Raw genomic sequence first — 144,179 nt, 5'->3', positions numbered from 1 at the left:
CACAGTCCCCCTGCCGTATTTCTATGTCTACATCGTCCTTCTCCATAGTGAAAACAGATGCAAAAAATTCATTTAGAACCCCTCCTACATCTGCCGGCTCCACACACAGATTGCCATTTTTGTCCCTAATGGGCCCTATTTTTTCCCTAGTCATCCTCTTACCCTTAATATACTTATAAAACATCTTAGGATTTTCCTTTATTTTGCTCGCCAGTGTTATTTCATGGCCCCTCCTTGATCTCCTAATTTCTTTTTTAAGTATCCCCCTGCACTTTTTGTACTCCTCTAGGGCTTCCTCCGTCTTTAGCCTTTTGTATCTGCCAAAAGCCCTCCTTTTTTTCCGAATCCATTCTCGTATATCCCCTGACATCCAAGGTTCCCTGGAGTTCTTGGAACCATCCTTGACCTTTACGGGAACATGTTGCCATTGTATGGTCTCAATCTCCCTTCTGAAAGACTCCCATTGCTCCGATGCGGATTTTCCTACAAGCAGCTGATCCCAGTCCATTTTGGCCAGATCCTGCCTTATCCTATTAAAATCGGCCTTCCCCCAATTTAGAACCTTTATTTCCGGCCCCTCCCTGTCCTTTTCCATGACCACCTTAAATCTCACCGAATTATGGTCACTGTCACCAAAGTGCTCACCTACTAGCACTTCTTCCACTTGGCCGGCCACATTCCCTAGAATTAGGTCCAGTACCGCCCCCTCTCTTGTAGGACTTTCTACATGCTGGCTCAAAAAGCTCTCCTGGATGCACGTTAAGAATTTTGTACCCTCTAAGCCTTTTACACTCTGAGTATCCCAGTTAATATTGGGGAAGTTGAAATCCCCCACTATTATTACCCTATTATTTGCACAATTTTCTGAGATTTGCCTACATATCTGTTCCTCTATCTCCCCCTGACTGTTTGGGGGTCTACAGTACACTCCCATCAAAGTGCTTGCCCCCTTTTTGTTTTTAAGCTCCACCCATATGGCCTCATTAGAGGAACCTGCTAATATATCATCCCTCCTTATGGCAGTAATTGATTCTTTAATTAATATTGCGACCCCCCCTCCTCTTATACCTCCCCCTCTGTCTCGCCTGAAGATTCTGTACCCCGGAATATTGAGCTGCCAGTCTTGCCCCTCCCTCAACCATGTCTCTGTGACAGCAACAATATCATACTCCCATGTGTTTATCAACACCTTCAGTTCATCCACCTTATTCGCAAGACTCCTTGCATTAAAATAGATGCCATCCAGCCTTGCCCTTACATATTTGCCCTGTCTTCCAAGCTGACTTGTTTTTTTCTCTACATTTGGCTGCACATCACCCCCTATTGTCGCTCCACTCTGTATCCCATCCCCCTGCCAATTTAGTTTAAACCCCCCCCAACAGTGCTAGCAAACCTCCCCGCAAGGATATTTGTCCCGCTCTGGTTCAGGTGCAACACGTCCGACTTGTACAAGTCCCACCTTCCCCAGAAGCAGGCCCAGTGATCCAGGAAACTGAAACCCTCCCTCCTGCACCAACTCTTTAGCCACGCATTCATCTGTTCTATCCTCCTATTTCTATACTCACTAGCCCGTGGCACTGGGAGTAATCCAGAGATTACAACCTTTGAGGTCCTGCTCTTTAATCTGCTCCCTAAATTCTTGATGCAGGACCTCATCTCCCTTCCTACCTATGTCGTTGGTCCCAATGTGGACCACGACCTCTGCCTGCTCACCCTCCCCCTTGAGAATGCCCTGAAGCCGCTCAGTGACATCCATGACCCTGGCACCAGGGAGGCAACAAACCATCCTGGAGTCACGTTTACGGCCACAGAAACGCCTGTCTGTTCCCCTTACGATAGAATCCCCTACCACTATAGCTCTTCCACTCTTTTTCCTCCCAGCCTGTGCAGCAGAGCTACCCCTGGTGCCAGGAAGTTGGCTGCTGCTGCCTTCCCCTGATAAGTCATCCCCCTCAACAATATCCAAAGCGGTATATTTGTTTGAGAGGGGGACGGCCACAGGGGACCCCTGCACTGCCTGCCTGCTCCTCTTACTCTGCCTGGTGGTCACCCAATTACTTCCTGCCTGTACAACCTTTACCTGCGGTGTGACCATCTCACTAAACGTGCTATCCACGACGTTCTCAGCATCGCGAATGCTCCATAATGAATCCATCCGCAGCTCCAGTGCCGCAATGCGGTTTGTCAGTAGCTGCAGCTGGATACATTTCCCGCACACATGGTCGTCAGGGACACCGGAAGGGTCCCTGATTTCCCACATAGAGCAGGAAGAGCATAACGCGGGGCTGGGCTGTCCTGACATGACTTACCCTTTAACTAATTAATTCAAATTAAATGAATCCCACCAATTTCACTTCAATTAAAAGGTCTACTCAAGGGCCCTTGCTGAACAGCAGTCCCCCACTATACAACAGAGACCAGAGAATCCACAAACTCTAACCTCAGACAAATTCAGCAGGAAAATACTCACCAGCCAATCACTTACCTCTTCCTTGGTGACGTCCCACTTGGATTACTTTTTGCTTCTTATTTATCTTAGGTCCAGGAGTTAAGTCCCTGAAAACAAAATATAAAATCGAACCTACCCTTTAAATTCCCTCTACCCCCCCCCCCCCCCCAAAAGGTTAGAGGAGGCGGGAGGGTGGGAGTCACTACCGGTGTAGTGTCTCGGGTTTAGCAACCGCTCCACCTATATACAGGTACCAATGAATTGGCCCCACCCCCTGCCTTTGAAAAAGCCGCGAAGCTCCCTCCCCGCTGGGGAAAAAGACTCCCGTAGGTGAGTTTAATTACTCACCTCAGGCCTCCGCTGCTCCCTTTATCGACTCGCCGCCGCTCCCGCCGCTCCAACCAGGTCCGCTCCCCCTTCCCCGCTGCCGACCGCTCTGTGGGAGAGAGCAAGAAAGCTCCTCCTCCCCCGCTGTCGACGCTGGTCCTGGGGTTGTGAAAGGCGCTGTAGAAATGAAGTCTTTCTTTCGTAGACCAGTGCAGTTAGCAGCTTGATGACGCTTCGCTAACTGTGACTGACTTGAACATAAGGACATGCATCTCCTGCAAACCTTTGTAGAACCCTGAGCTTTTAGAGCACTCCCTGACACAAGGTGTAGGATGCAGGGTGTGGTTGAGGGAACAGCTGTAGATCATTCTGACTGAAGTATCCTTTTGTAGTTTAGAGCTGCCTCCACATCCTTTTCTGAGGTAGTCCTTTAATGATCCCATAACTGAAGTCTTCTCCTCCTTCATTTCTTCTTACATGTCTAGGTTATATATCAAAGAAAGAAAGTGCATTTATATAGTACCTTTCATGGCCTGAGAGGGCAGATGGGGCCTCGGTTTAATGCCTTATTGGAAAGACTCCCTCAGTACTGCACTGGGAATGTTAATCTAGATTATGTACTCAAGTCTCCAGAGTGGGACCTGAACCCACAACTTTCTGACTCAGAAACGAGGGAGCTACCACTGAGCCACAACTGACAGATGTTGGATGTGTGGTGACTGAACAATCTAGCCCCTCCTCTTTGTTTGAATGTTGCTCTTTCTCTACCTTCTCCAGCAGAATGATGGGATGCTGCATTAGGAGATTGAACCACAGGTCGGGATGTCAATGAATCATTCCTATGCGTCTAATTAAAAAACTTGGGGTCGATTTTAGGATGGCCGAGCGGGTGCATTGGGGGAGGGGGGGCTCATAAAATAGGGGAATCCCCAAGCAGGTCCGGAGCCCGGCTCCAATCCGCCCACTTCCAGGTTCCCCAATGACGTGTTCGGGTGCGCGTGCAGCTCCCGCATGCGGGACTCCCACCGGCAATTAAAGCCGGCGGGATGACAATTTAAATACTTACATACCTAGTTGAGGTACTTGACAGATCTCATTGACTGGAGATTTTGGCAGGGGTGCAATTTTCATGGATCCTCAGCGTGTTTCCCGTGCTGTGGGAAACACTCCCAGTTTAAGCAGACGTGTTTCAGCCAGCAGCCAGTGGGAGATGCAAAGGATTTTTTGACAGTTGGGGGGAAAACCTCATTTATTGCAGCAGGCCACTCTGTCACTTCAGACAAAGTTTTGGCTGCAACACCTTTGTCTTTCCACTCAAAATTATTAATTTATACCCTAAACTCTGCTGTGCAAACACATTTACCTACTTTGCGGACCCCCTCAAACTCACACCATCAGGATGGAGGGGGCGCCTTGGCAGCATTCATCACTTCATCCGAGGACGAGCAACATCACCAGCCTCGCCAGGCACGCCGTCCACCTCCGTCACGTGCAGCTCCACAACACAGTGCTGCGCCACAGGCACCTGCACAAAATAGTCGTGCAACTACACATACACCCACTGTAGGGTGACCCAATGGGTGGCATCAAGTGTGGGTGTTCATGGAGATCCTAATGAAAGGGACTTATTGCACAAGCCAGTCAAGAATGGCCAAGACGTGGCAGCAGTGGTGACAATATAATATGTAATGTGAGTTGAACCAAAATCAAATAGAAATAAAAAACATGACAAACCGTCAAACACCCTTGTGCAATCCCTTTGTGCTCACAAAACCTTTGCCTTACGCTTCCTATTACTCATACATGATGCATCCCCTGTGGCAGCAGAGGTAGTGGCAGGTTGGGTGAGGGTGACCGTGAAAGAGATGCATCAGAGGGTGAGTATGAGATAGAGCCATGACATTGTATGAGGATTGGGTTGAGTGGTAGTGGTGGGATGAGTACTGGGGAGGTGAGTAAGTGCAGGTAAGTTGAGGATGAGGTTTGAGTGGGTGTGAGGGGTGATGTGATAGAGTAGTGTTGGCAGTGCAGAAGGAGTTGTGGGGTGGGGGCGGTGATGTGAAAGACGGAGTGTAGGAGAATGAGTAAGTGTGCTCACTTTGGCTGACCTAGTAAGGTCATTGAAGCACTTTCTGCACTGTATCCAGGTGCGGGAGATGTTGCTGGAGCTGCTGACCTCTTCTGCCACCTCGAGCCAGGCCTTCTTAGTGGCAGAGGCTGGCCACTTCCGCCAGGTAGAAGATCTCCCTCTCCTCACCCCATCCAGTAAGACCTGGAGTGAGGCATCATTAAACCTGGGTGCTGCCTTCCCCCTGGGCTGCTCCATGCTGTAATTTTGGTTGTTTACTGCAGGAGCAGGATTGGAGGACTGGCCCATTAAATAGGGCTCCTCCAGCTGACAGCCTGTGATGCGGGCGCGCAGTCCGCCCACTGCGCAGGTTGACGACGGGAAACCTGGAAGCCAAGGTAAGTGGCTTCAATTTACCCGCGATCGCGTGGGGAACGGATGGATTTTACTGGGCGGGTTACCCACGCGCCCAATCGACCCCCTGCTGCCAACCCGCCTCCCTGGTAATATCGGGGCCCATGTGCCTGTGTGCATTGACTTCCTGTTATTACATTTTTGTCACACTTCTTGGGTCAACTTTCTCGCATTATAAAGTCTATGTCCACATTTAATATGGGTTTTGCCTATGTGAACCCATCACTCTGATTGCATGATCTAGCCAGCAGGTTCCCATAAATCACTTAAAATGCTTTCTAAATTTTTTTCAATCACTATTGGCCAAAATAATGGTTTAAACAAAATTTTTCAAAATTAAAATCATTATATATTTCACAATAATGTGATAAAATGTATCCATTGAATTGTATTTTGTTCTTTTTAATGTCTTCATTAAAGTGTTTATTTCAAGGCCTCAGCCCCTCCTGAAAGCCTGGGCTTGGAGTTAATATTTTTGCCCAGGTTTGTGGCTTCTTCTCCCACCACACCATGCCATACCACCCAATACCTCCTAAACGAAAGGAAAGAAGAAAAGAAAGAGAGAGGTAAAAGAAGAAAAGGACAGAGAAAGAGGCAAAAAGAACAGTTAAGGGGGAAAAGAAGCAGAAGAGGAGGGACAGTGGGGGAAACAGCAAGTCAGGTAAGACAGAGGTCATACTCTCCAACTAACTCTGTGCAATGCCACAGGAAACTGACTTTGAAAGAATGTTTATGAATATAGCCAGACTGAACATCATCTGAGGGGAGATCTTTTCATTGAATTTTTGTTCTTACTTTGATCATTTTTGCCCACCCTTCCTCTCCTGAAGGTGTTGACTCATTGCTGGGATTATGACTCTCTGTGTGGTTGCTCTCCCTGTAGTACCTCACCCAAGTGGCCATTATTCATGTGTTTGCCTTGATGGTGAGTGGCTGTCGGTGCACGTGGGCCATCCCAGCGCAGCCTACCTTTAATTGACATGCATACAGGCCAATGGATAATGATCGGAAGTGGGGTCCTCAATTGATTGTCTCTTCTCAAATTGACCATTTGTGTTACCCTTGACAACAGGCCCATTGAGATGAGCTAACTCAGCACAGACAGGGGATCAAACATGGAATAAACTCACTGAGTCATTGGGAGAGCCGATTGCGGAGAGATTTTAGAGAATGCTGCAAAAGACAATGGGGGTCATTTTAACCTAACCCGCCCGGCAGGAAACTGACAGAATCGGTTTGAAGTCAACAGGGTGTAAAACGGGAGGCCAATCGGATCCCCGCCGGGCGGGTTAGGTTCAAATCACCCCCATAAATTGCTTTTCCTTTGTATTTCCCAACATTCCCAAATTCTGGTTAAAGTGGATAATGAATATAACCTGAAACAAAAGCAAAATACTGAGGATGCTGGAAATCTGAAACAAAAACAGAAAATGCTGGAAACACTCAGCAAGTCAGGCAGCATCTGTGGAGAGAGAAACAGAGTTAACCTTTCGTCAGACCTGAAAGATGTCAGAGATTTAACAGTTTTTAGGTAAGTGCAGAGCCTGGGAAAAGTGAGGGGGGGAAGAACAAAGGGGAAGGGATGGGGTGGAGGGCAGGAGTGATTCAAAGACAAAAGGGATGATGGTGCAAGGCAAAAGTTGATGGTTATCAGAAAGAAGCAAAAGATGGGTCCAGGGGAGGTGTAAATGGTGACAGCAGAATAGCAGAGGGGGAGGGAAACATGGGAATTCTGGCAAAGTGGAGAAGGCTCCTGTGGCCCAGGAACGTGGTGGAGAAAGGTAGGTAGACCCCAGGAGTGCGGACCACCCCACCGACCGTGGGGACCCCCACCCCAGGCTCCGGCCCACACCTCCCCCACTCCAAGCACCAGCCCTCACCTCCCCCACCCCAAGCACCAGCCCACACCTCCCCCACCCCAAGCACCAGCCCACACCTCCCCCACCCCAAGCTCCGGCCCACACCTCCCCCACCCCACCAGCCCACACCTGCCCCACCCCAAGCACCAGCCCACACCTCCCCCACCCCAGGCTCCGGCCCTCACCTCCCCCACCCCAAGCACCAGCCCACACCTCCCCCACCCCAGGCTCCGGCCCACACCTCCCCCACCCCACCAGCCCTCACCTCCCCCACCCCAGGCTCCAGCCCTCACCTCCCCCACCCCCTGTGGCTCTAGTGCAGCCATCCTCCGGTACAAGCACCTTTCATCTGAGAAAAAGGGAACGGTGTTTTAGATCTAATGAATATAATGGGGAGAAGGCACTTTTACTTTCAACTTTAAAGCTGCCCATTTCGATATATATATTCTGCCTTGTGTTCCTCTAACTGTTTTATTACATTTTTTCAGTGCGCAGACACATCTCTCTCTCCCGTAATTTGGAAAACGAGTCAGCAAAGCGTGGTTAAAACAGTTACTTTTATTCAGCCACAGAAGTGATTTCATTGAGGCCAGGGCTACATTGCCAGTTACAATATCAACCAATGAACTGTTTAGACACCAGACATTCTCTCAGGAAAACAGTGACAGACATTACACAATATATAAAGCTACATTTACCTGGCTTGTGTTATATAAAGCAAAGCAAATTAAATAGATTAAATCTGTGTTTTAACCAAATTTTTCTTTCAATTCTAGTCACAGATTTGAACATTTATATTCTGCTTTACAGTTCCTTCTATAGTTTCTTCATGATTGGAGGTATAAATTGGAGGAATAATAATTTAACAGAGAGGGGAATTGAATTCAGCAGCTTTCACCTAAAATATTGAACAAGCAGTCTGTTCCATTGTGTTAAGAGGTGGGTTTTTACAGCAAGAACCAAAACTTATAAAACTGAAGGAAGGATTAAACTAATTTGCAACTTTCCTTGGTTACCAAATATCTCTGGAACTGCACTTAGTGTTACTAAAAAGGATGTGTTTATAAAACATGTTTAAATTCAGACCTTTTATTCAGAACTCTTCTTCCAAACTTGAATAATGGTACAGTGCCTCTCGGACTTCCCCTCCTTTAAGTGAGTGAGCAAAACTATAACAGATGGAGTTCAATGTGGGGAAGTGTGAGGCCATCCACTTTGGATCCGAGAAAGACAAATCGGAATCTTTGCTTAATGTTGAGAGACTAGGAGCTGTGGAGGAGCAAAGGGATTTAGGGGTCCATGTACACAAATCACTAAAAGCCAGTGGACAGGTACACAAAGTAATCAAAAAGGCTAATGGAATGTTGGCCTTTATCTCAAGGGGGTTGGAATACAAAAGTGAAGAAATGATGCTTCAGTTGTACAGACCCTTGGTCAGACCCCACCTGGAGTATTGCGTTCATTTCTGGGAACTGCACCTCAGGAGGGATATATTGGCCTTGGAGGGGGTGCAGTGCCGATTCATCAGAATGATACCAGGGCTTAAAGGGTTAAATTATGACACCAGGTTGCATAAACTTGGCTTGTATTCTCTGTGTGGGGCAGATTTTGCACAAATGAAGATGTACCCTCTTGGGTTTAGAAGGCTATGGGTGTTTAAAATGATAAAGTGATTTAATAGGGTAGATACAGAGAAACCATGCTCCTATGTTTATATGAGAGGCAGCAACATCTGTTACCACTACTTGCAGCCCATTGGTGGAGGACACAGGCACAGATGTGATACAGGTCAGTGTCACTACAGACTGAATAGTCTTGGAAACCCTGTGAAAATGTTGTGTTCAGGGTGACCGACAAAACATCTATTGGAGCAATGGTAGTTTACATTACAGAAGTTGACGATATCCTTACTACCTCCCCTGGAACTTTGTTGCTGCAGAAATATTGTGGGCTGTTACTCTCTATGGGGTGTTCTGCATCCTGTGAGAAACTTCTTGCAGTGTGTTGTAGATGTGTGTAGTGTACTTCTTTCATTTCTCCAGCACATGCATAGAAACCATCTCCACAGCCTTCACATATTCTGAATCACTCTTCTTTTGTTCTGAGCTCTGGGTCCCAAGTCTCCTCAGCTAAGGGCAATACCACCCTCTGTGGAGGAATGGTACTCTCCCCTCATCTAATCCAAGGTCCTCATGCTCAATAGTGCTTGGTGATTCACCCAGTGAAAACCCTTCTGACTCACTATGAAATCTATGAAATGAGTAAAAGACATAGAATAATAATCATGGGGGATTTCAAGCATCCCCAAATCAACTGGCAAGAAGAGGTAGGGAAAGGGGGAAAGAGGAATGGAGATTTTACAATGTGTTCAAGACTCCTTTCTTACCCAGTATGTAAGAAGCCCAACAAGAGAGCAGTCACTGCTGGACCGAGTAATGAGAAATGAACCAGAACAGATAAGAGAAGTAAGCATAGGAGAACATCTAGGCAATAGCGATCATTACATAATACGGTTTAAAATAATGATTGAGAAAGACATAAGTAAGACAAAGACCAAAGTAATAGATTGGGGAAAAAAAGCTAAAAGTGGATGAGAGGGAATTAGGGAAGGTAAACTGGAAAAAAATTGACAGACGAAGAGATAGAACAGCAATGGGAAATATTCAAAACGGTGATCAATAAAGTTCAGGAGAAATATATTCCTCTAAAAACAAGAACAAATTAGTCAATGATGAAACACTAGGGATGAATAAAGAAATAAGGGTGAAATTGAAACTAAAGAAACAGACATACACTAAGTACATAGACAATAAGGGAGAGGATAACAAAAGGGAATACGAAGAGGTTAGGAAAGACGTCAAAAAAACAATTAGGAAAGCAAAGAGGAACTATGAACTTAAATTATCAAGGAATATAAAAAGAAATAGTAAAGTATTCTACAGACACAAATAACAAAAGAGAAATCAGGATAGGGATAGGGATAGGGATAGTGCCACTGAGGGATACACACAATAAACTCACAGGTAATGACAGTGAAATGGCAGAAATATTAAATAATTACTTTGTCTCAGTATTTACCAGGGAGACAAACAAGGTGGGCATGACAATAGAAGAAGAGATTAAAAAAGGATATAAAGACATTTAAGTTAGAAAAGGGGGAGATAATTGATAAATTAATCAAACTTAGAGAGGATAAAACCCCTGGTCCAGATGGATTGTATCTGCGCATATTAAAAGAAGTTAGGGAAGAGATAGCAGAGGCACTATTACATATATATAAAAATTCATTAGAAAAGGGAATAGTGCCAGAGGACTGGCAGACAGGTAATGTGATTCCTATATTTAAAAAGGGAGATAGAACCAGTCCAGGGAACTAAAGAGCCATTAGCTTAATGTCAGTGGTAGGAAAGATAATGGAATCTTCACTCAAAGATGTAATAGAAAAACATTTAGAAACCGAAAACATAGTAAGGAACAGTCAGCACGGATTTCAAAAGGGAAGGTCATGCTTGACCAACCTTATTGAATTCTTTGAAGAAGTAACAGAAAGAGTAGACAAGGGTAATGTACTGGGTACAAGGGTACTACAGTTATACAGGGCCTTGGTGAGACCAAGTGGAGTATTGTGTGCAGTTTTGGTCTCCTTACCTAAGAAAGGATATACTTGCAATAGAGGGAGTGCAGCAAAGGTTCACCAGACTGATTCCTGGGATGGCAGGACTGTCGTATGAGGAGAGATTAGGTCGACTCGGCCTGTATTCACTCGAGTTTAGAAGAATGAGAGGGGATCTCATTGAAACATATAAAATTCTGACAGGGCTAGACAGACTGGATGCAGGGAGGATGTTTCCCCTGGCTGGGGGGGGTCCAGAACGAGGGGTCACTGCCTCAGGATACGGGGTAGGACATTTAGGACTGAGATGAGGAGAAATTTCTTCACTCAGAGGGTGGTGAACCTGTGGAATTCTCTACCACAGAAGGCTGTGGAGGCCAAGTCACTGAATGTATTTAAGAAGGAGCTAGATAGATTTCTAGACACAAAAGACATCAAGGGGTATGGGGAGAGAGCGAGAATATGGTATTGAGATAGAGGATCAGCCATGATCATAATGAATGGTGGAGCAGGCTCAAAGGGCCAAATGGCCTACTCCTGCTCCTATTTTCTATGATTCTGTGTTTCCATGTAATATGTTTGGATTGTCAAAAGGCCTTTGATAAGGTACCGCATTGTAGACTCCGATTATGGTCAGACCATGTAGAGTCAGGGGACAAGTAGCAGAATGGATGCAAATTAGCTACAAAACAGAAAACAGAGAATAGAGGTTAAAGGTAGCTACTCAGACTGGTAAAAGGTGGGAAGTGGTGTTCCACAGGGAATGGTGCTGGGACTACTGTTGTTCACAATTTACATAAACGATTTGGACTCAGGAATCAAAAGTCCAATTTCAAAATTTGCGGATGACACCAAATTGGGGGGCAGAGTTAATACTGAGGAGGACTGCGACAAAATACAAGAAGACATTAATAAACTTGCAGAATGGCCATGTAATTGTCAAATGAATTTCAATATAGATAATTGTGAGGTGGTGCATTTTGGTGGGAAGAATAAGGAGGCCACATACTGCTTAGATAATAAGAGTCTAAATGGAGTAGAGGAGCAGATACACAAATCACTAAAAGTAGCAATGCAGGTTAATAAGGCCATTAGAATAGCAAACAAAGCACTGGGGTTCATTTCTAGAGGGACAGACTGAAAAGCAGAAAAGTTATGTTAAATTGGATAGAACCTTGGTTAGACCACACTTAGAGTACTGTGCACAGTTCTGGTCTCCATATTATAAAAAGGCATTGGAGACGGTGCAAAAAAGATTTACAAGGATGATGCCAAAACTGAAAGATTAAACCTGTCGGGAAAGATTGAACAGGCTGGGGCTCTTTTCTCTATAAAGAGAAGACTGAGGGGTGACCTGATAGAGGTCTTTAAGATTATGAAAGGGTTTGATAGGGTGAAAGTAGAGAAGATGTTTCCACTTGATGAGACCAAAACTAGGGGCCATAATTACAAGACAGTCATGAATAAATCCAATAGGGAATTCAGGAGAAACTTCTTTATCCAGAGAGTGGTGAGAATGTGGAACTCGCTCCCACAAGGAGTAGTTGAGGCGAATAACATAGATGCATTTACGGGGAAGCTAGATAAATACATAAGGGAGAAAGGATTATGCTGATAGGGTTAAATGAAGTAGGGTGGGAGGAGGCTCGTGTGGAGCATAAACACCGGTATAGACCAGTTAGGCCGAATGGCCTGTTTCTGTGCTGTACATTTTCTGTAAGTCTATGTAAACTAATTTACTGCCTCCTGAGTGGATGTATCTGGGTGGGTGCTGGGGCAGGTAAGATGTGATGATGGAGTTGGTGAGGATGGAGCAAGAGTTGTTAATCTTTATGAGCCCAGCTGTCCCTCTGAGTGACTGTCATCTTCCTCCAAGTCATCTCCTAGGACTTCAAAAACACAAAAGCTTGTACAGCTGTGGAAACACTTACACGACTCTTTGAAGAAATAGAGGTTGGGAGGGTGGCCACTGCTACATTTTGATAGTGCACATGAAGCTGGAACAACCTGTGCTCCTCATTACACCACCTTTATCAACCTGATCTTGGCAACTTACCTCCTACTTCCCCATCTCCTACAGGTGCTCTTGTTTGACTTCCTATGAGCTGCAAAGCTTCTTCTTCATGTGCACTTTAAATTTTGAACATCAGTGTTACTCCTCTGGTTGCAGTTCTTTGGTGCCAGTTATGTGCCACCTATCTCTTGCCAAAGAGCTAACGCAGTGTTAGAGGAATCTGATTGCCTCTCACACTTCCTTTCACCCAGGTGTTTACATCCATCCCGGGGATTGTAATGCTTGCAGGTGCTGACTCCCTTTAAACATCTTTCCTTCCAGAGTACCAATATCCCCTCGAGGCAGGCAATGTGAGTTCAGACAGTGTGGCGTGCAGTTAATCAGGTGCAGAGGCTCCCTGTGAATCTTACAGGTTTCCCTTCACACAGTTACTGACACAAGAAGGAATGACTGGTTGGGGGTGGTGGGGGGTTGTACATATGTACTTCCCCATCTGGAGTTCTGCTTTCAGTTCTGGGCACCGCACCTCATGAAGGATATGTTGGCCTTGGAGAGGGTACAGCACAGATTCACCAGAACGATACTGGAGGCTAAAAGGGTTAAATTATGAGGACAGTTTGCATAGACTAGGTTTGTATCCCCTTGAGTATAGAAGATTAAGGAGTGAACTAATTGAAGTGTTTAAAATTATAAAAGGATTTGATAGGGCAGATAGAGAGAAACTATTTCCTCTGGTGGGCAAATCAAGAATGAGAAGACATAATCTTAAAATTAGAGCTAGGCCGTTCAGGGGTGATGTCAGGAAGCACTTCTTCACACAAAGGGGAGTGGAAATCTGGAACTCTCTCCCCCAAAAAGCTGCTGAGGCTGGGGGTCAATTGGAGCTTTCAAGACTGAGATCGACTGATTTTTGTTGGGTAAGGGTATCAAGGGATATGAAGCAAAGTTGGGCAAATAGGGTTGAGGTACAGATCAGCCATGATCTAATTGAATGGAAGAACAGGCTCGAGGGGCTGAATGGCCTACTCCTGTTTCTAAGTTCCTAAGTGTTACACGCTGTGCAAGGGAAACACTGCCTTCACTAATAGGTCAATATTCTAAGGTCATTAAGCTTCTTCCTGCACTGTCAGTTCCTTGGTTGGTGCAGACTGGACTCACTGCCTAAGCAATCTCCCTCCTTCATGTTTGGACCACCCTCTTATGTGGTTTCCTGTTCTCAGTCCCCAGAAGTCTGTTCCTTCTGGCCCTCAGTCCTGTTAGAAAGACATTGACCAATGGATCAGAAACCCTGGAAACCTGACCCCATCCCTCATAGTCCATTCCTCAGTCATTCTCAGCTGCTCCATTCATCGAAGGACATCTGACCCTTTAATCAGCGGGAGCATTTTAAACACTACAGCACGATTCAAAGCCCCTCCTCTTAGCTGAGCTAAACCAATGGCCAGTGGTTTTACCGCTGACATCACGCCCCACATAAGTAATTAGGCCCTTCTAATTTGAGTGGGTTAGCAGCGAAGTCACATGGGCAGATGGAATTCCTGCCCCCACTAACCCACCAATGTGAGGACAGTCCCATCCCCTGTACTCTAATAAACTCGACTCCGTTTTCACTGTGGTGAATTCCTCCTGTTTTATGTTGAAGTGTTCGGTTTCTTTCTCTTATAACTCACAAGAGCTGTGCCAGTTTCAGTGAATATTCCCCCTGAACTTTAAGTCAAATGCTGAGAGATTTGTAACAGTGCAGAAATTCCTAATGAGATGAGCAGGGTGCATCTTGAGAGCGACATTACAAGCAGCTCTGTCACTAATCAAATTCATTCACTCACACTTCCATTCACTCAGCAACTTTTATTTATACAGCATCTTTAACGTAGTAAAATGTCCCAAGCGTTATCAGACAATATTCAACATCGAGCCACATCGAGCTATTAGGACAGGTGACCAAAAGCTTGGTCAAAGAGGTAGGTTTTAAGGAGCGTCTTAAAGGAGGAGAGAGAGGTGGAGGGGCTTAGGGAGGAAATTCCAGAGCTTAGGGCCCAGACCGCTGAAGGCACAGCCTCCAATGGGGGAGCGATTAAAATCAGGGATGCGCAAGAGGCTAGAATTGGAGGAGTCCAGAGATCTCTGCATTTTCGGTCCTGCCACTGTTGTCACCTCTCCAAACACTGGACTGGAGGATAATATGGGGCATGGGGAAAATGCGTTGGTCCCTTAATATCTGGTGTTACTGAGTCATCGGTTGCAGATTTGCTCCTGTAATTCCTTGCTCATTAAGTTCCCAACATCAGCTGTGCCTTCATGGGAAAGCACTTGGGTTCATCCTTATAGGGAAATATGTTGGAGCAAAACACAATGGTGGGTGCAGCGGAAGGGGGTCAGGCTGGGTAAGGGTCCCATGAGCAAAGTGGCAGGGAGTCCCCAGCGCCCTTAGCCCGGCTGTGAGTGCACTGACCGTCTCAAATATCCACTTCCCACAATGTGTTTTTACCAAATTCAGAAAAAAAACAACATGTGAAAACCATTTGCCCTGATGATAATCCCTGAACTATGGGCTTCAAACCCTTCGTCACACACACAGCCTCATTAGGAAAAAAAATGTGAAATAATATAAGTTTTTGGTGCAGTTTTGAATGGATAATAATGCTTCAGCTTAACAAGCTGAGCTTTCATCCTTTACTTAGAAAATCATGCCTTATGTAAAATATTATTACGTAGCTGGCCGTTTATTGTATGTTCCAAGATACGATACACTATCTTATGCTGGAGTGAAGTATTACTACAGATAGATAATGGTACAAAACCCACAGGGGGTTAAGATGCTGGCATCAATGTAATAACCATTTGTGAATTTTTAAAAATTCATTCTCAGGATGTGGTTGTTGCTGGCAAGGCATGCATTTATTGCCCATCCCGAGATACAACTGAGTGACTTGCTAAGCCACGTCAGAGGACATAGGAAGATAGGAGCAGGAGTAGACCATTTAGCCCCTCGTGCCTGTTCCACCATTCAATGAGATCATAGCTGATCTGTGACCGAACTCCATATACCCACCTTAGTCCAATATCCCTTAATCCCCATATCCCTTAATACCTTTGGTTAAGAAAAATCTATCAATCTCAGATTTAAAATTAACAATTGAGCTAGCATCAACTGCTGTTTGCGGAAGAGAGTTCCAAACTTCTACCACCCTTTGTGTGTAGAAGTGTTTCCTAACTTCACTCCTGAAAGTCCTGGCTCTAATTTTTAGGCTATGTCCCCTAGTCCTAGACTCCCCAACCAGTGGAAATAATTGCTTTCTATCTACCCTATCAGTTCCCCTTAATATCTTGAAAATTTCAATCAAATCACCCCTTAATCTTCTAAATTCCATGACATTTTAATGATCTATATACATGGACTCCTCAGTCTCTTTGGACCTCCACTGTTTTGAGCTTTTCACCATTTAGAAAGTACTCTGATCTATCCTTTTTAGGTCCAAAGTGGATGACCTCACATTTGCCTGCATTGAAATCCATTTGCCACAGTTTTGCCCATTCACTTAATCTATTAATATCTCTCTGTAATTTTATGCTTCCATCTACACTGCTTACAATGCTGCCTATCTTTGTGTCATCGGCAAACTTGGATAAGTGGCTCTCTATCCCATCATCTAAGTCATTAATAAATACAGTCAATAGTTGAGATCCCAACACAGATCCCTGTGAGACACCACTAGTCACATCCTGCCAATTTAAATACCTGCCCATTACTCTACACTCTGTCTCCTGCTGCTCAGCCAATTTCCTAACCAGGTCAATAATTTGCCCTCAATTCCATGAGCTTCAACTTTAGCTAACAGTCTCTTATGAGGGACTTTATTGAATGCCTTCTGGAAGTCCATATAAACAACATCCATAGACATTCCCCCGTCCACTACTTTAGTCATCTCTTCAAAAAATTCAATCAGGTTCGTTAGGCATGACCTACCCTTTACAAATGTATGCTGGCTCTCTCTGATAAGCTGACAATTTTCACGGTGTTCAGTCACTCTATCCTTAATTATTGACTCTAGTAATTTCCCGACAACAGATGTTAGGCTAACTGATCTATAATTCCCTCATTTCCCTCTCTCACCTTTCTTAAATAGCGGAGTGATGTGCAATTTTCCAATCTAAAGGAATGGTTCCTGAATCGAGAGAACTTTGGAAGATTATAGTTAGGGCTTTTTCAATGTTCTCACCTACTCCCTTTGAAACCCTGGGATGGAAACCATCTGGTAATGGGGATTTGTCACTCTTTAGTGCCATTATTTTCTTCATTACTGTTAATTTGCTTACATTAATTATGGTTAGTCCCCGGCTCTGATTCAGAATTAGTTTCCTTGGGGTGTTCGGCATGCTATCCACTTCCTCTACTGTAAATACTGACGCAAAGTAATTATTTAACATGTCCGCCATTTCCTTATTTTCATTTACAATATCACCATTATCAGTTTTTAAGGGGCCCACATTGCTCTTGACCACCCTCTTTTTCCTAATATAATTATAAAAAATGTTGTGTTTACTTTGCTATCCCTTGCAAGTTTCTCTTCATACTCCCTTTTTGTAGCTCTTACTATTTTGTCACCCTTTGCTGTTCTTTGTATCTCTCCCAGTCGCCAGGATCTGTGCTATTTTTGTATTTTTGTATGCTTTTTCTTTTAGTTTTATGTTGTCCCTTGCCTCTTTTGTTGTCCATGGCTGTTTTGTTTGGCAAGTAGAGCTCTTGCCCCTTAGGGGAATAAACTGGTTCTGTATCATGTTAAATTCTTTTTTGAACACCTCCCACTGATCTTCTGTCGTTTTACCCATTAACAGATTTCCCCAGTTTACTGTCGACAGTCTCTGTCTCATCCCCTTGAAGTCGGCCTCACCTAAATTTAGAATCTTAGTAGCTGACACAAGTAGTTCAAACACAACGTTGAACCCATTCATATTATGATCACTATTAGATAAACATTCACACACCGTTAGGCTGTTAACTAAATCTGGCTCATTACACATTATTAAATCTAATATGGCCTGCCCCCTTGTTTGTTCTAGGACATATTGTTACAGAAAGCTGTCCTGAACACACTCAAGAAATTCGCTACCTTTCTGACATGAGCTCGTCTACTTATCCCAATCAATATGCAAGTTAAAATCCCCCATTAAAACCACTCTGCCTTTGCTAGATGCTTGTCTAATCTCCGCATTTATACATTTATAAAATTCAAACTCATTGGTGTGGGACTGGAGTCACATATAGGCCAGACCGGGCAAGGACGGCAGGTTTCCTTCCCTAAAGGGCATTAGTGAACCAGTTGAGTTTCTATGACAATCTGTTCTATTTTTCACTTAAGTGCCTTGAAAATTAAAAATATCCATATACCTTTTGTTCACCAATGAAATATAGGGCTGGCAAAATGGAAGTGGCACATTTTGTCTCCACTTTTCTTTTAAAAAAATGTTTATTTAAATGATTTTCAAAGTTACAAAATCAACACAAAATACTGTGACAATCTGACAAATGAAAACAAAAGCTGCAGCGTGAACAATATAGATCAATCAGCCAACGGTCAATATCTGATTAGTCGATTGAGAACATCAAGGAGATTGTAAACTGGGGAAATCTGTTAATGGGTAAAACGACAGAAGATCAGTGGGAGGTGTTCAAAAAAGAAAGTGCCAAGGCACTTTGGATACAAAACTGGCTTAGTGGCAGAAGGCAGAGGGTGATGGTCGAAGGTTGTTTTTGTGACTGGAAGCCTGTGGCCAGTGGGGTACCACAGGGATCGGTGCTGGGTCCCTTGCTGTTTGTGGTCTACATTAATGACTTGGATATGAATGTAAAAGGCATGATCAGTAAGTTCGCTGATGATACAAAGATTGGTAGGGTGGTAAATAGCGAGGAGGATAGCCTCAGTCTGCAGGACGATATAGATGGGTTGGTCAGATGGGCGGAACAGTGGCAAATGGAATTTAACCCGGAAAAGTGCGAGGTGATGCACTTTGGAGGGACTAACAAGGCAAGGGAATACACAATGAATGGGAGGACCCTAGGCAAGACAGAGGGTCAGAGGGATCTTGGTGTGCAAGTTCACAGATCCCTGAAGGCGGCGGAACAGGTAGATAAGGTGGTAAAGAAGGCATATGGGATACTTGCCTTTATTAGCCGAGGCATAGAATATAAGAGCAAGGAGGTTATGATGGAGCTGTATAAAACACTGGTTAGGCCACAGCTGGAGTACTGTGTGCAGTTCTGGTCGCCACACTACAGGAAGGATGTGATCGCTTTGGAGAGGGTGCAGAGGAGATTCACCAGGATGTTACCAGGGCTGGAGCGCTTCAGCTATGAAGAGAGACTGGGAAGATTGGGTTTGTTTTCCTTGGAGCAGAGGAGGCTGAGGGGGGACATGATTGAGGTGTACAAAATTATGAGGGGCACAGATAGGATGGATACTAAGGAGCTTTTTCCCTTCGTTGAGGGTTCTATAACAAGGGGACATAGATTCAAGGTAAAAGGCGGGAGGTTTAGAGGGGATTTGAGAAAGAACTTTTTCACCCAGAGGGTGGTTGGAGTCTGGAACTCACTGTCTGAAAGGGTTGTGGAGGCAGGAACCCTCACAACATTCAAGAAGCATTTGGATGAGCACTTGAAATGCCATAGCATACAAGGCTACGGACCAAATGCTGGAATATGGGATTAGAGTAGACAGGGCTGATGGCCGGTGCGGACACAATGGGCCGAAGGGCCTCTATCCGTGCTGTATAACTCTATGACTCTATGAGAGAGGCAGTCCCACAGCATCCAGCTCAGGAGAACCCACTAAACAAAAGAAACACTGTTAGACCAGAGTCTTTTAAACACAATAAAATTGACTGGAATAACTGTTAATGGAATGACCATAAAGGACCTAATCAATCTTCCCCAACAATCTCTAATGAGCAGAGTGGAGAAACAAATCGCTCTGCATAACACCAGAGGGGGTGGAATGGAGAAAGGCCTGAAGACCCTGAATGAGCATCCTGAGGGATCAGAGAAGTGAAGACTTCGAGAGGGACTGGAGGGGAAAAAATGGGGAAAAATAGACTGAAATGGGGATAGGGAACGGAAGAAAAAGCCAAAGCAGAGCTGATGGTGGGGACTAGAGCTGAGGGTCATCCTGAGGGAAAGACATTGAACCTTTTGACCTCCACATGTGACCATCAGTAGAAACCATGAGGACAATAAACCTGGGAATCCCAGGGACATGAGCATGCAGGAAACCACAAACTAGGGAAGCAAAACTAAATTAGTAGGAACTTTACCTGAGCCAGCCCAAGAAAGTGCCTGATATCCTCTCACTGACCGGGCCTGTGTTCCAACACCAGCTGATTGAGGCAAATCATGAAAATACCACTGGCTGCAGCATAAAATGGAGATACATCATCAAGCTGCAAATGAATGATTAACTAACTCGGCCAATTGAGAATCCATTGGGACCTGCTGAGTAGGCCCAAAACACAGTAAAATGGCTGCTCTCCAGCTACTGACCTTTAATGGCCCTGATTTGTTCATTTATCATGGACTAGTAATCCTGTGTCAGGCAGGGCCATCGAATGTGAGAGAGGACATCAACCTTGACACATCCTCTTCAACACTTATCAAGTGTCTCCAAGCACCGGTGTGACATTCTCACGGTCAGTGGCTAGTGGAGACCCTTTGATATTGACTGGCAAATAGCATTCCAGTCACAGGTGGACAGGTTGTTCAATGCAGCTCCCAAACAACAACAACAACAACAACACTCACAACAGCAGTGACAATAACAGCAACAACAACGACGACAGTGACAATAATAATGACAACAACTATAACAGCGACAATAGCAACAACAACTATAAAAACAGCAGCAACAATGACAGCAACAACAACAGCAACAATAACAACGGCAGCAGGAACAACTGCAACAATAACAGCAACAACAACAACAACAACACAGACAACAGCAGTTACAATAACAGCAACAACAACGCCGACAGTGAGAATAATAATGACAACAACTATAACCGCAACAATAACTATAAAAACAGCATCAACAATGACAGCAACAACAACAGCAACAATAACAGCAACAACAACAATAACAACAACACGCACAACAGCAGTGACAATAACAGCAACAACAACGACAATAATAATTACAACAACTATAACAGCGACAATAGCAACAACAACTATAAAAACAGCAGCAACAATGACAGCAACAACAACAGCAACAATAACAACGACAGCAGGAACAACTGCAACAATAACAACAACAACAATAACAACAACACAGACAACAGCAGTGACAATAACAGCAACAACAACGCCGACAGTGACAATAATAATGACAACAACTATAACCGCAACAATAACTATAAAAACAGCATCAACAATGACAGCAACAACAACAGCAACAATAACAGCAACAACAACAATAACAACAACTTATACAGCGCCTTTAATGTAGTTAAATGTCCTAAGTCACTTTACAGGAGTGTTATCAGACGAAAATTGACGCCAAGCCAAAAAAGGTATTAGGAGGGGTGACCAAACCCATTGGTCAAAGAGGTAGGTTTTAAGGAGTGTCTTAAAGGAGGAGAGAGAAGCGGAGAGGTTTAGGGAGGGAGCTCCAGAGCTTAGGACTTAGACGACTGAAGGCATGGCCGCCAATGTTGTGGAGAAGGAAGTGGGGGATGCATAAGAGGCTAGAGTTGGAGGAACACAGAATTCACGGAGGGTTGTAGGGCTGCAGGAGGTTAAAGCGATAGGGAGGAGAAAGGCCATTTTTTTTTTATTCGTTCATGGGATGTGGGCATCGCTGGCGAGGCCAGCATTTATTGCCCATCCCTAATTGCCCTTGAGAAGGTGGTGGTGAGCCGCTTTCTCGAACTGCTGCAGTCCGTGTGGTGACGGTTCTCCCACAGTTCTGTTAGGAACGGAGTTCCAGGATTTTGACCCAGCGACAATGAAGGAACGGTGATATATTTCCAAGTCGGGATGGTGTGTGACTTGGGGGAGAACGTGCAGGTGGTGTTGTTCCCATGTGCCTGCTGCTCTTGTCCTTCTAGGTGGTAGAGGTCGCGGGTTTGGGAGGTGCTGTCGAAGAAACCTTGGTGAGTTGCTGCAGTGCATCCTGTGGATGGTACACACTGCAGCCACAATGTGCCGGTGGTGAAGGGAGTGAATGTTTAGGGTGGTGGATGGGGTGCCAATCAAGCAGGCTGCTTTGTCCTGGATGGTGTCGAGCTTCTTGAGTGTTGTTGGAGCTGCACTCATCCAGGCAAGTGGAGAGTATTCCATCACACTCCTGACTTGTGCCTTGTAGATGGTGGAAAGGCTTTGGGGAGTCAGGAGGTGAGTCACTCGCCGCAGAATACCCAGCATCTGACCTGCTCTTGTAGCCACAGTATTTATATGGCTGGTTCCGTTAAGTTTCTGGTCAATGGTGACCCCCAGGATGTTGATGGTGGGGGATTTGGCGATGGTAATGCCGTTGAATGTCAAGGGGAGGTGGTTAGACTCTCTCTTGTTGGAGATGGTCATTGCCTGGCACTTGTCTCGTGCGAATGTTACTTGCCACTTATCAGCCCAAGCCTGGATGTTGTCCAGGTCTTGCTGCATGCAGGCTCGGACTGCTTCATTATCTGAGGGGTTGCGAATGGAACTGAACACTGTGCAATCATCAGTGAATATCCCCATTTCTGACCTTATGATGGAGGGAAGGTCATTGATGAAGCAGCTGAAGATGGTTGGGCCTAGGACACTGCCCTGAGGAACTCCTGCAGCTGAGATGGTTGGCCTCCAACAACCACTACCATCTTCCTTTGTGCTAGGTATGACTCCAGCCACTTGAGAGTTTTCCCCCTGATTCCCATTGACTTCAATTTTACTAGGGCTCCTTGGTACCACACTCGGTCAAATGCTGCCTTGATGTCAAGGGCAGTCACTCTCACCTCGCTTCTGGAATTCAGCTCTTTTGTCCATGTTTGGACCAAGGCTGTAATGAGGTTTGGAGCCGGGTGGTCCTGGCGGAACCCAAACTGAGCATCGGTGAGCAGGTTATTGGTGAGTAAGTGCCGCTTGATAGCACTGTCGACGACACCTTCCATCACTTTGCTGATGATTGAGAGTAGACTGATGGGGCGGTAATTGGCCGGATTGGATATGTCCTGCTTTTTGTGGACAGGACATACCTGGGCAATTTTCCACATTGTCGGGTAGATGCCAGTGTTGTAGCTGTACTGGAACAGGTTGGCTAGAGGCGCAGCTAGTTCTGGAGCACAAGTCTTCAGCACTACAGCCGGGATGTTGTCGGGGCCCATAGCCTTTGCTGTATCCAATGCACTCAGCCGTTTCTTGATATCACGTGGAGTGAATCGAATTGGCTGAAGACTGGCTTCTGTGATGGTGGGGATATCGGGAGGAGGCCGAGATGGATCATCCACTCGGCACTTCTGGCTGAAGATGGTTGCAAACGCTTCAGCCTTGTCTTTTGCACTCACGTGCTGGACTCTGCCATCATTGAGGATGGGGATGTTTGCAGAGCCTCCTCCTCCCGTTAGTTGTTTAATTGTCCACCACCATTCACAACTGGATGTGGCAGGACTGCAGAGCTTTGATCTGATCCGTTGGTTGTGGAATCGCTTAGCTCTGTCTATAGCATGTTGCTTCCGCTGTTTAGCATGCATGTAGTCCTGAGTTGTAGCTTCACCAGGTTGGCACCTCATTTTTCGGTACGCCTGGTGCTGCTCCTGGCATGCTCTTCTACACTCCTCATTGAATCAGGGTTGATCCCCTGGCTTGTTGGTAATGGTAGAGTGAGGAATCTGCCGGGCCATGAGGTTACAGATTGTGCTGGAATACAATTCTGCTGCATGGAGGGTTTTGAACACGAACATAGGAATTAAGAGCAGGAGTAGGCCATTCGGCCCCTTGAGCCTGCACAGCCATTTGATAAGATCATGGCTGCTCTGATTGTGACCTCAACCCTACTTACCCGTCTACCTACTGTATCCTTCGACTCCCATGTTCATCAGGAATCTATCTAACTCAGCCTTAAAAATATTCAATGACCCTGCCTCCACCCCTCTCTGGGGAAGGGAGTTCCACAGACTCACGACCCTCTGAGAGAAAAAATTTCTCCTCATCTCCATCTTAAATGGGAGACCCCTTATTTTTAAACTGTGGCCCCTAGTTCTAGTCTCTCCCACAAGGGGAAACATCCTCTCAGCATCTACCCCTTCAAGTCCCCTCAGGATCTTATACGTTTCAATAAGATCACCCCTCATTCTTCTAAACTCCAGTGTATACAGGCCCAATTTGTCCAACCTTTCCTCATATGATAACCCCCTCATCCCAGGAATCAGTTGAGTGAACCTTCTCTGAACTGCCTCTAAGGCAATTATGTCCTTTCTTAAATAAGGAGACCAAAACTGCACACAGTATTCTAGATGTGGTCTCACCAATGCCCTGTACAACTGTAGCAAAACATCTCTACTTTTCTATTCCATTCCCCTTGCAATAAATGACAACATTCAATTTGCCTTCCTAATCACTTGCTGGACCTGCATACTAACTTTTTGTGATTCATGTACTAGGACACACAGATCCCTCTGTACCTCAGAGTCTGCAATCTCTCTCCATTTAAATAATATACTGCTTTGCTATTCCTCCTGCCAAAGTTCACATTTTCCCACATTATACTGCACCTGCCAAATTTTTGTCCACTCCTTTAACATTTCTATATCCCTTTGCAGACTCCTTATGTCCTCTTCACAACTTACTTTCCTACCTACCTTTGTATCATCAGCAAATTTAGCAACCATACATTCGGTCCCATCATCCAAGTCATTGATATAGATTGTAAATAGTTGAGGCCCCAGCACTGATCCCTGTGACACTCCACTCGTTACATCTTGCCAACCTGAAAATGACCCATTTATGCCTACTCTCTGTTTCCTGTTGGCTAACCAATCCTTTATCCATGCTAATATGTTACCCCTTGCACCATGAGCTCTTATTTTAGATGAAGTCCATCAGGACCTGGGGACTTGTCAGCTTTTGTTTCTAATATTTTTTTCAGAACCCTTTCCCTGGTGATTGTAAATGTTTTAAGTTCCTCCCTCCCTTTCACCTCTTGATTCACAATTATTTCTGGCCTGTTATTTGTATCCTCTACAGTGAAGACGGACACAAAATATCTGTTCAATTCATCCACCATTTCCTTATTCTCCATTATTAATTCCCCAGACTCACTCTCTGGAGGACCAACACTCTTTTCCTTTTTAAATACCTGTAGAAACTCTAACTATCCGTTTTTATATTTCCAGATGCTATCTCTCGTACTCTAATTTCTCCCTCCTTGTCATTCTTTTAGTCATTCTTTGCTGTTTTTATGAGAATATGAGAATTTTAAAATCGAGGCTTTGCTGGACTGGGAGCAAATGGGTGATGGATGAATGGGACTTGCACAACACGAGATGGGTTGCACTCCCACTTCTGTTTTTTTATAATCAGAGTGAAAGTTCATTGCAGTTTGCCCATGATTAGTCAGGATTGGTCGAGGGTGATGTCATGATTTATAATGGTTCAATCCAGTTCATGTGACATATGGATTAGAGTCTAGGGTCGGGTTGCCAACTCTGGTTGGACATATTCCTGGAGGTTTCGTCACATGACCTCCTGCCTCCAACCGCCTCACCTAGTCAAACAGCCTTTTCCCCAGCTCCAATATCTTTTATAACTAATAAACAAAAGTGTTCAAAGAAAATGAAAAAACCCACTTTTTTATTGCCCCTATTATTTTTCTCCTGGTTTGCTTAATTAATTAGATTAATCTTTAATTCTTGGCAACTCCAGGACAACCCAGGAGGGTTGGCAACCCCTAGACTGAGGACGGGGTAAACTTCTTTGTTCCTTCAGTCTGGGAGTGGACGCATATCAAGGGACACCTAAAGAGAGTTTAAAAAAAAAAGTTTGCCTGGATGCTCCTCCAAATGTCCGAGGGTTAAAACAAACACTTGTAACTCAGTGAGATTTACCACTGAGAGGCAGTCTGGATTTTTTTTTTTGGGGGGGGGGGGGGTGAATAAAGATTCTCTGAACCGTCAACCGAGAGCTCAGCAGGCACAGAAAGCTGCAGTGTGTGTATTAACACAGAGGTGACACTGCACACACGGGACATGTTGCTGTGGTTGGCGGTTGTTTGAATTATTTGGTGGTGGGGGGGGGGGAAGGAGAGGACTCCTCGCTTGTGATGTGGGGTCTGAACGGTGAGGTCTTGACGTCAAGTGGAGGTGGGAGTGGGGAGCGGGGAGTGTGGGCAGAGAGGAGAGGGGGGGAAAGGGCTTGTTTACACAGACTGCAAACTGCCTGGGGAATAATGCGGAAAGGAAGTGAGCCGGAGCTCTTGTCTGCCTGTTCCAGCTTCCTGCTCAGGAGGATCCAGTTACAGCAGGACATTTCAGACGTGTGTCAGCATGGAAAAAAGAGGCAGTTCACATCGCTGATCGGATCGGAGGGGCGACTGATCCACGCATAATAACAAAGGCTGCAGCTCCCGGGTATGTGAACACTCTGTCTCATTCTCCCCCCCCCCCCCCAATACTTAAGACTTGTGTCGGCTCGGGAGGGCTTGTGTCCTTCTCATTATCTTGAAGAAGTCAAGCGGCCGGATGTCCTGCACAAAGTTACAGTTCATGGCGAGAAGTGCTAGTGTCTGGGTGGATTTCTCTCTCTCTCTGTCTGTCTCTCTGAAAGTTTGTTCACTGCAAGGGGAGGGGGAAGGTGCGAGTTCTGGGCCAGGGGAAGGAGAGGAATCGTGTGGAGAAAGTGAGTTGGTGGGGGAAAGAGGTGCGTTGAAAGTTGCACTTTTGTCTATAATCTTTGGGGGAGGAGAAACCCCCCCAAGAGAATAGCAGTTGAATGTTGTGAAACTGTGGGGGCTGTTCGGGGGTCCCTGGTGTTGGAGTGAGTGAGTGGGAGCAGGGAGCAGTGTGTGGGGTTGGAGAGGTTACTTTCTGCTCACAGTTTCCTCGTCTGTCTAGAAACAGCAAAGATTTAATTGCCTTGAGCTTCCGGTTTGAAACTGGCAGCGAGCAACATACTGGGAGTGAGTCACTGGTGGAAACAAAGAATCTCTCTCGGTCTCCAAGTTGCAAGGGGCTGCGGGGTTAACTCTTTGCTCGCCGGCTCCTGTCTGCTGCCCAGAGCCCCAGGGGCTGTGGTTGGGGTTGGCGGAAAGTTTAACTGTAGTTTGCAGCCTGTCTGTAACGCGATGCTCGGCGCAGGATGTGAGCGGCGCTCCCTGAATTTTCCATTCGCTGCAGCACAGAGCGGATTTTAGTCACGACTTAGCAACGTCTGCACACATAGCACCTAAAATCTCATTAAAGTCTTTCCGCTCTGCAACACTGGACTGTTTTGTGCGGTCAGCAGAGAAAGTGTGTGTAAGAAAATAAATGATGCTGGGCTCCCCCTAGCTCTCTGTTTATTATTTGTAAAAGAGTTGATGACGACCAGACCCAGGCCCGTCTGTACATGCTGGGACATGGAGGAGGCCATTCAGCCCCTCGAGTCTGCCCCGCCATTCACTCAGGTCATGGCTGAGTGAATGGCGGGGCAGACTCGAGGGGCTGAATGGCCTCAACTCCATTTACCCATCTTTGCTCCATATCCCTCGGTGCCCTCACCCAATAGCCCAGCAGAGGATTACTGCTGTCAGCCGCTGTCACTCACACAGGGACTCCTTCTCTCCTAACTTTTGTCCCACCAACTGATCTTCAGCTGGCCTCTTCTAATGAATGGTGCCCAAAGATTGGTGTCCACCAAATGTTAATGGCTCTCCGCTGTGTAACGTGAGTGTGGAGCTCAGAGCCGTGTTTCCACTATCATCAACAAGTGTTAAATATACATTAAGAAATAATGACAATTGGTCCACTTCAGAACAAGATGATGTTTCTTTTACTGAGCAATACTCTGCTGGAATATTTAAAAAGGAAAGGAAGACCAAACTTGCATTTATATAGAACCTTTCACATCCTCAGGATGTTCAGGATATGAGGGGCCTAGATAGAGTGGATAGGAAGGACCTATTTCCCTTAGCAGAGGGGTCACTGACCGGGGGTGTAGATTTAAAGTAATTTGTAGAAGGATTAGAGGGGAGCCGAGGAGAAATTTTTTCAACCAGAGGATGGTGGGGGTCTGGAACTCACTGCCTGAAAGGGTGGTAGAGGCAGAAACCCACATCACATTTACAAAGTATTTGCACCTGAAGTGCCATAACCTACAGGGCTACGGACCAAGTGCTGGAAATTGGGATTAAGCTGGACAGCTCTTTCTCGGCCGGCACGGACATGATGGGCCGAATGGCCTCCTTCTGTGCCGTAGCTTTCTACGATTCTATGATTCCACAACCAATGAAGTACTTTTGAAATGTAGTCACCGTTGTAATGTAGGAAACGTGGATTTGTGCACAGTCAGGGGTGGGTGTTAGGGCGGAGGAACCCGTGCAGGAGCCCCAAGTGGATCCAGTCCCCATGACCGGTCACTGCCTCTGGCAGCATCGGTCACTGCAGGCAGGCTGAGTTCTTGGCCTAACGCACTCCATTACTGCACGACTGGCCTGTGTGGATCTTCCCCCGTGTTAGGGGTCGTGCAGCCCGTGTGGATACAGTCAGGAGCCCTGAGCGGATCAGACCCCCCAAACGCAACATGTGCATGAGACCCCCACAAAGCAAACTCCACCCCCTGCGCACAGCAAGTTCCCACAAACAGCAATGCGATAAATGACCAGATAATCTGTTTTATTGTTGCTGCTTGAGAGATAAATGTTGGCCAGGACACCAAGAGAACTCCTTCTCCCCAGTAAAAGTGTGTTTACATAACGTTAAAGGCAGTGCTTACTCAGACATGGCACTCCCTTTGGCTCTTTTAGTGCAAATGACCATTAGAAAGTGATTGGGTTTAGTTAGGGGTTTGAGACCATCAGATAGGATGATGTACTCACTGCTCTGATTTGAACCTCATATAAACATCTACTGAAATCCAGCATTAAAGAAGTCTCTAACCGAATCGGACCAGAAATAGTCTGCGAGACTACTGAGTGAGTTTGATAAAGGAAACTGAAGAATATGAGTCTTTAAAATTTAGTTTGCACAAAATTATTTCTCCTCTTTGCAACTTTCCTCCACGGTGCTGTGAAGTATAATGAAAGGAAGTCCACAATTAGACAGTTTCACAGTTTGTTGAGCTACTGAACAGCCTGTAATCTGCAGGAAGTTCCCTCAGGAAACTACTACCTAAATCCTGTGAGTGATAAAACATGCAAAGAAATCAAAAAATCATAAACATTGTGAGTCACAGTGATCTTTTCCCTGGTAGAAAATGTATTTATCGAATCATTTTATTAGTTTTGCACATAAGAAATTAACAATTAAATGACAAAGGTAATTGACTGGGTAATTATACAATATATCTGAATAATTCAGAATTATTGGTCATGTTTTGTAAATTTACAACTGACAACGATGATATATATCCATATCTATTTAGAATATATTATAAATCTTGCATCTGCACATATTTCCTGTCAACTTTTTCCATTATAAATCCCCATGTCCATATTTAGAATGGAAACTGCCATGTAAATCGTCACCCTATAATTACACCCTATAATTACAGTGGTGGCACTGCAGCCCCATTGAAGACTGAACTTGATGGTGACTCGCTGTGTGCAACACCAGGGGAGGTCGGCTAGTATTATTAAAAATCTTGGATAAGGTGCACACATTCTATCCTCAAACCTTACTTCTTGTGATCTTTGGTCATGTTTTTCTGTCAATATTCCCTGTTCATTTCTGCTGTCAATTGACAGGATGTGATGCAGGTTCTGGCCACCTGGTGGCTCAGTGGAGCAGGTTTCTGGAGTCTCCCAATATCATGGTCATTTTGTACTTTATAAGAAAAAGCTTATATTCACCAAGTGACTGTGGGCAACGCCAGAGGCACTTTACTAGTGATGTAAAAACAGGAAACGTTGGGAATACAGAGTGGAGGGACCTCTGTGTGAGACTCTAACCAGCCTTTTCTCATTCTAGATGCTGGTGGACCTGCTGTGTATTTCCAGCAGGTTATGCTTTTTCCTTTTATCCCTGTGATATATGATACATAACCTTGTGATTGTACATATGTAACAAAATCTCATACCTGCTGGACGGAACCTGCAGTTTAGTTATAGAGGGATAAACAATCTGCATTTTAATCCAGCTTGTTATGGTCGGACATCTAAGGAGTGAGCACCAGCTGTTCACACACTCGACTGAACTTCAATCACCTGATCAGTACTTCCTGAGTTACCTGGCCTTCTCTTCTGCTCTTTTAAATTTCAGTGATTTACCGCACTGCCCTTCATCTAGGACTCTCATCACAAATAAAAAGAAACATAGAAACAAAAACAAAAAAATGGCACCTTAAAATGGAAAACTTGTAGCAGAATATAATTTCGATAGTACTGAGCGATCAGCTAGACCAAGAGCGGGGACTTATTTTATTGTTGACTTATTAGCAGTGTCAATTTTTGATAATCGCTCCCGTGAAGCCCCTTGGGATGTTTCACTATGTTAAAGGCGCTATATAAATGCAAGTTGTTGTTGTTGTTGTTTAGGCACTGGTTACGCTGTGCCATTGGTCTGAATATCGATTTGCAGCCAGCAACAGCTGATTTACATTCTTCCCTCTTGTGGCCGGGAGCAAGCGATGTTGCTCGCATGCATCCGTGGTAAATTCTGACTGTTCCAAGATGCAGATGAGTGCGCTCAGCCTGTGAAAACATTAGAGGCCACTGAGCTCCAGATTATAAAATGTCCAGGAGCTCCAGCAGAGACGGTTCTGACTTCCAACACGTCTAACTTGTGTTCACAGCAAACATGGTTTCTGTCAGCAGACTGAAACTCCTATGAACCTGTGCCGTTATACATGCTGTGGGTGGGTGGTGTGTCACAGAAATAACAGTTACCCTCGAACTACAGTGTAACACATCGGAGAACATGTGGGGTGTCCACGAGACTCTTGTCTATCCTGAATACTCAGACTGTTACTAAACTCAGACTGTTACTAAACTATTAGATTTATTTACAAATAAGATCATTATAAAGAAGCAGAAAAAGCTAGCAAGATACTGACAGCACAAAAACTTGAAAACAATAATCAGTTCACAGGATAAAATATCTTCTTTAGAATATATTTCTCACGCAGTCTGAGCCTGCAAGACTTTTGGAGGCAAAATCTACCTGATATAATGATAGTCCACGGGTGAGGCAATGGGGGTAGATTTTGACTTTATGCAATAGTGTAAAATGGGTGATAGCAAGTCGACAAACCGTTTTACATCTCTCCCCATTGACTTCAATAGTAATAAAAATGAAGAGAGATGTAAATCGAGCTGCCGATTCACGATTACCCGTTTTACATTATCGCACAAAGTCAAGATCTAACCCAACATCACTTCATGGAGTCCAATTGGAGAAACTGAAAAGGCTGAGAACTGAACTAAAGATATTGATGATGTGGAGATGCCGGTGATGGACTGGGGTTGACAATTGTAAACAATTTTACAACACCAAGTTATAGTCCAGCAATTTTATTTTAAATTCACAAGCTTTCGGAGACTTCCTCCTTCCTCAGGTAAATGTTCAGGAGCTCCTTGAAGCCTACGCATTTATACATATAGAACAATACATGGTGTTTACAGAATGCCCCTGCAACTGCCCGTTGCCAAGGCAATCACCGTGTTCAGACAGAGACACACGAATCTCCATCAAAGACGGGCACCTCAGCACCTCACTCTACCGCAAGCCCACGGACAACCTCACGATGCTCCACTTTTCCAGCTTCCACCCTAACCACGTCAAAGAGGCCATCCCCTATGGACAGGCCCTGCGAATACACAGGGTCTGCTCAGACGAGGAGGAACGCGATGGACACCTACAGACGCTGAAAGACGCCCTAGTAAGAATGGGATATGACGCTCGACTCATCGATCGACAGTTCCGACGGGCCACAGCAAAAAATCGCATAGACCTCCTCAGGAGACTAACACGGGACGCAACCAACAGAGTACCCTTTGTCGTCCAGTACTTCCCCGGAGCGGAGAAACTACGCCATGTTCTCCGCAGCCTTCAACATGTCATCAATGAGGACAAACACCTCGCTATGGCCATCCCCACACCTCCACTACTCGCCTTTAAACAGCCACCCAACCTCAAACAGACCATCGTTCGCAGCAAATTACCTAGCTTTCAAGAGAACAGCGTCCACGACACCACACAACCCTGCCACGGTAACCTCTGCAAGACATGCCAGATCATCGACACACGAGAGGACACCACCCACCAGGTGCATGGTTCATACTCCTGTGACTCGGCCAACGTTGTCTACCTCATACGTTGCAGGAAAGGATGCCCCAGAGCATGGTACATTGGCGAGACCATGCAGACGCTGCGACAACGGATGAACGGACACCGCGCAACAATCGCCAAACAGGAGGGTTCCCTCCCAGTCGGGGAACACTTCAGCAGTCATGGACATTCATCCACCGACCTTCGGGTAAGCGTACTCCAAGGCGGCCTTCAAGACACACGACAACGCAAAATCGTCGAGCAGAAATTGATAGCCAAGTTCCGCACCCATGAGGACGGCCTCAACCGGGATCTTGGGTTCATGTCACGCTACACGTTACCCCACCAGCGAACAAATGTTATCTGTTTTTAATATAATGGGTCATTTGCTGGCTTTCTCTGCCTTCCGGATGTTTCTGCCTCTCTGTTTTTTTTCCTGTTTGTTTTTTTGTTGAATGTGTATTCGGGGGTTCTGCAGGTGACACCTCTCTGTCTGAACACGGTGATTGCCTTGGCAACGGGCAGCTGCAGGGGCATTCTGTAAACACCATGTATTGTTCTATATGTATAAATGCGTAGGCTTCAAGGAGCTCCTGAACATTTACCTGAGGAAGGAGGAAGTCTCCGAAAGCTTGTGAATTTAAAATAAAATTGCTGGACTATAACTTGGTGTTGTAAAATTGTTTACTAAAGATATTGAGGGAAGTCAGCAGTGTATAACCTCGACTAAAAGACCTGGGAATCAGTGTATAACCTCGACTAAAAGACCTGGGAATCAGTGTATAACCTAGACTAAAAGACTGGGAATCAGTGTATAACCTAGACTACAAGACCTGGGAATCAGTGTATAACCTAGACTACAAGACCTGGGAATCAGTGTATAACTTGGACTAAAAGACCTGGGAATAAAGAGCTGCCAATCAAGTTCAAAGGCACAATCCTCTGCATAGAATGAGCAGCTGCTCAATCGACCTCCAGGCTTTGCTTTGACCCGGTATAAGTAGAAAAATAGAAAAACTTGCATTTATATCACACCTTTCATGACCTCAGAATGTCCCAGAATACTTTACAGTCAAGTGTAGTCACAGTAGTCATTGTTGTAATGTAGGAAACACCGCAGCCAATTTGCACACAGCAAGATCCCACAAACAGCAATGAGATAATGACCAGTTAGCCTTGTTAGCAAAATTAAAGCCCAGGGCATTAAAGGAACAGTGGCAGCATGGATACAAAATTGGCTAAGGGACAGAAAGCAGAGAGTCGTGGTGAACGGTTGTTTTTAGGAACACTGCTCTTTTTGATATATATTAACGACCTGGACTTGGGTATAGACGGTATAATTTCAAAGTTTGCAGATGACACAAAATTCAGAAATGTAGTAAACAATGTGGAAGAAAGTAACAGACTTCAGGAGGACAGACAGACAAATGGGCAGACACATTGTGAAATTTAGATGAAATTTAACGCAGAGAAATGTGAAGTGATACATTTTGGTAGGAAGAATGAGGAGAGGCAATGTAAACTAAATGGTACAATTTTAAAGGTAGCGCAGGAACAGAGAGACCTGGGGGTGGATGTACACAAATCTTTGAAGGTGGCAGGACAAGTTGAGAAACCTGTTAAAAAAACATATGGGATCCTGGGCTTTATTAATAGAGGCATAGATTACAAAATCAAGGAAGTTATGCTAAACCTTTATAAAACACTGGTTAGGCCTCAGCTGGAGTATTGTGTTCAATTCTGGGCACAACACTTTAGGAAGGATGTCAAGGCCTTAGAGAGGGTGCAGAAGAGATTTACTAGAATGGTACCAGGGATTGTAAACAATTTTACAACACCAAGTTATAGTCCAACAATTTTTATTTGAAATCTACAAGCTTTCGGAGGCTTCCTCCTTCCTCAGGTAAATGTCAAGAGCTCCTTGAAGCCTACGCATTTATACATATAGAACAATACATGGTGTTTACAGACTGCCCCTGCAACTGCCCGTTGCCAAGACAATCACCGTGTTCAGACAGAGAGGTGTCACCTGCAGAACCCCCGAATACACATTCAACAAAAAAACAAACAGGAAAAAAAACAGAGAGAGGTAGAAACATCCGGAAGGCAGAGAAAGCCAGCAAATGACCCATTATATTAAAAACAGATAGCTTTTGTTCGCTGGTGGGGTAACGTGCAGCGTGACATGAACCCAAGATCCCGGTTGAGGCTGTCCTCATGGGTGCGGAACTTGGCTATCAATTTCTGCTCGACGATTTTGCGTTGTCGTGTATCTCGAAGGCCGCCTTGGAGAACGCTTACCCGAAGATCGGTGGCTGAATGTCCTTGACTGCTGAAGTGTTCCCCGACTGGGAGGGAACTCTCCTGTCTGGCGATTGTTGCGTGGTGTCCGTTCATCCGTTGTCGCAGTGTCTGCATGGTCTCGCCAATGTACCATGCTCCGGGGCATCCTTTTCTGCAGTGTATGAGGTAGACAACGTTGGCCGAGTCACAGGAGTATGAACCATGCACCTGGTGGGTGGTGTCCTCTCGTGTGATGGTGGTATCTGTGTCGATGATCTGGCATGTCTTGCAGCGGTTGCCGTGGCAGGGTTGTGTGGTGTCGTGGACGCTGTTCTCCTGAAAGCTGGGTAATTTGCTGCGAACGATAGTCTGTTTGAGGTTGGGTGGCTGTTTAAAGGCGAGTAGTGGAGGTGTGGGGATGGCCATAGCAAGGTGTTCGTCGTCATTGATGACATGTTGAAGGCTGCGGAGAACATGGCGTAGTTTCTCCGCTCCGGGGAAGTACTGGACGACGAAGGGTACTCTGTTGGTTGCGTCCCGTGTTAGTCTTCTGAGGAGGTCTATGCAATTTTTCGCTGTGGCCCGTCGGAACTGTCGATCGATGAGTCGAGCGTCATATCCCGTTCTTACCAGGGCGTCTTTCAGAGTCTGTAGGTGTCCATCGCGTTCCTCCTCGTCTGAGCAGACCCTGTGTATTCGCAGGGCCTGTCCATAGGGGATGGCCTCTTTGACGTGGTTAGGGTGGAAGCTGGAAAAGTGGAGCATCGTGAGATTGTCCGTGGGCTTGCGGTAGAGTGAGGTGCTGAGGTGCCCGTCTTTGATGGAGATTCGTGTGTCCAAGAAAGAAACTGATTCTGAGGAGTAGTCCATAGTGAATTTGATGGTGGGATGGAACTTGTTGATGTTATCGTGTAGCCTCTTTAGTGATTCTTCGCCGTGGGTCCATAGAAAGAAAATGTCGTCGATGTATCTGGTGTATAGCGTTGGTTGGAGGTCCTGTGCAGTGAAGAAGTCCTGCTCGAACTTGTGCATGAAAATGTTGGCGTATTGGGGTGCAAATTTGGTCCCCATGGCTGTTCCGTGTGTTTGGGTAAAGAACTGGTTATCGAAGGTGAAGATATTGTGATCCAGGATGAAGCGGATGAGTTGTAGGATGGCGTCTGGAGATTGGCTGTTGTTGGTGTTGAGTATTGATGCTGTCGCAGCGATGCCGTCATCGTGGGGATACTGGTGTATAGTGCCGAGACGTCCATCGTGGTGAGAAGTGTTCCTGGTTCAACTGGTCCGTGGGTACTGAGTTTTTGTAGGAAGTCTGTAGTGTCGCGACAGAAGCTGGGGGTTCCCTGTACGATGGGTTTCAGGATGCCCTCGATGTGTCCAGAGAGGTTCTCACACAGGGTTCCGTTGCCTGATACGATAGGACGTCCGGGTGTGTTGGCTTTGTGTATCTTTGGGAGGCAGTAGAAGTCTCCCACGCGGGGAGTACGTGGGATGAGAGTGCGTAGGATGCTTTGAAGGTCTGGATCGAAGGTCTTGATCAGTTTGTTGAGCTGGTGGGTGTGTTCTTTGGTCGGATCTGCGGGTAACCGTCTGTAGTGTTCCTGGTTGTCCAGTTGTCGGTATTCTTCTTTGCAATAGTCCGTTCTGTTCTGTATGACGATGGCTCCTCCTTTGTCTGCTGGTTTGATGACGATGTTTCGGTTGGTCTTGAGAGCGTTGATGGCGTTGCGTTGCGCTCGGGTGACATTCTGGACTGTCTTCTGAGTGCGCCTGATGAATCTGGCATTGACGCATTTCCTGACAGCTTGGGCATACATGTCAAGCTGAGGGCAGCGACCCTCCGGAGGAGTCCAGTTTGACTCTTTCCTCTTCGGTTGCTGTACCGCGGATCCCTCTGTCTGCTGTTCCGGATCATTGATTGTCTCATTGGGTTCGCTGTTGAAATCTTGGGGTTTGTGGTAGAATTCCCGGAGCCTCATTCTCCTGATGAATTCCTCTGTGTCCGCCGCAAGACTAACGGGGTCCATTTTGGTAGTGGGGCAGAAATTGAGCCCTCGGCTGAGAACTTCGATTTCGTCTGGTTGAAGGGTGTGGTCGGACAAATTGACGATAGACTTCCCTGTGGTTGTAACCGTGGTACCAGGGATGAGGGACTTCAGTTATGTGGAGAGACTGGAGAAGCTGGGATTGTTCTCCTTAGAACAGAGAAGGTTAAGAGGAGATTTGATAGAGGTGTTCAAAATAATGAATGGTTTTGATAGAGTAAATAAGGAGAAACTATTTCCAGTGGCAGAAGGGTCGGTAACCAGAGGACACAGATTTAAGGTGATCGGCAAAAGAGGAACGAGGAAACATTTTTTTACGCAGTGAGTTGTAATGATCAGGAATGCACTGCCTGAAAGGGCGGTGGAAGCAGATTCAATAGTAACTTTCAAAAGGGAATTGGATAAATACTTGAAGGGAAAAAATTTGTAGGGCTATGGGGAAATAGCAGGGGAATGGAAATAATTGGATAGCTCTTCCAAAGAGCCGGCACAGGCACAATGGGCTGAATGGCCTCCTCCTGTGCTGTACCTTCAATGATAATTGATAATTTGTTTTTTTTAATAATGTTGGTTGAGGGACAAATATTGACCAGGATACTGGGGAGAACTTTGCTGCTCTTCTTCGCAATAGTGCCATGGGATCTTTTACGTCCACCAGAGAGGGCAGACAGGGTCTCGATTTAATGTCTCAACTGAAAGACAGTACTCCCTGACAATGCAGCACTCCCTCAATACTGCACAGAATTGTCAGCCTGGACTGTGGGACTTGAACCTGCAGACTCAGAGCCAAGGCTGACACCTAGATTAGGATCTAGGATAAAGCTTTCACGACCTTTGGTCTACACCTTGTAGTTCAGGTTGTCCAATCTGCAACCCTAGAGTCGCATGTAGCCCCCAAACTCTGGCAATTTGTCTCTCAAAGCCAATGGTCGACTGGCTCCCTTAAAAGGGCATGGGATTGTTTTGGGATTCTCACCGAGGAGGGTGGGACACCACTTATACAGCGCTGTGGAGCCACTCACGGGGGCTCTTCCAATTTCCTATATGGCCAGTCCGACCCTGCTCAAAACCCAGGCCAGTAAGGTCCATTTGCGTTTATAGGTCTCATCCGCTGGTTTGTCCTGTGTGTATTTTGTGGTTTGGAAAAGGCTGTTTTTAGCTTTAATCCCAAATCAGAACAATGAGATCTGTTCGTATCACAGACTTGAGATCCGTGCAACTTAATGGCAATAGGGGTTGAAACTTTCTCTGTGGCCCCACGGGCTCCAATGGGCTTCCACCTGTGCAGTGACTGCGATAATAGCTTGGACACCCTTGTTGTACTTTAGAAGACAGTTTCAGTTTTGTATGTAATTTTTTCTAATATATATATATATATATATATCTGTGGGTGTACAAAAGCCCCCAGAGATCTCTCCTCTTTGACGCCGGGTGAAAACTCTATTTTGACAACAGGGCCTCCCCTCTCCTACTGGAATAGATTGGGAGCTGACTGAGAAACTCCTTTGTACCAGTGCTAAAGTAGAGGTAAAACTGCACCATTGAACTTCAAGTCATCATGGAACGCTACCTGGAGGGTGAATTGTCTTGCTTAATACCAGGGGGTATTCATTAAAATCTGTATACCAAAAGTGACGATTATTTAATCACACCCTACTCTCCCAAAATACATTCATGCTGACCTTCCTCCTAATGTAGATCTCAGCCTGAACACATCCTCTCCCTGGAGTTGCCATGGTGACTCACTGCCACCTTGCACATGCTGGATATCAGTTAAGGGAAGAAATAAGATGTGTTGTACTCAGGGGCCGATTGACCATATGGAAAATCGGGAGATACCCCGACTCCACCTGTGACTGGTTCTGTGATGTTGTATTATCGCCTCCGTCCCCACCCCCCTTTTCCATGAGAATCATGGAGAATTCCAAAGAATCCCACTCCCTTTTGCGGGGAGCCAGTTCGCCCCTAGTCGTACCAGGCCACTGACCTAAGGCTTTTAGCTAGAGTCAATTTACACATGGCTGGAATCAATCTCTCAGAGTCAGGAGAGACACTCTCACAGCATTAAAAATATCACTGAATCTTTTTGTTTCTAATTTCAGCTTGAAGCAGCCGCAGGCCAGGTGTGGCATGGTTAGATGCAGAGTAAAACTTTCTGTAGTCTGTCCAAACCATGGGGTCGATTTTCGTTAGCCATCGAGCAGAGAGGAATATCTGACGGGGAGGATCGCGTGACTCTTGTAGAACCCAACGGATTTTCCTCCCAGTAATTTAATTGGAAGGACGGTCAGGCAGTCTCTGGGGAAGGGCTACGATCCTTCCCGCCTAGAATTTCTCCTTGTGCTCCGGGCAGCCAATTGTTAACACCCACAAAATCTGCCCCAATGGGTTTTAACTCCCAACCTCAGGAATCATCCCTTACTGTCTCAATGTGATGTAACTGATCCCCACAGTCATGGATTTGTCCAGTAAGTTCCCAGTTTAGTGACGATTGACAGGTACTTTTAGACAAGGGGGTATTTTTGACTTTGTGCTGAGGGAAATAAGGGTGGAAATTGCGGAGTTACTGGCCACAATCTTCCAATCATCCGTAGATACGGGGGTGGTGCCAGAAGATTGGAGAATTGCAATTGTTACATCCTTGTTCAAAAAAGGGTGTAAGGATAAACCCAGCAACTACAGGCCAGTCAGTTTAACCTCGGTGGTGGGGAAACTTTTAGAAACGATAATCCAGGACAGAATTAATAGTCACTTGGACAAGTGTGGATTAATAAAGGAAAGCCAGTATGGATTTGTTAAAGGCAAATCATGTTTAACCAACTTGATAGAGTTTTTTGATGAGGTAACAGAGAGGGTCGATGAGGGCAATGCTGTTGATGTGATGTATATGGACTTTCAAAAGGCGTTTGATAAAGTGCCACATAATAGGCTTATCATCAAAGTTGAAGCCCATGGAATAAAGGGGGCAAAAGCAAAATGGATACAAAATTGGCTAAGTGACAGGAAACAGAGAGTAGTGGTGAACGGTTGTTTTTCGGACTGGAGGGAGGTGTACAGTGGTGTTCCCCAGGGGTCGGTACTGGGACCACTGCTTTTTTTGATATATATTAATGACTTGGACTTGGTTGTACAGGGCACAATTTCAAAATTTGCAGATGACACAAAACTTGGAAGGGTAGTGAGGAGGATAGTAATAGACTTCAAGAGGATATAGACAGGCTGGTAGAATGGGCGGACACATGGCAGGTGAAATTTAATGCAGAAAATGATACATTTCGATAGGAAGAACAAGGAGAGGCAATATAAACTAAATGGTACAATTCTAAAAAGGGTGCAGGAACAGAGAGATCTGGGGATATATGTGCACAAATTGTTGAAGGTGGCAGGGCAGGTTGGGAAAGTGTTTAAGAAAGCATTCAGGATCCTGGGCTTTATAAATAGAGGCACAGAGTACAAAGGCAAGGAGGTTATGTTGAACCTTTATAAAACACTGGTTCGGCCACAACTGGAGTATTGTGTCCAATTCTGGGCACCGCACTTCAGGAAAGATGTGAAGGCCTTAGAGAGGGTACAGAAGAGATTTACTAGAATGATTCCAGGGATGAGGGACTTCAGTCATGTGGATAGACTGGAGAAGCTGGGGTTGTTCACCTTGGAACAGAGAAGGTTGCGAGGAGATTTGATAGAGGTGTTCAAAATCATGAAGGTTCTAGACAGAGTAGATAGAGAGAAATTGTTCCCATTGGAAGAAGGGTCAAGAACCAGAGGACATAGATTTAAGGTGATTGGCAAAAGAACTAAAGGCGATTTGAGGAAAAACTTTTTTACACAGCGAGTGGTTATGATCTGGAATGCACTGCCTGAGGGGGTAGTGGAGGCAGATTCAATCATCGCCTTCAAAAGGGAATTGGATAAGTACTTGAAGGGAAAAGATTTGGTGATAGGGTGGTGGAGTGGGACTAGCTGGATTGCTCTTGCAGAGAGCCAGCACGGACTCGACAGGCCGAATGGCCTCCTTCCGTGCTGTAACCATTCTATGGTTCTATGAGTAGCTTCAATGGAAATAAAAATGCGGAGAGATGTAAAACAGGCAGCCGATTCGCTATCACCCGTTTTACACTATTGCATAAAATCAGAATTACCCTCTAACAGTGGGATTGTGGCTCCAAAAACCCATTCCATCTCAGACTCTCATAGCCGTGTTCATCTGATCTGGATTCAAACCCAGGTCCCAGAAATGAGGAGTGTGTTTACTGAACTCTTTACTCTCGTAATGTGCAATTTCCTCATTTGTAGTTTAATACTCTTAATTTTTTCCAGTATTTTCCATTGATTTACTTATGTCACAGCATTGTTCCCAGTATTTGCAGAATGCATTGATGCAGTGATCCTGTTGATGTAGCTGCATCAGGTGCAGTATAACTCAAGTCCACCATGATGCCAGCTTTAAAAAGTGCTCGGGTGGGTCTCCTTGGCTTATAAACTTAGTACTGAGTCTTTCTAATGATAAGGGAAAGTAGATGCTGCCACCTGATCTATCAGAACATTCAAAACAGCTGACGGGGGAGAAGGACAGGGAGCGCAGCACGCATGCACCGAGCCCTGGTGGTGGGTAGAGTGAGTGGTGTAGCCGCAATACAGGGTTTAGGGTCTTGCTGGCTCTGCCTTGCACTTCTATAGTTACCAGTCTCGGCTGGATAGTGTAACTCTCATCCCAGCTAATGAGGCCAAAGTACTGTCCTTACAATTCTCAATCACTTTTCTCCAACTGAAGCACATCCTTTGGTTACTGGGGGATTTCATTAGAAAGTGAAGTTTAGTGAAAGTGTAATAGACTCATCTGGTGGCACGGTCCTGTCTCTCAGTGTCTCTCCACAATGCACCACACAGCAGTTAGCGACTGGGTTAGATTAAGGACACTGGGAGTTTTCAAGGTTTAAGAGTTGCTGTAATTCAGATGCTGTCAGATGCAGCCTTTGATGCGTTACTTCTTGTGAAGACAACAAAGTGATGGGATATTGAATGATCCATGAAATCAAGAGCCAGGTGGAAAATTTGTTTCTGTGATTTCAAAGTCCTGTAAGTAGATGTCCTGCAGGTTCCCAGCTAAACGTTACTTGATCCACTAAAGAGCTTTGTTGAGTTTTGCACCAATGTACAGTCAGATATGTGGTATACATTAATGATTTGGACTTAATCATAGGGGGCATGAATAAGAAATTTGCGGATGACACAAAGATAGGCCGTGGGGTTGATAGTGAGGAGGAAAGCTGTAGACTGCAGGAAGATATCAATGGACTGGTCAGATGGGCAGAAAAGTGGCAAATGGAATTCAATCCGGAGAAGTGTGAGGTAATGCATTTGGGGAGAGCAAACAAGGCAAGGGAATACACAATAAATGGGAGGATACTGAGAGGTGTAGAGGAAGTGAGGGACCTTGGAGTGCATGTCCACAGATCCCTGAAGGTAGCAGGACAAGTAGATAAGGTGGTTAAGAAGGTATACGGGATACTTTCCTTTATTAGCTGAGGCATAGAATATAAGAGCAGGGATGTTATGCTGGAACTGTATAAAACACTAGTTAGGCCACAGCTTGAGTACTGCGCACAGTTCTGGTCACCACATTACAGGAAGGATGTAATTGCACTAGAGAGGGCACAGAGGAGATTTACGAGGATGTTGCCAGGACTGGAGAATTTTAGCTATGATGACAGATTGGATAGGCTGGGGTTGTTTTCCTTGGAACAGAGGAGGCTGAGGGGTGATTTAATTGAGGTGTACAAAATTATGAGGGGCCGAGATAGAGTGGATAGGAAGGACCTATTTCCCATAGCAGAGGGGTCAATAACCAGGGGGCATAGATTTAAAGTGATTGGTAGAAGGATTAGAGTGGAAATGAGGAAAACATTTTTCACCCAGAGGGTGGTGGGGGTCTGGAACTCACTGCCTGACAGGATGGTAGAGGCAGAAACCCTCAACTCATTAAAAAAATACCTGTATGTGCACCTGAAGAGCCGTGACCTGCAGGGCTATGGACCAAATGCAGGAAAGTGGGATTGGGCTGGGTGGCTCGTTTCTCAGCCGGCGAGGACATGATGGGCCGAATGGCCTCCTTCTGTGCTGTAAATTTTCTATTGTAAGGAGTCGTACAACACCAGGTTATAGTCCAACAGCTTTATTTGAAATCACAAGCTTTTGGAGCTTTGCTCCTTCGTCACCTGACAAACCCAATACCCCAATACGCCAACATTTTCATGCACAAGTTCGAGCAGGACTTCTTCACTGCACAGGACCTCCAACCAACACTATACACCAGATACATCGACGACATTTTCTTCCTATGGACCCACGGCGAAGAATCACTGAAGAGACTACACAATAACATCAACAAGTTCCATCCCACCATCAAGCTCACCATGGACTACTCCTCAGAATCGGTTTCATTCTTGGACACACGAATCTCCATCAAAGACGGGCACCTCAGCACCTCACTCTACTGCAAGCCCAGGGACAACCTCACGATGCTCCACTTTTCCAGCTTCCACCCTAACCACGTCAAAAAGGCCATCCCCTATGGACAGGCCCTGCGAATACACAGGATCTGCTCAGACGAGGAGGAACGCGATGGACACCTACAGACGCTGAAAGACGCCCTCGTAAGAACGGGATATGACACTCGACTCGTCGATCGACAGTTCCGATGGGCCACAGCGAAAAATCGCATCGACCTCCTCAGAAGACAAACATGGGACACAACCAACAGAGTACCCTTCGTCGTCCAGTACTTCCCCGGAGCGGAGAAACTACGCCATGTTCTTCGCAGCCTTCAACATGTCATCGATGACGACGAACACCTCGCTATGGCCATCCCCACACCTCCACTACTCGCCTTCAAACAGCCACCTACCCTCAAATAGACCATCGTTCGCAGAAAATTACCCAGCTTTCAGGAGAACAGCGTCCGCAACACCACAGAACCCTGCCACGGTAACCTCTGCAAGACATGCCAGATCATCGACACAGATACCACCATCACACGAGAGGACACCACCCACCAGGTACATGGTTCATACTCCTGTGACTCGGCCAACGTTGTCTACCTCATACGTTGCAGGAAAGGATGCCCCGGAGCATGGTACATTGGCGAGACCATGCAGACACTGCGACAACGGATGAACGGACACCGCGCAACAATCGCCAAACAGGAGGGTTCCCTCCCAGTCGGGGAACACTTCAGCAGTCAAGGACATTCAGCCTCCGATCTTCGGGTAAGCATTCTCCAAGGCGGCCTTCGAGACACACAACAACGCAAAATCGTCGAGCAGAAGTTGATAGCCAAGTTCCGCACCCATGAGGACAGCCTCAACCGGGATCCTGGGTTCATGTCACGCTACACGTAACCCCACCAGTGAAAAAAAGTTATCTGTTTTTAACACAACCGGTCATTCTCTCTCTCCCTCTCTGCCTTTCGGATCTCTCACTCTCTCTTTCTCTCTCTCTCTCTCTCTCTCTCTGTCTTTGTGATCTGACCACTTGTGTATTCAGTATTCTTGGATGTAATGTTCCACTGTCTGAACACCATCCACTCCTTTGATTGCTGTGATTATCTCTCTGCCGAGGTGTGATAACGGGCAGTTAGAAAGATTATCTGTAATCACCAGGCATTGTTCTCTGACAAAAAAGCTGTGCCTTTATGGAACCCTTCACTCACCTGACGAAGGAGCAAAGCTCCGAAAGCTTGTGATTTCAAATAAAGCTGTTGGACTATAACCTGGTGTTGTATGACTCCTTACATTTGTCCACCCCAGTCCATCACCAGCATCTCCACATCATCTGCTGTTTTTGGTTGAGTCTGTATATTACAGAATGCTCCCACTCCTCTTCCCAGACAGGCCAGTTGAGTAGTGAATGGAAATAGACAATTAGACAATCAGTCAAACCTTTGAATTACAATCCCCCTTTTTTGCTATCATAGTGACTTTTGCAAACAGGCTTGTAGCAATAATGTTACTCAGGATAAAAGGAACACAAAGAGTAAACTTTCGGGAGTTTAATAAAAGGCCTTTGCATTTATATTATTTCTGCTGATCCTGGGTCCCATGAAATGCTCATTTCTACTCTGCACTAATTAAAGACATGATGACTAGAGCTCGTTTACTGTGAATGGTGACTCTTTCTTTTCATTTTGAAGATTACAGCCTGTTCACTTTTAGCTTAACATTGTTTTGATTAGCAAACAGCAGAAGGCAGCAAACACAGTGGGGAAGGGGGTGAGGAAAGAGATGGGGTAGGGGAGGGGTAGGGGGTAAGGGAGGGGTATGGGGCAGGGGTAGGGTTAAGGGGAGGGGTCCCCATGACCGGGGATTGATGATGTCAGTTCTGAGTTGACTGCAGTCTAAAACCATGAATGTGCTTTGTATGACTGTAGCTACTTTGTGGAGCTGTGAATAAATGATTGTTTTACCTTTGGTACTCTATATATTCAAGTCAAAATCAGACTCACAAGTTTATTACAGTTTGTTTTGGAAGTTGATTTGTTTAAGTTGTATGAAGACGATAATTGACCAGTAAGATATACGAACAAATTTGCCATCTGTAAAACAAGATGGAGTGAGGGAGCACGGAGTAACAGCTATCGACGGAGTCTGGTCTCGACAGAGTCTGTAATTGGGAATTTGGTGAGTGAGGGGATTCAGTGCAGTAAGGGGTGAGGTGCATTTGTTTAGACAGCAGAGAGGGGCGTACCGAGAGCGGGGAGGGGCGCGCCGAGAGCGGGGAGGGGCGCGCCGAGAGCGGGGAGGGGCGCGCCGAGGGCGGGGAGGGGCGCGCCGAGGGCGGGGAGGGGCGCGCCGAGGGCGGGGAGGGGCGCGCCGAGGGCGGGGAGGGGCGCGCCGAGAGCGGGGAGGGGCGCGCGGAGGGTCGGGCCGAGGGCGGGCCGAGGGCGGGGAGGGGCGGGCCGAGGGCGGGGAGGGGCGGGCCGAGGGCGGGCCGAGGGGCGGGCCGAGGGCGGGGAGGGGCGGGCCGAGGGCGGGGAGGGGCGGGCCGAGGGAGGGGCGGGCCGAGGGCGGGGAGGGGCGCCCCGAGGGCGGGGAGGGGCGGGCCGAGGGCGGGCCGAGGGCGGGGAGGGGCGGGCCGAGGGCGGGGAGGGGCGCCCCGAGGGCGGGGAGGGGCGGCCCGAGAGCGGGGAGGGGCGGGCCGAGAGCGGGGGGGGAGGGGCGCCCCGAGGGCGGGTCACAGCAACAACAAAACCAAACTGCAGTGTGACGTCACGGGTGAGGCAGGTCGGTGGTTGGTGGTGAGAATCTCTTCTGTTTTCTTCTTTCTTAGGACTGTGGGCTAAATAACTTATAGCAGAAAACTAATTTTTTTTTAAAAAACTAAACTTAATTTAATAAATTAAACAAGGCCAGTACTTGGTTCAACCGAAAAATAATTTGATTGGCATTGTGGTAATCAATTAAATAAATAAAATAGTTATGACAGGGCAGGAGATGTGTTGCAGCTGCAATATGTGGGAGCTACTGGACAGTTTTGTCCAGGGCGACTACATCTGCGGTAAGTGTCTGCAGCTCGAGGAACTTCGGCTCCGAGTTGAGGGGCTGGAGTCCGAGCTGCAGACATTGCGAGGCATCAGGGAGGGGGAAAGTTACCTGGACACTTTGATCCAGGATGCAGTCACGTCCCTTCGACTAAATACTGTAGAATTGGCACATGGTCAGGGACAGGAGGGTGTGACAAATGGGTATGATCTCGTGGCCATTACAGAGACGTGGTTACAAGGTGACCAAGGTTGGGAGCTAAATATTCAGGGTTATTTAACATTTCGGAAGGATAGGACAAAGGGTAAAGGTGGTGGGGTAGCTCTGTTAATAAAGGATGAAATTGGTACAATATTGAGAAATGATCTTGGCTCAGAAGATCAAGATGTCAAATCAATTTGGGTGGAGGTAAGAAATAGCAAGGGAAAGAAATCACTGGTGGGAGTAGTATATAGGCCCCTAACAGTAGCTACACTGTAGGGCAAAATATTAATCAGGAAATGAGGGGGGCTCGTAAAAAAGATAATGCAATAATCATGGGCGATTTTAACTTTCACACAGATTGGACAAATCAAATTGGCAAAAATAGCCATGAGGAGGAGTTCATAGAGTGTATTAGGGACTGTTTCCTAGACCAATAATTCAGGGAACCAACCAGGGAACAGACCATTTTGGATCTGGTAATGGGTGACGAAACAGGATTAATTAATGATCTCAAAGTAAAGGATCCCTTGGGAAGCAGTGATCATAACATGATAGAATTTCACATCCAGTTTGAGAGCGAGGATCTTGGGTCTGAAACTACTGTATTAAACTTAAATAAGGGCAATTATAAAGGAATGAGGGCGGAATTGGCTAAAGTGGACTGGATAAACAGATTAGATGGTATGATGGTGGATAAACAGAGGCAAACATTTAAAAAGATATTTTATGACTCACAACAAAAATATATCCCTGTGAGGAGGAAAGACTCCACAAAAAGGGTGAACCAACCATGGCTAACTAAGGAAGTAAACATTGGTATCAGGTTAAAAGAAAAAGCAGACAACATGGCAAAGATTACTGGTAAGCCCGAAGACTGGGAAAACTTTAAAAACCAGCAAAAGATGACGAAAAGAATAATAAAGAGGGAGAAAATGAATTATAAGAGTAAACTAGCAAGAAATATAAAAACTGACAGTAAAAGCTTCTACAAGTACATAAAAAGGAAGAGGGTAGCTAAAGTAAACATTGGTCCCTTAGAGGATGAGACTGGGGAAATAATAATGGAAAACAAGGAAATGGCAGAGGAATTGAACAGATATTTTGTATCTGTCGTCACAGTAGAAGACACTAATAATATACCAATAATAGTAGAAAATCAAGGGGCGAAGGGGAGGGAGGAACTAAAAACAATCACTATCACTAGAGAAAAAGTACTAGGTAAACTAATGGGTCTAAAGGCTGATAAGTCCCCTGGACCTGATGGCTTGCATCCAAGGGCCTTAAAGGAAGTGGCTACAGAGATAGTGGATGCATTGGTTGTAATCTTCCAGAATTCACTAGATTCTGGAAAGGTCCCAGCGGATTGCAAAACCGCAAACGTAACACCCCTATTCAAGAAGGGAATGAGACAGAAAGCAGGTAACTATAGACCAGTTAGCCTAACATCTGTCATTGGGAAAATGCTAGAATCCGTTATTAAGGAAGTAGTAGCAGGACATTTGGAGACTCATAATACAATCAAGGAGAGTCAACATAGTTTTATGAAGGGGAAATCGTGTCTGACAAATTTATTGGAGTTCTTTGAGGAAGTAACGGGCAGGGTGAATAAAGGGGAACCAATGGATGCAGTATATTTAGATTTCCAAAAGGCATTCGATAAGGTGCCACATGAAAGATTACTGCACAAGATAAGAGCTCATGGTGTTGGGGGTAATATACTGGCATGGATAGAGGATTGGCTAACTAACAGAAAACAAAGAGTCGGGATAAAAGGGTCATTTTCAAAATGGCAATCTGTAACTAGTGGGGTGCCGCAGGGATCAGTGCTGGGGCCTCAACTATTTACAATATATATCAATGACTTGGATGAAGGAACAGAGTGTCTTGTGGCCAAATTTGCTGATGATACAAAGATAGGTGGAAAAGCAAGTTGTGATGAGGACACAAAGTGTCTGCAAAGGGATATTGACAGGTTAAGTGAATGGGCAAAAATTTGGCAGATGGAATATAATGTGGGAAAATGTGAAGTCATCCACTTTGGGAGGAAAAATAAAAAAGCAAAATATTATTTGAATGGAGAAATACAAAATGCTGCGGTACAGAGGGATCTGGGTGTCCTCGTACATGAAACACAAAGGGCTCGATTTTACTGTCGGGTTTCCTGCGGGTTTCCAGCGGGGGGGCCCCGAAAATCCCGATATCCAGTCACGTGACCGGATCGCGCCGAGATCCCGGCCACTTCCGGGTGCCGCGCTGACGTGCGGGGCTGCACGCGCAGGCCCCGCTGGTGGGAATCCCGCAGGCAATTAAAGCCAGCGGGGTTCCACTTGAGTGTACTTACCTTGCTTGTTGAGGCCATTAAATGAGCTGAAGCAGCTGTCAAAACAGGAAGTGTGGGATTTTAGCTTCAACGCAGTGTGTTTCACACACTGGGGGAAACAGTCTCCCTTCAACCGGTCGTGTTCCAGCCAGCAGCCTGTGGCAGCTGCCAAGGTGCACTCCACAGCGGGTGGGAGAGCCCTCACGCACGCAGGAGGCCACCGCGTCACGTAGGGCAACCCCTGCCCTCCACCACCCCCCGCCAAGCCAGAGGACAGACCGACGTGAAACCGCAGCCCCAGTGCGAGGAACCAACTACCTACCCTGCACAACCCCTCAGACCAACACCTGCCAGATGGGTGGTGCGTTGACATCCTCGGAGGACGAACAGCATGACCAGCCCCAGCAGCCTCGCAGTCCACGCCGTCCGCCTCGGAGACGTGGAGCCCCCCAACACGGTGCTGTGGCACACCCACCTGCACAGCAGGAGGGAGGGCAACCGCAGAGAGAGATGCGTCACAGGACGCACTACCCTCCGCACAGGGTGTACAGACCGAGGCTCAGCTTCATGGACCTCTCCGAGGAGCAGTGCATACGTCGGCTCAGAGTCAGTCGCCAGGTAGTCGCCGACATCTGCAGCCTCCTTAACGACGAGCTGCTCCCTGATGGACCAAGCAGCATCTTCTTACCTGTCGCCGTCAAAGTCACCACTGCCCTCAACTTCTTTGCATCCGGATCCTTCCAGGGTGCCACCGGGGACATCACCGGGGTCTGTCAGTCGTCTGCACACAAGTGCATAAGGCAGGTCACCGATGGGTTGTTCCGCAGGGCCTCGACCTACATCAACTTCGCCATGGACGAGCGCAGCCAGATGGAGAGGGCGGTTGGATTCCATGCTGTGGCTGGCTTCCCACGGGTACAGGGTGTAATCGACTGCACCCACATCGCAATACGGGCACCTCCGCATGAGCCAGGGCTGTTCATCAACAGGAAGGGGTATCACCCCATGAACGCCCAGCTCATTTGTGACCACCGCCAGAGATTCCTACACGTGTGCGCCAGATACCCTGGCAGCTGCCACGATGCCTTCGTCCTCAGGGAGTCCACCGTCCCGCCCATCCTCCAGGCACCCAACGCCGGCAACGGCTGGCTCCTTGGCGACAAGGGGTATCCCCTCCACACGTGGCTCATGACGCCTCTGAGGAACCCCATCACCGAGCCGGAGCGTCGGTACAATGACAGCCACACTGCTACCAGGTCTACAATTGAGCAGACCATAGGGCTGCTCAAGATGTGCTTCAGGTGCCTTGATCGTTCTGGGGGAGCGCTCCAATACACACCATTCAGAGTGGGACGAATCATAGTTGTCTGCTGTGCCCTGCATAACATGGCACTACAGAGAGGGGTGCCGCTGGAGGAGGCCCCATCAACACCCGCCACCCACATTGAGGACGGCGATGAGGAGGAGGAGGAGGCGGAGGAGGACGCGGACGCGCCAGAGGATGGTGGACGACCCATGCGCCGAACCCCGACTCACCGGGATGCTCGCCGGGCCAGGGAGGCACTCATATGTCAACGGTTCTCCTAGAGTCAGACAGTGCGAGGCGTTCGCATCTCCTCACCTGCACATGCGAGGGGCCATACCAGCCCCCTCCACTGAAGAGTGTTGCCAGTACTCCTGCACCCACAGCAGTGTGCCCAATGGGCGGCAGCAGGTGTTCGCCGTCATGATGGGCTGCACGGAACGCACCTATTGCACAGGCTGCGGAAGAATGGACGAGAGGTGGCAGGAGTGGTGAGAATATAGTGTTTAATATCTACAATGTGAGATAATATAAACAAAAAATGTACAAATTAACAGACACCCTGGTGCATTCCCTTTGTGCTTATAACGCCTTTGGAGTTCTTTTGCGGGTACCCCTACGTGGTGCTACCCCTGTGGCTCCAGCAGAGGTAGTGGCAGGTTGCTCGTGTTGTTGCCCTGACCGGGTAGATGCTTTGGGCGGACGGCCCCTGGGTTTCGGTGCCTGTGAGGGCACTTCCACAGACTGCTCCTCCTGCACCGGGGCAGGGGCAGACTCGGCCACCTGGAGAGGAGGCACCATTGCGGGTACTGGTTGAGAGGGGGGCAACGGGTGGGACGTGGGGGCACCTTGAGAAGCGTCCCCACTTCCATGTCCCCGGTCACCATCATCCCTCTCGTGGCCTCGGCCCACATCACCCCTTCCACCCTGCTGGACGACAGTTTGGATGGCATGTGTGAGGCCTTGCAAGGCCACCTGTAGTGTATCCGTCAGCCTGTTTATGGCGGCGGAATGTTGCTCACCCTGAATCCGGACAGCCGTTGTCGGGGCCTGCACGGACTCGATGTGGAGCTGTGCGTGACGCTCGAGGGAGGCCAGCCTGTCCTCCACCGCAGACTGTCCCGCACCTACCCGCGAAACTATGTCGCCGGTACCCTCCTGTACCTGCGCCACCAATGCCCGCATGCAGGAGTTGGACTCCTCCATCGCCTGCGCAATTGTGGACAATGCGCGCGGCACCTCTCCCAGTACCAGAGCCTGGAGATGAGTGCTCCCACCGACGCGGACCCTCCGCGGCTGCCCCTGCCACCAGGGTCTGCTCATGCTCACTCGTGCGCGGTGAATCACCAAGTGCAACCCCAACTAGTTGGCGAGGGGGACCCACCGAGGTGCGTGTCTCTGCACTGGTGGATGGTTGGCTCTGATGTGACGATGCACCCTCAGAGACCGCCATGTCCTCTGAGGAATCGCCCTCCTCAATCGCAGCGCTCGCAGACGGCCCTGCAAGAGAACAGAGGGCACTATGAGGCATGTGCACCAACGTTACGGTGCGCCTGATGGCAGGTGATGATACGGTCACTCGCGATCATGGGTGTTGAGTGTCAGCTTTCCCTTACCGGCCGTTTCTGCAGCGACAAACTCGCCATCTGCGACCGACAGGCAATGTGGCGTGCGGGCGAGGTCGAGCGCCTCCACCTCTGCGTCTGTGAGGTCTACCGGGTGCGGCGGGCCACCTCCGGTGCGTGCCCTTTCCCTGTTGTTCTTGCTCCTCTTCTCCTGTCAAGGCAAAACACAGATGCGTGAGTGGGTGCGTATTGCATAGTGAGGCGCATCGAGCATCGGTGTGGGTGGGTTGAACGTGGCGCAGATGGATGGGAGGATGCGTGTGCCACATGCCCATCCCATTGCATAGGGATTGGGGTGTGTGGTAGTGTTCGGGTGGGGACAGGGATGGTGGGTACTTGCGGGCACGGCGAGGATGGTGAGTGAGTGGCTGCGAGGATTGCTGCGGGAGCGCTGTGGTGGCTCTGCAGGAGGGGTTGTGATCTGTTTGGCGTGATGGTGGGGACGGGTTGTGGGAGGGTGCGTTGGTGTACTCACCTTGCCGGACCTAGTGAGGTCATTGAACCGCTTGCGGCACTGCTCCCATGTCCTTGGGGTGTTGGCCCTGCTGCTGACCTCCGCCGCCACCTCTGCCCATGCCTTCCTGGTGGCGGCGGCAGGGCACTTGCGTCCATCCGCAGGGAACAGCGTGTCCCTCCTCCTCCTCACGCCCTCCAGCATCAGCTGCAGCGCAAGGTCTGAAAAACGTGGCGCAGCCTTTCCCCTCGGGTGAGCCATCATCTGTAGCCTAATGATTGCAGCAGGAGGGGCTTTGGGAGACTGCCCCTTTAAGTGGAGCTCCTACATCGCGTCGACGGTACTGCGCATGCGCAGCCGGCCGGCACGCAGCTGGGGAGGGTGCTTAAGCAGTTCAATTATCCCGCGATCGCGCGGGGGACGCACGCAATTAGCCGTCCGCGTTTTCCACGCTCCCGGAGGACCACCCGCTGGGAACCCGCAGGCCTGCTAAAATCGAGCCCAAAATGTCAACATACAGGTGCAGCAGATAATCTGGAAGGCAAACGGAATATTGGCCTTTATTTGTAGGGGGATGGAGTATAAAAGCTGGGAAGTCATGCTCCAACTGTACAGGGTGCTGGTGAGACCACACCTGGAGTACTGCGTACAGTTCTGGTGCCCTTATTTAAGGAAGGACATACTTGTATTGGAGGCAGTTCAGAGAAGGTTCACTAGGTTGATTCCGGGTATGGAAGTGTTGTCTTAATGACGATCCGGATTCTTTCCCCTCAGTCTGGTTCAGTAAAAACTGAAGTCGAATACATTTTAAAGTTCAGCACAACTTTAACAGCAGGGTTCTTAGTCTGCAGCATTGATTTGGACTCCTGATAGAGTCCCTCTATGCTGGCAGAGCAAGAACAAAAACATACAGAAATCCACACATTTTTATACAGATGAATAGGGTTGGAACATACTTAACGAGGGTCAACACCAATCATAAGCCAGGCATAGGTTGCCATGCGAGGTTACATTATTTCCGGCCAATCATAGATAATCATGTGCTGACCATGTTGCTGTTAGACATCAAAGGGGATACTTCCTCACCTTCCAACTTGGAATGTTCTTCCCTGTCCCTTCTGTTCCTTATCTCCCAACCTGGAATGTCTTTCAACTTTGGCTAAGCTCGTTACCTATATTGATCTGCCATAAACATGGAGACATTCAGACCAGTCCTTGAATCACATCAAAGACTCTACATTGCTAAGACCATGCAAACCTGCTGACTACGCAAACATATGGCCCAGCAGGAGGCCAGGCCACCTGTACCAATCTCAGTTACTAACTAATTAACCCTTTCTAACCATTTTGCATTCTGCTTCTTTGCCACGTAGGCATTTTAATATTTCACTGAAAACTGACCACGTAGGGATTCTCATTCCCCCCTTTTATCATTTCATGATAACCAATTATTACGGTGCTCACTGGTTCTGCAGGTTCTGCAGTGCAGCAACATTTAAGTAAGCAATAAACTATAAGAATTATAACAATGAATATGACTAGCCCTTGAACTAGAGAAGTCCCAATAGAACACAGACATGTTTCATCAATACGCCTTTGTACTCTTATCTGTTCTCAGGAACAGACTCCTTCTAAACATCTCTCAAGTAAGCTGCGAATGTCCTTGGTCAGCTAAACCTATTCATGTTAATTTGAAAAGGCTAACATAGTCAAATATCTCATGGTGCTTTATATTTTGTTTCCAGCCTAACTAGACTGAATGGTACCTTTCAGACCATTTTACACCTGTGAATTGGTGCCCTCCCCATTATATCCCTTAATCCAAATTCTCCCTACAATATCCCGTTAGATGCTGTACCTCATCTTAACCAGGTTCCCTTCGTGTTGGCCACCAGTCCGGGTGGAAGAGAGGCAGAGCATCTGATAATCCTATCAAACTATAATTGTCTTCCCTTTTACATGCACCTTACCCCAGCGGGTGCTACTCCCGGTACCATTAAGATGTGTTCTTAGTTGAAATCACAGAGACAATGGGGACATTCTCACCCAGGCTCTGTTTTACTATCTTTGCCAAACCCTTCATCCTCTGCTTACATTTATTACATGCAATGAAAATCAAGAAGCACATTACAACAAACTGCACTACGACTAATACATATGAAACTAATCTAATCCAAAGATGGATCTGTATATTCAGTCCCAAATTCCAGAGGTCATTTCACCAGGTGGTGACTTTAATTTGGTCAATGTCATGCTTAATGTTGTTATTGTCCTGTTGTAGGTTATAATAAACCTTCTGGGAGAGGCGTATCTCCATTTGCAATGCTTTCAAGTATTTAGGCAACAGGGGTGTCAGATACCCAAATGTGTCCTGATATGCTTTTAAGTCCTTTCTGACATTCTCAGAAACTTGTAAGGTGGTGAGGTTATGCCGGTGTATCTCTACCAGTTCCTCGGGTCCAATCCGAACCAGGACTTCAGAAATGGAGTAGAATTCTGGACTTAAAATATCACAAGCGAGATTGGCATATTTAAACGTTTTCAAATTAGTTGTAACACAGTATTCGCCCTCTCCGGCATATGCCACTTAAGTGGGTTTTAGATCCGCCTCTAGGGACTCCATGGTACAGTTAATATCCGGATTGGTACCGGTATTATTAAACCCACACTGTGCTTCTAGGCTGTGTCCAACACTATGTGGACACACAGTGACAGCATGTCTAGTAACACATCCCTTTAATTTTGTTCCAGCCAATCAGCTTAAATCTACGTCCTCTAGTTCTTGAACCCTCTGCTAGGGGAAACAGGTACTTCCTGTCTACTTTATCTGGGCCCCTCATAATCTTGTAATTTTGTATCCATCGTGCGGATATCTTCTAAATATTGTTTCTCCCAATTTTATTGTTAACTAATGGGAACCTAACCCTGAATTTTGGAAATCCAAATTACTGTGTCCCTCTTTACTTTAATTTCAGTCCTTTTGATTGATACCAGTGTTTCCTGACTGTTTCATTAATTAGTTGGTTTCTCTATGGACCATGTGTCAGTGCCTTGTTTAAAAGGATTTCTCACTCGCCTGGACCACATTAACCATTTTCCTGTTGTGCTGTTGTCAAGTAACTGAGCCTGTCTGAGACTCATTCTTCACTGTATCTTCTTCATGTATCTCCGCATACTAGCAGCATCTCATAGGAATGAGCTTAGTGTTCTTGGATATTAACTTTCTGCTGGCCAGTCTCTTCTTCCTCATGGTATTTCCGAACATTTTCCATGGCACACATCATATGTCCTGTAGGATTCAGTCCTGTAAAAGCAACTGGTTTGTTTAAAGAGTGGTTGCAATAGCTCACCAGGCCATAGGCCTTTGTAATCATGTTCTTCATCCTGATCTCCGTTTCAGATGATGGCAACATACATTTGTATCTTTTATGTCCACTGTAGCCATTCTTAGGTTTTCAGGTTATCTTATCAAAAAGATCAGGGGTGTCTAGAGTGCTTATCTCCCCCTGCATGGTCCCGATGTCAGGGTAGTGGCCAGGCTATTGAGTGTAGTTTTCTCATTATTCATTATAGGCAAGGACACAAATATCTCCACGAGAAAGCTATCAATTTACTATTCTCAACTACACTTTCCTGACTTCCACTAGATTGTATATTTATGCCAGATTGATTTTTTTATCATGCCCAATTCAATGACTTTAGAGAAATTCCCATATCTCCCCACCTCGAGCATTCTGTCTCGGAAGCCAACAAATAGGTTAAAACAAAACAAATCAAAATGTTTTCAAAAGAAGAGAATCAGGTTGATATCACCACGCTGTGACATTTGGTATCCGCTGATGTCTGCAGCTAAAGTCTTAAATCTTTAACACCACTGGATCGTTTCCTGCACCAAATTTCTCCAGCAAAGGTTGCACCGTAACTTTGTAACTACTCTTGGTAATCCTGCACCATCAACACTCACGTGGTCCAAAAAAAAAACCAGGGTCACCTGTTTTAAAAGAAACACAGAAAATCCATTGCGGCTCTTCTTGAGAGCCCAAGTGATTAATTTGTCAAATCTTCATTTATTATTTATTTATCCAAAGGAATAATCCCTATACCCAAAACAAATTCAGAAAACAAAACAGGAGAGAGAAATTGCCTAGTTCCACTCTCGCCCTCTCTCTGAAGCACGCAGCCTGTCTGAAATAAACACTGTCTCTCCCACATGCAGATGTACGCAGGGCTGCAGACTGGAATTTCTAACTCCAAGTCCTAATCTCTGTGTTTTCAAGATGTAACCACATTAAGCAGATATCATTAGCAGCCGCCTGCTAAGATACGTTATATTCCTCTTTTATTAATTTATTAATGGTTTGGGCATGTGTTTCTAGCACTGTAGCTATCCTTTGCAAATATATGGTCAGCATTTGATCCTCAGACAATTCCTTATCTGTATTTTCATTTATCTTTTAATATATCTTTAATGCGAGACCCTCAATCTCTGACCTTTTGATCTAATGTTGTCAAATCAATGGTGTTAACAACTGAGGCAAAGGCAGTTGCTATATCACTTATCACAGATCTTTACGTCTCCATATTTGCCTATCTCTTTTTACGATGTCCACCTCCATTCCATGTTGCTCTTTGTTTTAACACTTGAGTTAGGAGGTGTTGATCTAATTGTTGAGTTTTCTTAGCAGTCTCAATGCGAGTTATATAATTTGTCAGGGAAGGTCTCCCCTCTTTGGTCAGATCTTGTATTCTACTATTAATTTCAAATAAAATTGAATAGCCCCAGAACTTGTCAAAACTTCCTTATCATACTGTGGCAGGGTAAAACTGATAGGTGTTTAGTACCCTGTGTCAGTACATAGCTCAAGTAATGGACTTCCAATTGTCTAACCTAAGCTTCCTTTTCATATGATTTGTTTTACATTCCTTTCTTATCAATTTTTCACTGTAGCGTGAAAACTTATATCTCAGTCAATTGTAGCCTTTGGCATTTCCGAGTGATTGGGACAATTTTACTAATATAACCTATACCAATTGTTACCTCATGTTCACCTGTGTTCTGGGCAAGCCTCAGACAGTTCTCAACCGACTGGGTCATTTCTATCTGTTTGAACTGCTCTTGGCATGACAGTCTGGCTTCTTGGGATGGAAGGGGTAAATATTAACTTGCTCTTGTGGTAGGAGTAACTTGATCCTTCTCCCTTTTGAGATTAAGTTTCCACCTTCAAAATTTCTCTTCACACAGGTTTGACTGATTTTTTTACTTCTCACATTTGTGGATTGCTTTATACTATATTTTTGCACACTATTTTTTCACATACTTTTAGTGGGTGTGATTATAATCAACGCCCCGAGCTGTTCCAGCTTTCCGACTTTTCCTATCACAATGATCCTGATAGTTTTTTTAATCTATCCCGTTAATTTTTAACCTCTTTTTAAACCACAGCCAATCACAAAATAAACATTCAAAATGCCAATTTTTGGAAGATCCCATGTCTAGAATTTAACATGCCCACACTTTATAAGAACCAGAATTTAATAGGTCACTTAACCTCAATAACTCCAATTTTAATTCGGCAGTATCAGAATTAAACACACGACAAGACAGATACATTACACAAAGGAAGAAAACACGCAAGACACAGTAAGAAGGGGGCGTGGCCCACAACACCGACAAAAAAAAACACTGATCAAGACAGGCTTTTTAAAGGGACAGTACACTTAAACAACAGAACCTTTCTTTTTCGGGTCTCTGTCTTTTAAACATTTGTCTAGTCACTTAATTCTATCCATATTTTTTTTTACAGTACTGTCTCCATAAAGCAATGAATTCTTTGGCTGTGGTACCTCTGTTATTTTTCCAAATTAATTCCTGAGCCTTTTTGGCGGCATCTAAGTTTTATCAATAGTTCCTGTTTATATCCATCCAATCACCAGGAACTTAAACCCTGACTACCCTCAGTGATATTAACCACTGACCTACCGCTTACAAGTTATTCCCTCAGTGATATTCGACCACTGACCTCTTCCTGCTATTTCTGTGTATTCGCCAGACTGACCTGAATCTTGTAAGGACGCCACACGAGTGTTAGCGATTGGACGATCCGTCGTCAGACTGACGGATTGGAGGAAAACCGACGTAGTAAATTAAGACTACTTACATCAGGGCGCCATTGCCTTCCTCCGTGTCTGAGACAATCCGCCTCTTACTCCGCGAACTCTCGGTGAACGACCGTTAAGATCCCCGTACGCGCCACCAAATGACGATCCGGATTCTTTCCCCTCAGTCTGGTTCAGTAAAAACTGAAGTCGAATACATTTTAAAGTTCATCACAACTTTAACAGCAGGGTTCTTAGTCTGCAGCATTGATTTGGACTCCTGATAGAGTCCCTCTATGCTGGCAGAGCAAGAACAAAAACATACAGAAATCCACACGTTTTTATTCAGATGAATAGGGTTGGAACATACTTAACGAGGGTCAACACCAATCATAAGCCGGGCATAGGTTGCCATGCGAGGTTACATTATTTCCGGCCAATCATAGATAATCATGTGCTGACCATGTTGCTGTTAGACATCAAAGGGGATACTTCCTCACCTTCCAACTTGGAATGTTCTTCCCTGTCCCTTCTGTTCCTTATCTCCCAACCTGGAATGTCTTTCAACTTTGGCTAAGCTCGTTACCTATATTGATCTGCCATAAACATGGAGACATTCAGACCAGTCCTTGAATCACATCAAGACTCTACATTGCTAAGACCATGCAAACCTGCTGACTACGCAAACATATGGCCCAGCAGGAGGCCAGGCCACCTGTACCAATCTCAGTTACTAACCCTTTCTAACCATTTTGCATTCTGCTTCTTTGCCACGTAGGCATTTTAATATTTTACTGAAAACTGACCACGTAGGGATTCTCATTATGAGGAAAGATTGAACAGGTTGGGTCTATACTCATTGGAGTTTAGAAGAATGAGAGGAGATCTTATTGAAACATACAAGATTCTGAGGGGACTTGATAGGATAGATGCTGAGAGGATATTACCCCTCATGGGGGAATCTAAAACTAGGGGTCATAGTCTCAGAATAAGGGGTCGCCCGTTTAAGATGGAAATGAGGAGGAATTTCTTCTCCCAGAGGGTCGTGAATCTTTGGAATTCTTTACCCCAAAAAGCTGTGGAGGCTGAGTCATTGAATACATTCAAGGCTGAGTTAGACAAATTTTTGATCAGCAAGGGAGTCAAAGGATATGGGGAAAAGGCGGGAAAGTGGAGTTGAGGTAAAAATCAGATCAGCCATGATCTCATTGAATGGCGGAGCAGGCTCGAGGGGCAGAATGGCCTACTCCTGCTCCTATCTCTTATGGTCTAAGACATCCGTACACAGGGAGGATTGCTGGGCCCTGATTTGTGACAGTATAGTAACCAGGCTCCTTTTGAACGCACTTACTGTGTTGCTCTCTATAGTGAACAGAAGATTGTACCCCAGAAGGTGAGGGAATGAAAACATCATCATCTAAAGAGCTTTGCACCCTGTATTATACTCACAAAATGAAATATTTGGAAATTGTGGCAAGTATAAAAATCGACTGCTCCGAATAGACAAGGCAAAGAGCAGGAGCCCGCTAACAGAGCCTGGAAACGATATTTGTTGTCACAGTTTTTGCCCCTTTTGTAGCGGATTCTATATATTCAACAACAACTTGCATTTATATAGCACCTTTAATGTAGGAAAACATACCAAGGCACTTCTCAGAGGCCTAATCAGACAAAAACGGATGCTGAGCCAAAGAAGGAGATATTAGGAGGGGTGACCAAAAAGCTTCGTCAAAGAGGTGGGTTTTAAAGAGTTCTTAACAGAGGAGAGAGAGGCAGAGAGATTTAGGAGGTGTTCCAGAGTGTGGGGCCTAGACGGCTGAAGGCACGGCCGCCAATGGTGGGGCAAAAGGAGGGGGGGTGCGGTGAGCAAGAGTCCAGATTTGGAGGAATGGAGAGTTCTGTGGGTTATAGGGCTGGAGAAGGTTAAGGATAGGGAGAGGTGAGGCCGTGGAGGGATTTAAACACGAGGATGAGAATTTTAAATTTGAAGCATTGGTGGACCAGGAGCCAGTGTAGGGCGGTGAGCACAGAGGTGATGGGTAAGTTGGATTTACTGTGAGTTACGATACCAGGCAGCGGAATTTTGGATGAGTTGAACTTTATAGAGAGTGGATGATGGGAAACCGGCCAGGAGAGCATTGGAATAGTTGATTCTGGAGATGACAGTAGTGTGGAAATTCCTGGGAACATATCAACTTAATTTAAAATTTTACAATGACTATGAAAAAGGAGCTCATTTCAGAGCCTTTTCAACAATTAAGTAACAAATATTCCTATGAAAGACCCTTAAAATAAATGGAATTAGTAATTGTGCTTTTGCATGTTAATCATATTGTCAGATTGTATCCTAGTAAATTCTACATTTTAGCTCATTTTTACTTTATAACGATTAAAGCAGAAATTTGCTGTTCTGTGGATAATCTCCAGAGGTAAAAAAACAGTAATTGGGACTGGCTGGTGCTCCGCAGTATAATCCTGGGTTAAAATGCATGCTAGGCTGATGGGGTGAACACCTCCTCTCTCCAAATACTGTATGGGGTTTGGGCCCCCCATTATCGAAATCATATTGGACCCCTGGAAAGGGTGTGACGTAGGTTCACTGGGATGAGAGATTATAGCTATGCAAGAGATTTTACAGCCAATGAAGTGTAGTCACTGTTGTAATCTATGAAATGCAGCAGCCAATTTGCGCACAGCAAGCTCCCACAAACAGCAATGAGATAATGTGTTTTAGTGATGCTGGTTGAGAGATAAATATCGGCCAGGACACTGGTGGAAACTCCCCTATTCTTCTTCAAATAGCACCATGGGACTGAGAGGACCTCAGTTTAACATTTCATCAGTAAGATGGCACCTCTGCCAGTGCAGCACTCCCTCAGCCTGGTCTGGATTTTGTGCTCGAGTCTCTGGAGTGAGACTTGAACCCATGACCTTCTGACTGCGCAGCGAGAGTGCTACCCACTGAGCCAAGGCTGACACCTATTTACTGGAGTCGAGAAGGTTAAGGGATCAAAATTATGAAAAGATTTGCGAAGTGAATGGTGAAAGATTAGCCTGTAAACCGCTCTGAGCAGCGAATCAGCATTGCCTGCCGCTCATTAGGTTGAAATTCACCCACTAAGTCACTGCGTTCTTTCTGGTGGCAGCTTCCTTGAACTGCGAGTTGAACGGGCTGTGTGAGTGGTGAAAGGATTGCTAAGGCCCTCGACCAATCAGCTTGAAGCAAGCCACGCTGAAAGAACCAAGAGTTCATTCACAAACTGTGCAGACTAAAAACCTGGATGTTCCCGATAAGGTATTATAAAATGACATAGAGAAAGTGAAATAAAGAGAGCATAAGATTAAAAGACCGAGATAAAAGAGACAGAAGGAAAACGTTTTTAAAAATTAACATTTTTTAATTTAAAAAATCCTTTTTTTTTTAAATCCAAAAACTTTAAAAATCAGGAGTAATGAGATTCCACATTTTTAAAAGTTAATTTTTAGTGTCAGAGAGATTGTTTGGCAGTCATTAAGACTTACCATGCTGTTAAAACTCCATTTAGACCAAAAACTGAGCGTACCTGTTTTGTGACGAGGTTTGTTCATTTCCATCTGGGCAGAAGAGCAAGTTGATGCTGGTCCGTTGATTCCATTGATTGCAGCTGGCGATACCCCTTTAAGACGTAGCTGTCACATCACCGGCAGATCAGGCTGAGCCAGTTCAGGATTTCTGGGTTTAACTGCCCATGTACAGTCGCTGGAACTTGCTCTTTGATTTCGCCCTTAGTAACGGTGAGCGCTGTTAGGCTCACCATCATTTTAAAAGCAACTTCTGGGCCATTATTCCCAGTCAGTGAATCTTTAATGAGGGGCTTAGTTTAGGATTGGCACTTGGTGCATTTAAGGAGAGTTTAGAAGAAATGTTTTCACACAAAGTATTAGAACATGGAATGCAAATTTTTTTTTGCTTCTGCAGGAGCATATCTCCAACCTTTACTCAGAAACACACTTTTTTATTGTTGCGGTGATGTATTTTTGAATTTCCCAGATTTGCCAGGTGTGGGAGGGGTGACTGAAGGTTTAATGTGTCCTGTGGTTGAGGATGTTCCTGTCTGTTGCAGGTATGGAGAGTGCAATCACACTGTGGCAGTTCCTGCTGCAATTATTGCTGGACCAAAAGCACGAACACCTGATCTGCTGGACATCCAATGATGGGGAATTCAAACTTCTTAAGGCGGAAGAGGTTGCTAAACTCTGGGGACTTAGGAAAAACAAAACCAACATGAACTATGATAAACTGAGTCGAGCACTCCGATATTATTACGATAAGGTACTTGCCCTTCATTGTACAGCAGAATGTGAAAACTATTGGTCACTACAGATTTATAAATAAAATAAAATGTTCCTACACACAAGCTGAATGTGGGAAGCTATAAAATAGAGCTGTTCAAAATCAGATCTTTCTCAGAAGGAATTTAATGGAGGAGGTTTGGGGGCACAGTACACTGGTGATGGAGGTGATGGGGGCACAGTATATTGGAGATGGAGGTGATGTGGGCACAGTACACTGGTGATGGAGGTGATGGGGGCACAGTATATTGGAGATGGAGGTGATGTGGGCACAGTACACTGGTGATGGAGGTGATGGGAACACAGTATATTGGAGATGGAGGTGATGGAGACACAGTATATTGGAGATGGAGGTGATGGGAACACAGTATATTGGAGATGGAGGTGATGGGAACACAGTATATTGGAGATGGAGGTGATGGAGACACAGTATATTGGAGATGGGGTGATGGGGACACAGTATATTGGAGATGGAGGTGATGAGGACACAGTATATTGGAGATGGGGTGATGGGGACACAGTATATTGGAGATGGGGTGATGGAGGCACAGTATATTGGAGATGGGGTGATGTGGGCACAGTATATTGGAGATGGGGTGATGGAGGCACAGTATATTGGAGATGGAGGTGATGGGGACACAGTATATTGGAGATGGAGGTGATGGGAACACAGTATATTGGAGATGGAGGTGATGGGAACACAGTATATTGGAGATGGAGGTGATGGAGACACAGTATATTGGAGATGGGGTGATGGGGACACAGTATATTGGAGATGGAGGTGATGAGGACACAGTATATTGGAGATGGGGTGATGGGGACACAGTATATTGGAGATGGGGTGATGGAGGCACAGTATATTGGAGATGGAGGTGATGGAGACACAGTATATTGGAGATGGAGGTGATGGGGACACAGTATATTGGAGATGGAGGTGATGGAGACACAGTATATTGGAGATGGAGGTGATGGAGACACAGTATATTGGAGATGGAGGTGATGGAGACACAGTATATTGGAGATGGAGGTGATGGAGACACAGTATATTGGAGATGGAGGTGATGGGGACACAGTATATTGGAGATGGAGGTGATGGAGACACAGTATATTGGAGATGGAGGTGATGGAGACACAGTATATTGGAGATGGAGGTGATGGAGACACAGTATATTGGAGATGGAGGTGATGGGGACACAGTATATTGGAGATGGAGGTGATGGGAACACAGTATTTTGGAGATGGAGGTGATGGAGACACAGTATATTGGAGATGGGGTGATGGGGACACAGTATATTGGAGATGGAGGTGATGGGGACACAGTATATTGGAGATGGAGGTGATGGGGACACAGTATATTGGAGATGGAGGTGATGGGGACACAGTATATTGGAGATGGAGGTGATGGAGACACAGTATATTGGAGATGGAGGTGATGGGAACACAGTATATTGGAGATGGAGGTGATGGGAACACAGTATATTGGAGATGGGGTGATGGGGACACAGTATATTGGAGATGGAGGTGATGGGGACACAGTATATTGGAGATGGAGGTGATGGGAACACAGTATATTGGAGATGGAGGTGATGGAGACACAGTATATTGGAGATGGAGGTGATGGGGACACAGTATATTGGAGATGGAGGTGATGGGAACACAGTATATTGGAGATGGAGGTGATGGGAACACAGTATATTGGAGATGGAGGTGATGGAGACACAGTATATTGGAGATGGAGGTCATGGGAACACAGTATATTGGAGATGGAGGTGATGAGGACACAGTATATTGAAGATGGAGGTGATGGAGACACAGTATATTGGAGATGGGGTGATGGGGACACAGTATATTGGAGATGGGGTGATGGGGACACAGTATATTGGAGATGGAGGTCATGGGAACACAGTATATTGGAGATGGAGGTGATGGGGACACAGTATATTGGAGATGGGGTGATGGGGACACAGTATATTGGAGATGGAGGTGATGGGGACACAGTATATTGGAGATGGGGTGATGGAGGCACAGTATATTGGAGATGGAGGTGATGGAGACACAGTATATTGGAGATGGAGGTGATGAGGACACAGTATATTGGAGATGGAGGTGATGGGGACACAGTATATTGGAGATGGGGTGATGGGGACACAGTATATTGGAGATGGGGTGATAGGACACAGTATATTGGAGATGAGGTGATGGGGACACAGTATATTGGAGATGGGGTGATAGGACACAGTATATTGGAGATGAGGTGATGGGGACACAGTATATTGGAGATGAGGTGATGGGGACACAGTATATTGGAGATGGGGTGATGGGACACAGTATATTGGAGATGGGGTGATAGGACACAGTATATTGGAGATGAGGTGATGGGGACACAGTATATTGGAGATGGGGTGATAGGACACAGTATATTGGAGATGGGGTGATAGGACACAGTATATTGGAGATGGGGTGATGGGGACACAGTATATTGGAGATGGGGTGATGGGACACAGTATATTGGAGATGAGGTGATGTGGGCACAGTATATTGGCGATGGAGTGATGGAACACAGTATATTGGAGATGGGGTGATAGGACACAGTATATTGGAGATGGAGTGATGGAACACAGTATATTGGAGATGGAGTGATGGGACACAGTATATTGGAGATGGGGTGATGGGGACACAGTATATTGGCGATGGAGTGATGGAACACAGTATATTGGAGATGGGGTGATAGGACACAGTATATTGGAGATGGAGTGATGGAACACAGTATATTGGAGATGGAGTGATGGGACACAGTATATTGGAGATGGGGTGATGTGGGCACAGTATATTGGCGATGGGGTGCTGGGGACACAGTATATTGGAGATGGGGTGATGGGACACAGTATATTGGCGATGGGGTGCTGGGGACACAGTATATTGGAGATGGGGTGATGGGACACAGTATATTGGAGATGAGGTGATGTGGGCACAGTATATTGGCGATGGGGTGCTGGGGACACAGTATATTGGAGATGGGGTGATAGGACACAGTATATTGGAGATGAGGTGATGTGGGCACAGTATATTGGCGATGGGGTGCTGGGGACACAGTATATTGGAGATGGGGTGATGGGACACAGTATATTGGCGATGGAGTGATGGAACACAGTATATTGGCGATGGGGTGATGGGACACAGTACATTGGAGATAAGAACAGAAGAAATTGGAGCAGGAGTAGGCCATCCGGCCCCTTGAGCCTGCTCCACCATTCATCAAGATCATGGCTGATCTTCTACCTCAACGCCATTTTCCTGCACCATCCCCATATCCCTTGATGCCTTTAATATCTAGAAATCTTTCGATCTCTGTTTTGAATGTACTCAATGACTCCACAGCCCTCTGGGGTAGAGAATTCCAAAGATTCACCACCCTCTGAGTGAAGAAATTTCTCCTCATCTCAGTCCTAAATGGCCTACCCTTTATTCTGAGACTGTGACCCTGGTTCTAGACTCCCCAGCCAGGGGAAACATCCTCCCTGCATCTACCCTGTCGAGCCCTGTAAGAATTTTGTATGTTTCAATCAGATCACCTCTTTCTTCTAAACTCTAGAGAATACAGGCCTAGTCTACTCAATCTCTCCTCATTTGACAATCCAGCCAGCCCAGGAATCAGTCTGGTGAACCTTTGTTGTGCTCCTTCTATGGCAAGTATATCCTTTCTTAGGTAATGAGACCAAAATTGTACACAATACTCCAGGTGCGGTCTCACCAAGGCCCTGTATAATTGCAGTAAGACATCTTTACCCCTGTAAAATCCTCTTGTAATGAAGGCCAACATACCATTTGCCTTCCTAACTGCTTGCTGCACCTGCATGTTTGCTTTCAGTGACTCATGTACAAGGACACCCAGGTCCCTTTGAACATCAACATTTCCCAATCTCTCACCATGTAAAAAATACTCTGCATTTCTGTTTTTCCTACCAAAGTGGATAATTTCACATTTTTCCACATTATATTCCATATTCCTACTCTCTGTTTTCTATCTGTTAACCAATTCTCAATCCATGCCTGTATATTACCCCCAATTCCATGTGCTCTAACTTTGTTCACCAACCTCCTGTGTGGGACATTATCGAAAGCCTTCTAAAAATCCAAATACACCACATCCACTGGTTCCCCCTTATCTATTTTACTAGTTACATCCTCAAAGAACTCCAGTAGGTTTGTCAAACATGATTTCCCTTTCATAAATCCATGTTGACTTTGCCAAATCCTATTATTATTTTCTAAGTGTCCTGTTATCACATCCTTTATAATAGATTCTAGCATTTTCCCTACTACTGATGTCAGGCTAACCAGTCTGTAGTTCCCTGTTTTCTCTCCCTCCTTTCTTAAATAGTGGGGTTACATTTGCCACCCTCCAATCTGCAGGAACCATTCCAAAATCTATAGAATTTTGGAAGATGACAACCAATGCATCCACTATCTCTATAGCCACCTCTTTCAAAACCCTGGGATGTAGATCATCAGGTCCTTGGGATTTATTGACTTTCAGTCCCATTAATTTCTCTAGTACTATTTTTTTACTAATACTAATTTCTTTCAGTTCCTCATTCTCGCCAGACTCTTGTTTCTCTAGTATTTCTGGGAGGCTTTTTGTGTCTTCCGTGAAGACAGACACAAAGTATTTGTTTCATTTCTCTGCCATTTCTTTATTCCCCATTATAAATTCTCCCATCTCTGTCTGTAAGGGACCCACACTTGCCTTCGCCAGTCTGTTCCTTTTTACATACCTATAGAAAGTTTTACAGTCCGCTTACAGATGGGGTGATGGGGACACAATATGTTGGAGATGGGGTGATGGGGACACAGTATATTGGAGATGGGGTGATGGGGACACAGTATATTGGTGATGGGGACACAATATATTGGAGATGGGGTGATGGGGACACTGTATATTAGAGATGGGGTGATGTGGGCACAGTATATTGGAGATGGGGTGATGTGGGCACAGTATATTAGAGATGGGGTGATGTGGGCACAGTATATTGGAGATGGGGTGATGTGGGCACAGTATATTGGAGATGGGGTGATGGGGGCACAGTATATTGGAGATGGGGTGATGGGGACACAGTATATTGGAGATGGAGTGATGGGGACACAATATATTGGAGATGGGGTGATCGGGACACTGTATATTGGAGATGGGGTGATGTGGGCACTGTATATTGGAGATGGGGTGATGGGGGCACAGTATATTGGAGATGGGGTGATGGGGACACAGTATATTGGAGATGGGGTGATGGGGACACTGTATATTGGAGATGGGGTGATGTGGGCACAGTATATTGGAGATGGGGTGATGGGGGCACAGTATATTGGAGATGGGGTGATGGGGACACAGTATATTGGAGATGGGGTGATGTGGGCACTGTATATTGGAGATGGAGTGATGTGGGCACTGTATATTGGAGATGGATTGCTGGGAGCACAGTATATTGGAGATTACCACACGGCCCGCAGCGGTTCAAGAAGGCGGCTCACCACCACCTTCTCAGGGGCAATTAGAGATGGGCAATAAATGCCGGCCTCACCAGCGACGCCCACATCCCATGAATGAATAAATAAAAAGATGGGGCATCGGAAGCACAGTATATTAGAGCTGGAGGTGATGGGGACACAGTATATTGGAGATGGGGTGATGTGGGCATGGTATATTGGCGATGCGGGTGATGTGGGCACAGTATATTGGTGATGGGGGTAATGTGGGCACAGTATATTGGTGATGGGGGTAATGTGGGCACCGTATATTGGAGATGGGGTGATGTGGGCACAGTATATTGGTGATGGGGGTAATGTGGGCACAGTATATTGGAGATGGGGGTAATGTGGGCACAGTATATTGGAGATGGGGTGATGTGGGCACAGTATATTGGAGATGGGGTGATGTGGGCACAGTATGTTGGAGATGGGGTGATGTGGGCACAGTATATTGGCAATGGGGTGATGTGGGCACAGTATGTTGGCGATGGGGTGATGTGGGCACAGTATATTGGAGATGGAGTGATGTGGGCACAGTATATTGGAGATGGAGGTGATGGGGACACCATATATTGGAGATGGGGTGATGGAGGCACAGTATATTGGAGATGGGGTGATGGGAACACCGTATATTGGAGATTACCACACGGCCTGCAGCGGTTCAAGAAGGCGGCTCACCACCACCTTCTCAAGGGCAATTAGAGATGGGCAATAAATGCTGGTCTTGCCAGCGACGCCCACATTCCATGAATGAATAAATAAAAAGATGGGGCATCGGAAGCACAGTATATTGGAGATGGAGGTGATGGGGACACAGTATATTGGAGATGGAGGTGATGTGGGCACAGTATATTGGACATGGAGGTGATGGGGACACAGTATATTGGAGATGGAGGTGATGGGGACACAGTATATTAGAGATGGAGGTGATGGGGACATAGTATATTGGAGATGGGGTGATGTGGGCACAGTATATTGGCGATGGGGTGATGTGGGCACAGTATATTGGCGATGGGGGTAATGTGGGCACAGTATATTGGTGATGGGGTAATGTGGGCACAGTATATTGGAGATAGGGGTAATGTGGGCACAGTATATTGGAGATGGGGTGATGTGGGCACCGTATATTGGAGATGGGGTAATGTGGGCACAGTATATTGGAGATGGGGGTAATGTGGGCACCGTATATTGGAGATGGGGTGATGTGGGCACCGTATATTGGAGATGGGGTGATGTGGGCACCGTATATTGGAGATGGGGTGATGTGGGCACCGTATATTGGAGATGGGGTGATGTGGGCACAGTATATTGGCGATGGGGTGATGTGGGCACAGTATATTGGCGATAGGATGATGTGGGCACAGTATATTGGCGATGGGATGATGTGGGCACAGTATATTGGCGATGGGGTGATGTGGGCACAGTATATTGGTGATGGGGTGATGTGGGCACAGTATGTTGGTGATGGGGTGATGTGGGCACAGTATATTGGCGATAGGATGATGTGGGCACAGTATATTGGCGATGGGATGATGTGGGCACAGTATATTGGCGATGGGGTGATGTGGGCACAGTATATTGGCGATGGGGTGATGTGGGCACAGTATGTTGGTGATGGGGTGATGTGGGCACAGTATATTGGCGATGGGGTGATGTGGGCACAGTATGTTGGTGATGGGGTGATGTGGGCACAGTATATTGGAGATGGAGGTGATGGGGACACCGTATATTGGAGATGGGGTGATGGAGGCACAGTATATTGGAGATGGGGTGATGGGGACACCGTATATTGGAGATTACCACACGGCCCGCAGTGGTTCAAGAAGGCGGCTCACCACCACCTTCTCAAGGGCAATTAGAGATGGGCAATAAATGCTGGTCTTGCCAGCGACGCCCACATTCAATGAATGAATAAATAAAAAGATGGGGCATCGGAAGCACAGTATATTGGAGATGGGGTGATGTGGTCACAGTATATTGGCGATGGGGTGATGTGGGCACAGTATATTGGCGATGGGGGTAATGTGGGCACAGTATATTGGCGATGGGGTGATGTGGGCACAGTATATTGGTGATGGGAGTAATGTGGGCACAGTATATTGGAGATGGGGTGATGTGGGCACAGTATATTGGAGATGGGGTGATGTGGGCACAGTATATTGGAGATGGGGGTAATGTGGGCACAGTATATTGGCGATGGGGTGATGTGGGCACAGTATATTGGCGATGGGGTGATGTGGGCACAGTATATTGGAGATGGAGTGATGGAGGCACAGTATATTGGTGATGTGGGCACAGTATATTGGTGATGGGGTGATGTGGGCACAGTATATTGGTGATGGGGTGATGTGGGCACAGTATATTGGCGATGGGGTGATGTGGGCACAGTATATTGGTGATGGGGTGATGTGGGCACAGTATATTGGTGATGGGGTGATGTGGGCACAGTATATTGGTGATGGGGTGATGTGGGCACAGTATATTGGTGATGGGGTGATGTGGGCACAGTATATTGCTGATGGGGTGATGTGGGCACAGTATATTGGTGATGGGGTGATGTGGGCACAGTATATTGGCGATGGGGTGATGTGGGCACAGTATATTGGAGATGGAGTGATGGAGGCACAGTATATTGGTGATGTGGGCACAGTATATTGGTGATGGGGTGATGTGGGCACAGTATATTGGTGATGGAGTGATGTGGGCACAGTATATTGGAGATGGGGGTAATGTGGGCACAGTATATTGGCGATGGGGTGATGTGGGCACAGTATATTGGCGATGGGGTGATGTGGGCACAGTATATTGGAGATGGAGTGATGGAGGCACAGTATATTGGTGATGTGGGCACAGTATATTGGTGATGGGGTGATGTGGGCACAGTATATTGGTGATGGGGTGATGTGGGCACAGTATATTGGCGATGGGGTGATGTGGGCACAGTATATTGGCGATGGGGGTAATGTGGGCACAGTATATTGGCGATGGGGTGATGTGGGCACAGTATATTGGCGATGGGGTGATGTGGGCACAGTATATTGGCGATGGGGTGATGTGGGCACAGTATATTGGTGATGGGGTGATGTGGGCACAGTATATTGGCGATGGGGTGATGTGGGCACAGTATATTGGCGATGGGGTGATGTGGGCACAGTATATTGGCGATGGGGTGATGTGGGCACTGAGGATGCTTCTGCACAGGCGAACGGGAATCAAGTTCACACCTCATGCTCCTGACAGTGAATTACTAATCTCTGCATAGCGCTGCATTTCTTCCCGGAAGGAGGGATAAATCAAAGAGGGAGTCCTTTGCCGTCCGACTGTCCACATTTTGTCGTATTTCGGTGCAGCTCTGGTAGAGGCCTGGGAGCAGATTAGCCACGCACCCTGTCAGTTGCCTAAGTTGGAGGGCGTTCCATAAATGGGAGAGAATGGAAACATCTTGAAGGAGGAGTCTGAGCTCCCATGGAAAAAAGTATTTGGTAGTTTCCTGACGAATTAATAAGATGTGGATTCAGTATTGAAGGCACTGCCCTCTGCTGTTTGCCACGGGTCACTGGGTGAGTGACTGTAGGTCACACTGTACAGGAGCAGAGTTGTTTCAGTGACTGCAACTATCACTTAGCAAAAAACAATCTTCAAAATAGACGACATTCGAACACCTTTCCCTTGCTCTGCTGGGACTAGCTGAACATACAGGAGGTCAGATTGCAACCTGAGGTGTTGATAAGGTCAGTGGTATTAGAGGCAAAGGTAAATCCGATACAGTCACCCCGCCCGATTCACTTACCCTCGATACACTCACCCCAATGCCCTCCCCACCCATAACAGGCAGGGTGCGTATCAGGGGGAGAGCATGTCGGGAGGGAGCGTGTCAGGGGGAGTGCGTGTCGGGAGTGCGTGTCGGGAGTGCGTGCGTCAAGGGGAGTGCGTGCGTCAAGGGGAGTGCGTGCGTCAGGGGGAGTGCGTGCGTCAGGGGGAGTGCGTGCGTCAGGGGGAGTGCGTGCGTCAGGGGGAGTGCGTGCGTCAGGGGGAGTGCGTGCGTCAGGGGGAGTGCGTGCGTCAGGGGGAGTGCGTGCGTCAGGGGGAGTGCGTGCGTCAGGGGGAGTGCGTGCGTCAGGGGGAGTGAGTGCGTCAGGGGGAGTGCGTGCGTCAGGGGGAGTGCGTGTCGGGAGGGAGCGCGTGTCGGGAGGGAGTGTGTCGGGTGGCTGATTCGATCCTGCCTGTTTTGCATATTTGTACCCCAGCGAGTGGTGACTGTCCAGATTTGCCCCCTTCGCTGGGTCGGGATATCTTTTGACCCATTCCTCCGTCAGCTACATTCTCCACTCTGCACAGATGCTAATTGAAACCCAACTGCAGTCAGTCTCATCTCCTTGGGTAGTTTAGTTAAACAGTGATGGTTCTATCGATGATTATCAAGGCTCGATCAATGAGTAAATTCTCTCTGTCAATCAGTTTGTTGCTAGTTCCTCTGATTCCATTGCATCCATTGTTTTCCCTATTAGGATGTCCTGGAGGAAGAGGAAATGAAGGGAGACTAGGATGATGATGATGAGAGAGTGCCCGAGAGTAGTATTACGGAAACTAATGCTGGGTTTACTGAGCCATTTAATATATGGCTTGGGGTGACATTCCTCATGAACAGTGTTCAGTTCCATTTGCAACCCCTTAGATAATGAAGCAGTCCGAGCCTGCATGCAGCAAGACCTGGACAACATCCAGGCTTGGGCTGATAAGTGGCAAGTAACATTCGTGCCAAACAAGTGCCAGGCAATGACCATCTCCAACAAGAGACAGTCTAACCACCTCTCCATGACATTCAATGGCATTATCATCGCCGAGTCCCCCACCATCAACATCCTGGGGGTCACCATTGATCATAAACTTAACTGGACCAGCCACATAAATACTGTGGCTACAAGAGCAGGTCAGAGGCTGGGTATTCTGTGGCGAGTGACTCACCTCCTGACTCCCCAAAGCCTTTCCACCATCTTCGAAGCACAAGTCAGGAGTGTGATGGAATATTCTCCACTTGCCTGGATGAGTGCAGCTCCAACAACACTCAAGAAGCTCAACACCATCCAGGACAAAGCAGCCCGCTTGATTGGCGCCCCATCCACCACCCTAAACATTCACTCCCTTCACCACCGGCGCACCGTGGCTGCAGTGTGTACCATCCACAGGATGCACTGCAGCAACTCGCCAAGGCTTCTTCAACAGCACCTCCCAAACCTGCGACCTCTACCACCTAGAAGGACAAGGGCAGCAGGCACATGGGAACAACACCACCTGCACGTTCCCCTCCAAGTCACACACCATCCCGACTTGGAAATATATCGCCGTTCCTTCATTGTCGCTGGGTCAAAATCCTGGAACTCCCTTCCTAACAGCACTGTGGGAGAACCGTCACCACACGGACTGCAGCGGTTCAAGAAGGCAGCTCACCACCACCTTCTCAAGGGCAATTAGGGATGGGCAATAAATGCAGGCCTGGCCAGTGACGCCCACATTTCATGAACGAATAAAAAAAATTGCAGTAACCCAAGTAGAGTTTTTTCTTCAAACTTGAGCATCGCCTGCCCTGTTTAATGGGATTTTGATGAATTGGGCACAGCCTGCCCTGTTTAATGGGATTTTTATGTCCTGATCCTTTTGGGAAACATGGTAGATGTTGCAGGAGCAGGCCGTGCTGCAAGCTCCAGTCGGTGCCTTGTCCAAGTTTCCTGATATTCTGCTGCATTGTACAGCCTAGTTACATACTTCTCCCCTGCCTTGGGAGTTGATTTAGTTTGATGGGAAAGGTGTTTTGATTGTCCGATGGAAGTGTTGCTGCCAGCCTTTAATTCTAATCTCTACAAGGTTGAGGATATGTGAAGTGATATATTTTGGCAGGAAGACCGAGGAGCAGCAATATAAACTAAAGGGTACAATTCTAAAACGGGTGCAGGAACAGAGAGATCTGGGGGTATATGTGCACAAATCATTGAAGGTGGCAGGGCAGGTTGAGAAAGTGGTTAAAAAAACATACGGGATCCTGGGCTTTATAAATAGAGGCATAGAGTACAAAAACAAGGAAGTTATGTTGAACTTTTACAAAACACTGGTTCAGCCACAGCTGGAACATTGTGTCCAATTCTGGGCACCGCACTTTAGGAAGAATGTGAAGGCCTTAGAGAGGGTGCAGAAAAGATTTAGTAAAATGATTCCATGGATGAGGGACTTCAGTTACGTGGATAGACTGGAGAAGCTGGGGTTGTTCTCCTTGGAACAGAGAAGGTTGAGAGGAGATTTGATAGAGGTGTTGAAAATGTTTAGATAAAGTAAATAAGGAGAAACTGTTCCCATTGGTGGACGGGTCGAGAACCAGAGGACACAGATTTAAGGTGATTGGCAAAAGAACCAAAGGCAACATGGGGAAAAGCTTTTTTTACGCAGTGAGTAGTTATGATCTGGAATGTGCTGCCTGAAAGGGTGGTGGAAGCAGATTCAATCGAGGCTTTGAAAAGGAATTGGATAAATACCTGAAGGGAAAAAATTTGCAGGCTACGGGGAAAGAGCGGGGGAATGGGACTAATTGGATTGCTTTAACAAAGAGCCGGCACGGGCTCGATGGGCCAAGTGGCCTCCTTCTGTGCTGTAACCATTCTATGATTCAGTGATTCTATATGGCAGACACAGGGCAAAAGAGGCATTCTAAATATAGGGGGCTTCCAGGTTGTCTTTTTCATTCTGGATTTCACCCGAGCCCACACTCCTTTTGAGCACTCCATCTCCACGTAGCAAGCAAGTATCTCCTCCGGGGGATGGCATTGCAAGTCCATTTGAGCACCCAGCTCTTCGGCAGTGGACCTCTGTCGACTCTGTGAGGACCTGACCCAGGTGGGTGCCCATATTAAGTATTTTTTTGGCGGCTTGGGTGGAAATTATCTCCGATTTGTGAGCTCTTCAGGCAGTAACCCATTTATTTCAAAGTAGCTGTCCCACCTTTCTTAGGGGTATTAAGTACAGATCATTTATGGGACCGCCTCATGATTATTGAGACATTAGTATCTGAAATAAGAAGTCTCTTAAATTTGGGGACAATCGAATCTGCAGCAGATATTGGTTTTACTCCGTTTATTTTCATGCCCATGGATTTTTCTTATTCGTTCATGGGATGTGGGCATCGCTGGCGAGGCCAGCATTTATTGCCCATCCCTAATTGCCCTTGAGAAGGTGGTGGTGAGCCGCCTTCTTGAATCACAGCAGTCCGTGTGGTGACGGTTCTCCCACAGTGCTGTTAGGAAGGGAGTTCCAGGATTTTGACCCAGCGACGATGAAGGAACGGTGATATATTTCCAAGTCGGGATGGTGTGTGACTTGGAGGGGAACGTGCAGGTGGTGTTGTTCCCATGTACCTGCTGCTCTTGTCCTTCTAGGTGGTAGAGGTCGCGGGTTTGGGAGATGCTGTCGAAGGAGCCTTGGTGAGTTGCTGCAGTGCATCCTGTGGATGGTACACACTGCAGCCACAGTGCGCCGGTGGTGAAGGGAGTGAATGTTTAGGGTGGTGGATGGGGTGCCAATCAAGCGGGCTACTTTGTCCTGGATGGTGTCGAGCTTCTTGAGTGTTGTTGGAGCTGCACTCATCCAAGCAAGTGGAGAGTATTCCATCACACTCCTGACTTGTGCCTTGTAGATGGTGGAAAGGCTTTGGGGAGTCAGGAGGTGAGTCACTCGCCACAGAATACCCAGCCTCTGACCTGCTCTTATAGCCACAGTATTTATGTGGCTGGTCCAGTTAAGTTTCTGGTCAATGGTGACCCCCCAGGATGTTGATGGTGGGGGATTCGGCGATGGTAATGCCATTGAATGTCATGGGGAGGTGGTTAGACTCTCTCTTGTTGGAGATGGTCATTGCCTGGCACTTGTCTGGCGTGAATGTTACTTGCCACTTATGAGCCCAAGCCTGGATGTTGTCCAGGTCTTGCTGCATGCAGGCACGGACTGCTTCATTATCTGAGGGGTTGCGAATGGAACTGAACACTGTGCAATCATCAGCGAACATCCCCATTTCTGACCTTATGATGGAGGGATGGTCATTGATGAAGCAGCTGAAGATGGTTGGGCCTAGGACACTGCCCTTAGGAACTCCTGCAGCAATATCCTGGGGCTGAGATGATTGGCCTCCAACAACCACTACCATCTTCCTTTGTGCTAGGTTTGAGTCCAGCCACTGGAGAGCTTTCCCCGATTCCCATTGACTTCAATTTTACTAGGGCTCCATGGTGCCACACTCGATCAAATGCTGCCTTGATGTCAAGGGCAGTCACTCTCACCTCACCTCTGGAATTCAGCTCTTTTGTCCATGTTTGGACCAAGGCTGTAATGAGGTCTGGAGCCGAGTGGTCCTGGCGGAACCCAAACTGAGCATCGGTGAGCAGGTTATTGGTGAGTAAGTGCCGCTTGATAGCACTGTCGACGACACCTTCCATCACTTTACTGATGATTGAGAGTAGACTGATGGGGTGGTAATTGACCAGATTGGATTTGTCCTGCTTTTTGTGGACAGGACACACCTGGGCAATTTTCCACATTGTTGGGTAGATGCCAGTGTTGTAGCTGTACTGGAACAGCTTGGCTAGAGGTGCAGCTAGTTCTGGAGCACAAGTCTTCAGCACTACAGCTGGGATGTTGTCAGGACCCATAGCCTTTTCTGTGTCCAGTGCACTCAGCCGTTTCTTGATATCACGTGGAGTGAATCGAATTGGCCGAAGACTGGCTTCCGTGGTGGTGGGGATATCGGGAGGAGGCCGAGATGGATCATCCACTCGGCACTTCTGGCTGAAGATGGTTGCAAACGCTTCAGCCTTGTCTTTTGCACTCACGTGCTGGACTCCGCCATCATTGAGGACGGGGATGTTTGCAGAGCCTCATCCTCCCGTTAATTGTTTAATTGTCCACCACCATTCACGACTGGATGTGGCAGGACTGCAGAGCTTTGATCTGATCCGTTGGTTGTGGAATCGCTTAGCTCTGTCTATAGCATGTTGCTTCTGCTGTTTAACATGCATATAGTCCTGAGTTGTAGCTTCACCAGGTTGGCACCTCATTTTTCGGTACGCCTGGTGCTGCTCCTGGCATGTTCTTCTACACTCCTCATTGAACCAGGGTTGATCCCCTGGCTTGTTGGTAATGGTGCAGTGAGGACTATGCCACGCCATGAGGTTACAGATTGTGCTGGAATACAATTCTGCTGCTGCTGATGGCCCACAGCGCCTCATGGATGCCCAGTTTTGAGCTGCTAGATCTGTTCTGAATCTATCCCATTTAGCATGGTGGTAGTGCCACACAACACGTTGGATGGTGTCCTCAGTGCGAAGACGGGACTTCGTCTCCACGAGGACTGTGCGGTGGTCACTCCTCCCAATACTGTCATGGACAGATGCATTTGCGACAGGTAGATTGGTGAGGACGAGGTCAAGAAGGTTTTTCCCTCGTTTTGGTTCGCTCACCACCTGCCACAGGCCCAGTCTGGCAGCTAAGACCTTCAGGACTCGGTCAGTAGTGGTGCTACCGAGCCACTCTTGGTGATGGACATTGAAGTCTCCCACCCAGAGTACATTCTGTGCCCTTGCTACCCTCAGTGCTTCTCAACATGGAGGAGGACTGATTCATCAGCTGAGGGAGGGCGGTCGGTGGTAATCAGCAGGAGGTTTCCTTGCCCATGTTTGACCTGATGCCATGAGATTTCATGGGGTCCGGGGTCAATGTTGAGGACTCCCAGAGCCACTCCCTCCTGACTGTATATCACTGTACCGCCACCTTTGGTGGGTCTGTCCTGCCGGTGGGACAGGACATACCCAGGGATGGTGATGGAAGAGTCTGGGACATTGGCTGAAAAGTATGATTCTGTGAGTATGGCTATGTCAGGCTGTTGCTTGACTCGTCTGTGGGACAGCTCTCCCACTTTTGGCACAAGTCCCCAGATGTTAGTGAGGAGGACTTTGCAGGGTCGACTGAGCTTGGTTTGCCTTTGTCGTGTCCGGTGCCTAGTGGTCCGTCCGGTTTTATTGTTATTTTGACTTTCTGTAGTGAGTTTGTACAACTGAGTGGCTTGCTGGGCCATTTCAGAGGGCGATTAAAAATCAACCATGTTACTGTGGGTCTGGAGTCACATATAGGCCAGACCGGGTAAGGACGGTAGTTTTCCTTCCCTAAAGGACATTGGTGAATCAGATGGGTTTTTAACAACAATCCGGTCGTTTCATGGCCACCATTACTGATGCTAGTTTCTTTTTAATTTCAGATTTTTTTTATTTAATTGAATTTAAATTCCCCAGCTGCCGTGGCAGAATTTGAACTCATGACTCCAGATTATTAATCAAGGCCTACTGGATTACTAGTCCAGTAACATACCCACTATGCTACCGTACCCGTAGAGGTGGCGTTTGCCCCATTTCGGATCTCCAGAAACAATTCCTGAATCGTGATTTGAATTGTGAATTAGTTATACAGAGGGAGGCTCGTTATTTACGATTTCAAACTTCCCGTGCTATTGTGAGAAGACCTTTCCTTGATGGTCATGGATGTCATTCTATTCCGTTCACACAGCAGGGGGCAAAGCTAGTCGAGGTTTGGGATCCTCCTCATCCCACATCACACTTTAGGCTATCACATCAGGTTTTTAACTTTGATTGACAGCCATTTCTGGGTCACTTGAAGAAAAAGGTAGGCCATTGGTTAGCTGGAGCCTCGTAATTGACAGCTTGGAGGGCAGAGCTCCATTTCACAGACTGAAGGGGGAGGTTCAGAGGGGCAGTCTCCTCTCTGTCACAGAGTGTCTGTGATTTTAGCAGTCAGCAAATAAAGGCCCCATGATTAGAGAGAAAGTAAGTTGCATCTTTGTTGTTTTAGTAACCTGAGGAGTGTAGGAGAACGCATGTTCTCTTTGTGTCAAATTGTTCATTCATGAATTTTATGTAAATAATCCAGTTATTCATCCGACGTCTGTGACTCATCTTGTGAGAATTATTTGGTCTGCCTTCTGTAAAGGGAGTAGAATTCACCTGGCGGTGTGGGTCATATTTCAGCGGCTGATGTAAGAGAGAATCCTTACTCTGGCAGAGGTGCACTCCAAGACATAGGGGATGCGAGGCCCCACTTACACAAGTGACCAGTGGTGCTGAACCTGAGTGTATAACTTGTGTATAAAGTGAAATGAAGTTTATTCTCCATGAATACCCATAGATAATGCCACAGGAATCTGTATAAGGGTCATTCTACTGGTTCCAGGGCTAACTCCTGTGTTTGACTTAGGTTTCTGTGGATAGTGTCTGTAGGGCAGCTAAACAGAGTACCCTCATTGTTTATCACACATTAGTGTTTAAATTTGGCCAACGCAAAGGATAATATTTTTGGCTGGTCTGTTTTGGTAGCAGGGCTTGGGTCTTGCAACTAGAGACTCCGCTCTTAAATTGATAAGAATTTGATATGGCTGCTGTGGTGTTTGCGGTATGCCTGAAAGGCAAGTAAGGCAAGATTGCCTACTTTGTAAGGTCATGGTAATTTTTCAAATGATAGCATCTCTTACACACTATGATCCCACCCTATCACTACCCCTCCCTCAGGCATTCCTGGGTCATTATGGATGTTTTACAATTTGGAAGTTTTCAAGAAGCCATTAGTAAATTGATGTAGGTCAAAAAGAACCGAGCTATTGTGCCTGTCTGGGCGAGTACACGGCGGGAACAGGAAGGTAACATGGCACGTGGTCCTGTTGTTGTCGGCACAAAACAAAGAGTGATTCCCCACAACTAATCGGGATTGGGTAAGCTCCTACAGTGTGTGACTGATATCATCAGTCGAAGGATGTGAAGAAGCTACAAGGTAGGTAACCTTACTTATGGCCGACTGGATAAAGAGTATTTCTATGATTCTATAAGAGCGGGGAAATGGGACTAACTGGATTGCTCTTACTAAGAGCCGGCACAGGCTCGACGGGCCGAATGGCCTCTTCTGTGCTGTAATGATTCTATGATTCTTTGATTCTACTGAGGTGAATTAAAACAGATTTATACAGAAGGTAATAAAAACTTTTGCTGGGAATTCCTTTGGGGATTCTACCGCTCTGCCACCATAACTTTGACGGAAACCCGTGAACAGAGTTTGGACCAAAGTTACGTTTGTGGAGTGGTAGAATCCTGGGCAATGCTGGCGATTGACTCTTCCTCCAACATTTTAAGTACTTCAGGCGATAGTAACGTTACAATTTACCTCTCGGATATCGTTCATTTTTGTTAACTGCATTTCCACTTGTTCACTTAAATATGGTTTAAATATTATATCAAGCGGTTTGCAATCTAGTAAAAGTTATTTTTTTCTTTCTCTGTCCACAGAATATTATTAAGAAGGTGATTGGGCAGAAGTTTGTTTACAAATTTGTCTCATTTCCAGACATTTTAAAAGTGGATCCCCAAACCCTGGAATCCAGTAGGGAAAACATTTTGCTCAGGGACAATGACACTCAGTCAAATGCAGACAGCAGAGAACACCAGCAAATTACATTATCTACCAGCAGAAGTCCCAGTCGCAATGATTATATTCACTCTGGGTTATATACTTCTTTCACCATTAACTCTTTGCAAAACAGGTCAGACTTTTTCAAGTCAATCAAAATGGAAAGGCCTGAAGAAAAAATTGCAAGAAAACCTACACCTGAGGAGATCAGGACTGTGATAAGATTTGTAACAAACAAAAATGAACGGCCAGTCACCATGCCAGTAGTCTCAGTTCCATCATCACATTCTCCTTCACCAGAAGCCATGGTTGCATCAACTTTCTTCTCAGCTCTCTCCTCTAAAACATCGACCCCTTTAGCATCATTTCATTCTGCTATTGCTTCATCATCCTCAAATACCACCTCCTCATCAGGATATCAAAAGGCCTGCATTATTGAACTCGATGCCTATGATTCAGAACAGTCTGTTCAGCCCCTAAACCTCTCGTCAGGTTCTAAGGCCAGGTCGCCTTGTCCAGCTGAGCAGAGGCACATCCATCCTTCAAAGGCTAAGAAACCCAAAGGCCTGGAGATTCCGTCTCCTTCTTTAGTCATAACCAACACAGATGCCAGCTCGATTGCCCTCAACAGCCCAGCACTTCCTTCAGGATCCCTCACTCCAGCTTTTTTCACTGCACAGGTCAGTTTGTTAAATTACATTGTGTTTTAAGTAAATGAAATTTCCAACAAGAAATCTGATAATTACACAATGCGGTGTGCAAATTGCCATAAAATCATGTAAGGTAAACAGAAACTAAAAACAATTCCCTTATTTTATCAGTTGATACAATTTTTTATTCACCAGATTTAAAAATATGCATCAGAATGGAATGTGAATACAATTATGAAAAAGTGCCTTTTCACCTGAACCATGGATCAGTTTTTTTAAGAAAGTGTGAATTTTGTATTCTTCAACCCAATGCAGGGGAGCAATAAAGTTTCCATACCCATTACCACCATCAAGAGCTCCAGTGTTAGTTAGAGCACAGTTAAATGCAGAATAGAGCTCCCTCTACTCTGCCCCAACATCATGCTTCAGACTCAACCACTGAATACCATTGTCTATTACATCAGTCTAACATTTTTGTTTCACACATCTTGTGGCCTCCAGGAGAAAGATTACCAGCTTGTGCCAACTGATCATTTATCTCAAGTTACTTTTCTAAATACATTTTATAATTACTTTGTGTATAAACAAGTTCAAATGTTAATGGGTATCATCCTTGGCTCAGTGGGTTAGCAATCTTGCCAGATTGAGAAGGTTGTCTGTTCAAGTCCCACTCCAGAAACTTCAGTACATAATCCAGGTTGACGCTTCATTGCAGTACTGAGGGAGTGCTGCACTGTCCGAGGTGCCATTTTTTAGATGAGACGTTAAACCAAGGTCCCATCTGCCCTCTGGACGTAAAAGATCCCATGACACTATTTGAAGTTCTCCTGGTGTCTGGCCAACATTTATCCCTCAATCTCATTAAACAGATTGTTTGGTCATTTATCTCATTGCTGTTGTGGGATCTTGCTGTGCGCAAATTGGCTGCTGCGTTTCCTACATTACAATAGTGACTACATTTCAAAAGTACATCATTGGCTGTAAAGCGCTTTGGGACATCCTGAGGTTGTGAAAGGCGCTATATAAATGCAAGTTCTTTTTATCTTCGTTCTCAGTACTTCTCTATAAAGCCATAGTATATATAGCTCAGTTCAAAAATTAAACTTGCAGTGCTGAGACAAGTTGATATGAATCTACAGATTCATTTTTTTATGTGGAGATAAACATTTCTTGCACTTACCATTGTTTGTTCAATGCAGATATCCAGAATGGTTAGGACTGGTATATTATATCATTTTGGCTCACTTATTCATCAGTCTAATTATGATCTTTTTCACCATTATAGACACCTAGTGGAATTCTTTTGACGCCAAGTCCTTTACTCTCCAGTATTCACTTCTGGAGTACTCTAAGTCCAGTGGCTCCCTTGAGTCCTGCCAGACTGCAGGGGCCAGGCTCTTTATTTCAGGTATGTGTTAATTGGTAAACATTAATATCAGGGTGAAGTACCTCTAACATTTTAACTTGATGTAGCTACTACCTGTTAATTGCAAGAAATAACCTTGATTGATGTGCCAGTTTCTGATGTTGGCAGTTATAGATTATAGTTTTGCAACTCATCTGTTGCCAACAAGTGTACAATTCAGAACTTGTTATAAGTAGTCCAGCAATAACAACACTCGTTTCACGACCACATCATTTAAGTTCCAGGGCTGTCTGATACTCAAACACTGCTACAGTTACGATTAATTTTATCAGTTCTCGGCCAAGTTGCTAGACGGAGATCCTGAGCAGAATTAAGAGAAACTGTACATAAGGCAACAACTCAAGAGTGAGATCCTGGTTGTCAGTGATTGAGTTGTACCATTGAACTGTGCCAAGTTGCACTGCTTTCACCATTAGAATAAAGCGATTGACTAATATTGCAATGTTTACCATGTTTACTTACTGTAATTATTAAAAATAATGATTGACAACTTCTCGAGGAGAAACTCTTCTACAAAATATATCAATCAAAAATAATGTCCTTTGCAAAAAAACATCTGCAGGAGGATTATATAAAAGTTAATGCTTCGTAAAGGGTATTGTACACAACCACAGAAAGCACCTAACGGATAGGTTAACAGTTTTTACTTTTAATTTCCACCTCTCCCTCGCCTTCACATGGTCCATCTCCGACTCTTCCCTTCTCTTCCTCGACTTCTCTATTTTCATGTCTGGCGATAGGTTGTCCACCAATATCTACTATAAGCCCACCAACTCCCACAGCTACACTTCCTCTCACCCTACTTGCTGTAGGACTCTATTCCATTCTCCCAGTTTCTCCGTCTCCATCACATCTGTTCTGATGATGCCACCTTCCACACCAGTGCTTCTGAAATGTCTTTATTTTTCCTCATCCAAAGAGTCCACTCCAGTGTAGTTCACAGGGCCTGCGACTGTCTCCATCCCCTTTCTCTTCTCCTCCCTCCTAGCACCATGATGGGGTCCCCCTTGTCCTCACCTTCTACCTCACCAGCCTCCACATTCAACGTATCATCCTCCGCCATTCCGCCACCTCCAGCGCGGTGCTACCACCAAACACATCTTCCCTTCCCCTCCCCTTTCAGCATTCTGAAGGGACCGTTCCCTCCGCGACACCCTGGTCCACTCTTCCATCACCTGCAACATCTGCACCCTTTTCCCCGGCACCTTCCCGTGCGAGCGCAGGAGATGCTACAACTGCCCTTTCACCTCCTCCCTTCCCACCGTCCAGGGCCCCAAACGCTCCTTCCAGGTGAAACAGCGATTTACTTGTACTTCTTTCAACATAGTATCCTGTATTCACTGCTCAGAATGCGGTCTTCTCTACACTGGGGAGACTAAACGCAGATTGGGTGATCACTTTGCTGAACACCTCTGCTCAGTCCGCAAGCGTGACCCTGACCTGCCGGTCTCTTACACTGTTCTAATGAAGCTCAATGTAAGCTCGAGGAGCAGCACCTCATCTTTCGATTAGGCACTTTACAACCTTCCGGACTCAACACTGATTTCAATAACTTTAGATCATAAACACTGCTCCCATTGACTCTCGGACAGCAGGTGCTGGTAGTGGAGGATGGCTGAATCGGAGCCAATCGGAGTGGGGGAGGTGTGGGCCGGTGCTTAGGGTGGGGGAGGTGTGGGCTGGTGCTTGGGGTGGGGGTCCCCACGGTCGGTGGGGTGGTCCGCACTCCTGGGGTCTACCTACCTTTCTCCATCACGTTCCTGGGCCACGGGAACCTTCTCCTCTTTGCCAGAATTCCCATGCTTCCCTCCCCCTCTGCTATTCTGCTGTCACCATTTACACCTCCCCTGGACCCATCTTTTGTTTCTTTACCTGTCCGATCACCACCCCCTTTTGCCTTGCACCATCATCCCTTTTATCATTGAATCACTCCTGCCCTCCACCCTATCACATTCCCTCCCCTTTGTTTCCCCCCCCCCCCCACCTTTTCCCTGGCTCTGCACTTACCTAAAAACTCCAACATCTTCCAGGTCTGATGAAAGGTCATGTGTTGACTTTGTTTCTGTCTCCACAGATGCTGCCTTTCCTGCTGAGTGTTGCCAGCATTTTCTGTTTTTATAATAGTTTTTATTAATGATTCTTTGCTAGATTGCTAAAATGTTATTAATCTTATCCAAATATACAGGGATAAGCTCCACTATTTTGAATGATATACTGTTTAAATATTTTACAACTCTTGTTCTTGTATGTAGCATTCAGTAGAATGCTAAGATAATAAGTAATAGATAGTAGAGCTTTTTAAAAAAAAAAGCAGTATCACCAGATAAAATATTTACAATATAACATAAGAACATAAGAAATAGGAGCAGGAGTAGGCCAATCGGCCCTTCGAGCCTGCTCCGCCATTTAATAAGATCATGGCTGATCTGATCCTAACCTCAAATCTAAATTCATGTCCAATTTCCTGCCTGCTCCCCGTAACCCCTAATTCCCTTTACTTCTAGGAAACTGTCTATTTCTGTTTTAAATTTATTTAATGATGTAGCTTCCACAGCTTCCTGGGGCAGCAAATTCCACAGACCTACCACCCTCTGAGTGAAGAAGTTTCCCCTCATCTCAGTTTTGAAGGAGCAGCCCCTTATTCTAAGATTAATCCCCCTAGTTCTAGTTTCACCCATCCTTGGGAACATCCTCACCGCATCCACCTGATCAAGCCCCTTCACAATCTTATATGTTTCAATAAGATCGCCTTTCATTCTTCTGAACTCGAATGAGTAGAGTCCCAATCTACTCAACCTCTCCTCATATGTCCGCCCCCTCATCCCCGGGATTAACCGAGTGAACCTTCTTTGTACTGCCTCGAGAGCAAGTGGGTCTTTTCTTAAGTATGGAGACCAAAACTGTATGCAGTATTCCAGGGTGCGGTCTCACCAATACCTTATATAACTGCAGCAATACCTCCCTGTTTTTATATTCTATCCCCCGAGCAATAAACACCAACATTCCGTTGGCCTTCTTGATCACCTGCTGCACCTGCATACTAACTTTTTGATTTTCTTGCACTAGGACCCCCAGATCCCTTTGTACCCATGTGTGCAGCAAATTTTACTATCTTTGATGAATGAAATTTCAAATACCATTGGTCCTTTGCAGTACAAGACAATCAGGTTAAGTTTTACAAATAAAAGTTCTGTGCATGAGTTTTAGGAAATCTCAAATTGAAATTAGTTTTTAATAAATTCTTAAGTCTAATGGGGGAGGCATGTAAATTCACACCCATCCAGTTAAGAGGTCAGTTACTTACGCTAGCTTGAAAAACGAATATTGTCATCAACAGCAGATATGAAATGCTTCAAGCAAGAAAAACGCAACCACCATGGATCTCATTTCACTTGGATTTTACCTACAGTGCAGAAACAGACCATTTGGCCTGACTGGTCCATCGGTGTTTATGCTCCACGTGAGCCTCCTCCCATCCTTCTTCATCTCACCCTATCACCATATCTTTCTATTTTTTCGCCTTCATGTGTTAATCTAGTTTCCCCTTAAATGTATCTATGCCTTAACTATTCCATGTGGTAGCGAGTTCCTCATTCTAACCACTCTCTGGGTAAAGAAGGGTTTCCTGAATTCCTTATTGGATTTATTAGTGACTATCTTATATTTATGGCCCCTAGTTTTGGTCTCCCCCACAAGTGGAAACATATCTACGTCTACCATATCGAACCCCATCATAATTTTAAAGACCTCTATCAGGTCACCCCTCAGTCTTCTAACCTATGGAAAATGTTATACAGATCGTGGCTTTGTTAGAACAATGGACAAATGAGAAATCACCTGCCTCATTTAACCTCTGTAAATTGTTTATTTCACAATAAGTTATAGTAGATTTCATCACTGGATATAAGGAGCAATCACCACAAATTTATTTAATGGCCTGTTCCTTTCCTCCCCCAATTTGAATTCAAAATTACTTCAAGCAAAAGAAAACTTGTACATTCTGGAAAAGGCTTTGGATGTGCCTCATCTGAGATTCTCTAAAAAGTCACTCATTCTTTTTGACAATCTCCAAATGTAGAATGGTCGAATTATAAAGAAACTGGGGGGAAAAAATTGGATCGGGCCTGTTTTTGGGCGGGGGCAGTGCGATCCGCTATTACCCCATGCCCAATGGTCCCTGCGCAGGCAGGATGAGACTTTTGTCATGCTTGAGGACTCGCCAGCAATCTGTGTTGGAAATCAGCGTGAACGAGGATGCCATGCAATTCGCACTTTCCATCAGCAGGGGGAGCTCCAATCTCTTAAAGGCAGACTGTCTGTTAGAAATCTCTTAAAGGTAGCTTGTACTTGTTATTTGCTGAAAATAACAGCCTGCTGTCTGCATGGAGTCTGAACGGAGATCAGACATCGCACACGTAAAACACAGATGCAGATCCCATCCCTATGTTTACATACTGATGACTTATGTTAAAACATTGAATAAAGGTTGTGCACCATTAAATCCCACATCCTCCAATCTGCATGCCAGACCTCACCAATCTGCCGATCTGAGTTTGTACCAGGCTTGCGAGAGTGCGTGCACCAAAGTTCTCTGCTGATGCACCAGGGGCCTTAGTGCAAGAGATGGACAGAAGGAACGACATCCTATATCCGCAGGGGGTCGGGTGCCCAAAAGGCAATGGGAAGCAGCAGGGGGCAAAGTCAGTGCTAGGCGCACAGCATCATCAACATGGATGCAGTGCAGGAAGGAGTTCAATGCTTTGTCATGAGTGGTCAAGGTGAGTGAGGTCAACCGTCAACTGGCGTCTCCTACCATGCACTACACCCCCCATCCCCCACATACCAATAAACTCTTTCCATCAGTACTGAACTCTTCCAATCAGAGGCTTCCTCTCACCCTTACACATTACCACTGTTGCAAGCCGCCCACCCACAACTCACAGGCCACACACACTGGCAGATATTCAACCATGACAGGCACATTGTCCTGCTTTGTTGCAGGAGAAGGTGGCGCATAGCAGGAGGCAGCAAGTGGCAGTTGCATGCAGCCCCTCGAGCCTATTCCGCCATTCAATGAGATCATGGTGCACCTATGACCTAACTCCATATACCCGCCTTAGCCCCATATCCCTTAATACCCTTAGCTCAAAGAAACCTATCAGTCTCAGATTTAGAATTCACAATTGAGCTAGCATCAACTGCCGTTTGCAGAAGAGCTATTTAAACTTCTCCCACCCTTTGCGTGTAGAAGCATTTCCTAACTTCACTCCTGCACGTCCTGGCTCTAAATGTTAGTCTATGTCCCCGTGTCCTAGTATTGAAGTCTAGGAGACCTCCAAAAACAATTACAAATGTCTCAGCAGCCAGAAGCAATAATCCAGCCACTAACCTGTAAATCCTGCATGGTCACTTTAAATTGCACCGGTGGGGGGGGTCCTGCAGGCACTCTAAGACACGTTCAGATGGTCGGGGTTAAGACTGTGCATTGAGTTGAGCATTAAGTCCCAAAATGGTGTCTATCACCTTAAATCAGCGTTACACATTGATTGTATCCATTTTCTTCTTTACTTACATGCTTCCAGCGTTCGTAATCTGCGCTTGCGCTAACTCCTATACCAAGATAGCGTCCAGCGCACGGCACGCTGGAAATATCTTGGCACTTCGGGAGGCTGTGTAGCACCGAATCAACGGACGCAACACGGCCCAATTTAGCGCCCACTGTGTTTTACAGTGATCTGATCAATTCTTTCTTTTAAATCAGGCATCAATGTTTGTGTTCTTAGCACCAGTGCAAAGTGCAAGAAAATGAAAATAAATCAAAAAAATAGTGGAGCAAAAAAAAATACTGGGTCACAAATATTTACTTTTTCATTTGACTAGTCAATCTCCGATGGTGTTACACACAGGGAGTCGAGACCAAGTGCAGTCTATAGGTGGAGGATAATTAGACCAGGGCGAGCAGATCTAATTCAGTCCCAATTTTAAAGTTAAATATTCTGTTCATTATAAATGCCTCTGACCACATTTATAATGGAAACTGCCTATGTAAACTTGTCACACTGTAATTACACTCTCTTGCCAGTGATAGTACTGTAGAATTTCCAATCTAAGGATTTTCCATCTTTATAATTTAACCATTAGCAACAGCTTTTCTTTACTACAAATTACTAAACAGAAACTAGTAAGGACGTATCAGTCTATCTCTTTTTTGCCTTTTCCAGGAGATTGCAGGGGGAGGGGGGGCGGTGGTGACAGAGTATGGAAGTTACACTACGCTGGGATGGGACAGGCTCCATTGACCAGCTGGTCTTTTCCTGTCCTTATTTTGTACGTTCCTATGTATTTTCTTTTCTGTGGCCAGAGCTTTGAGCATTAGACTGTTCACTTGTGCTACTGCAAAGCAATTTTAATTTTGTCCCATTTTTCTGCCTCTAGTTTCCAACTCTAGTGAATGGACACATGCCAATTCCAATCCCCAGTTTGGATGGGGCTTCTCCCTTACTGCTTTCATCAAATGCCCAGAAATCATGATACTGCCTTATTGAAGGAGCAAAAGGGACCAATTAAATGCCAAAATGTGGGACAATGTTCAGCTATTATTTGTATCGGTGATTTTGCATCGTTGATACTAAGTTGTCAGTCAGGAGGATATTATGAAGTATGGATTAAATACCCTTCTACATGTATTTTTTGATTAGTTTTCTTCCCATTGTTTTATAATGAAGTTGGCAATAAATATATAACCTTTTCCTGTACCTTGCGTTTTATGCACTGTGCTTTTAATGAATGTTAACCAGCTGTGCCTACTTATGCTTAAGTGTTTTATGTAACTTGTAAATGAACTATAAACCTGTTGTAATGGCAGATTATTAGCATTTTTAAATAATTGAAGCTTCGTATCAGTTTTCAATTATTAGCTATTAAAGGACATGATACTATGTATTAGCAAGTAAGATTGATGTTATTTTCAGTGTAAGTTTTAAAATAAAAAGCATTGCAGTTTTTATGTATTATCGGCAGGTTTGCCTTGTATTTGTACTTTGGCTACAAGTTTGTAATTGATGTGATTCAATAAATGTCAGAATCTCAGCAAACTGTTTTCAATTCATTCTTCAAGACACCAGGATAATTAAACAGTCTCATGAAGGTGTTGCTCCAGCAAAAGCGGTTAAAAAACAGCAGTGCAGTGAAGGTTAAAATAACAGTAACAAAAAGTCATGTTGCAGGGTCGACCAAAATGGGAGCGCAGCTACTACAAAGTTAGAAAGTATATGTATCACAGTAAGATTCGTTGTCTATATGGTTGCCTTACATAACATGGGAAAAGAAGACGGTCAGATTATTCTGAGTGGCTCAAGTTACGTTCTTCACATGCCCTCCTTTGCATTAATCACTCTTAAAATATTATTGCAGGGCCTCCTCTTGTAGTTTATTACATATTTGGCTCAGCAGCACAATTGTTCTGATTGAGTTAAGTATTAATACTAATTTATTTGAACATTAAAAATTCAACAGTAAGACTAACCTTGCCCATTCAGCAATTAATTCCACCGTATAATTTATACCAAACTTCAATTTGAAATGAGTGACTCATCTGCTGTCCCTCCTAACAGAAGCTAAGTTACCTGGATGGACAGGTAGTTGGTCACACTTTCTCCTCCTTGATTTTCTCCCCCTCCCCCAAAGACATAGACTTGCTAAGGTTATCGTTCCAGAAGTCTGATGAAAGGTCTTCGACCCGAAACGTTAACTCTGTTTCTTTCTCCACAGATGCTGCTTCACTTGCTGAGCTTCTCCAGCATTTATTTGACTGTGGAGGTGATCACCACCAAGTCTGATCCTGATGTCCACACATGTACTTTTCAGCAGGAAATCAGTGGAATAATGCTCAGGAACAGGAAGCCTTGCTGATTTTGCCCCTCCTTTGCCCAGAAGCTTTAATGTCAATTGCGGTTCCTACTGTCCCAGCTGAGATCAGCAAAGATCATGGATTGAATGTGGGATCTTCTGGTCTCTGTGGCTTAGTGTGAGACCATACAGTGGATTTACCTATTAATTGTATTTTTAAAACCAAAACAAAATACTATACACTTGGACAATTGCAATTATAAAAAAGATAATGAATCAATAACTAATGATTTTTCTACAAGTTATGAAGTGTTTGCTTTATTAGCACCTTTCAATGCTAGTACATGCACACGTTGGAAAGATTAGCGTCTCCCTGCCAGTAATTGAATACTTCAACATTTTGGGTCCCATAGATACAGTAAGATGTACTTTTGTTTTATGATTCCAGCTGCCAATTTCCAAACCCACTTTCTTCCTCATCAGGTTTAAATGCCCATCTGCTCTGCATCCCAAATTTCCTTCCAATCCACTGTCTTGTTTGCTTCAATTGCAACAATGTTGCTTTTTTTTCATTCTCGAGATATGGGCATTGCTGGGTAAGGCCGGCAATTATTGCCCATCCCTAGTTGCACTTGAGAAGATGGTGGTGGGCCTTCTACTTGAACCGCTGCAGTAAGGTTCCAGGATTTTGACCCAAAGACAATGAAGGAACAGCGATATATGTCAAAGTCAGAATTGTGAGTGGATTTGGAGGGGAACTGGGAGGTGATGATGTCCCCCTGCACCTGCTACCCTTAGCCTTCTAGGTGGTAGAGGCCACAGGCTTGGGAGATGCTGCAGTGCATCCTGTAGATAGTACACAACTGCAGCTACGGTGTGCCGATGTTGGAGGGAGTGGACATTACGGTGGTGGATGGGGTGCCGATCAAGTGGTCTGCTTTGTCCTGAATGGTGTTGAGCTTCTTGAGTGTTGTTGCACCTGCACCCATCGAGGCAAGTGGAGAGTATTCCATCACACTCCTGATTTGTGCCTTGTAGAGGCCTATAATGTTGCCAAGAAGAGTAGTAAGCCTGGGAATTGGGAGAGTTTTAGAAACCAGCAAAGGACGACCAAAAAATTGATAAAAAAGGAGAAAATAGAATATGAAAGTAAACTAGCAAGAAATATAAAAACAGATTGTAAGAGCTTCTACAAGTATGTAAAAAGGAAGAGAGTAGCATAAGTGAATATTGGTCCCTTAGAGGCTGAGATAGGAGAAATTATAATGGGCGATCACGAAATGACAGATGCATTAAACAAATATTTTGTATCTGTCTTCACAGTAGAAGACACAAAAAGCATACCAGAAATAGTAAGGAACCAAGGGGCCAATGATAGTGAGGAACTTGATGTAGTTAATATCAGTAGAGAAGAAATACTTGAGAAACTAATGGGACTAAAAGCCGATAAATCTCCTGGAACTGATGGCCTACATCCGAGATAGTGGATGCATTGGTTATGATCTTTCAAAATTCCCTAGATACTAGAACGGTCCCAGTGGACTGGAAAGTAGCAAATGTAACCCCACTATTCAAGAAAGGAGTGAGAAAACACTGGCCTGACATCAGTCATCTGGAAAATGCTGGAATCCATTATTAAGGAAGTGGTAACTGGGCACTTAGAACATCATTACATGATTTCATGATTAGGCAGAGTGGTTTTATGAAAGGGAAATGGTGTTTAACAAATTTATTAGAGTTTTTTGAGGATGTAACTAGCAGGGTAGATAAAGGGGAACTGGTGGATGTCATATATTTGTCCTAACGACTCTACATCTTTTTCAAATGGTGAAAAATCATTAACAATCTTAGAGGAAGAATTTACAGTGCCAGAAGATGAATAGCTTTTGAAAGCTAGCACACTGGAATCTCATGTTCAAGGTCAATTGTGTTATTAGTTGAAGCCTGAGATTCTAAAAAAAATGATGGATGGCCACTTCCATATGAGGAAATGCCTCAGGCACATCGTTTCTGCTAATGAATTTCCCAGTTTACAAGGGAGTCATCAATTATGAAGTCGAATGGTAGTAAATGCTAAAATATGCTGACAATTTATCTAGCAGTAGCAAGCTACTGTTGAAGTATGTCTATTCTCACTAGTTTATGCAAGGGAGATTGTTTTGCATCTGAGATTAGAAATATGGCAGCAAACATTAGACCAAAAGCCCATAAGGTGCTTTTGGATGCTTTCACGCTTAAACTATGCCAGGTAGTTTAATGGATCTATTAAATTAAACCTCTGGGAGAAGTACAGAATCAGGAACTAGACTCCCATCAGGCAGAAGGTTTGGACAGCAGTGATCTGCCCAGATTTATACCAAGGAAATTCTTGCACTATCTGGCAGGTTGCCTTAAGGGAGTATTTCTGTATGTACTGGCCATTTAAGTGTACACATAGCCAGATCTGGCCAGTCACCAATGAGAGGCAAAGAAGAATCTACTTAAAGTAAGTGTTTAAAAACTTCCTGCAGGATATTCAACAGAGTATAATTAAATATGGCAATTATTAAGGCTAACGTTAGGCAGCTAATTATGGGTTAACCACTATGCTGAATATTCACATTTTCAAAATGATTCAAAACCTTTCTGTCCTCCCAGGGATGATGAAATAGGATTTTCCTGGATCAGTGAGGACTTAATGGCAAATTTGGCATTAAACTTGCTGCATGGAGTTTGCCCTTTATCTTACCCAACATGGCAGTCCTCTTCTCATTCCCCTACTGAGTAATATTCTGCTATGGTGGTGTGCTGATGTGTGGCTCAGTGTCAACTTTTGACTGATAATGCTCCTGTCAAGCACTGTGGGATGTTTTACTACATTAAAAGGTGTTACATAAATCCAAGTTTTTGTTGTATATCCACAATGGGGTATACATACAGATATGTGGATGCATATTGATGCCTGGGGGAGGGAAGGAGGAAAGGGTGGTTTAATTTAAGTCTTTTAATGGCTTATGTGAAGGTGCCAAATCTTCAGCCACAAATTCTTTGCAAACTGCCTTGGAATTACCACTGATAGTTAATTACTTGCTAACTAACTGTGGGCAATGAGAAAACCCTGAGACAGCTGCTAAGAGCTCACGGGTATTATCATCAATATACACACTAAGTCCATGAGGTCAGTTTATGAATTTGCACTGCTTGGGTAGGGAAAAGAAGCTTAGGCCAATGGTAATGCAAACCAGAAATTCAGGAGTGCACTGCCCACAATTTTCCAACCATTAATCTCCAGCTCACACTGGAATAAAAGTATTTGTAATTTTCTCCTACTCGATTGGCTGCAAACACCACCATGGGAAGAAAACTACAACATGTACAACTAGTATGAAGAGTGGACAGAATGGATGGACATTTTGGCCCACTCTGGCTATCAACAATTAATGACAGCAAGCTTGTAATAAATTATCTTTTTGCTCCACAACAGGAGCTAATTTTTGTTTCTCCTCACTTTAGCTTCTTTCATTTTACACATCATCTTATGACTGGTAAAGTTGAGAGATGACTTGGCCCTGAATTCCAGCCTATAACATTCTGTTACTAGCACTAGGATGAAAGCAAGAGGCTAAGCGAAGCCATATCCTCTTAACAATTATGGATATGTCCTGTCGTGTAGTATATTATCACCGTACCAACGGTTGACCAACTTGTTCCAGAAACCACGATAGCATGGACTGACCCATTAAAATTTCCTCAGTACTCTCTCCAACTTGAACACTCATTTAGATTTAATCAGCCTACCCATCTAATCCAGAGGTAAAGAGATCACTTATGATCTTCCCCTTAAGCACCAAAGAACTTTCACATACAGTACTCATCAGATTTATTTGAAACAATAAGATGTCATCAATATGCAAACCACAGGCCTTTAACCTGTCCATCATGAAGTCAAGCCCTCAGCTAGTCAGTTAAACTGTTCCCAACCATTTATTTTTCTTTTACAGAGGGAGAGGGGAGGCGGAGAGAAAATGTATACGTCGGCAACACTGTTGCAGGCGTGACTGCCCTGGACAAAATGAGTAGTCATGTTTTATTCTCCTCATTGAGAACCTTGTGAGCAGGTTGTTTGCACTCGTAAAACTTATGAGCCCCACTTTAATGAGGCCAAGCCCTTTTCACACAGCCAGCGAGCATCATAAAATGTGCCGCCTAATCTCATATGCTTGATCTTACCAGGTGTGATTTGGGGGAGTTGAGCAAGGCTGTGCAACCTGCATGCATGGGGCTCATAGAAATATTTAAATAAAGGTAATCAAATTCTACGTCCAATTTCAGGAGTTTGGATTCGGTTCTGCCTGCAGAATTAGGCTTGCCATTAATAACTGGGCAAGAGTGCTTCAGCAGTGAGGTCTGCTCAATAGATCTTGTTAAAGCTAATTTAATAGGCTTTTTTGTCCAGGTGTTGATTTTTATTTTTGGTGGAAACCTTTAGAAGGTGGCGCATATATTCCTTACTGTACAATCCTCACTTTTGCATTACTGCACTTGTATTTAAAGAGCCAGTTAGTGATCCCAGTAGCACTTGGGAACGTTGGGATTTGGTTTGTCAACTCCCAAACTATTGCATGATCTGGATGAGGAAGACCACTTTGTAATGGGACATCACCAGCAGGTGCAAAGACACTTCAGACATTATGTGTGCCTACACTGCTAACCCAGGACCTGTGTGTATAGACCACACCACTCCTACCTGGGCATGTCAGATGAGACCTTTCAGTGCCTCACAAGGTGAAAGCAACTGGAGAGGACAAAGAACTTTTACTGCCCGAGAGTCTTCCCAGGAGGCCAGGACATTATCATCCCTTACCCACAAGTTCCATTTCTAACCGTGATGCTTCACACATCACGACTGTGTGCGGCAGGCTTGATGGACCAGACGGTCTTTTCCTGACCGTCAATTGCGTATGTTCGTAAACACATCTGTTAATAAGCTTGTTTCTGACCACAACAATGATCACTCTGTATGTTAATGTTTGTTAGCCAGTGCTTTCATTCTTCAGTTGTCAGGATCCACAGGTAAAGATAATAGGAGCAACAAAACTGAAGAGATGAGAGTTGGGTACAAACATACAGCACTGAAAGAAATCAAGCGTTTTATACAGCAAAAGTTTTGCAACAAAAATTCTTAAATGGGTGATGGAAGCAAATCCAATAATAACTTTTAAAAGGGAATTGGATAAATACTTAAAGTGGAAAAAATGCTGGGCTACGGGGAAAGAGCAGGGGAGTGGGACTAATTGGATAGCTCTTTCAAAGAGCCGGCACAGGCACGATGGGCTGAATGGCCTCCATCTGTGCATTATCATTCTAGATTCTATGGCTAAACAAACAACTTGCTCCACTTTAATGTGCCAACTCCAAAAAGTAAACTTAAGGTACGTAGCATAGACCTGAAAATGAACAGAAAAAAAGATACACATATAACAGATGTTACAGAAAAATCTGTCAAAATACAGAATTTGGTCCTAGTTTTTGTTTTGATAGCTAATAGTCATAAAATAGTGCATTACAGTTACCTACATAATTTTGATGGCGAGCTAAACTAAATAATCAAAACCATTGCACAATTAAACCACCTCCCTTCCTTTCAACTTAGCCCTTTCTTTGGTCATTTGTACCACTTCTTTTCTATGTTCTACTCACTCTCTCTTACAGTTTTGTGTGTCTTATTTGCTACAAGCTTCTTCAATTTATAGTTGCATCACATAATCTGTAATGGTTTTGCAACACCACTAGGGTCCCCATGCAAATTAGACAGGTGAAGCTCTACCAGATGTTTTAAAATAAAATACTCCTCTGCAGAAATAGTGGCGATGTGACTCATTTGCAACAGCAATTCAGAAAAACACTTTCCTGGTTTGCTTTGTGTACAATAATGAAGCACGAATGAGTTTCTCCAGACTGGTAAAATTTCCTGGATTCCAAAAAAATTTTCATAACCTCAGACTGAAAGGTGGCAGTTTCCACAAGTTCTTGGCCTCTTAATCAAAGTAAAATCAATATGTGGCAGAGGAGGCAGTATGAGGTCACAATAAAAAAAAAATTAAAAATAAGATAAAATTAAATGGAAAAGCAGATTTCCCCCCTCCCCGAAGATCTTACAGTGGTATTTTTTCTAGACACACACACAAATAAAATGGGTTTAAAAAATGAGCAGTAGCATTTTAAAAAAAAGAAAAGCATTGTAATTTCAATATAGCTTTTAAGGGGAGGATAGCAGATGGCAAAACTGGCACAATCATAACAGGAGCCCAACACTCTGACAAGGATTGTTTGGTTTGCTCCCAATCAAGCACTTTATATCAAAGGTCTACTCTACTGTGGTTATTTTACTGAAGGAAAGACATGGAATTTCCTTCACACTTCAGAGCGGGAGCAGTTCGGAGGAAAGTCCGGATTTTTATGACCTCTGATGAGTTACCATTGGGAGAGTTTTTAATGGTCAACAAAGTGCATCAATCATTGTCATCGACTGTAGTAACCTTTTTGTTTCAGAAACATGAAAAGGCCACAGAGGACACCAAAGAACTATGATCAGTTAAAACAAGGAATGCACTGTAATATTTATACTTTAAGAGAAAAAAAGTACTGTCAGTCAGAAATAGCACAGCAGTTTTAGTTAGATATACAGATTTCAGCCTGGAATCATTTTGATGAGCAGTAGTGGTCCAATATACAGTGTTACCAATGAATCGGTTTCCTTTTTCTTCTTAAAAAACTCCAATTAAAATCAGTCACAAGTAACACAAAATACAAGTAAACACTTTTTCAACGTGCCATCATCACAGTTCACAAATAAAATTAAACATACAAAATATTCTTAATGCTGTTAAATAACAAACTATGGAAATTTATGAAAATGATCGGACCCTGAATAAGTTTACAATAAAAGTCCAGAAAAAAAATCAATGATTATTTGCATTTGCTACAAATCTGATATCTTGACAATTATATATTAACAGTAATCCTAAAATGTAGGTCCACTAAAACCATTATTTGGAAAGGCAAACATACTTACTAATACTGTTACTGTTAACAAATGCCTACTTATGATACTCATTGAGATACATAAGTTTTGTAGTGAAATCATGAAATGATGCAGCAGAAGTAACAGCAGAGATCAGATACAAAACTAAACCCTCTGAATTCCCATGTCTTTGTAAGTGACATGTAAAAAATTAGGTGCAATGAATTTTCTAATGTTTAGTAATAAAATGCAGATTTGATGCTGAATTCTTTAAATACAGATTTAAAAAGGAACATTAGTCAATTGTCTGATGGCCACACAAGATCTCAAAACAAATTAAATGTTCTACACTATGAGCTTAGAGGGTGCAAGACTGCTCATCACAATCACATTTTAAAAGGTGAGGCCCTTCTAATATTTAAATATTCAAGAGCATTTATAACTAAATGTCAAGGTAAAATTTGCAAAATGCTGAAAATAGTTATTAGGAGAAACAAATGCATTCACATGCTACAAGCCACTCACATTTTCCGCTATGCCACCATGATGTGGTTTATGGACAGTAGTCTTTTAGCAGCAATGATTCCCAATAAATAAGCACTTTGTTTCCAGTACTGCACAAAACTGCAGTTAAAGTTACAACAGCAGCTGTAACCTACTGGCTATAAACAGCAGAGGTGAACCATAAAACCGTTTTTTCTATATATGTAGATATATATATACATATATATATATACTATATATGATATAATATATAATATATATATAAAAATGTCACACTGGGACTTGTGAATATAAAACAATCGACACCTCATAAGAAATGACTACATCGCAAGAAGGCAGTAAAGGAGACATGTTGAAGTTCAAGTTCTGATCCACGCTACATTATGGAAATTGTTGTCTTCAAATCAAAATCCTGGGTAACTGCAATGTAAAATGCCAAGCCGATGGAACTCAAGTCTATTATTTTGCAAGACAGTCTAGAACAACATGCTCTGTCTTCTGTTTTTCCCATGTGCTGGAAAATAAAGTAAGATGCATTAAAACCAGCTTTACAGCAGGAAAGTTATTGTACAATCAGTACTTGTTCTATTTCTTTATGATGCATGCACAGGGATTACAGACAATTTAATATGTATAAAGCAAGTCAGAATTCTACATACAGGATTGTTTTAAACCTGCACAGCCTTAAAATTACCATTGCTAAAATACTAAATATTGAATAAAATGCTATTGAACAAACATGAATTTTTAAAATTCCAAAAATATTTTAGGGATTATATCAACAATTGTTTGCCCTCATCCTTAAGAGGGGATTTGGGAACGAGCCCAGTGTTCCTAGTGTGATGCACGTATTTTAAGGGACCTCTGCTATCCAATGCAATAGGTTGTTTTTTTGATAAGGCACCAGTTTACTGATTCAAAAATAGGGCCTTCCATTTGGAAATGATACAAATTGGTATATTGCCACTGACACAATAGGAGTGATTTTAACCCTGCCCACTCGGCAGGAACCAAGCGGGCAGTTAAAATAGCCTGGGAGACTTAAATGCTGATGTTGCACTCCTTTCCCGCAGTTTTTAAAAATTTTAACCTGCTCTTCTGAACAGGCAGGAAGGAAACCTGCCGAAAACTGGTGGGGTCCTTCTTTAAATATGCAGATCGGGCTCCGATGATGTTATGGGGGCCCGACTGCTATTTTAACCAGTGGCCTGAGCGGGTAAGCCATTGTAACTTTCCCACCGGGTGAACCTAGTGGTTGGAGGAGTCAGAACCAGAAGAGACCCAAACAGCTAACTTTCCTTGTGGGGCCAGGAAGAGCACTCCTGCTCCTCCTGGCCCCATGAGGAAAGTTTAGGCCTCCCTGTCCTGAGCTCCCCCCGATTGTGAAGCCCTCCAGAAACTCCTCCCCACGACTTACCCGAGTGCCGGGCGCTGTCCCTTTGGGCCCTGGAAACGGCCTCCCTCTGCTCCCACCTACTGGCCAGCTGCTGCTTCCTGCCAGTCCAGGCGAGCAACTGACCAGAGGAGTGCAGATAAGGCTCGGGCCTCATGTTGCCAACGCTAGGACAGTTTGCCCACCAAGAGTTACAATCGAGGATAGTGTTTCTCTTTCTTTTTCGAGCTGCATTTGATCCTTTCCCGAAAGCATATTTTTGAATATCAAAGGCTAGATGGAGCAAAGCAATTCGCATGCACGGACCAAAAGTGGGCACTGTAGTGTACTGCCTTCACTTTAGTCAAACTTTGTCTCGAAATTACTAACTGTGGGGGGAAAAAAACAAAAACAACCATGTGAAAAGCTGTTATCCTTTGTGGAAACAGAAAATCATTTTAATAGAAAATGTTAAAACAAAAGCTCATGTGCTCTTAGTGTGATGCATGCCCGGCCAGCTGGTTAGAATATGGGACCAATATAAAAGTAGGACCAGGGTGGTATCTTGGGCAGAATTAGATGAGTGATGAGCCCCATTTTTTTCAAATGTACAATTTTAGTTCCATAAACAACAAATCTTACCTGTCTCTGGATATGATGAGGTTCTGTAGCCAGGATCCTTTTGCAACTGAATTTCATTTAGCGAGAAAACTGAGGCACCTAATACAAAGGGGTAGAGATAAAGCAAAAATGTTTTCGCCACACAGTGCGAGTCTTAGGACAAAAGTTACTGTATCTGAACAACAGCTATTCCATTCACGAGCGAAACAGCAAAAACCTCTCAAACAAAAGAAATGCTCATTTTTAAATTTTTGATTGCACTTCTGCTTTTAATCATGTTAGCCTCAGGTTCTGCTGTCCCCTCCACAATGTTTCTATGGCTGTATAGTATTAAGATCTGATGTTAATTCTTCACTAGTTGGCTAACAAGAAACAGGTTTTTCATACTGTGGGACATATAACAAATATCAGCATCAATGATAACTACATAATCAGACCACCTGGAAATATATTTCAGCAATGCTCTAATTCATATTTGGCTATTCAACATGTACAAAAAGGCCCAATCAATAATACATGTACGATCTAAAATTTTTAATCTGCATACACTTCCTGTGTGCTCTATTTGACTTCTAGTTGTCATATTTTTGTGTCAACTTTGTCCATTATAAATTCCCATGTCCATATTTATTATGGAAACCACCAATGCAGTCATAGGAATATAGGAACAGGAGTAGGCACCTCTAGCCTGTTCTGCCATTCAATTAGATCATGGCTGATCTGCACCTCAACTCCATTTACCCGGCTTTGATCCATATCGCTTGATATTCTTGCTCAGAGCTGTGTCGTTGTGAGCAGAATTTGGATTGTGCAGTCTGAGTAGGTGTAGTGATCCAATTTCCCCAGAATGCAGAAGTGCCACTTTGTAACCATGCTGAGGAATATTTTTTAAGCTTCTAGCAGCTCCTGCTGAAATGTTTTTCAAAATTAATTGAAGAAAAACTAATAAAAACAAATTTCAAAAGTTTTACTAAGGTATTGCTTAGTTGTTTTTTCTCTATGTGTTCCGTATGCGAGACATAGAGTAAGCACATGCATAAGAGAAAGAAAATATCAGTGCTCTGATTACACACTGGTTATAGACATGGTTTTATGTGCTATGAACTTACATTGTTGAGAGAAACATATTCTGGATTCAGAGAGGGAGGGACGCGAGGGAGGGACGCTGGGGTGGGTGAGCGGGGAAGGAAAACACAGGAGGAAAAACAATAATGAAAATATAAAAGTAAGGACAGAATGTTTGACTTTAAAATGGGGACTGAATTACATCTGTGAGATCTGATCCAAATATCCCCCGCCTCTAACCAAAGCTTCACCTGGAGACTATACACAATCTTGACTTCCTGTGTGTAACACCGTGGGAACTTGATTGGTAAGACGCTTGAACGATTAATATTTATTACAAAGCAGTGAATAATTTACCGTCGTGAAGAATGTGCGCCCTTGTTCCAAGGCTTTTAAAGTAAAGATGCTTCATGGCATCATCCGCAGAAATTCTCTTCCTGGCCGGGTACTACAAAGCATATTAGATACCTATTAGTTGTATTTTTTCATGACAAAAATTACTTTGATCTATATTAGTTGAAACAATGATCAACATTTCAATTATGCAACAAGAATTAAAACTTACTTGTAAAAAACTGGATAATAGGTCAATTCCTTCAGTGTCCAATCTGTAAGAAAAAGCAAGCCTTAAGATGAAGGAGTTACATCAGCACTTAAACCTACCAGTTGTTCATCTTTATGTATGCCGCCAAGAGTGAGGAAGATAGGCAGGTGCTCTTACGTAAGAATAAATGCATCAAGCCGATTACCTTCATAAAACATGTACAAATTACCCAATCTTGGATTTTACCCAATCCAATCTATTAAGGGAGGTAACCAAATGTAAGTAAAAGCCATAAGAAGATAAAGCTCTGTGCAATTATCCCATGTCCCTTGAAGGCAATGAAGTATATTCATCCAAGCCATACAATGATTCCACTCTGATCACAGGATTCCTCAGATGACTCATCTATGCTCCTAGCAGCACAGAAATCATGTCCATGGAAATCTTTGTAATTTTCAATGCCATTCATAAACAGATATTTCTTGTTTTTAAAAAAGGTGTTAACCCACACAGCATTAACTGCTTCAGTTTGCAATCTATTCCACATATCCACTAGGCTGTGGGGAAAGAATTCTCTCGATTCTAATCTAATTTGAATATGCCTTTTTGTATTAGGCCAAGTTCTGCTATCAATGCCTAAGTTAGATAACCAACTTATTTCTACAATTATTCATGAATCTCAGCAACTTAAAGAAATGGATTGTTTTAAATCTCAACCTTTTGTCTTCATACTGAAGGTCCTAAATTCCTTTACCTACTTTACTGTCTAATTAAAAGTAAGGTTCCAAAAACTGAGATATTCTAAATAGAGCTTTATCAAAAAACTGCACAAGGTTATCAATGGTCTGCTCACAATGCTCATGGACCTTCAGTGGTTGATCCACTGTGACACAGGTTCCTCTCCTGCTCCATAACCTTTCATGGGTATCCTTGCATGGTTTACACATGCTTGGAGTTTGCCAGACCTAACTGTATTAAACTGCAATTGTCCATATTGAAGGACATCTGTTACACATGGACACTTTCCCCTAACACAGTGATACTCTACTTATTTGACGTAAATTCCCAACTCCTTGAACGTTTCCCAGTACACACCCACTTTCTGCCCATGGCTATCACAATGTAAATCACAATTCATTTCATACTTAATGAGCTAGTACGAACAACCCTATTGATAAACACAACTGACTGACAGTACCTTGGTGCATGATTTATCACAAGTTGTGGCTTATATTTAGGAAAATTGTAAGCCTTAAATTCTTCATTTGAAGATATTCCTGGCCACGTCCCCTCTGTAGGTGTTCCTGTATTAAATAAAGTCCATTAGTAAGATACAGATGCTCATCGAAAATACCAACATGATTTTGAGGTTTCATAGTTCATTTCACAAAAGTATTTTTTGTAAACCTGTGCTCAATAAAGTGATTGACAATGGTGCATTCTTTGAAAGGAATTCAACCAGCACATGAAAATAGAAATTGCCATCAACCCACAAAGGAGAATCACCTAAGAAACACCCCTTAAAATAATTCATACGCCAAGTAGTCAATTTTCACTCTACTGTGCGATATGTTCTGACCTGGCAACATTGGTTTATCACACCCAAGCGGATTCAAGTTATGATTGTAATAGTAGCACTGGACAAACTATTTCTACTTGGTGCTGTAAGCCCTCTGTTAAGAGTTCAGCATTGTGGTCTCTACCAATTACTAGAACCCTAAATCTCCTAAACTGGCTCCTTCAAAAGCTATGCCATCAATGAAAGTGTACTGTGCTAGGTCTGACTACTCATCTGGGTCAACTCTTGCCTGTTTGGGATCCAACTGGTACCTTATTGGGCCTGCTGGTGTAGACAGCCATATGATCAGAGAACCAGGTCTTTCTGGGCCTGTATGGAATTATAAGAATTATTTGAGTTTCCTACTCTCAAATCTTTTTTCCCCACACCGTTTCCGTCCCTTTTGGAGAGGTATGGTTTCATGGGTGCCAGTCACCGTCTGGTACCTCGTCCAAGTGCCCATTATTCATGTCTGAATTTTGGCAGGCTATTTTACCAATAGTACCAAAGGTACCAGGTATGCACACTTCAATTGAGGATAATCAGAGCGTTCAGGAGCAGGAATCCCAGCCTATATTCCCCTCCCCAACCTAAAGTGCTGAGGCCAAGCATTGCACCTCTACTGAGAATATCAGTTAATTCAGCAAAAACTGGGGCTCGAACTTCGGATCTTCTTGGTCTGTGAGGCTCAGTAATTCAATGGATAAATATGCTGAACCATCATAGGAGTACTGATCCATGTTTTGAGGGGAAATGGAGGAAAGGTATTGTCCTGCAACCTGCTCGTTGTTAGAATGACAGATCCAGAATTGTAGTACACATCGGCTTTATATGAAAGAAAAAGTGAATTTATATAGTTCCTTTCACAACCTCATGACGTCCTAAAATGCTTTACAGCCAATGACGTACTTTTGAAATGTAGTCACTGTTGTAATGTAGGAAACGTGGCAGCCAATTTGCCCACAAGGTCCCACAAACAGCAATGAGATAATGTCCAGATAACCTGTTTTAGTGATATTGCTTGAAGGATAAATATCGGCCAGGACACCGGAGAGAACTCTCCTGTCCTTCAAATAGTGTCATAGGATCTTTTACGTTCACCTGTGAAGGCAGACGGAGCCTCGGTTTAACGTCTAATCAGAAAGACGGCATATCTGACTGTGCAGTACTGCACTGAATTATCAGCCTGGATTATACGCTTAAGTCTCTGGAGTGGGACTTGAATTGACAACCTTCTGACTCAGAGGAGAGAGGGCTACCACTGAACCACAGCTGACACTTCTATGCATGACATTAAGGCAGAAGGCCAAAAACTGAGGCCAGATATAATGGAAGACAGTTACATTGCTGGGCCACTTGAGCACGTCATTATTGTGTACCTGGTCCCTGAAGTGATTCAAGGCCAGGAAAACTGCTTGGAACTCAAGCCTGTTTATGTACTGAGTTGTAGAGAGAATTCCACAATCCTAATGTCCAGGCTTTGTGCAAGGGCGATATTGTTTACTCAGGATAGTGGCAGTGGTCAGCATGTTGATGTTTTACAACTAGCATTGGAGAGCACTGAACAGTTATCTATGTTTCTGAGTAGAGTCGAGATTGTGCAGGGGACTAATGTGCTAAAAAGTTCAGCTTTACTGGCTGCACAAACCTGTGGATGGATGACACCATGAAAGTCAATACCATCAGGGTTAGAATGCACAGCTAATGCTGAACCTGTATCCAAAGAACTCACCTAAACTGTGACAAACCTGACTGGGGGTAGGAAGGCTATATTCTCATATTTGGAAACCAATCCCAAGACAGGTCCTGTCAACCGTAATTTGAATTTCTTGCAATTGATAACAAACTCCTACTGCCACAATGGATCAAAACCTGCTGGACTGCTTCTTCTGAGTGTGTCCTTACCAATTGGTTGTACAAGTACAGTTTAACATGCAGGCTGATCATTGAAGAGGCTGTCTTTAGAAGCAGGCACACGGGTTAAATACTCCGGACTTGAGGTCAGGCCGAAAAACAGGACTTTGTACTGGTGGTTCATTCTACTGTTGTTGAACTTGAGGTACTTCAGTATGGTGACTAGAGAAGCCCACAGGAAGTACACATTCTTCAGGCCAACTTCAAATATGGACGATCTGCAGGACAATGACCACTGTGAGCTTTTCCCTCAGTCTGAAGGCAATCGGTGACTGGGGGGGGTCCAGGATAGCTCAGAATCCTTCTGCAGCTTGAGGTTTGTAAAACCTTGAATTTTCCTTTTTTTATGTAACCCTTCCTATAGCTGTAGCAGCAGTTTCTGCACCTGGTCACATTTACAAATCCTCAGACAATCCAAAGACAACCATCTCCTGAATTCGGGAGGGGTTGTACAGTTGAGGCTGTGGCCTTCCTGAGGTACATGTGGGATGATGGTAAAATGGTAGGGTAGTTAGCTTTTTCTTTTTGGGTCCACGTTGACCTTCCCAGCTGGGTCTGGTCTGGCAATTTCACTGTTTGGATTGCCCCTTTAAGGACATCCCCAGAATAATTCACTTTTCAAGCTTTCTGCCTCCTACAACAGGCTCTTGCAATGAGAAGGGAAATTCTATCAGCTGCCCCTGAAAATCATGTGGAAACCCAAATTTCTTAGCTATGCCAGTGTGCGACAATGCCATGTACGATGGCACAGATGTCCATGACTTGGACATTCACTGCGGATTATTCAAGTAATTTTACCAATATTCTCTATATGTGGCAAAACCTGATTCCTGGCAATAGCTGGAATTTGGTTGACCTGCAAATTGACCTGGAGGGACTGTTTGTGCACAAACTGTTTCATAGGAAGCCCTATGCATCTAAAGTATTCTCTTTAATTAAAGCTCTGGACACCATAAATTCAGCTGTTTTGATTTTTCTTTAGGAACTGAGCAAGTTACTGCACAACTGAACCATATTCTGTTTTGGCTCACATGACTAATTAGAAAGCCTTAGGAGACTCAGGGATTGGCACTACACCAGGAGAGACAGGCTTGCACTAGGAGTGCACCTGGTCCATGGAACAGGAAAAATCAACAGCATCTCTACTCTCTCAAGTGCAGCACACCTCAGGTATGCTGTGCCTGCCGGGTACCCAGAGAGGAAATCAGCCCTTGTATCTTGCTGAGAAAGATGAGACACTTCTAATACTAATGATTGGTTATTTCATCCTTGGAGCCTTAGACAAATGAATATTATAAAGTCATTACTTTGTACCGATACAAACTCCTTCCTGGCCTGGTAACTTGTTCAATAAGTGGTGGATCTTCTCTGACATTGTTCCCAGGGCCTGGAGTGTGGAGGCTGGCAGCCGTCAGTGACTGACTGGCTTGCATAGCAGCATGGGGCAGTAAACGATGAGGAAGGTTTGTTCATCATGGTGCTGTTAGGAAGCTGGGGCTGCAATTGCTGCTCCATTCACCAGTCAGGTCAGGGTTCTCAACTGTACCAATGTTGGAGGCAGTGCATCATGGGTGTGTACAGCAGTAAACATAATCTGGGGCTGGAACTGCAGATTGGAACATGGGATTAGGAAGTTAGTTGTGGAATTACAGTGTATTTCTTTGAAACAGAAATGGAAACTGAAGCTACAGAATAGGGTGGAAGTTATGGACTGGATCAAATGAGTGCCTAGGTATGGTTTTGTTGTTTTTGTGGGCTATGACACTGACTGTGTTCCAGGTAGAGATTCGGCAGTAGGTCTGACAATAAAACCAGCTGATCCTCCCTTCTCCCTCCCCCCCTGCCACCCCCCCACTACTTTGGGGTATAAATTTAAACAGTGTGTCTTCTGCTTTTCTCAATGAATGGGGGCTATCCTGGCCTGGGATGAGACAACTGACCTTCATTGAATTCCACAAACTGGCTCATCTAGCTTCAATGTATATATTCAGTCCCTGCAAGCTGTAGCCTTACTTTTCAAGCTTCTACGAATTAATTTTGTTTTAAAAAGACAACCCTCAAACATCGTCTCTGCAACCCCACTCACCCCAGCACTCACTATGCCATGGGCCCCCGTGGCATCCGGTTCCCGCCCCAATCCCCACTCCTGCCTGCTGGCATTCCCGCCAGCTTCAGGCGGGCGACATGCAATATTAAAATGAGGCCCAGCTGTTAATATTGTCTGGGCCTCACTTCTTTCCCAACATCCAGGTGTGTCATCCAATTTGGGCCCCCTCAAAGCTAAAATTGGCCCTATAATTTCTAGTGCCTTGGCAATTAGCTCCTTCATCGCTATCAGGTTCTAGGATATATTCTGTGAGGCTTCCACACTTTGTCTTCCTTTAGCCTAACTATAACTTATCTAAAATTATCCTTTGATGAATCATAATATCGCTCATCTTGCTCTCAAGCACTTCAGGATTCTCCTCTCCAATATCCTTCCCTTTAGTAAAAAACAATGTGAAGTATTTGTTAAACACCTCCGCCAATTTGTATCACCTACAAATTTACAATCATCTCCTCTTAGGGATTTCACCTCGCTTTTTACAATTTCCTTTTTACTGATATACTCACAGGAGACCACCATTTGGCCCATCTTGCCTGTGCTGGCTCTTTGAAAGAGCTATCCAACTCGTCCTGCTCCCCTTCTGTTTCCCCATAGCCCTGCAAATTTTTCCCCTTCAAGTATATATCCAATTCCCTTTTGAAAGTTACTATTGAATCTGCTTTTACCACACTATAAAATACTTCACTGTTCCTTTCGGTGTTTTTAAAAATTCTTTTCCTCGTATTCCGTCTTAGCTACCCCTTATCCCGCTCTTTACTTTTCTTATTTTTTCATATTCTCCTTCAGTTTTTTCATTATTCTTATAGTCCTCATCATTATTATTCTCACAGTCCTCAATTTTAATTGAGGCAGGGTCTGGAAAGATCAGGGAGCAACTGTCAATGGGGCTGGAGGAAGGTGGCGGCAGTAGGGGGCTTGAACATGTAATTGCTAAGGGTGTGCATGTCACCGATGCTAAGTGGCAGGGAAGTTGCACATGCATGGAGGCTGGAAGAAGCAACACGAGAAGTAGCAAAAACATCGGCATCAGTGGCCCAGCTGAAAGATCCTAAGTTCCATAAATGGAGTAGAAGGATCTAGAGAGGTGTAAAGTTGTTGGTATCTGAAGGTGTGGGATAAAGTTGTTGGAGGTATTTGAAGGCAAGTTTGAGTGCATTTTAAGTGTTCTCTGCCCACAATTATGGAATGTTTTAACGTGTTATAAATTTAATATTTAGGAATGAGTGGAGAACCAATATGGTCAGTGTAAAGAAGGTGAGAAACATTCCTCAGGAAAATGATAATTTCTCTTAAAAAAAGAGGAAACAATCTTTTGGGAGTGTGAAACGTGTGCGTTTTTTGATTGGTTAAGTTTAAGTGCATGTGAAATTTGAGCTAATCGCTGTACTATGCATCTTGATATGTTGGACACAGGCCAGATGCAAAATCTTTGATTAGAATAATGATACTTTATTTACATATAATCAAACATAATAAATATTTAGGCTTAGAATTAATATAATCTTCAATTTTCTTAATTTAGTAGTTGTGCTGTTATCAAAACTTGTTACATTGACAACAGAATTACAAACTTACCCAGTAGCCTGAAAATCAAGTGCAATTCGTCTTCTACAGTGGAACCAGGAAACAGAGGTCTTCCAGCTGCCATTTCATAGAAGATACACCCAACACCCCTGGGACAAGTAAAAGCACAAAACATTGTAGTCCACGTGACAGAATCTTTTGGAACTGTATTTTAGAATTTAAATATACACATTACACTTCTCAACACACGTCATCTTCCCAAAATTGCTGATCAATTTTTTTTTTTTAAACAGCAACTAGGATTTTCCAACAGAAAATTATCCTCAATAGAAAACAGTTGACTATTCCTTCATTGCTGTTGCCATTCTTTAAATAAGACATACCAACAATGTAGGTAAAGTATCCAGCTCAGATAATCAGGGGTATGGTATGGCTGTCCCTTTTTGTCCAGAATTCATATGACCTTCCTTCTGACAGCCAAACAAATATCTCTGCTGGTAGCCATCTCAAGACACACAAACATCTAGACATCATTACTTCTTTGAGGAAAAGACGAAAGCAAATTATACAAAAGTAAAGATTCTTAAAGGTTTCTCTCTGAAAACTGCTAAAATAGCTGTTGAATAGCATAATTTTTTTTAAATTGACTTGTAATCTATTATTTGTTGCTATTCATCAGTTTATCTCAATACTTCTGAACGCTGTCTGCAAAAGTGGGGAAATGCATAATTTCATCTTTTCATTTTTTTGTCATTTTACCTTTTTGTGTTTTATTTGTCCTTTGTAACTAGCGGTAGTTAAACCCATTGTTGATGTCTCGAATAAAAATAGCTATTTTGGGTGGGGCAAGATGTAATGGCAGTGAGAAAAGGAGTACAACTGGATTCAGAGAGATCAGTCTTTTATCTTGTTACATTTCATATATTAACTCATAAGTAATACATAAGGAAAAGGGAGGTCCAGTGTGCATGTTGCATGTTTCGGGTCACTCCCGTAAGTGGTCCAAGCATCTTATGTTCAGGACTTTGATTGTGTTGGGCTTAACCGTTCAAGGGCTCTCTAGAAGAGAACTCTTTATTACAGGTTATTGTGGTTCTCGGAAATGCGTGTATGGTGGAGGACTATCCAGCATATTTCTTTTACATGACGGTAGCACCACAGAGTTACGGAGTAGTCTTTACCGGAAAGATGTTGGTGTAAGGATGAGATCCAGCAGTGTTAATGTGTGTGAATCATATCAATAGAACTGATAACCTGAAGAACCGTAAAGTAAAGTTTTGGAAAGTTAAGAAGGGACAAGCAAAGGAGGACACTGAGTTTGTGGGGGATGGTTCCCTATTGTACAAGTAGTGACAGAGCTCTTAATGAGTCAGATGAACTGGGATGTCTGGATGACAAAGAAAATGGCCCAAAGAATGGACAGTTATCAGAACTCATCAAACTTTGTATAATGTAGTGCGCTACAAGATTGCACCTGAAGTTTTTAATCAATCAGCTGTAGCTATGCCAAAAGGCTTGTTTAACCCAATGCATGAACATTTTTTTTTATTATTATGCTATGATCCAGGAAATCGTGCATGGTTTTAATCAGCAAAATGCAGGTAGAGATTTAAATGAATCATGGCCTAGAATTTTGAATGCAAAGTGAAATGAGAGATGAACGAGAATGGATAGGTATAGGAGCTACTGTAGTTTTGTGAAAGAAAGCCATTAAATCAGTTGGCATCCAGGAAATAAAATTCAGGATTGGTGTAAAGACAGATGCTATAATTCAGTTTATTACACTAGAAAACTAAGTAACCAATCCAAAAATACATGGGGGTGGCGGGGGGATACCTGTTGTAGTGGCAGAACCACAGTTGGAGGAACACAAACGTATGCAAGTGTTTAAAGTCAAGTTGATAGGAGTGATCGAGTCTAGTTAGCAATCGAATTTGTTGAAGGAATATATGAATTATCCAAGAACTCTAGTGAAGAGAGATGAAGGAGTCTGGAAAGCCCCAGATACCTCACATTGTTCCAGGAAAGGTGGAGCCTGGCAATGCCATTGTGATGTGTTGCAATACCCATTACCAGCTTGTGGCTTCACCCTGGATGAAAAATCTCCCAACTGCACTATCCAAGTAACCACATTTTCACATCTCAAAAGAGGGAAATACTGACTGACTTCTACATTATTGGAGTACAGGCATGCCACTACCACGTGCCAACCTCCAGACTTTATGGTATGCCTTACCCCAGAGAGAACAAAATTTGGAGACAAAATTTAATACTGGTCCAGGTGTATAATATCACTGAAGTTCAGGTGAATATAATCCTCCAGGCAGAGGCATTACAGTCAGTGAGAGGTTTGGACATCCAATCCCACCACTGTCTTTAAATTTATGGTCTATTTTGCAAAGGTCCAGTGCATCTCACAAACACTTCATTCAGATGTAGCAACATAATGCTAGAAAAGAAAACGGAATATCACAAATTGCGGGAAGCCGTTTATAATGCGGGTCAGCATTGTTGATAAGAATCATTTCTATGTTGATGATTATTGTTCAAATTGTAGTTTTAGTTGCTCTTACTGTTTTCCTTTGTATAATTAGGAAACTATTTAGACAGTTAAAGGAACAAGTTCATTATCTCCATGTAAGAAATACTCGGGGACTACTTGGCAAGGATCAAAATTAGTAAAACTCATCTCACAGGTGTTCTAGGGTTTTAAGGTGGGGAATGTTGGAAAATAAATGCACTATTATATAGGTTTTAGCATTAAACAATGACAAAGTGGCTAATACATGCATCATGGGTAAGCAAAGTTAGTTTGAGTTAGTACATGCAGCCAGTCATGTAGCAGTCACTTGCAGACATAAAGCCATGAAAAAAATATAATATTATACAAGGGAAAAGGAAGAGAGCCAGTATCAAATAAAAGTAAAATTTTAAAGGGAGTGCAGGAACAGAGACCTGGGGGGAGGTTCACATACACAAATCTTTGAAGGTGGCAGGACAAGTTGATAAAGCTGAAATAGAAGCATAGAGTATTAAAAACAAGGAATTTATGATAAACCTTCATAAATCACTGGTTAGGCCTCAGCTAGAGTAATGTGTCCAATTCTGGGCACCACACATTAGAAAGGATGTCAAGGCCTTGGAGAGGAAATTTACCAGAAGGGTACCAAGGATGGGGGAGTTCAGTTATGTGGAAAGACTGCAGAAGCTGAGGTTGTTCTCCTTAGAGCAAAGAAGGTTAAAGGGGGGTTTAATAGAGGTGTTCAAAATTACGAGAGGTTATGATAGAGTATATAGGGAGAAACCGTTTCCACTGGCAGAGTCAGTAACCAGAGGATGCAGATTTAAGATAATTGGCAAGAAAGTCAGGGGGGAGATGAGGAGACATTTTTTAAAAAAGCTCAGCGAGTCATTATGATCTGGAATGCATTGCCTGAAAGGGTGGTGGAAGCAGATTCAATAGTAACTTTTTCAGCCGGCACAGACACAATAGGCCGAATCGCCTCCTTCTGTGCTATAAATTTCTATGATTCTATGAAGATGAAGGATCAAGACTGAAAACTGTAAAAGGATTAGGTAAGTCAGGATGTAAGTGGTTAGGTGATGCCAAGCTTGGACTTTAAAGACTGCAGGAGAAAGGTTAGGAGTTTCACAGTTTGGGCTTCCTCCAACACCTTTTTCCCATGAGACCGGTTTCACCACCATTTCCATAAGGGAAACACTTCCCTTATGAAGTGAGATTTGGGCCCCTTACTCTCTGCTGCACTCTGAGTATCCTAGGTGTAACAGTTAACTCCGATCAGATTAAACTTCTTACTGGAGAAGCTATAGAATTACGTCTCCTGTCAATTCAGGAAATGTAAAATATTCACACCATGAAATCACTATTTATTCTCAGGTACTGTCCAAATTTACTTGCAAATGATTCACAAACAAAAATCACATGCAAGATATGATACAAGACAATTAGTAATTTAACTATAGTGCGTTGTCTGTTTAAAAGAGTGTTGATCACCCAGTTTTTCTGGCAAATTCACAGGAGGCATTCTCTGAAGGTACATATGTAAGCACTGTACACAGTGCTCAATACAATTTCTATACTTAAAACTGTAATGAATATTATCTTTTGTCACAAGTACTACAGTTTAGAGGTCCTTGGAAGAATGAGTGATGGAGTGGCAGATTGTCTATACCTCACTCTTTTCCTGCATCTCTCCCTTTTCTACGCCTGTTCCCTTCACTTCCTTCCTCCCATTCTCTCTTTCCAGTATTGGCAGCAATTCCCTACTCAAGAAACCCCAAGAAGTTCCTCCACTCTAGGGAACAATATCGGCCTCCCCTCCGACAGCAGCAATGTTTCTCCCGCCTGCTAGCTCCTGGTTGATCCACTGAGAAAGAGCCACATCACGATAGAATCCATGGACAGGCGTAGAGAGCTGCGATCCAGCGATAGGAAAGCTGGCTGGCCAACCCTGCCCTGCATTCCAAGTAGGATGACACCATTGTGCTTACCTTGTGCTTTGCAATATGACTTTCCACAGAACTTCATGGAGAACAAAATATTTTATTTCTGAATTAAACTTTTGTGGAAAATTGCATGATGCAACAAAAAGCAATCACAATAATGCCATTTCACCTAGAACGTCACTAGATTAAGGAAAAGCAATGGTGCTACTCATGCAATCAAACATTTTTCTTAGTCAATCACAATATCGCAAACTAGACCTTTGAAAAATAAAGCAATATATACTGTCAACCACTTGGCAGAGAATATGGTTTAAAAATAATTAAATAAAACAGAATTAAATATTGTGATGGTGGTGAGATCAGTCATATTTCAGATCATAAGGTTACTTTTAATATCCATTTATGGAATTTTAGTACTCACTTTTAATTTGCTTACTGCAGTTTTTATTTCTCCGAGTTGGGAGAAAATCCAAATTCCTAATGTGTGGCTGGAAATACCATGGCAGGTCGGTCTGCCTTTTTTTTAAGGCAGGTAACTGCAAGTAATCATTTCAACTATTTTACTTTTATTTAATTACTTGGGGCTGGGTGCTACAGATGCATATCGTTTTTCCTAATGGTTGGGCTATCATAAACAGCTTTGTTTTATATAAAAGCCAGTTAAGTGCCATTGCATCTTTTGATTGTTGAATGTCTATCCTGAACTTAACTGATAGCCTCATGCCCACCACAGAATACACCTGGCAGCCTTCTGCAACATAGTCAGTCCTTTTTATTCCATCGATGATGAGGAAGTCAACAGGTAAAGGCTCTATGGGGGCAGACACAGTTTCACGTACAAGTTTTATTACAAGCACTGACCTAAGTTCAGCATTATCGGGAGACTTAGTGAAGTGTGAACTGAGGAGTTGAAAGTTACATTCTGTAACCATGTGAAACTTACTGTGTTGATCTTTTGCTACCGTTTTTTTTTAACTTTTAAACCTAATTTGCTTGGTCTGACAGTGGCATTGCTTTCGTTATCTGAAGAACGAGAAAATTAGAGGGCTTGTGCCTTTTCCAATGAACAATTTTCAGCATCAAAGAATTGTGCTTCAACTTTAGTAATCCTACATTAATCCCAGATATTGAGAGTATAAGGTTCGTAGGGGGAGGGAGGGCTTTATTATGGGAGACACCCCTAAATTGTAACATAGACATCCTCATTAAAAAAAGACTGAACAGAAGTCAATTAGGCTTACCACATGTCGATCTGTGTTGAATACTCTGAAGAGCCCAAGAGTACATCTGGAGGCCTGTACCACAAAGTTACAACTTCATTTGAGTACGTCTTTGTAGGAACTGACTTGGCTCTTGCCAATCCTGCAAAGAAAACAAACAAAAAATGTTTGACATGGTAAATTATAGATTTGAAAATGTAACAGGCTGCATTTAAATAAAATCTCATTAAGATTATTTTACAGCAGTATTTTAATCAGCCAAAGCTGAAAACTACTAAATATCATTTATTTTGGATAGGCTAATGAATTGGATTGTTCTCTTGCATCAAGTAAACAAAACAGCATTTTGAATGGTGACTTCTATTTACTTAAAGAAAACAAAAGTTTGGTTGGCATTATTTGAGTCATCAGCAGGTGATCAGGATAAAAAATAGCTGGCACTGTACTAGAAATTTATATTATGAGTGAATGGAGATAATTTACAACTGGTAGCCAGTTTGTGTGACCAAATCTTTCTCCACATACAAAAAGGGTCTGGCTGCCACCCTTTCACTGTGATACTGTCTCCAAGAAAATTCACATTCTGAATGGTAGGATCATGTTCCTCCACTTCCCAATTGGAACATGCTTGTTCTGAAGCAGGCTTTTAGCTCATTGCTTGGAGAAGGCCGCAACAAGACTCATGTAATATCCCAAAACACTAATAACTGGAACGATAGTAAAACAGCTGCAAACCATGACAGGTCACAAAGTGAACAGATAGGCTGGAAGGAGGCCAAGTAAATGGAGGTTCAGCTTCATTTAAACAATGAGGACGACTCCAGTAATTACAATTTTCCCCTTCTTTTGGGCATTAGCCTTGGCTCAGTGGTAGCACTCTCACCTGTGAGTCAGAAGGTTGTAGGTTCAAGCACCACTCCAGGACTTGAGCACATATTTTACACTTCAGTGCAATACTATCTTTTGGATAAGACGTTAAACCGAGGCCCCTTCTGTTCTCTCAGATGGACGTAAAAGATCCAATGGTACTATTTGAAGTGCAGCAGGGAATTCTCCCAGCACCCTGACCAATATTTACCCGTCAACCAATATTACTTAAACAGATTATCTGTTCATTTACCTCGTTGCTGTTTGTGGGTCCTTGCTGTGTGCAAATATCTGTCGCATTTCCCTACATCAGAACAGTGACGACACTTCAATTGTACTTCACTGGCTGTCAAGTGATTTGGGACATCCTGAGGTGGCTACTGTAACAGTGCTCATACAGTCAGCACATGCTCTGTTTATCGGTAATTTAATCTAAAACTGCAAATTTAAAAATGGCAGCGAGCCAACTGCTTGCAGACTATATGGCCAGTTGGAAACCTACTTCAACATTAGGCAGGCTGAGAGAGGCAGAACATAGACATTTTAAAACTGCTGATTAAAATTGGGTTCCTCTCTGAAACTCTGTCCTTTTGTATATAACTCCCCTTAATTCTGTCTCCTCTCTTCAGTTCACTGAACTCATGATTGGTGGTTTTCTTTTCCAATTACTTGATGACTGATACATTCCCTGCCTATTCAGTTCTGATTTTGTGTTTCATGAATCAAGCAACTACAAGAAATTTGCTTATATACACACGTGATGCTAAGTATAAACAGAGGAAATATGATGCAATGGAAAAACATGCTTCCTATCCTATGTATCAAACTGTTTTGACTCCTTTTCAGGATGAACTGACACTTTCTCCTGTACAGAGGACTTGCTGTATTGTGTCTGCACCTGGAAGATAACTGCTGAGTTGATGAGTGGCTGCATAATCAGGATCGCTTTAGATGTTTGGGAGAAGACAGAACTTATTGGGATGGGATGCAACAACAACTGAACTGGGCTATCTTTGCTTCAGGGGGAAAATTCTTCAGTGGCTGGAGTCATACCTAGCACAAAGGAAGATGGTAGTGGTTGTTGGAGGCCAATCATCTCAGCCCCAGGACATTGCTGCAGGAGTTCCTCAGGGCAGTGTCCTAGGCCCAACCATCTTCAGCTGCTTCATCAATGACCTTCCCTCCATCATAAGGTCAGAAATGGGGATGTTCGCTGATGACTGCACAGTGTTCAGTTCCATTCGCAACCCTTCAAATAATGAAGCAGTCCGAGCCCGCATACAGCAAGACCTGGACAACATCCAGGCTTGGGCTCATAAGTGGCAAGTAACATTCGCGCCAGATAAGTGCCAGGCAATGACCATCTCCAACAAGAGAGAGTCGAACCACCTCCCCTTGACATTCAACGGCATTACCATCGCCGAATCCCCCACCATCAACATCCTGGGGGTCACCATTGACCAGAAACTTAACTGGACCAGCCATATAAATACTGTGGCTACTAGAGCAGGTCAGAGGCTGGGTATTCTGCGGCGAGTGACTCACCTCCTGACTCCCCAAAGCCTTTCCACCATCTACAAGGCACAAGTCAGGAGTGTGATGGAATACTCTCCACTTGCCTGGATGAGTGCAGCTCCAACAACACTCAAGAAGCTCAACACCATCCAAGATAAAGCAGCCCGCTTGATTGGCACCCCATCCACCACCCTAAACATTCACTCCCTTCACCACCGGCGCACTGTGGCTGCAGTGTGCACTATCCACAGGATGCACTGCAGCAACTCGCCAAGGCTTCTTTGACAGCAGCTCCCAAACCCGCGACCTCTACCACCTAGAAGGACAAGAGCAGCAGGCACATGGGAACAACACCACCTGCACGTTCCCCTCCAAGTCACACACCATCCCGACTTGGAAATATATCGCCGTTCCTTCATTGTCGCTGGGTCAAAATCCTGGAACTCCCTTCCTAACAGCACTGTGGGAGAACCGTCACCACACGGACTGCAGCGGTTCAAGAAGGCGGCTCACCACCACCTTCTCGAGCGCAATTAGGGATGGGCAATAAATGCTGGCCTCGCCAGCGACACCCACATCCCGTGAACGAATAAAAAAAAAGGTCTTGTTTGGAAAGGGTGCAGGTGTATTTCACAGATTCAATATGGCACCCTTGCCTGTCCTCCCCTCCAGATTACCGTAGCAGCAGTCCAATCCAGACATTATACTCATGAAGAGAAATCATAGAATCATACAGCACAGAAGGAGGCCATTCATCCCATCGTGCCTGCGCCAGCTCTTTGAAAGAGCTATCCACAATTAGTCCCACTCCCCTGCTCTTTTCCCATAACTCTGCAAATTTTTTCAAATATATATCCAATTCCATTTTGAAAGTCGCTATTGAATCTGCTTCTACCACCTTTTCAGGCGGTCGGTGCATTCCAGATCATAACAACTCACTGCATAATTTTTTTCCTCATCTTCCTTCTGCTTTTGCCAATTACCTTAAATCTGTGCAGTGGAATCAGTTTTTCCTTATTTACTCTATCAAAACCCCTCATAATTTTGAGCACCTCTATTATTATTATTAACATAGCTTCCTTGCTTTGGTACTCTGTACCGCTATTTATAAAACCAAGGATCCCATATGCTTTTTTTAACAGCATGTCCTGCCATCTTCAAAGTATGTGTATGTGAACCTTGAGGTCTCTCTGTTCCTTCATCCCCTTGAAAATTGTATCATTTAATTTATATTGCCTCTCCTCATTCTTCCTCCCAAAATGCATCATTTTACACTTCTCTGCATTAAATTTCATCTGCCTTGTGTCTGGCCATTTCACCAGTCTGTCTATGTCCTCCTGAAGTCCGTTACTATCCCCCTCATGGTTTACTACATTTCCAAGCTTTGTATCATCAGCAAACTTTAAAATTATACTTCTTATACCCAAGTCCAGGTCATTAATATATATGAAAAACAGCAGTGATCCCAATACCGACCCCTGGGGGACACCATGGTATACTTCCCTACAGTCTGAAAAATAACCGTTCACCAATACTCTCCGCTTTCTGTCTTCTAGCCAATTTTGTGTCCACGTTGCCAATGCCCCTTTATCCCATGGGCTTCAATTTTGCTATCAAGTCTATTATTTATCAAACTCCATATACATTATCCACTGCACTACCCTCATCAACCCTTCGTTATTTTATCGAAGAACTCAATTAAGTTTGTCACACACGATTTGCCTTTAACAAATCCATGTTGGCTGTCATTTATTGACCCATAATTTTCCAAGTGAAAATTAATTTGTCCTGGATTATGGTCTCCAGAAGTTCCCCCACCACTGAAGTTAGGCTGACTGGCCTGTCGTTACCGCCAATATTTTAAGTATCCCCTCTATCTATTTTGATCCTGTCCAATTTCTCTACACCCTCCTCCTTTACTGTGACATTGGCAGCATCCTCTTCTTTAGTGAAGACAGTTGCAAAGTATTCATTTAGTACCCATGTCCTCTGCCTCCACAAGATTTCCTTTTTTGTCTCTAATCGGCCCCTCCCTTCTTTTGACTATCCATTCACTCTTTATATGTTTATAAAATACCGCAGTGTTCCCTTTTATGTTACCCGCTAATCTATACACTCCCTTTGCCCCTCTTATTTCCTTTTTCAGTTCTCCTCTGCACTTTCTATACTCTGCTTGATTCTCTACTGTATTATGAACCTGACATTTATCATAAGCCTCCTTTTTCTATTTCATTTTAATCTATATCTCTTTAGTCATCCAGGGAGCTCTAACTTTGGATGCCCTTCCTTTCCCCCTCATGGAAATGTGTTTAGTCTCTATCTGAATTCCTCCCACTGTTCATTTACTGTTATACCTGCCAATCTTTGTTTCCACTCCACGTGGACCAGATCCCTTTTCAACTCACTGATATTAGCCCACTTCCAGTTGAGTAGCTTCACCTTTGATTGTGCCTTGTCCCTTTCCATAACTACTCTAAACCTAATGATATTGTGATCACTATTTTCCAGATGCTCTCCAACTGAAACATGCTTCAATTGCCCCACTTCATTCCCCAGAAATAGATCCAGTGCTGCTTCTTTTCTCGTTGGGCTTGAAATTGATCAAGAAAGTTCTCCTGTACATATTTCAGGAATTCCTCCCCCTCCTTACCCTTTACACTCCCCAGTCTATATTAGGATAATTGAAGTCCCCCATTATCACAACTCTATTGAGTTAGCACTGCACACTTGACCAACAGTTCAACCCCTGGGATCTACTTCACAAGACAGTTTTTCACATTTCCTCATCCTCATCTGTGAATAAGGGTGGAAAGAAAATCAGTTCTGTTCAACAAAACAGCCACTCAGGAGATGTTGTTAGAAAACAGTAATGCCACCTTAATGTCAACTAGTTCCTGCGCTGGTATTTGACTGCCACCCTATACAACAACTCAGCGTCAATAGATTGCAGTACTTTTTGGATAAAGTTGTCCATACTTTAGAACAAGTCTTTAGGAAAGGTGTTTTTCAAACGATGCCTTGCTTTTGCACATTCTGGAGAAATGCTGGCACAATTGGCTGTTGCTATAACGCAGGCCATATTTGACTGCGTTTTGGTATTGGAACTAACCTGAATTGGTGCCAGCTCAGAAGCTGAGATATTTGCTTTGGGCAGTTCAGGAGGCGATATCAATGGGGTCGTGCAACTGTCTGAGCATCATTCAGGTAGCAGAACACTTCAATCACTCTGCTGGTATTGATGTTGAACAGCATTAGCCCCCAAGGGATTAACACAAAATTTAGGCTCATTCGCCTGGATGAAGTGAGGATTCTGAAAGGCTGCTGCTCCCCTCTCCCAAACATACAGCCAACATAGAATGTGGTTCGACCAATGCATCTTTAAGGCAAAGGTCCTATGAACTTTCCTGCTCATACTTGATTCTGTTTGATCTGGGATGGAATCATAGCACATACAGCACAGAAATGGATCATTTTCTCATCATGTCTGTTCTGGTGCTAGATCTTCAACTGCAGCAGTCACTCTAACCCTATTTGCCTACATATTCAAATGTCATTATAGTCTCTGCCTCAAAGTCACTTGTGGTAAAGGATTCCATATTTTAATAACCCTTTCACCCTTCATTCTTTTAGTGATTTTTGAGTCTATGTCCCTTTGTTAAATTTAACACCACTTCCTTAACGGCCACTGTCTGAGGCTGAACCAGACCATTCGCAACTTTAGCATCCTATTTGACCCTGCACTTTCCAACCCCATATCCTCTCCATCACCCAACTGCTTACTTCCACTTCTGTAACATTGCCCGTCTCTGCCCCTGCCTCAGCTCATCTGCTGCTGAAACCCTCATCCATGCCTTTGTTACCTCTAAACTCGACTATTCCAATGCTCTTCTGGCCGGCCGACCTCCCACCTTGCACCGTCTGTAAACTTGAGCTCATCCAAAACTCTGCCTGTATCCTAACTCGCACCAAGTCCCATTCATCCTTCCCCATGCTCCCTGACCTACATTGGCTCCCAGTCCTGCAGTGCCTTGATTTTAAAATTCTCATCCTTGTTTTCAAATCCCTCCATGGCCTCACCCATTCCCATCTCTGTAACCTCATCCACCCCTACAATCTGCGGAGATCTCTGCACTCCTCCAATTCTTGCTTCTTGTGTATCCCCGATTTTAATCACTCCACCAGTGGCGGCTGTGCCTTCAGCTGCCTTGGCCCTAAACTCTGGAATTCCCTCCCGAAACCTCTCTGCTTCTCCACCTCTTCTCCTTTAAGACGCTCCTTAAAACCCACCTCTTTGACCAAGCTTTTGGTCACCTGTCCTAATAGCTCCTTGTGGCAGGGTGTCAGATTTTGTTTGATAACGCTGTGAACCGCCGTGGGACATTTTACTACTTTAAAGGCGCTATATAAATGTAAGTTATTGTTGCTGTATGAAAAAAAATAGAATCCCATTTACCTTCATGGCTTTTCTACCTGTGCTCCCAATTTAAAGATCAGTGTATCTGTACCAAGATCTCTTTGTCCCTCCATTGTGTTAAGAGTCTTACCATTTAGGGTATATCTCATTTCAGTGTTCTTTTTCCCCAAAATGTACTTTACATTTTTCTACATCGAACTGCCACCTAACTGGCCATTCTGCTAAACTGCCTATGCCCTCTCACAATCTCTTGCATTCTTCCCACAGTTTCCCATGCCCTCTAATTTGATGCCAGTAAACTTTGATATAATTTAAATAAATGAGAAAACAAGTTATGATCCCAACACAGACATGGGGCACACTGCAACCCACACTGTGCCAATCTGAAAATCATTCATTTACCCAGACTTTTTGCTTGGATTCCTAGCCATCCCTCCATCCATGCAACTACATGCCTTAATTTTGTAACAAGGGTTTTTTATTTTCCCTTCCTGTTGGCCATCTGCTTATCCATAGTTAAAATGCAATTCCCTTCAACAACAACTTGCATTTATATAGTACTTTTAACATTGAAAAGCACCCAAAGGCATTTCAGAGGCTTCTAATTCTGTTGTCAGCTAGTTTCCTTGTTCCTACCACAGAAAGGTTCACTCTTGTACCAGCCAGATTGACCTCTAAAGCACTCCCAGTAATTAATAATAAACATTTAATTTGCCCAGATATCTTTTACCCTTATAACATAAGAACATAAGAAATAGGAGCAGGATTAAGCCAATCGGCCCTTCGAGCCTGCTCTGCCATTTAATAAGATCATGGCTGATCTGATCCTAACCTCAAATCTAAATCCATGTCCAATTTCCTGCCCGCTCCCCGTAACCCCTAATTCCCTTTACTTCTAGGAAACTGTCTATTTCTGTTTTAAATTTATTTAATGATGTGGCTTCCACAGCTTCCTGGGGCAGCAAATTCCACAGACCTACCACCCTCTGAGTGAAGAAGTTTCCCCTCATCTCAGTTTTGAAGGAGCAGCCCCTTATTCTAAGATTATGCCCCCTAGTTCTAGTTTCACCCATCCTTGGGAACATCCTCACCGCATCCACCCGATCAAGCCCCTTCACAATCTTATATGTTTCAATAAGATCGCCTCTCATTCTTCTGAACTCCAATGAGTAGAGTCCCAATCTACTCAACCTCTCCTCATATGTCCGCCCCCTCATCCCCGGGATTAACCGAGTGAACCTTCTTTGTACTGCCTCGAGAGCAAGTATGTCTTTTCTGAAGTATAGACACCAAAACTGTATGCAGTATTCCAGGTGTGGTCTCACCAATACCTTATATAACTGCAGCAATACCGCCCTGTTTTTATATTCTTGCTCCCTAGCAATAAAAGCCAACATTCCATTGGCCTTCTTGATCACCTGCTGCACCTGCATACTAACTTTTTGATTTTCTTGCACGAGGACCCCCAGATCCCTTTGTACATTCCAGTCTCTTGCCATCAAGATAATTACTTGCTCTCTGATTTTTCCTGCTAAAGTGCATAACCTCACATTTTCCAATATTGTATTGCATCTGCCAAATCTCCGCCCACTCACCCAGCCTGTCTATATCCCCTTGTAGGTTTTTTTATGTCCTCCTCACTCTCTACTCTCCCTCCCATCTTTGTATCATCTGCAAACTTTGATATCTTACACTCGGTCCCCTCCTCCAAATCGTTAATATAGATTGTAAAGAGTTGGGGACCCAGCACCGACCCCTGCGGAACTCCACTGGCCACTGGTTGCCAATCCGAGAATGAACCGTTTATCCCAACTCTCAACTTCCTGTGAGATAACCAATCCTCCACCCATGCCAGAATATTACCCCCAATCCAGTGATTCTTTATCTTGAGCAATAATCTTTTATGTGGCACCTTGTCGAATGCCTTCTTGAAGTCTAAATACACTACGTCCACTGGTTCCCCTTTATCCACCCTGTATGTTATGTCCTCAAAGAACTCAAGCAAATTTGTCAGACATGACTTCCCCTTCGTAAAGCCATGCTGACTTTGTCCTATTAAATTATGTTGATCCAAATGTCCCGCTACTGTCTCCTTATTAATAGACTCCAAAATTTTACCCACCGCAGATGTTAGGCTAACTGGTCGAAAATTTCCAGCCTTCTGCCTACTACCCTTTTTAAATAAGGGTGTTACATTAGCAGTTTTCCAATCTGCCGGGACCTTTGCCGAGTCCAGAGAATTTTGGAAAATTATTACCAAAGCATCCACAATCCCCACTGCCACTTCCCTCAAGACCCTAGGATGTAAGCCATCAGGTCCAGGGGATTTACCCGCCTTGAGTCCCATTAATTTACTGAGTACCAATTCCTTAGTGATTTTAATCGTATTTAGCTCCTCCCCACCTAGAGCCCCCTGTTTGTCCAGTGTTGGGATATTCTTAGTGTCCTCTTCCGTAAAGACTGAAACAAAATATTTGTTCAGCATTTTTGCCATCTCCATGTTTCCCACCATTAATTTCCCAGTCTCATCCTCTAAGGGACCTACGTTTGCCTTAGCCACCCTTTTTCTTTTTATATAACTATAGAATCTCTTGCTATCTGATTTTATATTTTTTGCTAATTTATTTTCATAATCTATCTTCCCTTTCTTAATCAATCCTTTAGTTACTTTTTGCTGTCTTTTGAAGACTTCCCAATCTTCTATCCTCCAACTAAGTTTGGCTACCATATATGTCCTTGTTTTTAGTCGGATACTATCCTTAATTTCTTTACTTAGCCACGGATGGCTGTCATTTCTTTTACACCCTTTTTTCCTCAGTGGAATATTTTTTTTTGAAAGTTGTAAAATAACTCCTTGAATGAACACCACTGATCATGTACCGTCTTACCCTTTAATCTATTTTCCCAGTCCACTTTCATCAATTCCGTCCTCATACCATCATGGTCTCCTTTTTTCAAGCTCAGTACGCTTGTTTGAGAACCAACCTTCTCACCCTCTAATTGGATATAGAATGTAACCATGTTATGGTCACTCATTCCAAGGGGATCCTTAACTAGGACATTATTAATTAATCCTGGCTCATTACACAGGACCAGGTCCAAGGTTGCTTGCCCCCTTGTAGGATCAGTTACATACTGCTCAAGAAATCCATCCCTAATACACTCAATAAACTCTTCCTCAAGGCTGCCCTGCCCAATTTGATTTGTCCAGTTAATATGATAGTTAAAATCCCCCATAATTATAGCTGTTCCCTTATTACATGCCCCGACTATTTCCTGATTAATACTTCTTCCAGCAGAGTTGCAACTATTAGGAGGCCTATATTCTAGGCCCACTAGTGTTTTTATCCCCTTATTATTCCTTATCTCTACCCAAACTGTTTCATTATCCTGATCCTTTGTCCCAATATAATTTCTCTGTATTAGTGATTCCTTCCTTTATTAACATAGCCACCCCACCTCCCCTTCCTGCCTGTCCTTCCTGATTGTTAAATACCCTGGCATATTTAATTCCCAGTCGTTGTCACCCTGCAGCCATGTTTCTGTCATGGCCACAAGATCATACCCATACGTAGTTATTTGTGCCGTTAACTCGTCCATTTTGTTACGAATGCTACGTGCATTCAGATAAAGAACTTTCAAATATGTTTTGTGACACTTAGTTCCTGCTTTTTCCTTTTTGTCCCGATGTTTGTCCTGGATCTCCTTCATCTCCTCGGCGTACTTGCTGAAGGTGCTGCCGAACTTGGACCAGGCTTTATAGGGGATGGTGATGGAGATCCTGTAAGAGGGCTTCACCTCACTCACTCGCATGAACACGCCGTACTTGTTGGAGCCCACGTCGAAGAAGAAGCGCTTGCTGTCCACGGTGATGGACGTGCCCTCGGGCAACTCAGACTGGCCGCACGGCTCGTCGTCCACGCCGTAGTCGTCGATCAGCTTCGCCAGCGCGTCCCTGAACTCGATGAGCCCTTGGGCCGGCAGGGCGATGGTCTGGCCTTGCGTCCCCCCCACGCCGGGGCCTTGATTTAAGGTCTGGCGGATGCGCAGGAAGCGACCTCGCTGGTTCTCCTTCAGGTCCATGTGGTACTTGCGGTTCTCCCGTACCAGGAACTCGCTCTTCAGCGCACGGCGGGGCTCGTCGGAGTTCAGGCCGGCGTCCGAGTCCGAGGGGCCCAGCTGCGCGTCGTGCTCGATGAAATCCCCGAGGTAGTCGCGGAACTCGGCCGCCACCGCCAAGGAGAGGGTCAGCCGGCTCTTGTTGCCGCCCGCGCCCACCTCAGCAATCTTGACGAAGCGGCCCTTGGCGTTCTGCTTCACGTCCAGGTACTTACTACTTAAACTAGAGACTGGCAATAACAGACATCACAACATTGCAACCGTTATCCTTCAGATTCCTATCAATATGGTGAAATTCAGGCTTCAGCATCTCTGACTCCTTGATTCTTATGTCAGGAACAGATTTCACACAAGGAAAAGTCAAGTGATGAGGAAAAGCAACAAAGATATGGGTGCCTGGGAAGGAGCCATGAGATGATGCCAACTTTGATGTGAGCTGTTGGCATTGACCTGCAACCATGCAGCTGAGCTCAACTGAGGCAGGTCTGACTGAGGTAGGCAATAATGCAAAATAGTGGGGCACCCCAAAAGTTTGCATGCTACTTTTACTGAAATGACAAGTGAAAATCAAGAAGAATTCAACAAGACTTCTCCACACCTCCAGAGACCGGAAGAAGGGACTTAACTGGCGACTAGAAACTGGTAAGTACGACGTGTGGAAGGCAATCAGGCCCGCTGTTGATAAGATAAAAGTGAAGGCTTGGCACACAATAAGCTTTCGCTCTTCATTGAGCTGGGGTAAGTTCATCTGACGACTCAACCACAAATTTACTTAAAAAGGACTCTATCAGCAGTGTTATCCCCCCAGGCATAATGGTAATCTCTATTTACATGTGGATGTTAAATAAATGAGAAAGAAATTGAAAATACAGGTATGCTGCAGCCTGAATTATGGAAATTAACACATACAAGACTTTTCATTAGTATGTAATAGGAACATAGGAACAGGAGTAGGCCATTCAGCCCCTCGTGCCTGCTCCGCCATTTGATAAGATCATGGCTGATCTGTGATCTAACTCCATATACCTACCTTTGGTTGCCAAAAAGCTATCCATCTCAGATTTAAATTTAGCAATTGAGCTAGTATCAATTGCCGTTTGCGGAAGAGAGTTCCAAACTTCTACCACCCTTTGTGTGTAGAAATGTTTTCTAATCTCATTCCTGAAAGGTCCAGCTCTAATTTTTAGACTGTGCCCCCTACTCCTAGAATCCCAACCAGCAGAAATAGTTTCTCTCTATCCACCCTATCCGTTCCCCTTAATATCTTATAAACTTCGATCAGATCACCCCTTAAACTTCAAAACTCTAGAGAATACAACCCCAATTTGTGTAATCTCTCCTCGTAACTTAATCCTTGAAGTCCGGGTATCATTCTAGTAAACCTACACTGCACTCCCTCCAAGGTCAATATGTCCTTCCGAAGGTGCGGTGCCCAGAACTGCTCACAGTACTCCAGATGCGGTCCAACCAGGGTTTTGTATAGCTGCAGCAGAACTTCTGCTCCCTTGTACTCCAGTCCTCTAGATATAAAGGCCAGCATTCCATAAGCCTTATTGATTATTTTCTGCACCTGTTCATGACACTTTAAAAAAAAAATTTGTTCATGGGATGTGGGCATCGCTGGCGAGACCGGCATTTATTGCCCATCACTAATTGCCCTTGAGAAGGTGGTGGTGAGTCGCCTTCTTGAACCGCTGCAGTCCGTATGGTGAAGGTTCTCCCACAGTGCTGTTAGGAAGGGAGTTCCAGGATTTTGACCCAGCGACGATGAAGGAACGGCGATATATTTCCAAGTCCAGATGGTGTGTGACTTGGAGGGGAACATGCAGGTGGTGTTGTTCCCATGTGCCTGCTGCTCTTGTCCTTCTAGGTGGTAGAGGTCGCGGGTTTGGGAGGTGCTGTCGAAGAAGCCTTCTGAATGGTACACACTGCGCCGGTGGTGAAGGGAGTGAATGTTTAGGGTGGTGGAAGGGGTGGCAATCAAGCGGGCTGCTTTGTCTTGGATGGTGTCGAGCTTCTTGAGTGTTGTTGGAGCTGCACTCATCCAGGCAAGTGGAGAGTATTCCATCACACTCCTGACTTGTGCCTTGTAGATGGTGGAAAGGCTTTGGGGAGTCAGGAGGTGAGTCACTTGCTGCAGAATACCCAGCCTCTGACCTGCTTTTGCAGCCACAGTATTTATATGGCTGGTCCAGTTACGTTTCTGGTCAATGGTGACCCCCAGGATGTTGATGGTGGGGGATTCAACGATGGTAATGCCGTTGAATGTCAAGGGGAGGTGGTTAGACTCTCTCTTGTTGGAGATGGTCATTGCCTGGCACTTGTCTGGCACAAATGTTACTTGCCACTTATCAGCCCAAGCCTGGATGTTGTCCAGGTCTTGCTGCATGCGGGCTCGGACTGCTTCATTATTTGAGAGATTGCAAATGCAACTGAACACTGTGCAATTATCAGCGAACATCCCTATTTCTGACCTTATGATGGAGCGAAGGTCATTGATGAAGCAGCTGAAGATGGTTGGGCCTTGAACACTGCCCTGAGGAACTCCTGCAGCAATGCCCTGGGGCTGAGATGATTGGCTTCCAATAACCACTACCATCTTCCTTTGTGCTAGGTATGACTCCAGCCACTGGAGAGTTTTCCACCTGATTCCCATTGACTTCAATTTTACTCGGGCTCCTTAGTGCCACACTCGGTCAAATGCTGCCTTGATGTCAAGGGCAGTCACTCTCACCTCACCTCTGGAATTCAGCTCTTTTGTCCATGTTTGGACCAAGGCTGTAATGAGGTCTGGTGCCGAGTGGTCCTGGCGGAACCCAAACTGAGCATCGGTGAGCAGGTTATTGGTGAGTAAGTGCCGCTTGATAGCACTGTCGACGACACCTTCCATCACTTTGCTGATGATTGAAAGTAGACTGATGGGGCGGTAATTGGCTGGATTGGATTTGTCCTGCTTTTTGTGGACAGGACATACCTGGGCAATTTTTCACATTGTCGGGTAGATGCCAGTGTTGTAGCTGTATTGGAACAGCTTGGCTAGAGGCACGGCTAGTTCTGGAGCACAAGTCTTCAGCACTAAAGCCGGGATGTTGTCGGGGCCCAAAGCCTTTGTTGTATCCAGTGCACTCAGCCGTTTCTTGATATCACGTGGAGTGAATCGAATTGGCTGAAGACTGGCTTCTGTAATGGTGGGGATATCAGGAGGAGGCCGAGATGGATCATCCACTTGGCACTTCTGGCTGAAGATTGTTGCAAACGCTTCAGCCTTGTCTTTTGCACTCACGTGCTGGACTCCGCCATCATTGAGGATGGGGATGTTTGCAGAGCCTCCTCCTCCCGTTAGTTGTTTAATTGTCCACCACCATTCACGGCTGGATGTGGCAGGACTGCAGAGCTTTGATCTGATCCGTTGATTGTGGAATCGCTTAACTCTGTCTATGGCATGTTGCTTCCGCTGTTTAGCATGCATGTAGTCCTGAGTTGTAGCTTCACCAGGTTGGCACCTCATTTTTAGGTACGCCTGGTACTGCTCCTGGCATGCTCTTCTACACTCCTCATTGAACCAGGGTTGATCCCCTGGCTTGTTGGTAATGGTAGAGTGAGGAATATGCCAGGCCATGAGGTTCGAGATTGTGCTGGAATACAATGCTGCTGCTGATGGCCCACAGCGCCTCATGGAGGCCCAGTTTTCAGCTGCTAGATCGGTTCTAAATCTATCCCATTTAGCACGGTGATAGTGCCAACCAACACGTTGGATGGTGTCCTCAGTGCGAAGACGGGACTTCGTCTGCACGAGGACTGTGCGGTGGTCACTCCTACCAATACTGTCATGGACAGATGATAGGTTTTTCCCTCGTGTTGGTTTGCTCACCACCTGCCGCAGGCCCAGTCTGGCAGCAATGTCCTTCAGGACTTGGCCAGTTCGGTCAGTAGTGGTGCTACTGAGCCACTCTTGGTGATGGACATTGAAGTCCCCCACCCAGAGTACATTCTGTGCCCTTGCTACCCTCAGTGCCTCCTCCAAGAGGTTTTCAACATGCAGGAGGACTGATTCGTCAGCTGAGGGAGGGCGGTAGGTGGTAATCAGCAGGAGGTTTCCTTGCCCATGTTTGACCTGATGCCATGAGATTTCATGGGGTCCAGAATCAATGTCGAGGACTCCCAGGGCCACTCCCTCCTGACTGTATACCACTGTACCGCCACCTCTGGTGGGATGGTGATGGAAGAGTCTGGGATGTTGGCTGAAAGGTATGATTCTGTGAGTATGGCTATGTCAGGCTGTTGCTTGACTTGTCTGTGGGACAGCTCTCCCAATTTTGGCACAAGTCCCCAGATGTTGGTGAGGAGAACTTTGCAGGGTCGACTGGGCTTGGTTTGCCTTCATCGTGTCCGGTGCCTAGTGGTCTGATGCCGGGTGGTCCGTCCGGTTTTATTCTTATTGTGACTTTTTTTAAGCGAGATTTTACAACCGAGTGGCTTGCTAGGCCATTTCAGAGGGCAATTAAGAGTCAACCACATTGCTGTGGGTCTGGAGTCACATTTAGGCCAGACCGGGTAAGGATGGCAGGTTTCCTTCCCTAAAGGGCATTAGTGAACCAGATGGGTTTTTACAACAATCCAGTAGTTTCATGGCCACCATTACGGATACTAGTATTTTAATTCCAGATTTTTATTTGATTAATTGAATTTAAATTCCCCAGCTGCCGTGGCAGGATTTGAACTCATGACTTTGGATTATTAGTCCAGGCCTCTGGATTACTAGTCCAGTAACATAACCGCTATGCTACCGTATCCTGATATGATCTATGTACCTGAACCCCTAAATCCCTTTGGACATCCACTGTTTTTAACTTTTTACCATTTAGAAAGTACCCTGTTCTATCCTTTTTTGATCCAAAGTGGATGACCTCACATTTGTCTGCAATGAATTCCATTTGCCACAGTTTTGCCCATTCGCCTAATTGATCAATTGATTAATTATATAACATTTAATTATTAATATTTAATTATTGTTTCATACCAAAATCAGCAAGCTTCAGTTCCCCTCTTTCATTTATCAGCAGGTTCTGCGGTTTCAGGTCTCGGTGCAACACCTTCCGTTTGTGACAGTAGGCCAAGCCCCGTAAAATCTGGAATAAAAATATCTACAAAGCAAAGCAATAAGGTTATTCTAACAGCACTTGTTAGCAAATGACTCACTGCAGTTGCTTTTTAATTTTAGTCCTCACCTTCACATTGTGCATGCTCATTATGTTTCCACAGTCATCCATGTACTGTTTCAGGTCCTTGTCCTACAAGATGCATAAAATTGTAATGTCAATCAGAGGCCTTCATTCTTCCTGTAATAATTTTTCACAATGACCAGCCCAAGAATAAAACCGTACCAAGTATTCGAAGACTAGTGTCAATGACTTTTCTGTGTGAACAATATCATGTAAAGTGACTATGTTTGCGTGCTTCAGGTCCTTCAGTAACGACACTGGAGAGACAAAAAAAATCCATTAATAAATGTCCTGTTGTAAACATAAATCACACCGTAACATGAAAATTTTTTATTTGCAATGTGTATGGCACTTCTCAATGAATACAATTTGACAGAACTTACTTGTAAAATCTACAATTTGGTTAAGACGGCCTTAACGATAAATTATCCTGCATATATTAAAGTTAGTTTTGGAAGAATACGTAAAACTTCTGTTAAGTGAAAAGGGTACTACATACAATGGGACTATTTTACCTTCCCGGATTGCTGTGCAAGGTGCGCCCTCTTCATGCTCCAGCCTGATTTCTTTCAGTGCTACCAGGTTATCAGTCAGCTTACTTCTTCCCTTAAATACTGTTGCATAGGTACCCTGCAATAAGGAAAAGTAATAAGCAACATGCCCATCCCTGGTAATCAATATCACCAAAAACTTATTTAGTCGTTCTCAAACCTTTTTGGGCTGAGTCCCATCAAAAAATTCTCAGCTAAGGGTTCTGACTAGGCATGCAAAGTGGCTTTCTCTCTCTTTCCCCTTCTTTACTAGTTTCTCTTTCCTTCTTGTCCCCCACTTTTGTGTCTCGTCCTTTTTCTTAATTTGTGTGTGTCTTTGTCGATTCTGTCTCATCCTCCTGCTTCATTTCTTCTACCAAGTCTCAGTGGGACAGGAAGCAAAAATAACAATGCACAAGGTGGCTTCACCAAACATGCAAGTTTTTGAAATAGCCAGAGAAATATCCAATAAAACCAATAAACTTATATTTATGAAGCATCTTTCACAATCCCAGGACCAGCCAAAGCACTTCATAGCCAATGAAGTAATTTTGAATTGTTGTCACTGCTATAATGTAGGAAACGCAGCAGCCAAATTGTGCACAGAAATGACCAGATAATCTGTTTTTAGTGGTGTTAATTGAGGGTTAAATGTTGGCCAGGATACCAGCGATCTTCCCTGATTTTCTTTGAATAGTACCATCGGGTGTTTTATGTCCACCTAAGAAGGGAGACGGAGCCTCGGTTTAACATCTCATTTGAAATACGGCACCTCAGATAGTGCAGTTCTCCCTCAGTAGTGCACTGAAGTATCAGCCTAGATTGTGGGCTCAGGTCTCTGGAGTGGGCCTCGAACCCACGATCTTCAGAGTCAGAGGCGAAAGTGGTCCAAGGATATGGAAAGACTAAGTAGTGCAAACGTGTAGTACTCACTCAAAATGTGTTCCATGTAAATGTTTATGCTTTAATGATGTAATTGCACTTTAAAGGACCTCTGTAGAGCTCTACAAGTCATCCATTTGCTCAGTGAATTAGATGTACCTTGGTGTCATGCCCTTGGAGTACATTAGTATATTTTGATTCCTTTCAGAGCAATTATAAATGGGCTCTACTATTTCCCAGTTGAGCCTTTCATATAAATGGCAGATTTAAGCAAAGGATTAGGAAAAATAAAAACTGGAGCAGCCTTAACGGGCCTAATGGCCTCTTCTCACTTTGGACTTTATTGTTCTTATGTTTTAAAAAGAAATTCCATCATATCAAAGTACAGATGGTTTTTATTCCAGGCAATTGAGACAGACAGAAGATTTGTGAGGCACTGACAATCATTACGAGAGTGTCAATGGACACTGGGGAGATGCCAGTAGTTTGGAAACTGGCTAATGTGATGTCCATTTTCAAAAAGAGTGACAAAGCAAACATCGTAAAATACAGAGCCATTAGTGTTAAACTACAGACCGTGTAAAATAATGGAATTGATCAAGTATAAACTTGAGAGTCATCTGTACAATAACATTTTAAAACAGCAGTTATCATGGTTTCAGAAGGGGAACAACCTGCCTGACCAACCTCCTTGACTTTTTTGAGGTGGTGACAATCCAAGTGGATTGTGGTAAATCCTATCTGTGGTGTACTCAACTTCCAAAGGCTGTTAGGAATGGAAAAGAAACTGGCTGAAGGTTGGGAGACAATGGGCCCGATATTAGGAGGGAGGCGGGTTGGCAGTGGCGGGGGGGGGGGGGGGGGTGGGTTCTCGACTGGTCGCGTGGGTAACGCACCCAGTGAAATCGGGGTGCTCCGCACGCGATCGCAGCCTACTTGAATGTACTTGCGCGTGCTTCCGGGTTTCCTGTTGCAGACTTGCGCAGCAGGCGCACTGCGCACCCGCATCACAGGCTGTCAGTAGGAGGAGCCCTATTTAAAGGGGCAGTCCTCCAATGCTCCTCCTGCAGCAAAGGACCAAATTGGCAGCATAGAGCAGCCCAGAGGCAAGGCTGCTCCAAGGTTCTCAGACTCCTCACTCCAGGTGCTGCTCGATGGGGCCAGAAGGAGGAGGGAAACATTTTTCCCAGCGGACGGGAGGAAGTGGCCTGCCTTTGTCACCAAGAAGGTCTGGCTCGAGGTGGCAGAGGAGGTCAGCAGCAGCAGTAACATCTCCCGAACCTGGGTCCAGTGCAGGAAGCGCTTTAATGACCTAACCAGGTCAGCCAAAATGAGTGAACTTACGCATTCTCCCACACTCTGTCTTCCACATCACCTCCACCATCACACAACTCCTTCTGCACTGCCACCACAATGCTCTTGCATCACTCCTCATATCCACTCAACCATCATCCTCACCTTGCCTGCACTTACTCTCCGCCCCAGTTCCCATTCGAACACTACCACGCAACCCAATCCTCATACAATCTCATGGCTATGTCTCACACGCACCTTCCCATGCATCTCCCTCACGGTCCCCCCCACCCACACCAATGCATGCAGCGGGTCACTATGCAACCATCACTCAATCACGCCTCTCTGTGTTTTGCCTTGATAGGAGAAAAGATGCCAGAAGGCCCAGGAGAGGGATGATGGTGAAAAGGGACATGGAAGTGGGGAGGCCACTCAAAGCGCTTCCACGTCTCACCCGTTGCCCCCCCTCTCAACCAGTACCCGCAATCCTGCCTCCTCTCCAGGTGGTCAAGTCTGCCCCTGCACAGGTGCAGGTGGAGCAGTCTTTGGAGGGGTCCTCATGGGTACCAAAACCCAGAGGGCATCCATGCAAAGCATCTAATCGGTCAGGGCATGAACAAGAGCAACCTGCCACTACCTCTGCTTCAGCCACAGGAGAAGCACCACATAGGAGTAGTAGGAAGCGTAAGCCAAAGGTTTTGTGAGCACACAGGGGATGCACAAGAATGTTTGACGATTTGTCAGGTTTTTTTTAAATTTATATTTGTTTTCTTTCACATTCACAATAAATCTTATTATTATCACCACTACTGCCACGTCTTATCCATTCTTGACTGGTTTGCGCAATAAGTCCCTTTCATGAGGTTCACTATGAACACGCACACTTGATGCCACCCATTGAGTCATTCTACAGTGGGTGTAGGTGTATTTGCACCACTGTTTTGTGCAGGGGGCGGGGGAGGGGACTGGTGTGGCCGTTCCTCTGTCCAGGTGATGAGGACTGGACTCTTCACACTGTCTGATGTTACAAGAACCGTTCACATATTAGTGACTCCCTGGCCTCACGAGCAGCCAGGTGAGCCGCTGTTCTGCCCATGGGTTGCTCCTCCTCCTTGGCCTCCTCCTCCTCAATATGGGTGGCAGATGTGGATGGGGCCTCCTCCAGCGGCACCCCTCTCTGTTGTGCCATGTTGGGCAGGGCACAACAGATGACTATAATGCGTCCCACTCTGTGTGGCGCGTATTGAAGCGCTCCCCCAGAACAATCAAGGCACCTGAAGCGCATTTTGAGCAGCCCTATAGCCTGCTCAATTGTAGACCTGGTAGCAATGTGGCTGTCGTTATATCAATGCTGTTGCTCAGTGGTGGGGTTCCTCTGAGGTGTCATGAGCCACGTGTGCAGGGGGTATCCCTTGTCCCCGAGGAGCTAGCCCTTGCGGGTGTTGGGTGCGTGGAAGAGGGGCGGCACGTTGGACTCCCTGAGGATGAAGGAATCGTGGCAGCTGCCAGGGTGTCTGGCGCACACGTGAAGGAATCTCTTGCAGTGGTCACAGATGAGCTGAATGTTGATGGAGTGATAGCCCTTCTTGTTGATGAACAGTCCTGGCTCGTGTGGAGGTGCTCATATTACTATATGGGTGCAATCGATTACACCCTGCACCCGTGCGAAGCCAGCCACAGCGTGGAATCCCACTGCCCTCGCCATCTGGCTGAGGTCATCCATGGGGAAGTTGATATGGTGCGAGGCCCTACAGAACAAGCCATCGATGACCTGCACTTGTGTGCAGACGACTGGGAGACCCCGGCGGCACCCTGGAAGGATCCGGAGGCGAAGAAGTTGAGGGCAGTGGTGACTTTGACAGTGACAGGTAAGAAGATGCTGTTCGGTCCATCCGGGAGCAACTCGTCATTAAGGAGGCCGCAGATGTCCGCGATTACCTGATGACTGAATCTGTGCCTCCGTATGCACTGCTCCTCAGAGAGGTCCAGGAAGCTGAGCCTTGGTCTGTAGACCCTGTGGTGAGGGTAGTGCCTTCTGTGACACATCTCTCTCTGCAGTGGCCCTCCCTCCTGCTGTGCAGGTGGATGTGTCACAGCACTATGTTGTGGAGCTCCACGTGTCTGAGGTGGACGGCGTGGCCAGCGAGGCTGATGATGCTGTTCGTCCTCCGAGGATGTATGTTTGAGGGGGTCCGCAAGGTCGGTAAATGTGTCTGCACACCGGGGTTGAGGTTTCAAGTTGGTGAATTTTAGTGTTAGGAGGAGGGTGGTGCAGGTCAAACTTTGTCCAAAGTGACAGAATGGCCTCCTAAAATGAGTGAGGGTCTCCTCCCCAACCTGTCAAATGGACCTTTGCAGCTCCCACAGGCTGGTGGCTGCAACACATCTGTTTCAACTGGGAGTGTTTCCCCCAGTACGGGAAACACGCTCAGTTGAGATGAAAATCCCACCCCTCCTAAAATATCCTCCCAATCAGGTCTGCAAACGACCTGAACTATCAAATTAATTGGTTTAAGTGGGATCCCGCCGCTTTAATTGCCGGTGGGAGTCCCGCATGCGGGGGCTACGCGCGCATCTAATCGCGTCATTGGGGAACCCGAAAGTGGGCGGGTTGGAGCCAGGCTCCGGACACACCCCGGGAATCCCGAATTTTAGCAGCCTCCCCGCCACGAAGGTACCCGCTCGGCCATCCTAAAATCGACCCCAATAAGTGACGTTAGAGGAGTTCTGTCAGTGTTTGGGGAGGTACTGAATGGGGTACCTCTGGGCTCACTGTTGGGGCTAATATGGCTTCTAATTTACTTAAATGTCCTGGATTCAGAAAGCCAATGCAAAGTGGGCAAATTTGCACACAAAACCAAACTAGGAGCAGTGAAATTAGAAAAGGAAGCTCAAATTACAGGATAACTTGGACAAAGTATGTAGGTGGGCAGAGCAATGACAGATCAAATTTGATGCAGACAAGTGTAAAGCACAACACGTTGGAAGGAAAAATAGACAGACATACTGCATGAATGGTGTTGAAATAGCTAAGAATGAAACTGTAAGATACCTAGGAGTCTTAGTAGAGTCAATGCTAAACGTGTCCAACTAATGCAGAGTAGCAATCAATTGTAGAATGTAAGTTAGAGGAAGTAATGATCAAACTGTATAATACTCTGGTTAGACTGGGACACTGGCACCAGTACTGGGACAGGAAGGAGCTGTACAGCCGGGACGGGCTCCACCTGAACCGGAATGGGACCAGAGTCCTAGCGGAAAGGATAAATAGGGCAGTGGATAAGGCTTTAAACTAGTAAGGCGGGGGAGGAATCTGGTGAAAGTAAAATCATCCTGAAGATAAAAGAAATAGGATATGAGAGTAAAGGTTAGATCAAGGTAAGGAATAAAGGTTTCATAAACAGTCAGGGAACAGATGCAGTTATAGAACGTAAGTATAAAATGACTGATAAAAATAAAGTGAATGGAACAATTAATAAAAACGGGGGAACTGGAGCCAATAACTCGTAGCGAGGAGTCGGATGTAGTAGAGATAACTGAGGCATTCTTTAATAAAGAACAGGACTGGCAGTAAAGTATTGCAGGATATAACTTATTTAGAAAGGATAGGGAAGGAGGAAGGGAGGGGTGGAGTAGCTGTACTAATCAGAGACAACATAAAGGCAATAGAAAAAAGCAATGTAACTAACATTAAGATAGAAACAGAATTCACGTGGATTGAGATAAAAGATAAGGGATTGATCATGCTAATAGGGGTATTCTATACATCACCTAACAATGGAAGGGAAGTGGAAGAGGAAGAAATATTTAATCAAATCTATGAAATGAGCGACAGAATAATAATAATGGGAGATTTCAACTGCCCCCAAATAAACTGGCATGGAGAGCTAGGTAAAGGGGAAAGGGAATAGAGATTTTACAGTGTGTTCAGGACTCCTTTCTTACCCAGTGCATAAGAAGCCCAACAAGAGAGCAATCACTGCTGGATCGAGTAATGAGAAATGTACCAGAATAGATAAGAGAAGTAAGTATAGGAGAACATCTAGGCAATAACGATCACAATATAATATGGTTTAAAATAATGATTGAGAAAGACACAAGAAAGCTAATTTTGAGGGGATGAGAATAGAACTAGGGAAGGTGATCAATCAAGTTCAGGAGAAATATATTTCGCTAAAAAACAAGAACAAACTAGCCAATAATGAAACACCATGGATGAGTAAGTGACACTTATTCAGATAAGGTCAAAATTGAAACTAATGGAAAAGACATATACTAAGTGCATTATCAATAGATGGGATGTCAAAAGGGATAACAAAGCGGTTAGGGAAGAAGTCAAAAAAAATTAGGAAAGCAAAGAGGAATTACGAAATTGAATTACCAAGGAATATGAAAAGAAATAGTAAGGTATACTACAGACACATAAGCAACAAAACAAAAATCAGGATAGGGATGAGGCCACTAAGGGATACACAAGATAAACTCATAGGTAATGACAGCGAAATGGCAGAAATATTGAACAGTTAGTTACTTTGCCTCCAAATTTACCACGGAGACTAATAAGGTGGGCATGATATTAAAAGAAGAGGTCAAAAAAGATATAATGACATTTAAGATAGAAAGGGGGGAGGTAATTGATAAAATAATCAAACTTAGAGAAGATAACACCCCTGGTCCAGATGGATTGCATCTGCGCATATTAAAAGTTAGGGAAGAGATAGCAGAGGCACGATTACATAAATATAAACATTTATTAGAAAAGCAAATAGTTCCAGAGGATTGGTGGACAGCTAACATTATTCCTATATTTAAAAAGGGAGATAGAACAAGTCCAGAGAACCACAGACCAGTTTGCGTAACGTCAGTGGTTGGAAAGATAATGGAATGTTTACTCAAAGGTGTAATAGAAAAAAATTTAGAAACCGAAAATATAATAAAGAATAATCAGCAAGGATTTCAAAAGGGAAAGTCATGTTTGACCAACCTTATTGAATTCTTTGAAGTAACAGGAATAAGTAGACAAGGGTAATGCAGTAGCTGTAATGTATTTGGATTTTCAAAAGGTCTTCGATAAGGTACCACAAAGTTGACTCATGACTAAGGTCAGAGCATGTGGAGTCATGGGACAGGTAGCAGAATGAATAGCAAGCTGGCTACAAAACAGAAAACAGAGAGAAGGGGTTAAGGGTAGCTACTCAGACTGGCAAAAGATGGGAAGTGGCGTTCCATGGGTTCAGTGCTGGGACCACTGTTGTTCACAATTTACATAAACGATTTGAACTCGAGCATCAGAAGTACAATTTCAAAATTTGGGGACCACACCAAATTGGGGGATATAGTTAATACTGAGGAAGAATGCGACAAAATACAAGACGACATTAATAAACTTGCAGAATGGGCATGTAAATGGCAAACGAATTTCAATATAGGTAAGTGTGAGGTGGTGCATTTTGGCAGGATGAATAAAGGGAGCATAAACACTGGTATAGACCAATTGGGCCGAATGGCCTGTTTCTGTGTAGACTCAATGTAAATCTATGTAAATACTGGAGACAAAGAAGAATCACAAAGTTGATTCCCAATGTCAGGAGTCTCAGTCATGAGGAAAGATTGTAGAAATTAAGGGTTATTAGCTTGGAAAGGAGGTATCTCACAGGGGATCTTATAAAGATATACAAGATTGTTCAGAGTACAGAAAAAGTTAAACCAGAATGTTACTTGAAATTAAATTGCAGTAGAACTTGGGGACACAAGTTCACTTAGTAAAAGTTAATTTTAGGACTGGTATCAGGAGATTCTTCTTCACAGAAAGATCAGCATGTGGAATAAACTTCTAGAGTAGTGGAGGCAAAAATACTGGAATCATTTACAAAACCATTGGGTGCTACAATGGGGGATGTTTCACTGGATAAATGAATTAAGATAGGCTGAATGGTCGTCTTCATCTGTGATTATATTGTGATCAAACGATGAGGAATAAGTCAACCCGTCTTAGCTCATCCATCCAGAAACATCCTAACTTTCGCCCATTTCTTATAAGGCACCACAGTTTGTACTTCTATTACGCTAGCTGGACTCCATAAAAAGAGTAAAATAATACATGACATAAAGAAGAACATCTAAACATCAATTCTAAATTTGTCTTTTACTAGTTTGAACCTGTGCTCCTTTATCTTTTCATAGTTCAGTTTGAATTAGTGTTCTGACTTACTTTTTCTATACTATTTCATTTTACCTCTATAAAGGCCAACTCTCTTTTCAAGGACAAAAAAGTCTTTCCTCCAACACTTGTGGAAGAGTTAGAGAAGAGCCACAACTTGGAACTCCTACTTGTGTCTCAAAGACCAGAACAGGGCACAGTACTCAAGTGTGGTTGAGTACCATGCTATTTGATCATGACTTCTTCTGATTTATAGTTTACGTTCTCAATTTGCTTTGTCAATTCTTGCTCTGCTGCCTTTGGACATGTGAGCAGAGTCTACTAAAACCCATTCAGCTTTATCCGTAGCTATTTCAACACCATTCAGGAGTTGAGGAGGTAACAAGGAGGGTCGATGTAGTCTACATGGATTTTAACAAGGCTTTTGATGGGGTCCCAAATGGCAGACTGGTCAAAAAAATAAAAGTCCATGAGATCCAAGGGAAAGTGGCAAGTTGGATCCAAAATTAGCTCAGTGGCAGGAAGCAAAGGGTAATGGTTGACAGGTGTTTTTGTGACTGGAAGGCTGTTTCCACTGGGGTTCTGCAGGGCTCAGTATTAGGTCCATTACTTTTTGTGGTATATATCAATGATTTAGACTTAAATGTAGGGGGCATGATTAAGAAGTTTGCAGATGATACAAAAACTCACCGTGTGGTTCATAGTGAGGAGGAAAGCTGTAGACTGTAGGAAGATATCAATGGACTGGTCAGGTGGGCAGAAAAGTGGCAAATGGAGTTCAATCCAGAGAAGTGTGAGTTAATGCATTTGGGGAGGGCAAACAAGACAAGGGAATACACAATAAATGGGAGGATACTGAGAGGTGTAGAGGAAGTGAGGGACCTTGGAGTACATGTCCACAGATCCCTGAAGGTAGCAGGACAGGTAGATAAGGTAATCAAGAAGGCATATGGGATACTTTCCTTCATTAGCTGAGGCATAGAATATAAGAGCAGGGAGGTGATGCTCGAATTGTATAAAATACTAGTTAGGCCACAGCTTGAGTACTGCATACAGTTTTGGTCACCACATTACAGGAAAGATGTGATTGCACTAGAGAGGGCACAGAGGAGATCACGGGGATGTTGCCAGGACTGGAGAATTTTCACTATGAGGACAGATTGGATAGTCTGGGGTTGTTTTCTTTGGAACAAAGGAGGCTGAGGAGGGATTTAATTGAGGTGTATAAAATCACGAGGGGCCTAGACAGTGGATAGGAAGGACCTATTTCCCTTAGCAGAGAGGTCAATAACCAGGGGGCATAGATTTAAAGTAATTGGTAGAAGGATTAGAAGGGAGCTGAGGAGAAATTTTTCCACCAAGAGGGTGGTAAGGTCTAGAACTCACTACCTGAAAGGGTGGTGGAGACAGAAACCCTCATTCCTTTCTCCCTCATGTTTATCTGGTTCCCCTTAAATGCATCTATGCTAGTCACCTCAACTACTCCTCGTGGAACGAGTTCCACATTCTAACGATTCTCTGGGTAGAGAAGTCTCTCCTGAATTCCTTATTGGGTTTATTAGTGACTATCTTATATTTATGGCCCCTAGTTGTGGTCTCCCCCACAAGTGAAAACATCTTCTCTATGTCTACCCTATCAAACCCTTTCATAATCTTAAAGGCCTCTATCAGGTCACCCCTCAGTCGGCTCTTTTCTAGAGAAAAGAATCCCAGCCTGCTCAATCTTTTCTGATAGGTATAACCTCTCAATTCTGGTATCATCCTAATAAATCTTTTTTGCACCTTCTCCAGTGCCTCTATAGCCTTTTATAATACGGAGACCAGAACTGTTCACAGTACTCCAAGTATGGTCTAACTTAGGTTCTATACAATTTTAAAATAACTCCTCTGCTTTTCAACTCTATCCCCCTAGAAATGAACTCCAGTGCTTCGTTTGCTGTTTTTAAAATGGCCTCATTAACCTGCGTTGCTACTTTTAGTGATTTGTGTATCTGTACCTTCAGGTCCCTCTACTCCTCTACCCCAATTAGACTCTTATTATCCAAGCAGTATGTAACAACCAAAATGTAATATCTCACTTATCTATATTGAAATTCATTTGCCAATTACACACCCATTCTGCAAATGTATTAATGTCTTCCTGTATTTTGTCGCATTTCTCCTCATTATTAACTATACCCCCCCCAATTTGGTGTCGTCTGCAAATTTTAAAATTGTACTTCCGATTCCCGAGTCCAAATCGTTTCTGTAGATGGTGAACAACAGTGGATCCAGCATCCATCCTCGTGGAACACCACTTCCCACCTTTTGCCAGTTTGAGTACTCTCTGTTTTCTGTTTTGTAGCCAGCTTGTTATCCATTCTGCTACTTGTCCCCGACTCTTCATGCTCTGATCTTAGTCATGATTCTACTATGTGGAAAGCTTTCTTAATATTCTATTAAATGCTTTGTGCGAAAAATGTCTTCTAACCTTCCTCCCCTTTATGCATTTATTACTAATCCTAAATGCGTGCCACTTGTTACTGATTCATCGACCAATGGAAATAATCTTTCACTAGTTATGCCCTCAAACCTTCTGAAAACTTTGAATACTTCTATTCAATCTCCCCCTTGACTTTTCCTGCTTTAAAGAATACAGACTGGGTTTTCAAGTCTCTCATTACATTTACTTCCTCTCATCCATGTAACTCTGCTTTGCATCTTTTCCAATGTTTCTACACCCTTTCTATATTAGGGAGTCCAAACTGCACACATTCCACCTGTTGCCTAATCAATGTCTTGCACAAATTCATCGCCATCTCTTTGCTTTTGTATCCAATACCCCATATATAAAACCCAAAAAAACTATTTGCCTTTTTTTTCTAATGACTTTTCCATCTGCAATCTGCTCTTCAAGATTTTTGCATTTGTAACCCTTGACCTCAGAATCCCTGCACTCCATTGAGAATATTGCCACATAAGGTTATAGATCCATTCTCTGAAACAATGCATTTTAGGAAAAGAACACATTTAACTGCCATGTAGCTACCACCCCACTAAACTGTCCCTCCTATATTCTTCCTCCATTAGCCATGCTCCCAATTGATGTCTTCAGCATATTTTGATATTGGTCCCTCTTTGCATATATGTCTAAATCATTTATGTATATATTTATCCATTTAGGGTCATGCTATTTTAGTCTATGCCTGCTAATCTTGGATATGTAATTATCCTGCACCCTCAGCATCAGGCTTTTTAAGGTATTCCACTTGTTTACTTTAGTGTTATTGGACAAACCCCAAGCAATTTGCTTAAGCTCTTCCCTCATTTTCTTCAAGTTGTCCTTTTTAAAATTACATACTTGGCTCTTGGTCCTTGACTTTTCTGGATCTCAAATCATGCTAAACATGATCATTCTGTGGCTACTATGCCCACCAGAATTACCATAACTTCCATTCCCTTTATGATTTTGGGTCATTTACCATTACCAAGGCAAGTTTAATTTAACTGAGTAAATGGAAGATGAAGAGAACCCAATGGAAACAAACTCAAACTGCTGCTAATTCAGCTCTTTATGCTGTCAGAATCAGTAAATCCTCCAATCAAGTGCCCCCAATCATGTCTCAAAGTTTAAACAATATTAAAAACAAATATATACAGGAAAAAAAGTCTTCAAAGTAATCATAATTTATTGTTGGATATATTTTCTAAAATTGCAAAACGACATTAAAATTCCTTCAAACTTGTCTAATGGAAAAAGAATTACACATTACACCTAGAAGCAAATACATAATTTACGGTACTTACCCTGCCAGTTAAGTTTCTAACAAAAAAAGAGCTCAATATGAAAATGCTGAAAATGTTCAATGTTTAAAGCAGTATTCTAAAATTTATGCAGATGTGTACTTGGAATAATCCACCTTGTAATTTTTGCTTTAAAAAAAGCAGTGACAATCTGTGTGCAGGGACATTTAATTGTTGACATATCCCAGTAAAAATGATCATTGGTAGGATGCACTACACGATTGAACAATATTTAAGACCAGTACTCTCCTCCCATGTGGGATACCGTATCTATTTTTACTGGGAATTTGACCTACATTAAAGTCTGATTGCAACAAGATGTTAAAATGCACCATACACTTGGTTAAACAAACAAAAAGAATAAATGAGCAGTGCAGTTCTCCCTGGGCAACTGCACAGAAGATTCTACCAATTGCTAGAATTTACTATTAGTATTTATTATTCTAAAGCTCCAGGCGCAAACTACTCACCTCTCCAAGTTTGTCCAACTTAACGTAAGTTTCCAGTTTCCCAAATCCAATCTCAGACTACAAAAAAAACACAATATGGTTAAAACTTAGATCACATCATAATAACTGATTGCTGGTTCCATTAAATGTGATTGTTTTCTTAACCAAATAATGTCATTAGTAGCAACCTTTCGAATATATGAAAAATCAAACTGCAAAATTTTTTTCATTAAATTTTATCGCACTGTCTACCAAAAATAACATTTACATAATTACCATTCTTAACTGTTCTCACTATGGTCACTATGTTCTCTAAAGTTTTATAGCTTTGGCAGGCACAGCTAAATCACTATTACAACATTTGGGTTCATACAGCTTTCTCCTGAAACTGACTTGTTGAATTAAGGCTGCCCTTTTTTCCCTGGGAATTGTTCCCGCACATTTGCATTCTGGGTCTTGTTTTACATAGCACAGCCAAGCAAATGGTGAAAAGGTTTGCTCTCCTCAAACAGGGCAGAAAATTAATATAAAAGCAAGTAAGTAGCAAATTTACTGATTCTATTCTTGCCTATTTATCTAATACTTTCAAGAGAATTTGATCATCCACCCATTAATACACAATTCTCCTAATTAATAACTTGAATTGTTACCAACAATGGCTAGAAAGCAAACAAAATTATTGTGCCTCACCCAGCAGGTTTGCTCTTCAACTGGAGATATTGCCTACTTTGATC

At 44.4% G+C, this 144,179-nt stretch overlaps 2 protein-coding genes across 6 annotated transcripts in view; one reads left to right on the top strand and one right to left on the bottom strand.

Annotated features, from left to right (window-relative positions):
* The first annotated feature begins 26,109 nt into the window (after positions 1-26,109).
* On the top strand, positions 26,110-89,558 carry elk3 (ETS transcription factor ELK3). 3 transcript variants are annotated; one of them, XM_068004612.1, is made up of 6 exons: positions 26,110-26,334; positions 61,182-61,330; positions 62,139-62,347; positions 80,268-81,068; positions 82,324-82,446; positions 88,900-89,558. In XM_068004612.1, the coding sequence occupies exons 3-6, from the start codon at positions 62,141-62,143 to the stop codon at positions 88,993-88,995; spliced, it is 1,227 nt and encodes a 408-aa protein (XP_067860713.1). In that variant the 5' UTR covers positions 26,110-26,334; positions 61,182-61,330; positions 62,139-62,140; the 3' UTR covers positions 88,996-89,558. The 3 variants fall into 3 exon arrangements, with proteins under 3 accessions (XP_067860713.1, XP_067860712.1, XP_067860714.1); XM_068004611.1 differs by lacking the exon at positions 61,182-61,330; XM_068004613.1 differs by lacking the exons at positions 61,182-61,330; positions 80,268-81,068 and having other exon boundaries at positions 26,111-26,334.
* Positions 89,559-96,946: 7,388 nt separating this feature from the next.
* The window catches only part of cdk17 (cyclin dependent kinase 17), a 219,715-nt gene continuing 172,482 nt past the window's right edge, over positions 96,947-144,179 (bottom strand). For all 3 annotated transcript variants that reach the window (XM_068004608.1, XM_068004610.1, XM_068004609.1), the window contains 12 exons: positions 143,467-143,523; positions 130,864-130,978; positions 130,511-130,605; positions 130,355-130,417; positions 130,147-130,270; positions 114,233-114,353; positions 108,576-108,673; positions 102,620-102,725; positions 101,443-101,485; positions 101,235-101,325; positions 99,834-99,911; positions 96,947-98,333 (listed from right to left, as the gene is read on the bottom strand). In XM_068004608.1, coding sequence (XP_067860709.1) covers positions 98,296-98,333; positions 99,834-99,911; positions 101,235-101,325; positions 101,443-101,485; positions 102,620-102,725; positions 108,576-108,673; positions 114,233-114,353; positions 130,147-130,270; positions 130,355-130,417; positions 130,511-130,605; positions 130,864-130,978; positions 143,467-143,523 — 1,029 coding nt within the window. In that variant the 3' untranslated portion in view covers positions 96,947-98,295. The remainder of the gene's footprint in view (positions 98,334-99,833; positions 99,912-101,234; positions 101,326-101,442; positions 101,486-102,619; positions 102,726-108,575; positions 108,674-114,232; positions 114,354-130,146; positions 130,271-130,354; positions 130,418-130,510; positions 130,606-130,863; positions 130,979-143,466; positions 143,524-144,179) is intronic.

This window comes from Heptranchias perlo, chromosome 24 (assembly GCF_035084215.1).
Source record: "Heptranchias perlo isolate sHepPer1 chromosome 24, sHepPer1.hap1, whole genome shotgun sequence".
NCBI classification, from domain to species: domain Eukaryota; kingdom Metazoa; phylum Chordata; class Chondrichthyes; order Hexanchiformes; family Hexanchidae; genus Heptranchias; species Heptranchias perlo.
Note: the sequence above shows the minus strand (reverse complement) of the source record. Positions and strands in the feature narration are given on the sequence as shown.

What these genes read in the sequence shown, in the direction of transcription:
- elk3 (XM_068004611.1), top strand. Translation starts at nt 62,141, where the DNA reads ATGGAGAGTGCAATCACACTGTGGCAGTTCCTGCTGCAATTATTGCTG. An exon ending in TCCGATATTATTACGATAAG is followed by an intron (nt 62,348 to 80,267) that starts GTACTTGCCCTT and finishes CTCTGTCCACAG; the next exon opens with AATATTATTAAGAAGGTGAT. An exon ending in CAGCTTTTTTCACTGCACAG is followed by an intron (nt 81,069 to 82,323) that starts GTCAGTTTGTTA and finishes TCACCATTATAG; the next exon opens with ACACCTAGTGGAATTCTTTT.